General features: G+C 35.0%; 8 protein-coding genes and 2 long non-coding RNA genes across 15 annotated transcripts; 4 read left to right on the plus strand and 6 right to left on the minus strand.

Moving 5' to 3' along the window:
- Positions 1–1,388: 1,388 nt before the first annotated feature.
- LOC130591639 (uncharacterized) lies at positions 1,389–3,278 on the plus strand. Of its 2 annotated transcripts, XR_008969607.1 has the most exons (3): positions 1,389–1,496; positions 1,948–2,004; positions 2,917–3,278. It is a non-coding gene; the product is annotated as an uncharacterized LOC130591639 (long non-coding RNA). The 2 variants fall into 2 exon arrangements; XR_008969606.1 differs by lacking the exon at positions 1,389–1,496 and having other exon boundaries at positions 1,858–2,004.
- Positions 3,279–9,194: 5,916 nt separating this feature from the next.
- On the plus strand, positions 9,195–11,030 carry LOC130591640 (uncharacterized). The gene is made up of 3 exons (XR_008969608.1): positions 9,195–9,298; positions 9,759–9,815; positions 10,708–11,030. It is a non-coding gene; the product is annotated as an uncharacterized LOC130591640 (long non-coding RNA).
- Positions 11,031–12,328: 1,298 nt separating this feature from the next.
- LOC104894144 (eukaryotic peptide chain release factor subunit 1-3) lies at positions 12,329–15,800 on the plus strand. 2 transcript variants are annotated; one of them, XR_007274120.2, is made up of 3 exons: positions 12,329–12,485; positions 14,213–15,645; positions 15,752–15,800. XR_007274120.2 is itself a non-coding variant. In XM_010680322.4 (2 exons), exon 2 carries the CDS (start codon positions 14,241–14,243, stop codon positions 15,552–15,554), a length of 1,314 nt encoding a protein of 437 aa, XP_010678624.1. In that variant the 5' UTR covers positions 12,329–12,485; positions 14,213–14,240; the 3' UTR covers positions 15,555–15,800. The 2 variants fall into 2 exon arrangements, 1 of the variants encoding a protein (XP_010678624.1); XM_010680322.4 differs by having other exon boundaries at positions 14,213–15,800.
- Positions 15,801–21,547: 5,747 nt separating this feature from the next.
- LOC104894145 (arginine--tRNA ligase, chloroplastic/mitochondrial) lies at positions 21,548–29,237 on the minus strand. Of its 3 annotated transcripts, none has more exons than XM_010680325.3 (17): positions 28,992–29,237; positions 28,709–28,855; positions 28,530–28,605; positions 28,004–28,105; positions 27,697–27,912; positions 27,203–27,283; positions 26,618–26,701; positions 26,377–26,481; positions 26,119–26,297; positions 25,789–25,873; positions 25,274–25,460; positions 25,039–25,108; positions 23,864–23,933; positions 23,149–23,238; positions 22,915–22,983; positions 22,686–22,784; positions 21,548–21,879 (listed from the first exon to the last, which is right to left on the minus strand). In XM_010680325.3, exons 2-17 carry the CDS (start codon positions 28,852–28,854, stop codon positions 21,769–21,771), a joined length of 1,770 nt encoding a protein of 589 aa, XP_010678627.1. In that variant the 5' UTR covers position 28,855; positions 28,992–29,237; the 3' UTR covers positions 21,548–21,768. The 3 variants fall into 3 exon arrangements, with proteins under 3 accessions (XP_010678627.1, XP_010678625.1, XP_048500155.1); XM_010680323.3 differs by having other exon boundaries at positions 28,709–28,864; XM_048644198.2 differs by lacking the exon at positions 28,992–29,237 and having other exon boundaries at positions 28,535–28,605; positions 28,709–28,761.
- LOC104894148 (histone H1) lies at positions 26,157–75,322 on the plus strand. The gene is made up of 3 exons (XM_010680328.4): positions 26,157–26,168; positions 74,160–74,288; positions 74,587–75,322. Exons 2-3 carry the CDS (start codon positions 74,193–74,195, stop codon positions 75,082–75,084), a joined length of 594 nt encoding a protein of 197 aa, XP_010678630.2. The 5' UTR covers positions 26,157–26,168; positions 74,160–74,192; the 3' UTR covers positions 75,085–75,322.
- Positions 41,196–46,691, minus strand: LOC104894146 (uncharacterized). Its single transcript, XM_010680326.4, has 3 exons — positions 46,472–46,691; positions 45,196–45,567; positions 41,196–41,439 (listed from the first exon to the last, which is right to left on the minus strand). The coding sequence occupies exons 2-3, from the start codon at positions 45,488–45,490 to the stop codon at positions 41,360–41,362; spliced, it is 375 nt and encodes a 124-aa protein (XP_010678628.1). The 5' UTR covers positions 45,491–45,567; positions 46,472–46,691; the 3' UTR covers positions 41,196–41,359.
- LOC104894147 (AAA-ATPase At3g28580) lies at positions 49,670–52,620 on the minus strand. Its single transcript, XM_010680327.4, has 2 exons — positions 51,567–52,620; positions 49,670–50,778 (listed from the first exon to the last, which is right to left on the minus strand). The coding sequence occupies exons 1-2, from the start codon at positions 52,214–52,216 to the stop codon at positions 49,809–49,811; spliced, it is 1,620 nt and encodes a 539-aa protein (XP_010678629.2). The 5' UTR covers positions 52,217–52,620; the 3' UTR covers positions 49,670–49,808.
- On the minus strand, positions 64,516–64,965 carry LOC130591472 (uncharacterized). Its single transcript, XM_057394801.1, has one exon. It carries the CDS (start codon positions 64,963–64,965, stop codon positions 64,516–64,518), a length of 450 nt encoding a protein of 149 aa, XP_057250784.1.
- A 4,826-nt stretch (positions 75,323–80,148) lies between the features above and the next one.
- On the minus strand, positions 80,149–85,611 carry LOC104894149 (monosaccharide-sensing protein 2). Of its 2 annotated transcripts, XM_010680330.3 has the most exons (7): positions 85,454–85,611; positions 85,141–85,257; positions 83,857–84,423; positions 82,585–83,525; positions 81,363–81,550; positions 80,813–81,275; positions 80,149–80,571 (listed from the first exon to the last, which is right to left on the minus strand). In XM_010680330.3, the coding sequence occupies exons 2-6, from the start codon at positions 85,217–85,219 to the stop codon at positions 80,843–80,845; spliced, it is 2,208 nt and encodes a 735-aa protein (XP_010678632.1). In that variant the 5' UTR covers positions 85,220–85,257; positions 85,454–85,611; the 3' UTR covers positions 80,149–80,571; positions 80,813–80,842. The 2 variants fall into 2 exon arrangements, with proteins under 2 accessions (XP_010678632.1, XP_010678631.1); XM_010680329.3 differs by having other exon boundaries at positions 80,149–81,275.
- Positions 85,612–109,496: 23,885 nt separating this feature from the next.
- On the minus strand, positions 109,497–119,755 carry LOC104894151 (hypothetical protein). Its single transcript, XM_010680331.4, is given in 9 exon segments — positions 109,497–109,993; positions 110,453–110,597; positions 111,438–111,760; positions 112,493–112,605; positions 112,608–112,621; positions 112,906–113,136; positions 115,714–115,778; positions 115,888–116,111; positions 119,205–119,755. Coding segments are annotated over 9 exon segments (1,443 nt in total). The 5' UTR covers positions 119,287–119,755; the 3' UTR covers positions 109,497–109,747.
- Between the last annotated feature and the right edge of the window lie 2,857 nt (positions 119,756–122,612).

A 122,612-nucleotide genomic window follows, 5' to 3' on the forward strand; every position in this document is an offset into this window, starting at 1 on the left:
CTTTTACATCGTTGTCTGATGCAGCCTTCTGCAAGGGGGTCTGTCGATCTTTTGTAGTTTTGAAGTAGAACTGGATTTAATTCAATTGATTGTAAATGAAGTCTTGACATTTGTTGTAACTCCGCACAAATTTCGATCAACAAATTAACATCTAGAATTACACAAAAATCCAAAAACAACGTCTCCAAACTCTCACATGGAGAGAGATAAAACCCAATATATGGGTAGATATAACCCAATATATGGGTAGAAAAACTCTCCATTAGAGAGAGATTAAAATTTATTAGAAACATAAATATAAAAAACTAGTAACAAAAGGAGAAAAGGGGGCTTACCACCACCCAAAAGGATGGTGATAGCCCCTAGGTTGAAAATTAGTGTTTTGTGGGAGAGAAGAGAGAAGAGAGAAAAAAAGATGAAGGGAGGCCCCGTTCTTTTTTAATTGCAACAATTAGAGTACATATATGTATATATCTATAGTATCTTAGTGTCAAATGTCCACTTCCTGGAGATTAAAACACTAAGAGAAGGTCTTAGTTTTTCTTTTTTTTTTTTCCCATTTACTATTAGAGTACATATATGTATATATCTATAGTATCTTAGTATACATTTTTTTTTTTTTTTGAAAGAAGTATCTTAGTATACATAATTTGCCTCATGTACTAAGATTCTATAGATATATACATATGTGTACTCTAATATTTACATTGCCCAATAGTATAAAAAGGGTTAGGAGAGTGTAATACTCCGTATTTTGAGAATTAATTCGTATTAATTAAGAAAATATAAAGAAGTTAATAAAAAGGTATTTTAATATTACTTACAGAATAATTAGAATATAATAATATTAATACGAGTCGGTTGTGTTAATTTCGGGTTTATAAAGGTTAAACCGAGTTCACCCGATCTAGGGTTACCACTTTTGGAAGGGGTATAAAAAGGGAAAGTAAGAGGAGAAATTTCAGAAAACCCTAAATTCTTCCTTTCCTCCTTCAGCCGTCACCTTCCTTTCCTTCTCTTTTCTCTCTCGCTGCTCTCCTCTCTCTGTCGCTGTTCCCTCTCTTTCTTCGTCTCTCTCTTGCCGTGTGCTGCTGTGCGAGGCTCGCGTGGACGAGGCTTCGCGAGTCCGAGGCTGCAGGCGTGCCGGTGTGTGCGAGACGAGCAAGGGACGAGGTTGTGCAATTGGGCGAAAGGCGCGCGACGAGGGAGCCCGTGAGTGTTCGAGGGGTGCGAGGGCTGCGAGCGACAGATCTGCGCGAGGTTGCTGTTGCTGTTGTGCGACGAAGCTCGAAGTACGAGTCGAGTGGTTCGAGTGTTGAGCGAGGGACGACGAAGGCTTGTGCGAGTGGTGCGAAGCTCGCGTGAGCGACGAGGCCTGCTGCTGCTGTGCGCAGGTGTGTGCGAGGTGCGGTGCGAGCCAGGCAGGGCTGTGCGACGAAGTTGCGTGCCGTTGCCGGAAATCGGTCGCCGGAACTTAATTTCCGGCGAGCTTAACGGTATAAAACATTTTTTATATATTGAATATATTATATTAAGTTTATTATAATTTAGTTTTCATAATTATGTTAAATTATAATTAGTTAATTAATAATTCAAGTTAATGAGTTTATTTATATCTATATATAATTGCGGATCTACTTTGGACATAATACTGGATTGGACCTAAGATTTTGGACATAAGATTTTGGACATAAAACATGGTTGGACTTATAATTAACTGGTTTGGTAAAGATAGTGGACTAATGACACTAACTAATATTAGTATGTTCACTAGCTTTGACTCCTTAAAAGACGTTAAACTCTTTATAATAAGAAAAGTAACGAAAATTCTAAACAAGGGGTTTAGTTATCGTTTACTTCGAATTATTAAACCGTATAGTCTTAGTTACGTAGTAGTTGTTAATATTACCAACGACGTAGCACTAAAGCTTTTATTTAACGGTTTAGGTCCCAATTTCATAAGCGGAACGTTCGATTAAGACAGCGAAAATTCTCCGTTACAAGGTACGTACGCGTACCAGTTTAATCCCAAGTATTAGTATCATGATTAGGTTGCAATCTATGTTATTGGAACCTAGAAGCATGATAGGGAATGTTTGATTGATTGAGATTGTCTGGTTAGACATTTGTAATTGAAATTGATATGTTGCATTGGAATGCGTAATTCTATCGTGTATATCAAGAGCATTTTTAATCTATCCATAGTGTAACAAGGTTGTTACAAGAGATATGATTGAGCATAAGAGGACAGGTAAATGATTCTATGTATCCATAGTGTAACAAGGTTGTTACAAGAGATACGATTTGAGCATTTTAATGAAGAGAACAGGTAATTGATTCTATGTATCCATAGTGTAAAGAGTGTTGAGATACGATTTGGAGTCTGAAGAAGGTAAAGAGATACATATGTGGTTATGAAATGAATGGTTAATATTAAAATGAATTATGGCAATATCTTGTAGCTGGACTCCCTACAAGTGATGAACAATGGGGGGAGTGTGGGACTTGTCCTACGCTCCTACGCAGGCCTACTGTGACGACAGTAGTGTCCTTATATTTTTGACACTCAAGTAGGCGGAAGGTTCCGTTCGATCTTGGGGGTATGCATACTAAGGTGATGGGTGTGAGACGGCACAACCGTATTTGCATTTCATCTAACAGACCTAGTGTCTGTTAAGGATTCAGTAGCCCGTATGATTCTAGTAAGATGACGGTGCCCGTTCGATGCCAATTAAAGATTAAAGTTAAAGGTTAAAGGATGTAACATAGTGTAGCATCATGCTTAAGATTGTTCATGTGTGCATCATTTATGTTTACATGTATTCAATGGTTCATTACGTACTCAGCATAGCTGATTGTGTGTTATTATGTGTTTGATGAACTGCGATGAACCATTGATGCTACAATGGGGAGCAGACTAGGTGTGCTGGTGCTGCTGCATAATCTCGAGCATACGGGGACTAGGCTTGGGTATTTACATTTAAAGCATTTTGAAATAAGTATTATTGGTTTTTCTAAGACTTATATATGGTTTGTGGTTTGAATGAAAGGGGTCATTGATGATTCCCGAGTTGTATTTATATTTTAATTCCGCTGCATTTTAGTTTTCAAGTTAATGTTTTAAGTTATCGTTAACCTTATTATGCCTTGCGTTCCATCGCGGCGGTAACGCCCCGAGGTCGACGCGACGCAGCAGTGGTAGGCGCGCGTGGATTTTGGGGGTGTTACAAAACTGGTATCAGAGCCGAAGGCTCTGAATTTCAAAGACGTTTTAAAAACGATTTCAAAATGGGTAGTATGGGATAGGAGCATATAGAACATATTATGTTATGTGCATTAAGTCATAGGAATGATTGCAAATGTGATTTCGTTTCGTGTCTTGAACTGAATTGTGTTTGATTGTTCAATTGAAGTTGCGAACGATTCTTGCAATATTCAAATATGAATAGGCTAAGAGGATGTACAAGGATGTTTCAAAAATAGTGTTGAACTAAAACCTTACTTTGCGACAAAACTATTTACTTGATTGAAACGATCGTTTTATCTCTTAAATATATATATATATGATATATGTTCGAAAACCTTTAAGGATACTTTATGATATTCCTTGTTATGGTTGTGACGTCTCATGTGAGATGTTTGTGTTGCAAGTCAATAAAGACTTAATATTTGTTCGTGACAACTGCTTGCTATATGTGCAATGTGTATTGGTTAAGAAAGGACAGGATGATGTGTGTCACTGAGATAGCTATTATGTTATTTTCAGCGTAGAATGGTTCGGGGGGAGGCACGCCTGAAACCTCTCTGAATATCGAGCAATCGATACGTGACTTGGTGCAAATCACTGCCAACCTAGCCCAAGGTCACAATCGTGAAGGGGATTTATCTGAAAAGGTTGCCCGTAGGAACCCACCAATACTGAATGGGAAAGGGGGACCTGAAGAATTAGAGAACTGGGTTGGGGAATTCGATAAACTTTTCTTCACCTATCTGCCCTGATGAGAAAACTGTGCCCTTAGCGAGCTACTACCTTCAGGGAGATGCTCATTTCTGGTGGACCCAAGCTAAGAGCAACCTCCTGAGTCAGCCTGGTTTTGGGTGGGAAACTTTCAAAAAGGCCTTAAGGGACAAATTTTACCCTCCATACCTTAAGAAGCAGAAAGCCCAAGAATTTATGATGTTGGAACAAGGGACTCTGTCTGTTGAGGAGTACTACCGGAAATTCATCGAGCTGATGAGATTTGCCCCGGAAATAGCACCTACTGAGGAATCTAAAGCCTCACGTTTCGAACTAGGACTTACCCTTGACCTGCAAGGAAGACTAGGGGGAGATACATTCACCTCTTTAGATCATGTGTTTGGCAAAGCTGCTCATCTTTATGCCATCAGGAAGAGAGAGGAAGGGGTAAGCAGGGTGAGAAACGAAAGATAATCCAAACCCTGAGGTCCAGAAGTTTGAGAAGAAGCATAATGGGAACCAAAACCATCAAGACCCTCAAAGGAATTTCGGTAAGGGACCCAATAACAACAACGCTAATCCCAACAACAATAACCGCAATAACAACACCAATAACCGCAGACTGAGCGTGTGTATAGGTGTAGAAATGCCCTAACAACCATCCTGGTAGAGACTGTGAGGGTAACAAGGTGGAATGTCGAGAATGCGGGAAATTGGGACATAGGGCATATGAGTGCTATCGAAGAACAAACTGAACCCTAATGGCCAAAAGAATGGGAATTATGGGGACAAACCTCGAAATGGAAATGGAAATGGGAATGGAAATGGGGGAAGTGCTTACAATGGGAATTCTAACTACTCCAAGCCTGTAACCAACACCAATAATCAGACATCTAATGGGAACAATGCAACCAATTCCCAAGATAAGGGCAAGGGAAGCTGTATATGATGTCGACTAGAGAACAAGAGGCTCGAAGGGATGTTGTCTCGGGTACATTTTCTATCAACTCCACTCCTGTTAAAGTATTGTTTGATTCTGGAGCATCATTGTCATTTATTGCCCATTCAACTGTTAGGACTTTAACATTGATCGAGTCTGAGTCGATTTCTATGCCTATAGTCATTCCGTCGTGAGACTGTTAATGCTCTAAAAGATTTCTAAAAGTGCCACTGAAAATAGGAGAAGTTTCTTTCCTTCTGACTGATAGAGTTTAACTTATCAAACCTAGACATTATTTTGGGGATGGATTGGCTTGGAAAGTACATGGCTAAGATAGATTGCGATGCGCAGAAAGTGGAACTGAGAGATCCTTTCGGGAAAAAGAGTGTCATATAGGAGAATACCTCGAGAACCGGAATTAAGGTATCAATGCCTTACAACTTAAGAACTAGTAGACAAGGGATGGCCTCTATTTATGTGTTCGGTGAGAAGAATTGAGGATGATCCGTTAAGACCTGAGGATGTGCCAGTAGTCCGAGATTCAGGATGTTTTTCCTGAAGATATACCTGGTATGCCACCAAGGAGAGATGTAGAGTTCACCGTTGACCTAGTACCTGGGACTGGACCAATTTCGAAAGCCCCATATCGAATGGCTCCAGCAGAAATGAACGAGTTGAAAAACCATTGGAGGAACTACTAGACAAAGGGTATATTAGACCTAGCATGTCACCATGGGGAGCACCTGTCTTATTTGTGAAAAAGAAGGATGGTAGTTTGAGGTTGTGTATAGACTATCGAGAGTTGAACAATGTCACTGTGAAAAACAAGTACCCATTGCCTAGGATTGATGACTTGTTCGACCAACTTCAGGGTGCGGGATGTTCTCCAAAATAGACTTAAGGTCAGGTTACCATCAATTGAGGATTGTTGATCATGATATACCTAAGACTGCTTTAGGACTAGATATGGCCATATGAGTTTACGGTAATGCCTTTTGGGTTATCTAATGCACCTGCAGTTTTCATGGATCTTATGAATAGGATCTTTCGACCCTACCTCGACAAATTTGTCGTTGTGTTCATAGACGATATACTGATCTATTCTAGGAGCAAGGAGGACCATGAGGGTCATTTGAGAGTCATTTTGCAGACACTTAGGGACAACCAACTATATGCGAAGTTTTCGAATGTGAATTTTGGTTGGAAAGAGTGTCATTTTTGGGTCACTTTGTCTCCAAGGAGGGTGTGTCAGTCGATCCTGCAAAGATCAAAGCCGTGAGTGAATGGCCTACTCCAAAGAATGTCACAGACATAAGAAGTTTCTTGGGTTTAGCCGGTTACTATAGGAGATTTGTGAAAGACTTCTCCAAAATAGCAAAGCCCATGACCACTTTGATGAAGAAGGATTGTAGGTTTAACTGGAATGAGGACAGTGAGAAAGCCTTTCAAACGCTCAAAGAAAGGTTAACATCAGCCCCTGTCCTAACCTTGCCTAAGGGAATGAGGGATATGATGGGTATAGTGATGCGTCCAAGAATGGGTTGGGTTGTGTTCTTATGCAAAATGGGAAGGTCATAGCTTATGCGTCTCGGCAGTTGAAGCCATATGAAGTCAATTACCCAACACACGACTTAGAATTGGCCGCAATAGTGTTTGCCCTAAAAATCTGGAGACACTACCTTTACGGGGTGACTTGTCGAATCTTCACTGATCACAAAAGTCTCAAATACATCTTCACCCAGAAAGACCTTACATGAGACAGCGCAGATGGTTAGAGCTCATCAAGGACTATGACTTAGACATCCAGTACCATGAGGGTAAAGCCAACGTCGTTGCTGATGCTTAAGTCGCAAGTCTAGCCATAGCCTGATACATTAGTCGTTGCCGACAAACTTTGTGAGGAGTTTTCTAGACTCCAGTAGAAGTTGTTCATGAAGGGGAGGTAGAAAGATTGCTGAGTGCCTTAACCATCGAGCCCAACTTTCTAGACGAAATAAGAGAAAATCAACCTGGGGATGTGAAGCTTGAGCGAGTCAAAGCAAAGCTTAAGGAGGGAAAAGCAGAAGGGTTTGCGATCCATGAGGATGGAAGCATAAGATATAAGGGTAGGTGGTGTGTGCCACAAAAAGTGAAGAATTGAAACAAAAGATAATGGGTGAGGGTCATAACACGACTTATTCCGTCCACCCAGGGGGAGATAAGTTATATAAGGACCTCAAGAAGATGTTCTGGTGGCCTGGGATGAAAAGAGCAGTAGCTGAATTTGTTTCAAAATGTCTAACATGCCAGAAAGTCAAAAGTGAACACAAGAGACCTCAAGGAAAGATTCAACCTTTAGACATTCCGACATGGAAATGGGACTCATATCCATGGATTTCGTTGTAGCCTTACCTAGGAGTCGGGGAGGCAATAATACCATATGGGTGATAGTGGATAGACTAACCAAACAGCAAGGTTCATACCTATGAAAGATACGTGGAGTATGGAAGCCTTAGCCAAGGCCTATGTGAAAAATGTCATTCGATTGCATGGAGTACCCACGAGTATAGTATCAGATAGAGATTCGCGATTCCTTTCGAATTTCTGGAAAAAGGTTCAGGAAGCTTTTGGTAGTGAGCTATTGATGAGTAAAGCTTTTCACCCAGCTACAGAGGTCAAACCGAAAGAACTATTCAGACCTTAGAGGACATGTTCGAGCATGTGCCTTAGAATACCAAGGGATCATGGGAAGACCATTTGGACCTCATAGAATTCTCATACAACAACAGCTACCATGCTAGTATTAAGATGGCACCATTTGAAGCACTATATGGGAGAAAGTGTCGTAGCCCTTTGTGTTGGAACGACATTAGTGAGACTGTGGTGTTAGGACCTGAGATGATTCAGGAGACAGTGGATCAGGTGCGATTCATTCAAGAAAAGATTAAGGCTGCACAGGACAGGCAGAAATCCTATGCGGATCAGAAGCGAAGGGATGAGAATTACGAAGTCGGGGAAAAAGTATTGCTTAAGGTGTCTCCAATGAAAGGAGTGATGCGATTCGGGAAAAAGGGGAAGCTAAGCCCTAAATTCATAGGACCATATGAGATTCTGGCGAGAGTAGGCAAAGTCGCTTATCGCCTAGATTTGCCCAATAACTTAGAAAGGGTCCATAATGTGTTTCACGTATCCCAACTCCGGAGATACGTACCGGATGAGTCACATGTACTTGAACCGGAAAATGTCGAAATAGACGAAACCTTATCCTATGAGGAGAAACCTGTCCAGATCTAGACCGCAAAGTGCGTAGTACGAGGAATAAGGACATCAGAATTGTCAAAGTGTTGTGGAGAAATCAAAATACTGAAGAAGCCACCTGGGAAGCCGAAGATGCAATGCGTCTGAAGTACCCTGAGCTTTTTCAAGAGGTACGTGAGTTACGGGGACGTAACTTTTCTTTTAAGGGGGGAAGAATGCGATAGAATTTCGCGCTTTCACCCTAAAGTATGTTAATTATGATAGTTATTTGTAATTATTGCTGATCTGTTGTGCGAACGTTAGAAAACGCTTATGAAATTTTGGGACTTAGAAGTGCAAAAGATCGTCGTTAAGACTGGCTACCTCCAAGTTTCGGGACGAAACTTCTTTTAAGGGGGAAAGCCTGTAATACTCCGTATTTTTGAGAATTAATTCGTATTAATTAAGAAAATATAAAGAAGTTAATAAAAAGGTATTTTAATATTATTTACAGAATAATAGAATATAATAATATTAATACGAGTCGGTTGTGTTAATTTCGGGTTTATAAAGGTTAAACCGAGTTCACCCGATCTAGGGTTACCACTTTTGGAAGGGGTATAAAAAGGGAAAGTAAGAGGAGAAATTTCAGAAAACCCTAAATTCTTCCTTTCCTCCTTCAGCCGTCACCTTCCTTTCCTTCTCTTTTCTCTCTCGCTGCTCTCCTCTTCTCTGTCGCTGTTCCCTCTCTTTCTTCGTCTCTCTCTCGCCGTGTGCTGCTGTGCGAGGCTCGCGTGGACGAGGCTTCGCGAGTCCGAGGCTGCAGGCGTGCCGGTGTGTGCGAGACGAGCAAGGGACGAGGTTGTGCAATTGGGCGAAAGGCGCGCGACGAGGGAGCCCGTGAGTGTTCGAGGGGTGCGAGGGCTGCGAGCGACAGATCTGCGCGAGGTTGCTGTTGCTGTTGTGCGACGAAGCTCGAAGTACGAGTCGAGTGGTTCGAGTGTTGAGCGAGGGACGACGAAGGCTTGTGCGAGTGGTGCGAAGCTCGCGTGAGCGACGAGGCCTGCTGCTGCTGTGCGCAGGTGTGTGCGAGGTGCGGTGCGAGCCAGGCAGGGCTGTGCGACGAAGTTGCGTGCCGTTGCCGGAAATCGGTCGCCGGAACTTAATTTCCGGCGAGCTTAACGGTATAAAACATTTTTTATATATTGAATATATTATATTAAGTTTGATTATATATTTACGTTTTCATAATTATGTTAAATTATAATTAGTTAATTAATAATTCAAGTTAATGAGTTTACTTTACTGATCTAAGTATAATTGCGGATCTGACTTTCGGACAAAATACTGGATTGGACCTAAGACTTTTGGACATAAGACTTTTGGACATAAAACATGGTTGGGCTTAAGTTAACTGGTTTGGTAAAGATAGTGGACTAATGACACTAACTAATATTAGTATGTTCACTAGCTTTGACTCCTAAAAGACGTTAAACTCTTTATAATAAGAAAAGTAACGAAAATTCTTAAACAAGGGGTTTATTAATCGTTTACTTCGAATTATTAAACCGTATAGTCTTAGTTACGTAGTAGTTGTTAATATTACCAACGACGTAGCACTAAAGCTTTTATTTAACGGTTTAGGTCCCAATTTCATAAGCGGAACGTTCGATTAAGACAGCGAAAATTCTCCGTTACAAGGTACGTACGCGTACCAGTTTAATCCCAAGTATTAGTATCATGATTAGGTTGCAATCTATGTTATTGGAACCTAGAAGCATGATAGGGAATGTTTGATTGATTGAGATTGTCTGGTTAGACATTTGTAATTGAAATTGATATGTTGCATGGGAATGCGTAATTCTATCGTAGTATTTCAAAGAGCATTTTTAATCTATCCATAGTGTAACCATGTTGTTACAAGAGATATGATTTGAGCATAAGAGGACAGGTAAATGATTCTATGTATCCATAGTGTAACAAGGTTGTTACAAGAGATACGATTTGAGCATTTTAATGAAGAGAACAGGTAATTGATTCTATGTATCCATAGTGTAACAAGAGTGTTACAAGAGATACGATATGTGGTTATGAAATGAATGGTTAATATTAAAATGAATTATGGCAATATCTTGTAGCTGGACTCCCTACAAGTGATGAACAATGGGGGGAGTGTGGGACTTGTCCTACGCTCCTACGCAGGCCTACTGTGACGACAGTAGTGTCCTTATATTTTGACACTCAAGTAGGCGGAAGGTTCCGTTCGATCTTGGGGTATGCATACTAAGGTGATGGGTGTGAGACGGCTCGAAACCGTATTTGCATTTCATCTAACAGACCTAGTGTCTGTTAAGGATTCAGTAGCCCGTATGATTCTAGTAAGATGACGGTGCCCGTTCGATGCCAATTAAAGATTAAAGGTTAAAGGATAAAGGATGTAACATAGTGTAGCATCATACTTAAGATTGTTCATGTGTGCATCATTTATGTTTACATGTATTCAATGGTTCATTACGTACTCAGCATAGCTGATTGTGTGTTATTATGTGTTTGATGAACTGCGATGAACCATTGATGCTACAATGGGGAGCAGACTAGGTGTGCTGGTGCTGCTGCATAATCTCGAGCATACGGGGACTAGGCTTGGGTATTTACACTTAAAGCATTTTGAAATAAGTATTATTGGTTTTTCCAAGACTTATATATGTTTTGTGGTTTGAATGAAAGGGGTCATTGATGATTCCCGAGTTGTATTTATATTTTAATTCCGCTGCATTTTAGTTTTCAAGTTAATGTTTTAAGTTATCGTTAACCGTTATTATGCCTTGCGTTCCATCGCGGCGGTAACGCCCCCGAGGTCGACGCGACGCAGCAGTGGTAGGCGCGCGTGGATTTTGGGGGTGTTACAGAGAGTCAATATATTAAATTGGGAACACAGCACAAAATTGGCATAATCTTATCAGTTCGCTAACTTAAAAATTTAGTATGTAAGCCATCAATAGAGTTTAGACCAAACTATACCTTGTCTTTGTTGTAAATAATTTATTAAACTAAGGAAATAATATACAAAAAATCGACTTCAAGTACGTTGACAATAGTAAATTTAGGGCATATTCTTCCTAACTTATTTTTAGTTTGATAGAGTATAAATCAATTCCTGGGGCCTCAACCATTAGCTTAAGCTTTTGGTTGAGTTGGTCCTTTGACATGGTATCAAGAGCCAGCGTGACAAAAAGGTCACGGGTTCGAATCTCATCCACCCCTCCTTTCTCAGTGGAATATTTAGCGCCCGGTATGAGGGAGACCTGTGCTGCATCCACACTTCAAGTCCAAAGGACTCTTGCGTGAGGGGGCGTGGTCCTAAATAAATTCAATTAAAACTATCTACATGCATGGTTCCAACTTCATGATGTTGTTGACCCACTTTCCCATTTATGAAATGGGTTTGTAACCCTTTGGCCTTTGCGAATCTGACCAGTTTACTAAACTCATTTATCAATCATATTCACATATGACAATCCATTTACTTTCTCTGTACAACAATCCAAGAAAATTTTACCAAATGTAACAATCAATAACAAAACCCAGTGTTAAAAAAAAAAAAAAAAACTCAGTGATTGTTTGATATACATGAGAATTTATTTTTCATAGAAAGTTCTATTTTCTAAAATGTTATTTTCCTTAGGTAATTCTTAATAAGTGGACTTAATGTATTTGGTTGACATCAAGAAATTAATTTGTACTTTTATGAATTAATGTGGGAATTTTAAATGACAAGGGGATGAATAAAAATTCCAAGATTTTGTAAGAATTTCAATTTTTCGAAAAATTTCCATTGCCCTATTTTCCTCAACAACTACCCAAATTAAAAAATTATGAAAAGTCCTGTTGCTTATATAATTTATGTATACCAAACAACCACTATTACTACTAGTATTACCACTCACGTATTTAATGATATTAATACCAACATAACCAATAAATGATTGTCATATTGAGTCCACGTTAGAAACTTTTTAACACAATCCACCAAATAAAAAACAAGCATTATCAATCCCTCGAATTAACTTATTTAAATAAGTTGAAAATCTTGACTCAAACCACTTATTTTCAGGTCAGGTTCGGATCGAGTGGCTGAGTTTTGTCACTATTTGCAGCTCTAGTATAGACATATAGTTGAAATTTTTGAGAAACCAAAATATGGTTTTGTCTCTATCTATGTCATAATTCATAAACAATAAATTGCAAAATAGAGAAAACCCTAAGACCCTTTTACCACTAGCCAGCCGTCCCTTCGCTCTCTAAAGTTCACAAGTCCCTCCGACGGTGGCAATACTCTTCCTTTCCAGATCCACACGACTCTTTTTCCAGGTTTTTTTTTTTCTCTCTCTTGTTATTACATATATTTGTATTTGTCTTTAATTTTCTATAAATTCGAAAAATCAAGGTTTTTGGTGCACGATTAGATGATTATCATCAGTTTAATCTTGTTTTAGTGTTGAATGTGTTGATTTCATATTATTTGTTATTCTGAAGTTTCGGTTAATTTGATCGTTTGTTTTTGTTCTGATTGTGCGATTTAGTTGAGAAATTCCACAATTGACTGATATTTGAACGTATTGATGTTGCAGTATTGTGGGTATGCGTTGGATTTGAGGATTATTGGTATTTAATGATTATTTTTTCAATTTTGGTTGGTAATTGAACTTTGTGCTTAGATTTGTACCCTTCTGAAATTTAGTAGTAGAATTTCATAGTTCAAAGTATATTTCAAAAAGGTATTTTAGCAATTGATCTTTACGAGAACGTTATATAGAGATTTTGAGAGTGGGATAGGAAAAGCTGGAGGATGGAAAATGAATAGGTGGTGAGCGAATCGATGCAGTTATCCGGTGGATAGGCGGTGTGGCAAGCTTAAACACTCAATCATACATACAAAATGACTTGTGGATGAGATGATATGTTTGCTTTTGCTCTATTCAGGGAAAATTGTGACAATTAAAAAACATTCCCTGGGTTTATTCTTGCTATTGATGGCAAATTGGGAAGTTATATTCTGCAAAGAATCCTCATGTTAACCAAACAGATGATTGCATCATCAAGTTTAGTGCTGTTAGTTATCAAGTGAGGAGAGATCGACAGTTTCAGGAGGACCAAATTTGACCAAAATTTTCTTTGCGGATGCTGGCTGTTTGTAGCGTATCATCTCATAGTAGTAAAGAACAAACTGTGTTTGATGTCAGATTTGTGTTTCGGTACAATTCTTTGTGGTGTGGATGGATCTTGGATTTGTTCTGATCCTGTTTGCAGTTAACTAGAAATCAACAACTCTTTCTAACTGCTTTGTCACTATATCATCTTCTACCTTACTTTTTAAAGATTGGTTAACTGTTGCTACTTGGATTTTGTTTGTTTTAGTGATGATATTGCATATTAGTATATGATAAGAATAAGTATCCAAGTTATAGGTTCATCTGTCTTGTAATCGTTTGTAAATTCTTAGCTAAGTCAATTATCGTTTCACTTTCGCTACTTAAATCTAAGTTTTTTTTTTTTTTTTTTTTGTGAACCTAGTCTTTATATTGACACGAGGAAATCATCAAAATCAAAATAGTAATGGAAGTATTATCTTATCGATAGCTGAGAGGATTGAGAATTAGGATTCAAATTGGAATACAAATAAATAATGTCAAGGTTGGTGATCCATTTTGAGATTTGTATTACTTTGAATAGTTATGGCATGGCCTAGTTGAAAGGCAGAGGACAGCAGGAAAAAAAATCCCCAGTTTGAATCTGGGTATTATGATAGGTATGAAAATCACTTGTGAGTCTCTCAGTTTCACGACTCCTGATATACACAGAGAATCCTGTCAATTTTGTTTGTGTCCAGCTTAGTTTATTTGAGAAATCGAAATAAATTCTCATAAAGAAGCCAATAATACAATTGTTAGTTGCTCAGCTCTTTTTGTTGTCTATTGTGTTTTAATCATTCTCTGACCTAGAGTGAAAATGTGTCTTTTATTGTTTATTTGGTCTTGTACGAATAGGCTTGGTGCCATTTTTCTCATGTTGAGTTGACAAAGATTTTGTTTGTGCAGGTAACTTTGCTCCAATTTCTGGTCTAAGATGTCTGACAGTCAAGAAACTGACAAGAACATCGAAATATGGAAGATCAAGAAGTTGATCAAAGCATTGGAAGCTGCCAGGGGAAATGGGACGAGCATGATTTCTCTCATCATGCCTCCACGTGATCAGGTTGCTCGTGTTACTAAGATGTTGGGGGATGAGTATGGAACTGCTTCTAACATTAAGAGTAGGGTGAACCGTCAGTCTGTGCTAGCAGCTATTACATCTGCCCAACAGAGGTTAAAGCTGTACAACAAGGTTCCCCCTAATGGGCTGGTTCTTTACACCGGAACAATTGTGACAGATGATGGTAAGGAAAAGAAAGTAACCATTGATTTTGAGCCATTCAGACCAATAAATGCTTCCCTTTATTTGTGTGATAATAAGTTCCATACCGAGGCATTGAATGAACTTTTGGAATCCGATGATAAGTTTGGATTTATAGTCATGGATGGTAACGGCACACTATTTGGTACTCTGAGTGGGAACACCAGGGAGGTGCTTCATAAATTCACTGTTGATCTTCCAAAGAAACACGGAAGAGGAGGGCAATCTGCCTTACGTTTTGCTCGTCTTCGAATGGAGAAGCGGCATAACTATGTGAGGAAGACTGCAGAACTTGCCACTCAGTTTTTCATTAATCCAGCTACAAGTCAGCCTAATGTTTCAGGACTTATCCTTGCTGGATCAGCTGACTTTAAAACTGAGCTCAGTCAGTCTGACATGTTTGATCCTCGTCTTCAAGCAAAGATACTAAACGTGGTGGATGTTTCTTATGGTGGTGAGAATGGTTTTAATCAGGCAATAGAGCTGTCTGCTGAAATTCTTGCCAATGTGAAGTTTATCCAGGAGAAGAAGTTGATAGGAAAGTACTTTGAGGAGATAAGTCAGGATACTGGTAAGTATGTGTTTGGTGTTGAAGATACACTTAAAGCATTGGAAATGGGGGCTGTTGAAATACTCATTGTCTGGGAAAATCTTGATATCAATCGATATACGCTGAAAAACAGCTCAACTGGTGAGATAATCATCAAACATTTGAACAAGGAGCAAGAGGCTGACCAGAGTAATTTCCGGGATTTAGTCACTCCTGCTGAACTGGAGGTGCAGGAAAAAGTATCATTGTTGGAATGGTTTGCTAACGAGTACAAGAACTTTGGCTGCTCCCTTGAGTTTGTCACAAACAAATCACAAGAAGGGTCACAGTTTTGCAGGGGATTTGGTGGTATAGGAGGAATTCTGCGATATCAACTTGATATGAGATCCTTTGATGAGCTTTCTGATGACGGGGAAACTTTTGAAGATTCAGATTGATCAATCATCGGTTTTTCCAAGCCCAGCAACTTGAGCATCATCGAGACTTAAGCAGTGAATAAGATTCATCATAATCAAGTTGCTTGCCCAGGTTACTCCTCTGAGGATTTTACAGAATTCTTATTTAAGGTTTAATTGTTCAACTTCATATTTCATATATCGTTGTGTGTAATACACCTTTGTTGAGTTCCCTTCAGAATTGCTGTGCTCAGAGGATATACCATTATATCTTGAGGTTGACCATAACTGAAGTGATTAGTTTGATTGCTGTTGGATGAATCATATTAGATGCCTAAACTGTAGATTGCAGCTTTCGCAACAGGAGCGAGGGCGTGGCATGAGGGTTACAAAACTGTTTTTTTTTTTTAATTTTAAATATGTCCCCCTTTTGCTTTTGAGCTCAAGGGTACTCTGCCATGACTGAGGCTTAGAGTAGCCAGTTGATCGAGATAATGAAGCAGTTATGGTGAGTCCAAACTTTGAGTTATACGGTGTTTTAAATATGCAGAAGCTTTCTTTTGGCATTGTAAACTTTTGAGTTGTACGCTTGAGTTTGAATCTCTGTTTTGATTACATGTTTTTTCGGAATGGGGAGGGAGTTGGAATTAGATGCTTCACGTAATGATAGAAAGTGTTGCTTTTTTTTCTCAAAATATTCTGTAGACTTCTGGTGTTGATTAAATCCTTCGAATACCTTCTCTCTTTTGATTCTGTGAAAAACATGCATCACTGTTTAGTGCAAGTGTTTTTTCAAGTAGATGCATTTCAGTTATCAAATTCTCTTTGCTTCTGAAAGTGTGTTGCTCTAGGATACCCCTTTTTTCACTCGAAGAAAAGTTTAAGGATAAACGACTTCAGCTTAGCTCAAATAAATTATAACTAACCAGTGTAATATTTTGACTTTTACGTTTGCCAATGCACAAATTTGACCATTAATATATCTAATTATGTATTTGTTTAAGTTATAAAACATTGATATTATGAAAATATTCATTGAAATAATCCAACAACATTTTATATGATCATATTTGTTTTTATATATTAGTAAATTAACACGGTCAAAGTGATGTGTGTCAATAGTGTAAAAGTTAGGTAGCACTTTAAAAGAAACATGAGAAGTATTAAGTTTGGTGAAGTTTCAACTTTCAACAAGTTCTAATAATTTCTAAACATGAGTTCTGATAACTTTAGTGTAGCATGATTTTGGTGAAGACTTAAAATTCATATTTTTCCTCTTGAATTCTTGCGTTTCCTCCTGCCCTGCCTGGAAAATGTCCCAAGTAGTGTCAAATGTATATCTTGTATGACTTTTTGGGAGGAAAGGATAGGGAATGGGAAAGATATTTTGCTTTTGAAAATTCTCAACCCTGGAAAGATTTAGTTCATTTAGTGAGGGATGGAAAATTCCTTTCGAACGCACATCTTTAGTCTTAACTTCCAAACATTATCGTTCGAGAAGGATTTAGTTTTTTTCACATATATCCCGGATAAATTATTCTTTGCATCATATACCCCTGTTAGTTTAAAAGTTCACTATATATCCCCAAAAATCCACATAATGTTCCTAGTGGACTAACTGAGTTAAAGTCCATTAGTCATTAAGTCCTAATTGACCTCATTAAGCTTCTAATTCTAATTAATCCTATCCTAATCTCTCTCATTTCCTCCTCTTTCTCCTAACCCACTTAACTCATTTCCCCTCTCTCCTCTCCACCATCAACAACACGAAAGAAGCCACCAACCCACCACCCTCCCCTCCCACAACCACCATCGGGCACCCCTCTCCTCCCCTACACTTTCTCTCTCCTCTTATAACAATGGCTTCCCGAAATCTCCAAAAACTCTAGTGTGCCTCTCGCCCTCTTACTTTGCCTCAAACCCCATCTTTCTCTCTTCCCTCATACATCTCATCTGGCTTCGTCGTCGATACACCGTTGTTTGACTATATCTGGTTGCTGGAGCAACGTGTGGTAGTCGCTTTCTCTCCTCTGTTCATGGTAGGTGTTGTATGGTGCAATGGTTGGCAATTGTAAGACGACAGAAGGTGGCAGCAAGGTATGATGCTCCCGGAGTCCCTTGAACCAGCAGACCACTTGCGAAGTGCATGGCTGCTGGCGGGGTGGTGGGTTTCTCCTACCGGCGTGTCGTAATGTAGGCTGGTTAGCCGGCGATTTCTGGCGGTTAAGCCGGAGCTCCGGTGGCAAGTGATGGATGCTGGCATTGACTAAGCTTGCTGGGTGGTGTGCGTGAATTCTGGTCATGGGTGAGTGTGTTGGTTGGATATGTGTGTTTAGCATGAGTCGTGTGCTTTGGAATTTACTAGCAATGTTGAGCTACTGGTCAACTTCTTCGTTAAAACAAAAAATTGTTTTTGGGAACATACAGATTTGTGGTTCTCCCTCCTTCACTCCAGTCGTGTTGGGTTGATGTCGCTACGGGTCTCCATCTTGTTCTCTCTCTCGTCTTTTCGGTTAGGTTGTTATCGCTGCGAGACCTCATTAACATTCGCTTTCTCTCCTCCCATGTTGATGGTGGGTAGTTGGGTTGCATGGTGGTGGAGAGGGATAAGAGAAGAGAGAAAACAAGGGAGGAAAGTGGTGCATGCGAGAAGTGGTGGGTTGTTGGGGCCGCAGTCAAAGAGGGAGAAGGGTGGCTGGAGATGGTGGCCAAGGTGTAGTCGTGTAGGGGGTTGGGTGGAGAGAGAGGATAGAGTGTGGAGGTGGTGGAGACTGGAGAGGAGAGAGTGAGAGAGTTAGAGTTGTGCAAAGATCATGGTCGTACCAAAATCTGGACTGGACCGGACCAGATCGAAAATTTCGGTTAATCCAGAAAAAATCCCGATACCGGGTATTCGGTCCGATCCAAACCCATGAAATTTCGGCCCGGACCTCTGGACCGGAATATCTGATTTTTTTGTAAAAAAAGGTTTATATATTAAGAAAGTTTAAACAATTATTTCACCAAATACCCTGATAAAAAAATTTATTCACCAAATACCCCAACTTTTTTCAAAATTCACGAGATACCCCTAACTTTTAAAAATATTCACCAGATACCCCAAAAGTTGACGGACGTTAGTCTCCGTTAGTGTTTATTTACAACTTTGTCCTAAGTCAACCTAATTAGACTTAAGTCAACCTAATTAACCCTAACTAATCATAATCCTAACTAACCCTAACCCTCTATCTCCCCTAACCCATCAGCCCCCACACCCCTAACAATCCCAGCCACACCAGCCCCCAACCTACCACCCCACCACCAACCCTGACACCACCAGCCCCACCACCGCCCTTCCTTTCCCGGCAGCCCCCTCCCCTCGCTTCTCTCGCGCCTCCCCTCCCCCTCCCTCATTCTCGCCGGCCCACCAACAGTAACCGCCTCCCCTCACGCACCTCCTCCCCGCGCCTTCTCCTCCTCTTCGCGTCTGCTAACACACCTAGATCCAAAAAATGAACACCCACATTGATTCGATTCAACACCCAGCTTCGCGTCTGCGGTGGGAGAGGAGTAGCGACTGATTGAAGGGGTGGGGGGCTCGGGATTCGAAGGTGGGGGAGGAGGGGGGTTCCAGCTGGGGGTGGTGGGGATGGGGAGGCGCGACTGCGAGTGAGGAGCTGTGGGATAGGGGGATGGTAGCTGGTGGGGCTGGGGTAGTTGGGGGTGGTGGGTTAGGGGAGAGAGAGGGGGTTAGGGTTAGTTAAGTTTTTAGGATTTTTAGGTTAATTAGAGTTTTTTAGGATTAATTAACACTAATGAGTAACGAAGTTGACCGTTGTTAGTCATTAAGGGTAATATTTGTCATTTTTAAAAAAATTTGGGGTATCTGGTGAATATTTTTAAAAGTTAGGGGTATCTGGTGAATTTTGAAAAAAAGTTGCGGGATTTGCTGAATAATTTTTTTTTGTCAAGGGTATTTGGTGAAAAAGCCGAAGTTTAAAAGGTGGAAAGTTACAAAACAAAAAATCTACTATTTATTACCTTTAGAAATATTATTATTAAACTTATTAAATTTTAATTTATCTAATTTATAAATATGTTCATACCAAATAAAGAAGTTTTCTTTTTCAAAAATACTATAAATTCCGGTTCAATGGGTTCAAAATCGGAGCGGACAGGAAAAATTCAGGTCTAGATCGGACCGGAGCATAATTATCCGATCGGCTCCAGGTCCAAATTTTTTGCAGATTTCAATCCACCGGACCAGTCGGTTCCGGTACTGGACCGATGAACACCCCTATAGAGTGGGGTGTCTTTAACTTAATCTTCGTTTTTATTTTTACTTTTTACAATTTTTTGTTTGAATTACCTGTGGGATTGCGTTTGGAAGCATGATATTTGTTTGCGTATAGTTTGCATGTCTATGATTTTGCTTTAACTTCATTTTGTTCATGTTTACAGTTTTAATTTAAGTTGATTTAGTTTCATTTACTTTGATTTCAGTGGATCTTACTTGATTTATGTTGATTTTTTATGATTTGTGTTGATATTTGTTGATTTTTGATGATTTATGTTGATATTTGATTTTTTATGTTGATATTTGTTGATTAATGTTGATTTATGATAATTTTTTATGATTTATGTTGATATTTGATAATTTATGCTGATATTTGATTATTTATGTTGATATTTGATTATTTATGTTGATTTTTGATGATTTAGGTTGATATTTGATGATTTATGTTGATTTCAGTGGAGTTCACTTGATTTAAATTCATTTCTATTTATTTCTGTTGATTTTCCTTTGTTTATGTTGATTTATGTTCATATTGGTTGAAGTTGGACTGATTTAAGTTGATTTGAAGTGACTTTAGTTGATTTATGTTCATATTGGTTGAGTTGGACTGATTCAACGTGATTTGGAGTGAGTTTAGTTGATTATAGTGCATCTAACTTGATTTATGTGGATCCATGTTCATTTTCTGTTGATTTTAGTGGATCTCACATGCTTGATTTATGTGGATTTTAGTGTACTTATATTTAATTTTGTTCACTATACTTGATTTAGGTGGATTTATGTTCATATTAGTGGATTTATGTTAACTTCACTTTATTTTAGTTGAGTTATTTAACTTGATTGTAGGTTTGTATATGTTTGTGTTTGCTGATTTATGTGGAGTATACTTTATTTAAGTTCCTTAGTTGATTATGTTGTCATTTTACTTGTTTTGCACTTGTTTGTTTGAGTATTATGTACTCATTGATTAAACATAGTCAAATGCTTATAAATGAGTATGGAAATGTCTAAATGAGTATGAAAGTTGTTCAAATAAATATGAACGGTATAAATTAGTATGAATTATATGAAGAAAAAAAAAGAAAATTAAATTAAAAAAGCAATTGTGGTTGAAGTGAGAAGCCGAACCCCCGACCTCTATGTAAAATGAAGACGGACGCGCAGGCACAACACTGTGACCACTGAAGCAAATGTGATTTTGTGATAGATTAGCACGCGAAAAGTATATAACAGATTACCCAGGTATACCTACCGCAAGATACACTTGGGTGTATGTTATAATTTGCGCCTGTTCATTATTCATCTAAACAATTTTGTAATAATTGTAGGAAATAAATCTACAAAATTAAATAATTGAACCTGAAATTATAAGAACAAATTGCGTTGTGGCTGGTGCGGGAGAAAATGTCTTATAAACGAAATTCGTCAACTCGTGTGTGGATTTTTCATGACATTCGTCCTCCAAGATTAACATAACGATCCTCAAATTGCCTAATTCTTAGATAACGATCCTCAATACCTCAATCTAAGGTAAATTACAATCAGATGAAGGGGTAAATATAGCATGTTTCAAATGTATGTCATTAATCGATGTCATTAATTACTACTCCCTCCGTCTTAAAATATAGTTCTTGTTTCATTTTGCACAGTTTGCAAGACGTACCTTTGACCCAATATATCTTCTATTTCTTATTAGTAAAAAAAATATAAAAAGTTGATATTACGAATTTACACATTGAGACGAATCTAACAAGATCCCTCATGAATATATTTTTTTTATACATTAGTAAGAATATTTGGTCAAAGTTTTCAAAGTTTGACTCCCAAAATAGAAACAAGAACTATATTTTGGGACAAAGGGAGTATTTTAGGATCAGTCATTCCATAAGGGGAAGAATATGCGGGAAACACATCCTCGCAACGTCCCAACTATTGAGTCGTGGGACAGCAATAACACTTCGGTCCAAGAGCGAATGAAAGCTATATCCTGTACACAGGGGTGATGCCAAGAAGTTCAAAACACTTCCGCATTACCACTGCTGTAGCTTCACATAACAAGAGTCTGCTGGTTTCTTCTGTTGAGCCATTCACCTGCAAAATATATCAAGTCATGATTAAAATTTGTAAAAACATGACCCAAATCAAAGACTCGACCTACCTCATCTGCATCGTTTGGGTTAGGGTTTGGTTCTTCACCTAGACATGGAATGTCAATGACCCAAATCCAAATAAACCGGAAATTTTAAGGCTGAGTTAGGGTCTTGAGATAACTTGATCCCATTGACCCAAAATTTCATAAAGGTCATACAATAATGCACTTATGTTTAATATCATAGGATAATACAACGAAGTAACAAAATAACCTAAAGGTATTAATTAATCATTAAACAATGAGTAACAAAAAGAAAATAAAAAGGTGTTCATTGATCATAATCCCAAAACAAACCCATATTGGACTTGACCTATATTTACCAAACCCAATCAATTCAACCCATTTGACTGGTCTAGTCATGACTCATAAGTAACTCGGAAGGCTTTCATCCCGACTAGTAAGAGCCACTAGGCACTATATTGGTGGTATTGTAAATACTCAATGAGTCCCTAAGCGGTGTGTCAAAGTAACGTAGAAGGTTCTCTAAAAGGGTAGAGGGTTGCAAATCCAAAACCCACTTCCATTGGTGAGAAGAAGCAAATCTTGACCCACAACATTTATAATTGTGATAAATTTTGGATACCCGGATATGAAGTCCAACAATAACAAATGTAATATGAACTTGTTGGGTTTCACTAATTTGTCTCACCATTGGAGTAGTGAGTCCCTATGTAAGTCCAAATTATAGAAGATATTTATCCAAAAAAAAAAATTATAGAAGATAAATTGAGTATAATAAATTTACCTTGCATTGGTTATAGAAATTTGTGAAATCATCTGATAAATCGTACAAGTACTTGCATAATACATTAGGCAACAGATTGCTACATGCCTCCTCAACAATCTGGAGAGAAAAAAAACAATTAAACATCATCCAGTATGTCACAACATCTCTTAAAACTACTTCAAGATCTATTTAAATGTCAAGATGAGGCAAGCAATAACAGCAAAGTGTTCTAGAAATCAACTATTACCTCAGAAAACTGAAGCAAATGAAGCCCCAATGCACGCTCATATGCGTGATCCAAAACTATCTCTCCACCCTACATAAAACAAGTCTACAAGTCATCACAGAGCAAACGTGCAAAAATAAACATCGTAATTCTGGATACTAAAATTACAAGAAAACAAAATTTAGCCTGTAAAATTTAGAAGTTACACCACATTTTGTGGTGGTGATGTAAAACCAAGCAAAAACAATATGTCACCTTCTTCAATTCTTCAATGTCTTTACCAGATTTCCTGATAATCGAACAAATTCGAGCATGTGCATAGAGTAAAGAAACAGCAGTCTTTCCCTGGAACCAAAATATAAAATGCAAATGAAAAGCCTTATCGTGAAATCAAAGGTCAATAGGAACTGCAAACTCACAAAATTCTGATTGTCGGAAAGAGTTAGAAAAAAAAAACTATTACTCCCTCCATGTCCTTTTTATTTGCGTTAAATTCATATCAATTATTGCCAATATAATAGACCCAATTTAAAGCTAATAGAAATAAATGATTGAAATTCCTACTATATCCTTCAAAAAGAACTTAGTTCCTATAGCACTCTATATGAATTGAAAAAAGCGGGGAAAAAAACTCCTACAATATGAATTCAAAGGTCAATATACGTAGTTCACCAAAATTTCTTCAAAATGACCCTTGATGAAATGAGGCCAAAAAATTTGAGTTGCTTTCATGAAAATATGGCATATTGAGCTTTAAACAAAAATAATACTTTTATTTATTAAGAAACAACAAAAGAATGACGTGGAGGGAGTAAAAATAACGTATCACATTAAAGATATTCCCTCTTTCTTGGTATTCTGTTGACCTAACATTATATTTAGTAAAGAACATGAAAAGACAGGAAATTTAGATAAAGAGAAGGTCAATATCAAGGAGTATGAGAAATAAGAGAAAGTAAGAAAAGAACACCTTATCATTAAGCATCTGATCGAAGTTAAAGGTGTAGTTGGTGAGTCGATGGTCCATCAAATCAAAATATCTGAGACAACATAAAAATAATTATATCAAACATGTAGATAATCAATGAAAAAGAATTAGTGCCTGAACTGATACCATAACATTACCGCATGAGACACATATTATGCAGTGTTGCAGTGGATTTGACTCACAATTAAAAAGATTGGAGTTTGCACCAAAAAGCTTTGGAACAATACAGTCAAAATTTGACCCCAAAAATGTGAAGATTCACGAAAGTGTGCACAAAGATTGCTTATTTCGGGTAACTGCTACTAATTCACTGTCTCCATCCAATCTAAATATATTCATAGTTGTCACAAATTCTACAACATTATATTGTCCCAGTGCCACTGAAGTGTCACAAATACTAGGAATTTTAAATGGTGCAGCACCAGCACAAAGGCTAGCCCTTTGAGCGAGACTGACTACAAAAGACAGTTCAAAGAACTAGTTTGGCTTGCGATGGAAAATATGTAAGTGTGCCCCGAACATGGGGAAAATAAACTAATCGTGTCAATTTCAGCAGACGGTATAGGGTCTAAGGCTCGCCTAAAACAGACGAATAGGAGGGGACTGACAGCAATATCAGCTGATTTATAATACATGATGAGCCATGACGCAAGGAATCTACCCGAGTCATAAGTTGCAATAGTGCACCAACGGTACAAAAGGGAGAATTAAATTTACTGAATGGAAACTTACACTGTGGAGTAAAAAACAACATCTGTGACCTCGTAAGTTCATATTAAGAGTTTGGTTGTCTCGTTAGATAGGTGAAATTGAAGAGTCTAAAAACCTCTTCTAGAAGGCTGTTTATGGCAAGCAACTGCTGCAAGTATGTTAAGAGTTGTTAACTAACAATTCATGATTTTGTAGGCTTTCTTCGTATGACATTATTGGCAAAAACTTAGGTAAAACAGGATTAGTCAACAGTCTTCAAGGATTGGAGTGACCATTTAAGGTTCCAAGTTACAACTCAGCCATAGACCTTGAAGCTCATCCTGTCCTGCCGTAGGACCTTATCCAATATTTGTTGGTCATTATCATACCCATCTCGGAAGTGATGCAAATTTGCAATGAACAAATGTATCATGGATAGGACTTTGAAAGTAAATTTAAAAACTTACTTTACAGCCCCATATCCCACTGCTTCAGCAGTCTGCTCCAATTCCTCCTCAGTCCACTCCGCAGCTTTACCTATTGAAGATTTTATTTATTTTGGCAAACAAGAATGAAAATATTAAGGTAAAGAGATGGCAATTTCTAGAGTTAGCACTTCCAGGAAACAAAAATAAAATCTACGAGACGAAATGCTCAAATAAAAGGAAACAAATATGTAAAATCATATTCATTTGGTAACACCTCGCTCAATAAGTGCTTGTTTGCTCCGAGCTTTCGCTTCATCAAGTAAATCGACCAGACGCACTACTTCAGAGCTTCGAGTACGAAAACGCTTGCCATCTTCTCCCAATACAAGACCGAAACCCACGTGAGTAACTTTAGGGTATGTATTATCATCCAGTGGAAGCCACCCTGCTCGCTTAGCTGCCTGTTCAATATCAAATTACAGATGTCATTAAAGACACAAAAGAAAAAGATGAACTTATGTGCAAAAAGCATCAAAAATCAGATACTGGTCCAGATAAGTAAAGAATTATATTCAATAAAAGCAGTCCAAAAGAAAATAACACTTAAAGGTCAAAATTCCTTGGATTCAAGTAGTAATATAATAAAATAACAATAACAGTACCAGTAACAATAACAATAACAATAACAATAATAATAACATAATGTACTCAAAGAAACCTCCCATAAAGGGCAATATAAGTATAACAACAGAAATCAACAATCACATCTTGCATACAGAGCATACTTACATGGAAGACCATTTCAAAGTGCTCACGCTGACCAACATCAGTTACATATATAATCCATTCTGCTTTTTCTTCATTGATGCGGTACCTAATTAATGCAATCAGTATGACAACAAAGTCATTTCAAAGGTGAAAGTCACACGAATGGCAAAGACTAAAAGGGGAACAAGAGGCTAGCAGAAATTTGGAAAGACATCCGAGAGTGATTTTAAGGAAATAATGCATCTTTAATGCTGCAGACCGTATATTGACCACTTAAACACACAAAACTACGATGCAGGCTGTATACTGACCACTTAACACACAAAACTCAAAAAAAAAAAGAGAACTCACCAAAGAGCAGTTAAATCAGTGGAAGCATAGTTAAAACCTCCATCTCTCTTCACAACAATAAGAGGTATCTTTTTTCCTTCAATGTGTATAACTTGAGCTCCTTCGCTTTCTTCAATCAGACCTTCATTCCTCAAACCCTCCAAAACGCTTGGAATATAAGGATTATAGTAACTTTCACCCTGATACGTACGAAAAATGTGCGGATGATGAGCATGAGAGCTCAAACTATAGAAATAATTCATGGAGCTAACGGAATACCTTTTCCTCTATGTGAACTCCAAGACATTCATAAACTTTCTGAAATTCCCTACGACTAATTTCACATATTTGAGCCCATGCCTTCCGATACTTAGGATCTCCACCCTGTGTACAAGCAACATGTGCATATAAAACCAAGAAAGAAACAACATTCATACTGAGAAAAACAACAAAGACATGCAAGCTCTTAAACCACTATAAAATAAAATAGGAAACAAACACCAAAATTCCAATTATTTACCTGAAGGCTCACCACCGCCTTTTGTGCCCTTTCCTTGAAGATGGAATCATCGTCAAATCTCTTTTTGGACTGTTTGTAGAAGGCCTGAAAACACAGCAAGTAAATTCCGAACTCAGAAACAGTATCCTCTATTTCGCTCATCATAGGCCAAGTAAGTCGACAAGATCACAACTCTTGAACAATGCAGAAGAGGGAAAAGAACAATTGACAAGGGAACATATGGCCAATTTTTTGTAAAATAATAAGAAAATGCATCATCACAGATTTCTAGACGGGCCCCTCGACAGAGGAAAGAGGGTGCAAAAAAATTAAAAGAGAAACTTGTGAGTGTTATATGCAAGTAAATACCATTGATTACATTTTTATGCTACAAAATTGTGCAACAATTGACATCATTGAGATTACACACACTCAACCAAACAACAGTAAGTAACACACAGGTAACCCCAATTCCTCTAAAGAGGCTGCTGGGCAAAGGGAAAGAAGCCAGAAGGTCCATTATACACAGCCCTTACCCCTATCATGTCATTAACAGAGAGACCTCTTCAGATAGAGATACAAAGTAAACACGAAATATCCACTTACCTGAAGATCCTCAATAGGAATCTCATTGTCATCCTCCGCTTGTGGCGCTTGCTCAAACAGGAACTCAATCAGCATGCCGAACTACATGTAGCAACCAAGGTTGTTTAAACACAATAGGAAGCAAAAACATAATGACATATTGAAAGAGGTAATTGATAGTAAACCAAAAAAAAAAACCAAAAAGAAAAAACGAATCTGTTTCTAACTTCCCTTGATTAATAATTCAGAAGTTGCTACCACATCCTAACACATTAGGCAATTACAATAATAATCAGCGTACCACACGAAATGATAGAATTACAAGACTAAAAGAACCAATTTAATTTTTTGCTCTGGTGTGAAGAAAGCTTTGAAGGCCTAATTAACAACTATAAAAGTAGCATAATTTATAGACAAATTACATACGTCAATGTCAAAATAACTAACTCAAGTAATGTCAAAAACCACAACATAAATTTCACAGCATGTATTGACACACTAACATGGTATTATACCTGTGTACCCCAGTCACCAACATGATTTCTTCGAAGCACTTCAACACCAGAAAACTCAAGTATCTTTGCGAGGGTATCCCCAATAATGGTTGATCTCAAGTGGCCAACATGCATCTCCTTTGCAATATTAGGTGAAGAAAAGTCTACTACTGCCCGCTTAATTGACAATTTCGGAGCCCATGTGTGGATGCCTTCCATAAGCATCTTATTTAAGCTCTGCATAAAACATAATATTCTGAAATGGTTAATAGAAAGTCTACACTACAGAGTGCACATAAAATTTAAAGAGGAATACAACTTCAATCACCTTAGCTATCCATGTCCTTGACAAGACAACATTCACAAATCCTGGTCCAGCAACAGAACAGCTCTCTATCATTTCCGATTCCGGCAAATTTTTCATAATAGCCTAAACAAATTCATTAGTGAAGATAAGATTTCTGAAATACATCATAGACAAGAAGGACTAAGGCTCCGTTTTGGTAGGGCGTAAAACATTTCCCGGAAAACTGTTTTCCTCTATTTTCAGTTTTACATTGTTTGGTTGGCAAAAGAGTGTAGAATCATTTTTCCTTGTGGTAAAATTACTCTCACAATTATGGAAAACCATTTTCCTTTGAAAATGAAGGGAAAATTATTTTTCTTATCTCTCTTGTACATTTTTCTCACTATCTCCTTACTTTCTCTTTCATTTTCCTTTCATTTCATCAGTTTCCTTACATAAAACCAAACAACAGAAAACTAATTTTGGAATTTGTTTTCAATTGTCAATTGTTTTCCATGAAAATGTTTTACGCCCTCCCTACCAAACGGAACCTAAAATTGATATTTACCTCACCAACTGATCTTGGGTTCCTGAATTCAGGCATTGTTCCCCTAATCTTGCCGAACAAACTCATAGCATTGTTGCTGGAAACAAAACGAAAGAAAGAAAAAAGGCTCATACTTCATCAAAAATTTGCACAAATAAATAAAATCATAACACTCAACAATCACCAAAAACTGGGTTTACCATTGATAGTCACCAAAGTTTTCGTTACAAATGGCAATTAGCGGATGTAAATCAGCCTCATTCGGAACAGTTGCTTCGAGCGACTTTTTAAACACTTGTGCTAACAATTGCTTTACATTACCCTCACATTCTTCTTGTAGAATCATCCTGCAAAATCTGGATTTTTTTTTAGCATGAAAGTGAATAAAATTTGAAAATTCTTACTCAAAATTTTAATGCTAAATTACAGAATTTATATATTAAAACTTACAATAGTATATAGTACAATAAGTACTAAACAAACCTTCAATTTTTTGGAATCGTCAAAAAAATCTTTCAATTTTCTTTCCTCGAAAAGTAACTTGAATATGCAGAGAGATGGAACCCTGGTAATTGCAAAAGGAGGGTAAGCGCAAATTTTACGGAACGGAATTTGGAGGGTTTTGGGGTTAGAAACTTCTTATACGTTGCTCTTTTTTTTCCTCATTTTCAATTACACTCGTTTTATACGCTGATGAATTGATGATGATTTCCTCTTCCTTGATGCACTAGTTTTAAGTTGCGTTAATAAATTAAGTTTTAGGTTTAATAAATTTAAATAAGCTTTAATCAAGTCTAACCAGGATAATAAGTTTCAATCATGTCTAACTAGCCTTTATATGCACGCGATGCGTGCGTTAATTTCAAAATTTGTTATTCTATTAGATACTCCATTCATACTTTATTTATGATTAAACTTAAATGTGAAAAATTCAACAGTTAGATGAATTTAGATATATTGATTCGCTAATGTAAAAAAATAAAAAGGTTGTGAGTGATTGTTAACATTAATTTTTTTTGTGAATGAATATTGAGCAGACAGAACAAAAATAATGAGTTGGTTTAACTGGATTAAAGAGTATCAAAGCTAGTGAATGTTCAGACTGTTCATGTGCACGTTATGTATGCCATCTTTTTTATAAGGTATAAATATTTTGTCCATTTAATTTTTGATTGAAGTATTTGATGCATATACTATTTTAAACTTGTTTTAAATGGCAAGTTGGAATGAGAATTTTTAAATGATTTGCTTTTGTAATTTTTTCATTCCATTAATTAGATCATTAACAGTATTTTAGTCACTTCAAAAGAGGACACCATACCTCCTCCCTTGGCTTATATAATAGAGATAAGGTTCAGTAAGTTTCAATCAGGTGTAATCAGGGTCGGCCCAATACCGGTACAACCGGTTATGTGGAACAGGGCCTCACAAATTTGGGGCCCAATTTCGGCTGAGAAATGGAAGGAAAGAAAAAAAAAAAACCAGAACCGCATCACATCATTACCCGCAAGATTCAAGAACCTCTCCATCTTCTTCTCCATTATTCTCTCTCCTCTTCAATCTTCATAAATCAAAATCCCCAAAATCTCGTGAAATCATTCAACTTCCCTAAAAAAATCATCTCATTTCCATAATTTTAACCAAAAAAATTATGTATTTCATTACTCTTTCCCTCAAGAACACCACCAAAAATGGAATAATAACGGGAAGAATTCTTTTTTGCTATTTATATGCGAATTGCGATTCATATTCAAATCTACTCAACTCATATCCAAGAATTCAATTTCTTTTATCCTCCAATTATCCAAAAAAAAAAATCGAACTTTGGTTTACAATACGGGAAGTCGAAGATCAAAGTTGGGAACTTGATTGTGGGAGTTCGAAGGTGAAAAATCAAGAATTTGTGGGCTAATTTATTATCAAAGTCTTCACTTTCAAGGTAAAATTCACTTTTTTATGCCATTTTTTGAGTTTTTTAGTAGAGATTTAATTTATAGTAATTCCGAAACTATATAATTTACTTATTATAATTTTAATTTTTTGCAGTTCTGCCTATTTGATGCAATAATAGTACCTATTTGCCTATTTGGTGCTATGGATGAATCAAAGTTGCTACTCGAATCGCCAAAACTGGAGTTATCATCATCTTCAGTATTACTAGGAGTAGGGGCAAAGTCTCCTTCAACTCCATTCAAAACTGTCCTTGGAGACTTCTCTTGTGAATTGTGATGATGATCTTCCCTTAAAGATTGATGAATCTAATGCTGCTTCTTTTTTAGTTGCCCAATTGAGATAACTGAGCATCTTTTTGGTGCATATTTCTTGCAATACTCTCTAGTGTTTCCTGTTGTTCTGTTTATTGATTAATTAGGCAAGACCAAAAACCAAATTAGTAATATGCACATCATATATTGCATGGCTTTGTTTAAATAAAAGATCTTACTAGATTTTTTTTAGTTTTGGTTTATTTATCAAACTGTAAGGAACGATTTATGATAAATAATAATAAAAAAATTACAAATTATTCTTTATAATTTTTTTAAAAGGCCCCATTTTGATGAATAAAGAGGGCCTCCATATTCCATGAGACGGCCCTGGGTGTAATAAGTTCCAATCAGGTCTAATAAGATCCAACAAGTTTCAATCAGATTTAATAAGGTCTAATAAGTTTCAATTAGGTCTAATCAGGTTCGATAAGTTCCAATAAGGTCCAAATAGTGAAATAGTCAATGATCAATAAATATTTGTATTATTGTCCATTATTTTATTATTCATTCACTATTAATTAATTATGTTATTATTAGAATTTTAATTAAAGTACAACAATGATTATATCATATTATACTTGTATTATTGTCTATTATTTTATTAAATATTTGTATTATTGTCTATTATTTTATCATTCATATTACCATTAGATGATTATGTTATTATTAAAAATTTTGAATTAAAGTAGCACAATGTATAGTATTATACTTGTATTATTGTCTATTATTTTATTATTCATATTACTATTAACAAGACTATTAGATATGTTAGTGGTGAAAGTTTAGATAGGCAAGTATATAAATAATATATTTTTTTTTTGTTAAATTGTTTATCGTAAGAGATAATTAATAATAAATATTTTTTTAAAGGATAAATTTTAATAATTATTATTTCATAATAAATTTTGAGGGGTAGTATGTTAGAGGTAATATTTATGTTACAACTCATCAATAATTTTTTCCAATAAGGTCAAATAAGTTCCAATTAGGTCAAATAAGGTCTAATAAGTTTCAATAAGGTGTAACAAGTTTCAATCAGGTCTAATAAGTTTCAATCAGGTCAATAACTTTCAATCAGGTCCAATAAGGTTCAATCAGATCCAATAAGTTGAATCAAGTCCAATCAGGTCTAATAAGTTCAGTTTAGGTCCAATAAGTTTAATTCAGGTCCTATAAGTTAAGTTCAGATAAGTTTAGGTCCAATAAGGTGAAAGGAACGCACCCTTATGCTTGAAATTTGGAGGGTTCTAGGCCTAGTATTTTTGTGATAAATTGAAGTAGAGTTAATTAAAGTAAACTCAAGTGAATCGAACTAAGTTAAACTAAATTAATAATAATAATAATAATTTATGTGGATTGAACTAAATTAAAGTTTGTTTTCTTTCGAACAAAAACTAAAGTATGCTTAATGAATCAAACTAAATTAAACTGAAATAATGCTCAAATGAACAAGATTTTAGGGTTTCAGATTTTTTTTTTTCTTTTTGCAACCTATGTGGAGGTTGAACATAAAACATAACCAATACAAAAACTAGTTTTAAGAAAACATTTATCTATGACTAAACAATTATCTTTTTTTTTTAATAATTTACATTTTAGTTACATAAGGGTAATTTATGCATTTTAGTGGGACAACAAAAATTTTAGGTGTTCCCTTATAAAATAAAGATATGTTGGTTAAACTTGACGGGTAATGCGTAGACAAATAGCATCACTTCAAAAAAAACTATTTTTTTCATCAGATACCCCTGCGATTTGGCGAAATTCACCAGTTACCCCAATATTTTCAATTATTCATCAAATACCCCTGAGATTTGGTAAAAATTCCTAAAATGCCCTTGCCGTTAAGTTTTCGTCAACTTCTTCGTTAGGTTTCCGTCCAAATCATTCATATTAACCCAAATTAACTCTAATTAACCCTAATTAAACTCTAACTAATCCTAATTAAACTCTAATTAACCCTAATTAACTATAATTAAACTTTAATTATCTCTAATTACTTTAAACATGCACCCACCATCACCCAGCCACCATACTCCCCGAAACCCACCTCCCCAGCCCCCCTAAACCACCCCCCCCCACCCAAACCACCACCCACCTCCCCACCCCCACCCCCCTTAAAACCCAATTGTCTTTTCCTATGCTCAAAAGGAAAACATACCTATAAATACCTTGAACCCCAAATATTTTACCCACACAAAAAAAATCTTTCTCCTCCCACACAAGAAAACCGGACCACCTATCATTTCTCCCTCTTCCACGTTTTTCCTCTCCTTCTTCCTTTCTTCTCTTGCAAGAAACACTTTCTTCTTCAACAAGAAACTCCACAACTTCACAACACCACCACCACCGCTGACCACTGTTGTTGCCACCGCTGCCTTGGTTCTGTTGGTGCCTTCTTCCTTGTTCTTCTTCTTGTGTTGGTTTGATTACTTTTCTTCTTCCTTAAGTTTTGATTAAAGATTATGTTTATATGATTTGTTTTAGTACTAATTATGATTAGAAGTTTTGGTTTACTGTTTTAATGATGAATCTATGATTAAGTAAATTATGTACTGAAAGAATGAAAATTCATATTTGATTATTATGTTTAAATTGAATTTTTAATTATCAAAGCATGGATTTTTAGGGTGTTAAAGATCGAAAAATCATAGTGACATGTTATAAACTATGAAATTGATTAAACTTATGAATTTAAGCATATTTAAGTATGTTTAAAGGGCGTTTTATGAATTTTAATGACTAGTATAATAGTACTATGCTAGGTAATATAAGTAATTGAAGTTTTAATGATGAAAACAAATTTTAAATATTTTCAAAGGGAATTTAAAGTATTTTAAAGTTGTTGGAATTTATTTGGAGTATTGATTATAAGTTTATTGGTTGTTTTAAGCGAAGATTTCTCTGTAAAGACTTCTAAAGTTGTTAAAAGTGGCCTATCAATTTGTCTACACAAGGTACGTACATACTTATATGTTGTGTGATGTAGTATCATGATTTTAGGAAGGAACGTTGTATAGTATCATGTATAGGAACTTTGTGAGTACATATATGATTGTTATTATGATTGGATTTTACATGTTTTATGCTTGTGTGTGAACATGTTAAGTTTGAAGATTTTAATTATGAGATTGATATCATGTTTGTATGGAATATTGATGCAAGCATGTTGGTTGGGAACTTTATTTATTAATTCACATGGGGAATTAATATATTTATTAGTTGGATCATCATTGAATCATGCGCTCCCTTATATTATTACTTTCACTACTCTATGAGGATTGTGAGCCTTATTTGATAATTCATACCTTTGAAAGGTAAGTTGATTGTTGGTCAGGTTCAACAAATAAGAAGGATTAGATTAAAGAAGAAATTAAGCTTGGGTTGTAAGTTGTATGATAACTTATTTAATCCTAAGATAAAAGAAATAAAGTTGTGGATGTTTGATTATGTATTACCTGTGTTGCTTGTGTGTCATAACAAGTAATAACTGGTAAACCATGTAAAGTGAAACTTGGATAATAATAAACTTTAGATTGGTGCACGTCTGAAGTTGGACAATTAGGAGTTGGGGTACATGGTGAGAGTGCCATGACTTTTTCTAGGAATCGGATTAATCACCATTCCTATTTTTATTTAAAAGGTTCCAGGATATCGTAGGTTATTATGGAATACGGAGTCGCGCCTGTATTTCGTCTTCCTAGGTAAAGGCTTGTTTTAGTTAGACGTCTCGGTCAAATGACTATTCCATTAAAATAATAAAAAAGTTGTTAAAGTTTAGCCCAGTAAAAGTTATCTGCAGATCGTTATGTTGTTATTTATCCCTGCTTCATATTTATTAGTATTATAGTTAAGAATGTTTATTTATTACTATGTAGTACTCAGCTTTGCTGACTATGTGTTTTGTTTGTATGTATTGATCATGACTTTGCCTTATTGATCATGTGATTCCCATTCTTGGTGAGCAGATTTTTTAGTGCATTGACATCTACAGGTGTGTAGATAATACATCTTGGGGTTTCGGGAATGGAGAGCTTGTTTAACATATAGGTATATTTATTGTTTCAGTAGATACATTTACATTTAAGTTTGGTTTGAAATTAAAGTTAATAACGTTGTTTGGTTTTGAAGTTACTTCGTTATTTATTATAAATCAATTCAAAAGTTTAATTATATGTTTTCCGCTGCAAAATTCTGAATAAGTCGATACGTTATCACACGGGCGATAATGCTTTGATGATTCTCCGGTCTTATATTTGAAAAGTATTATTGGAAAAGAGAATTATCGGGGGTTACAGGATCGATGTTCGATGACAACTCTACAAAGTACAGAAGAGGGCGGGCGTCGAGGAGTCGAAGAAGAAGGGTTGCAAAGGCAAACTCTAGAAAGATGGCCGATTGGCATAGCCTTCAAGATTCGAAGAGGGATGGTGATTGGCCAACGACGGCCGTACGGTGAGTGCTAGGATTTGGGGAAGGTGAGGAAAAGATGTCGCGCTAGGGTATAGGATAGGAATTTGGATAATTGGCTAAGATTTTAACCTAAGTTTATTTCAAAATGTTTTTACTTTTTGGAAAAATTAATTTGTAAAAAAATCGAGTATTGAGGATATCCAAAATTAAAAATTTGAGATTCGTATCTGATTTTTTTGGATATCTGATCCAAAAAATACGAAATTTAAAATCGAATTGGATATTCAAAATCTTGATTTGGGTCAATAGGATATGTTTGAGCTGTCCTATACATGGGTAACTATGCAAATGGTGGGGCGAGACAATATTGACTCGTTGGGCAGGTTGTATTTGAAAATTCCCCGCAATAGGTGTTGGGGAAAGGATGGAAATGAGACTTTTGGATGGGTTCGGGTGTAAAAGGACTATTCTCCATACCTGCTTGCCCCATTGATCTCGAACTCCAACAAAGGCATTTTAGCAAGTTTGAAGTCAAACTGGTACCAAGCTAGAATCAACATATATAGAATCATGGGATATTACCTCTGCTGCTCTAGGAATATTTCTGGTGAATTAATCAAATTATTGTAGGCAGTAGGATAGTGGTTGGCAGTTCTGTTAACTTGCCAGTTGTTTTTTTATCGTTATTTTTGTCTCTTTGTGATCATGTATTTTTGTTGTTATTCTCTTGGTGTGTTGTCACCTTATGATTGTATCCCACCTAGTATATATATATATATGACAAAGTGATAATACTAGGTTTTTGAGAGCCTAGAATTCAGTGCCTCCTTCTTGTATGAAACAAGAGTTTCTAAATCTTCTTCATGGTATCAGAGCACACTAGGTGCTGATCCAGAAATCACAAAAATTTCTTTTTTTCTTTTCATCCTCTGTTGAATATCCTTGGTCTTCTATTTTTTCTTTAAATCTGGAAATAGAAGGAATCCTTCTAGACGTTAGCCTTGAGCTAAGAAACCTCTTCAACATGAGTGAGAAACAACAAATCATTCCATATTCTGACCCATACTACCTTGGAAACTCGGATAACTCAGTTACTCCTCTCTCAAACACCATTTTTAATGGAAACAATTACCTTCCATGGAGTAGGAGTGTTAGAATGGCACTAGGTGCTAAAAACAAACTAGGTTTTATTGATGGAAGCATCAAAAAACCTGATGTTAACTCTGAAGATTACAGTAAATGGACAAGGAATGACTATATGCTCAGATGTTGGTTATTTGCCTCTGTGACACCTGAAATAGCTGATGTCTTAATCCTAAGTGAATCTGCAAAAGGATTCTGGGATGACTTGGTTGAGAGATATGACCAACCAAGTGCTCCTCAGTTATATTCTATAAAAAAAGGAGGTTACAGGGTTGATGCAGAATGAAATGAGTGTTGCTGAGTACTATGGAAAGCTGAAGAGATCTTGGGATGAACTAAACTGTTTAGATGGTTTTCCAGAGTGTAGTTGTGGTGCCTTGCAAAAATGTGAGTGTAGATACCTCAAAAGAGTTCTTGAAAGGGAGTCACAAAGTAGGTTGATTGATTTTTTAATGGGTCTAAACAACAGTAAGTATGATAGTTTAAGAGGGAGCATTCTGGAGCCTGTTCCTACCATAAACAAGGCCTTTCAACTTGTGCAGCAAGCAGAGAAGCAGAGGGAAGTAACAGAAAACATTGAGTCTGGGTTTGATGCAAGTGCTCTCTTTGCCAACAAAGGAATGTTTATTGGAAACCAGTAGGGTAAAGGGAATTTCCAGAATACCAAAGGGGTTTTTTCTAAAAAAGAAAGCAAGGAATAGAAAATGAGAAAGTATTTTTGTGACCATTGCAAGATGAAAGGTCATACCAGAGAAGGATGTTTTAATTTAAATGGATATCCTTACTGTGATCATTGCAACATGAAGGGACACACCAAAGATGGGTGCTTCAAGATACATGGATATCCAAATCGTTCTAAAGGCATGGTTCAGAAGGGAAAGAGAAACGTGACCTATGCTGCTAATGTTGAAAGTAATGATCACAACAAGGATCAAGAGAAACCTTTGGATTTTGGGAATCAGAGAGACAACAGCATGATGAACAACCTGGTTGAACAAGTTCTCAAGGCCTTATCCATCAAGCAAGGTGAGGGCAGCAGCAGTTCTGTGAATAACTCTCATCTAAGCAATTTTGCAGGTATGTTCTCTTCCAATAGTGCTCAATGTTACTATAAACTGCTTGGTAAAGACACCTGGATCATTGATTCAGGTGCTTCTGAGCACATGGTTAATAGTAACAGATTCTTCTTTGAAAAAAAGAAAATGGATAAAGGTGTTCATGTAGGAATGCCAGATGGAACTCTTAGACAGGTGAAAGAAACTGGATCCATTTACTTGGGCCCTAAACTTATACTCAGAAATGTATTATACATACCTGAGTTTAAACACAACTTGCAGTCTGTAGCTAGGTTGATACATCTGAACAATTTGAAAGTAATATTCTCTGATGAAAATTGTACTTTTCAGGACCCTTCTAATGATGAAGTGGTTGGAAAAGGAAGAAGATATGGAGGAATATATCATATGAAGTTGTCTGAAGAAAATTGCACCAAGGATGAAGGTGTTAGTCATTCCAAGGAATGTAATAATGTAGTTTTAAGTAAGAAAAGAAGAGAGAACATTCTGTTGCTTCATCAGAGACTAGGACATACATCTTTGTCTAAACTGAAACACATATCTCAGTGTGATTGTAGTGGTTTAAATGATTTGTTTTGTGATACTTGTTGTTTGGCTAAACATCACAGACTTCCTTTTCCTATAAGTAAGTCCATTGCTGATAACAATTTTGACTTGGTCCACATTGATTTGTGGGGACCTTATAGAGTCAAAGCTGTCACAGGAGGAAGATACTTCCTGACTATCCTTGATGATCACTCTAGGGTAACATGGACTTATTTGATAAACAACAAGGAACAAGTGAGGGTTGTTCTGAGTAATTTCATTGCTTATGTAGAAAATCATTTCAAGGTAAGTATTAAAACCATTAGAACTGATAATGGAACAAAAATTGTTCAAGGTGAGTGTGGGAAATTGCTAGCTGAAAAAGGTATTTTCCACCAAAAAAAGTGCTCCTAGAACTCCCCAGCAAAATGGGAGAGTTGAAAGGAAGCATAGGCATTTGGCTGAGACTGCTAGGGCCATGAAAATTCATGCTCATCTCCCTAACAAATTTTAGGGGGAATGCATTTTAGCTGCTACATATGTCATAAACTTACTTCCGAGTTCTGTTATTAACTGGGAAACTCCTTTTGAAAGACTAATGAAGAGACCTCCTGATTACACTCTCCTAAGAATTGTAGGTTGCTTATGCTATGCCACCAATTCTCACACAAGGGGGGATAAATTTGCTCCCAAAGGGAGAAGGTGCATCATGCTAGGATATCCCAGTGGTCAAAAGGCATATAGGGTGTATGACTTAGAAACTCACAAAGTTCTAATATGTAGAGATGTGGTGTTCAAGGAGGACCATTTTCCTTTTAAAGTTTCTTCACAGCAAGCACCAGCAAGTTCTCTTGTTGCTTCTCCTTCATTTCAGGTTGCAGATGCAGACGTTTTTGACTCAATTGATGAAGGAAATCAAGTTTCTAATGATCTTCCTGTTAATGATCAAGCAGCATCAGGTAATGCAGCTTCAGATCAATCTTTTACATCTACTGATGAGCTAAATCTTACTGAACAGGTACAACCTACTTTCACTGAACCTGAAACTCTTCTGAGAAGATCAGCAAGAGAAAAGAAGATTCCAGCCAAATTTAATGACTATGTGACCACTTTCCAGCAACCAAGTAAAAACACTGAAGCAGATCAAGGAATGCAGCACTCAGCAGCAAATTTTGTCATGACAACTTTACAAAACAAGGACTATTACTCTCATGAATACATAGCTTCTCTTAATAATGTCCTTAAAACAAGAGAGCCTACTTCCTTCAAAGAAGCTTCTCAAGATACAAGATGGAAGAAGGCTATGCAAGAAGAGCTGGAGGCTTTGGAAAAAAATGGCACCTGGGAATTAACTAATCTTCCAGAAGGTCATAAAGCTCTAGATAGTAAGTGGGTTTACAAAGTAAAATTCAATCCCAATGGTGAAGTAGAGAGATATAAAGCAAGATTAGTGGCCCGGGGTGATAAACAAGTGAAAGGTAAGGATTACAAAGCTACTTTTTCACCAGTTGCAAAATTTGCAACAGTCAGGACCATGATTGCCCTTGCTACTAAAAGAAATTGGAAGCTGCATCAATTAGATATAAATAATGCATTCCTTCATGGGCATTTGGAAGAAGAAGTTTATTTGAAGATTCCAAATGGATACACTGGATCTTATACTCAAGGGCAGGTTTGTAGATTGAAGAAAAGCCTTTATGGCCTAAAACAGGCATCTAGGCAATGGAATATAGAATTGAGGAGGTTTCTCACACATCTTGGTTATACTCAATGTGCCAGAGATGGTTCAGTTTTTTTTAAGAAAACTGGACATCAAATATGCATAGCCTTGGTTTATGTAGATGACCTGTTACTAACTGGTGATGATGAAGCAGGAATCACTCATCTCAAGCACAACCTTGATAGTACCTTCACTATCAAGGACCTGGGAGAGCTGAGATATTTCCTTGGCATAGAAGTAGCTAGAAATGCCCAAGGGACTGTCATTAACCAAAGAAAGTACACTCAAGACCTGCTTCATGATACTGGATTTCATGATTGTACTCCCACAAATTTTCCCTTTCCTAAGGGAATTAAGCTAAGCACTGATCAGGGAGAGCCCCTGGAAGATCCTGAATCTTATAGAAGTCTCATTGGTAGACTTCTTTATCTCAACCTATCTAGACCTGACATCACTTTCTCTGTTCAACAATTAAGTCAATTTATGGTTTTTCCTAGGAAACCTCATCTTCAAGCAGCTCTTCATGTTCTGAGGTACTTAAAAGGAACAATTAACTATGAGTTATATTACCCCAAGGAGGGGGGAGAGAGCTTCATGGCTTACTCAGATGTTGACTGGTGGTCTTGTCCATTCAGTGGCAGATCCTTAACTAGATACTGCATTTTCTTAGGAGGCTGTTTAGTCTCCTGGAAAACCAAGAAGCAAAAAGTCATCTCTAAATTATCATGTGAAGCTGAACTAAGAAGCATGTCAATGATTACAGCTGAACTTGCTTGGCTTACTGGCCTCTTTGAAGATTTGCATCAACATCTCTCACTCCCAGTTACTCTCTTCTGTGATAACATCTCAGCTGAACACATTGCTCACAATGATGTGTTTCATGAACGCACTAAACACCTTAAACTTGATTGTTACTACATTCGAGAAAATATTGAAGCAGGGCTCCTCACAACCGCTCATGTGAAATCCTCACTCCAATTGGCTGACATTCTTACTAAGTATTTATCAGCTATTCAACACTCTTTCTTGGCTTCCAAGTTAGGACTTGTATGCTTAGACCAAGTCCAACTTGCGGAGGGGATATAGAATCATGGGATATTATCTCTGCTGCTCTAGGAATATTTCTGGTGAATTAATCAAATTATTGTAGGCAGTAGGATAGTGGTTGGCAGTTCTGTTAACTTGCCAGTTGTTTTTTTATCGTTATTTTTGTCTCTTTGTGATCATGTATTTTGTTGTTATTCTCTTGGTGTGTTGTCACCTTATAATTGTATCCCACCTAGTATATATATATGACAAAGTGATGATACTAGGTTTTTGAGAGCCTAGAATTCAGTGCCTCCTTCTTGTATGAAACAAGAGTTTCTAAATCTTCTTCAACTTAGTACCAAGATTTTCAAGTACCGAGCTAACCTTGTATCAGCTTGACTCTGATTTGGTACAACTTAGTTTTTGAGTCCAAAGGACTCCAACAATGAGGCCCCAAACAGAACTCTAATATTATGCCTCCACTCCAAGTTGCATTTATTTAGGACGGACCAAGTATAGAAAAGCACACAACAACTATAGACAATGAAATAAATGTTGTAACAAGCAGCAGTAATACAGAAGATGGATGCTGCATGTGGAAGTACAAAACAGCTAAAACGGATACAATTGACCAAAATGAAGCTCAAAACTTGAAGAGTAAATCATAAGTTCAGTAATTCAGTAGTCAGGGATGGCTGCAAAACGATAGCCTGCAGCACCTCTCCATGAATAATATGCAATACGAGTCTCGTAGAAGCCTGCACCAACAGTTTCAAAACACGTCATTATTATACAAAACAGAGCCATGGGAGAAACGAATTCGACTCAGCAAATTTAACCATAATCAAGTACAAGCACTGCATAGAACAGAATCAAAATCACATTATTCTAGCAAATCACCCAAAATGTTCTTTCTTCTCCCTTCCTCTCGTCTTTCTCCCCACTTCCATCTCTTTCAATTGATGGAATTTCGTAATGCCCAAAAGTATTGTTTCTTGACAGCATAAGCATTAGAATATCATTACAACTATGCAATACGAAGAATTAGATACTAGCCCTCTCTTAGTGATGTTTCTATTCTACGTTAATCAAATAGATGCTGATAAATTATTGTCTACAACGTGGAGCCAACATCCATCAGCTGACAGCCAATAATTTCTTGCTAAATAAGCAATTCTTGGACCATTCCCTAGAAGTTTAAAGTACCTGCAATACAATTCAAAAGGTTCTCGTTGCCTATTCTTTCTCTGTATGCTCCAAAGGAAGACAGGGGCCGGGAAGGGGTTCAAGTCTATACAGAAAGCAAAACCAGGCTTCAGCAAATTAGGTTGGCAAGGCTACTTTGCTCCCAAAAATATTTCAAGAAGTTGGCCAGATACATCCAACTCTTATTCATATTTAGCTCCGGCTAATAAATCCCTTCGCTCAACATCAAGAAAAGAAAAAATATGACACCACATACAATACTAGCAAAGAAAAACAAAAATAAAAATTTTGCTTCTTTTTTTTTTTTTTTTTGAGGGGGGAGGGGGGTGTTTTGCTGTTATTTCCCTCCTACTTCTATGAGTAGATAACATGATTTGAACCTGATCATCAGCGACATCACATATCAAATACATATCTTCAAACATCTAGATCTGCAAAGGTACACTAATAGTATAATGCATAATACGTGGAATATGTGCAAGGTATCATCCACAAGTTCAAGGGCCACTCCAAAAACTTCATTTATACCATGGTAAGGGTATCATATGAAGCAAGAGAGCTTTCGGAACACTGCTAGTCCATCACAAGCAATTGTCACTTGCCAAGATTTCAACAACCAGAGATCATACAAGGCAGAAACTCTAACACATGATAGCTGAAGAACGAAGGAGCTGAAAGAATTTTTGGATAATACGAGTGGCTAAAGACATCAGAAAGCAATTTAGAAGGGAAATGGTCTCCTCACAAGACTTAAGTTGATTTTACTTGTCAGCAATGTCGAACGAAATTGTTAAGAGATCTCAATATAGCCAAAATTAGCATGCTCGATGTAAATCTTTCTTTAAACTAAGGGAGAATGTACTCTCTAGCTTCTAGAAGCTGGAGAAGGAAGCATATACTTATTTTTCTCATTCCATCTTCATCCCTCCTTCACTGTATGACGTTGTCTGCAGTGAGCAGAAAACAAGCAAGTGATAGACTAATATGTTTCACCAATAACATGCACTCTCACTAGAAGAGATGGGCCAAAGACCTCTCCTGGGTGCCAAAGGCCCCAAAGCAGCAGCGTTAACAGAAAGGAACTGCTGCTGCTGGCTTTTCATCATGATCAGTAGTATCAAAGTATCAAATCATAGATGCATACTTCCTCTGTTTTTTTTCTATTGCATCATATGGGAATTCATGCTTGCCAATGCGAAACTTTGACACATAACATTTTAGTTATGTATAAGTATACTAAGTAAAACTATAAAATGAGTTGAATATTGAGACGAATCTAACAAGTAAGAAGACCCCACATGGCTATATTTTTCCTACATGTAGATCACAAAAGATGGTCAAAGGAGAGTGTGTGAGTAGTGTAAATATCCAAATGACGCATAGAATAGAATAAAAATGGAAGAAATAATTCAGCAACTGAAAACCGCACCCAGGGGGGGGGGGGGTAGCTAAAGTCTAAAAGCACTTAATTATACTCTTACAAGATCCATTCAGATGAATTAAGGCTGGTTCAAATGAGCTTGATTAGTTTTGAGACTACAAAACAGGACGACACCAAACATTTGGGGGGGGGGGGGTTCAACAAGACACAACTTAATTGCTCAGAGAGAAGTCAACTCACAGGCAATCAGGATTCGAAGTCAAATTAAGCAGAAAGTAAAAATAAGACATTATCCAGGGACTAATACTAAGAAAAACATGCAGGATCAAAACATCTAGCAACAAGCACAAAGAGCAGCTAATCACTAAGTTCTCTAAGATCATTGCTCCAAGTGATAAAGAAGCAGGGTTCTTGAGAATTAAAGAAACATTATGAAGGGCATAATTCATAATTCCAAGGACTTAATCAAGATTTATCCCAATTTAGTGTGGATATTGTCGCACCATATTGAGCTAACCTATTTTGCAGCTAAGTTACATCAACCACAAACAACTCAGTACCCCAATGCTTCGAGCAAAGCTTGCACTCTGAATAAATTAAGGTTTGGTTCAGATGTACGCAGCCTTACCCCTGCAAAAACAGAGGTTTGTATTGAAGCTAAAAAGGAACTGTCTAAGATTACTGATGCAGCTGACTATGGCCATTACAAACAAGGAAGATGAAGCTATCAAAACTTAGACTAAAAGGTGTAAGCAACAGCAAACCAGAAAATAATACCAGGGTCTATTGTTTTGCTAGTGCAGCAAATTGGGAAATCTGAAACATTTACCTTTTTCTTAAGTTTTTGATTCCTTATGACATGTTAGAATCTCGTATAAAGTCCATAAATAGACTAAATGCAGCAAAGCAAACAGATTCTCAACAATAAATAAAAGAGAAAGTAATTCTCTTTATTTAAAGAGTCATGTGAAAGTTACCCAGGCCTTGGGAACTTAGTAGGTAACTCCAGCAAGCGTCCTTGGGGTGATCTCGTAGTTCCTACCGGTGACTTACATGAGGTACATACTTGCGCATGAATATCAAGACATCAGATGGAATAAGATAGCGATTTATCTTAGCCTTGATGTGTCAAATAATTCAACTCTTGTTAGTTGAATGCCCGGTTACACGTAGTAATCTTTCATTCTTTTATCATTTTCTTAGCCAGTTCTCTTCGATTAGACACACTAGATTTATTGGCCGCGAAACAAAAGGAACCAATCACTAAGCTCTTCACTCAGGCTATCAAACTTCTCCTATATTAAGTTCTTCAATTCATAGTTTTTCTTGTTTAATGAAACACGTCGAACACTTATCAAAGAGAGAGAGTCTGATCTATCTCAGAAACAAAAAACCTGATTTTCTTGCCTACAATTGATGCCCTGAGCGTCCTTGAACTTCATCAGTTGCCAACTATAACACTCTGTTGAACAATACTTCACTATTATAGCTACATTGTTTTATCATCTCAAATTGAGGATTGCCATGAAACAAAGTTCTGTAGCCTATATATTGTCTCTTTCAGCTTCATGCTTCCCGTCTTAATTTAAGTAAAATAAAGGAATTTGTTGTCTCAAGGATGTAAAATATACTTGCAAAACGTAGACTATACATGCAAGTCACAAAACTATCAGTAAATAAAATGACATAGCAAGTATACTTAATCTCTTTCTGGACACAAGATTCTCCACTTAAAAAATTACTTAAAAACACTCTCGGTTTCCTTCTACTCTTCCTCACTAAACTCTGCAATCACTGAACTACATTGATGCAAACTGTCTAACAGATGGATTACCTCCCTCCACAGTCCACACACACACACGAACCAAAACAAAAAAGAGAGAGAAAGATAATGAGAGAGAGAAACTAAAAGGCAAATTGTTGATACCTGGAAGAAAGGTGAGAAGCCCAAGTGCAAAGAGACCATATCCTTGAGAACGTTCCCCTCCCATATGACCAGTGAGAATAAAAAAAGAAAGAAAAAGAAGAAGTGATCCAAGGAAGAGAAGAAACAGCGCAAGAAGGATGGATTTCCATGGAACTTTGTCTAGACACTTGGGTGTGTAATCAAACCGAGGATCATATTGTCTTCCCTTTATATGGGCATCATTACTGTAAATTTGACCTCCATCATCCTCATCAGTGGCAAGGCGAGAGTATTTCACATTGCGCCTTGATGCCATCACAGCACCAGCAGAGCTGTGAAAGGAAAATTGCAGCTACACTTCCAAGCCCCCAAACTCCACAGAAGAGCAATTTCCTGATGAATTGTGTAAAATGAAAAACCTAATTAGTAGATATACAACCCAAATCAAATTGCAAGTTACCTGATTTCCTCTCCCCAAAAAGATTCACCTTTTCCCTCCTTTTACATGGAGATAATATCCCCGAGGTCAGAGGGGTAGATGAGGGTGTGCAAGGAGACCAACAGTACAGGGCCCCCAAAATTATAAAGGCCCCATAATATATTATTTTGAAAATTTTACTTTATATTTGAAGAAATCATCTTTGTTTTCTAGCTTTAATAAATTTGTCAATGATTTATCTTTAGAACTCTAACCTTTCATATTTATTTTCTTTATTTTCTATAGATTTAGGGCCCAATTTTCATGTTAGAACCGGAGCCTCATAATCTTCAAGACGGTCCTGCCTAGGTGTCCTTTCAATATACTTCCTTCATCTAGATATAGGTGTCACATTGTCCGAAAATAGTATATACAAGTACAACTAGTAGTATTATTTTCAAGCAGAGGGTGTAATTCAAACTATTTTCAACCAAGATCCTTTTAGCTGTAAAAAATGACATTTCCACACAGCATCGAATCTACGCAAAGACGATCACTACAGCAAAGAGGATTCCTCCCTCTAAATATTCAAAGACTTCAGATACCTCATACCTCATATTCATTTCATCTTATTCACCGAACATAATACATAAGACAATGAAAATCATATCATTTCCAATAACAAATCTGTTTCCTTTTCCTTTTGACAGACAAATTTATAGTTTACTCATATAGAAGTATTACTAGGAGAACGATACGAAAGCGAAAACGCAAAGAATGAAATTGCTAAGCATTTGAAAACCATGTGAGTCACATTCTTCTCATAACAATATTCTTTATAAAATCAACGAAACTGAAAATTGAATATTAGAATTATACCGTAAGCGAGTTGATTTCCTCAGGAAGTTTGCAATTTGAGTGGTTTCAGTTGACGTTAGGGTTTTGCAGTTTTTTGATTCTTCATAAATTGTAAAATTTGTTGATTTAATTTTGGATGAGAGAGAGAATCAGAGAAGGAAAGGAAGGAACTGAGAAATGAGGGAGGAAATGGTCAAACTAAAATTAACTAGCCAGTCAGGCGCCAACACTGAATTTTCTTCTTCTTTTCATCTTGATTCTTGGACACCAAACTTATATGAACATTGGTCTAAGCAACACCCTTGGGAGAAGAATGGAACCTAACCACCCCGAACTTGGCCTCGATCCGGATGTAACCTGAAGGGTGAACCGAATCCTATTAGACTCTACCCTTATTTAAGATCTAGGTCCAATTTTTTCTGATTTCTAAAGGTTCGGGTTTAAGTGAACTTTTCAGAAATAGAGTTATAATATTTTAGATCCAAAATCTATTCAAACCATACCTTTGAATCTAAGTTATTTAATATTCTTTTTGCCTTTTGTGTTTTAGAGAAAAATCTTTGTATCTATTCTCAAGTTTTGTCATTTGGACTATTATAGACTCTACAGATCATAAGCACTAACGAAAGTCAATAAATATAAATGGTATTAAAAATTTAGCAAAAATGAAGGAATGAGCTAGACTCTTAGGGTTCTAGGTCTAGGTTTGGTCGGACCCGATCCTAACCCTGCTCATGTCTATCCCTACTTGCATATAGGAACTACTACTTTCGAGGTAGTAGTATTTTTTATGAAGCTCTGTTTTATAGGAATTGGTAAAAAAAAAAATTATTTGGTTGCTCATATGGGAAGTTATATCTAAATAGGTTCTCCTATGTAAGCAACTTCTTCTACTTTGTGGGAAGTATAAATTACTAACTTCCTACAATTTTTTAAGAAAACAACTTCACTTCATCTTACTTCCTAGTAAGTTCTATTTCATTATTTCCCATGAGTTTCTAGGTGTAGGGTTGTCCAAAATACGGTCTGACTGCACCAAACCGCAATCATTTGTGATTTCAAATTTTTCTATTAGTTTGTCATTTCAAGAAAATTGTGGTTTGCAGTTTAGGTTGGGTTTGAATATATGTAAAACCAAAATTACATCGTAAACAACAAAATTATTTAGATGAACTATTTATTGGGTTCTCAACATCTTTGTACAATTGTACCACATAATCTAGTCATTTATGAGTTCTTTTTTCAATAATTTATAGAAAATCAACTATTTTCCAACAACAAGTTTACAGTAATATTTAGAAAAAAAATAAAATCTTAATTATTAGATTACAAAACTCATATGGCAGATGAAAAAATGGTTAAACTGCATTGCATCAAACAGTTTCATGTTGTGCGGTTTGGGTTGGTTTGGGCAAAAGTGTGGTGCGATTTGGTTCAAAAAATGTCAAACCATATTTTTGATGTTTGGTTTCGGTTACATCCTAAACTGCATCAATCTATTCCTTTTTATCTTCATTCCTAAATATTGATTACACTTTGACTTTTGACACTATTCACGAATTTCAATTTGACTATCATTTGTGATTTATGGCTAAGAAAAAATATAGTCATGTGGGTCTTTTTTGATTCGTCTCTATATATACTTTTAGAATATCAACTTTTTGAATTTTTAACAAATACTCCCTCCGTCCTCTATTAGTTTACCCCTTTCTTTTGCACAGAGTTTTAGGAGGAATAGTATTGTGGGGCATACAAAGAGAGAGAAAAGATTATTTATACTTAAAGTTGAATATATGTGTGATGAATAGTTTGTGGTCCCATTCCAAAAATAACAAAAAAAAAGAAAAGGGGTAAACTAATAAGGGACACCCTTAAAAGGAATAGGGGTAAACTAATAGAGGACGGAGGGAGTATAAAGTTAGAGATATAAGTGCTCAAAATTTTGCATCAACATGCATGAAAAATATAGTGTAACTATTATTTAAGAATAGAGGCAGTATTATGTGTTACCTTTTTGGGCATATATAACAACTCCACTTATAAAAGATAATTGTGTTTGGTGGGTTAAACTAACCCACCATGTCCAATCAGAGCTCGACCTAGACTAGATGACTTATATGGGTCCGACGTCCGACGGTCCGAGGTTACATTCTTAATCTACCAATTTAAAATAAAATATAGGTGTACAATTGAGTTTGGAATAACCTTACTCCAACTTATTAGTTGTTTACCCTCTAATGGCCTAATATCTACCTTATCTATCTTGTTATCTTGCATGGCCCAACCCGATGACCACTCTCTCATGGATTTTAGTAGGCTACTCATTTCAACAAGATGCATCTTTTTTTTAGAGAGCTAAATCTTAATTATTCCATAGTTAAGCGTGCTTGGCTGGGAGTAGTTCAGGGATGGGTAACCTCCTGAAAAGTTTTCTAGGGTGCGCATGAGTAAGGACAAAATGCGCCAGAAGAACTTGTGTTGGTTATTGAACCCTAAGTACAACTCTATAATTCTCCATTATATTTCCATGATGAGATATTACAATTTGTTAATCATTGAATGGCTACTATAATATGAACTTTGTTTTTCAACAAAAAAATTTTGAACTTTGTGTTACAAATTAACATCCTCTAATATGGGCTAGTCTACCGGTAAGTATCTCAATATTGCACAACCAAGAGTTCAATAATTTGGTTGTCTCACTTGTGTTGTATGTAGCTTGATAACTTATCCCACACATAGATTGAATAGTTGTAGTCATAGAATTGGGTGGTAATGAGCTATGAAGTAACTAAAATGGGAAATATAACTTAAATTCATCTATGTTATTGAGGCTTTATATTCAAGTAATGGTACCAAACTATATAAAGCGTTAGGGGTGATACATAATAGAGGTCTAAAAGGACCATGACCCCTGCTGAAAGCCTAGTTAAACTAATTATAATAGATTGTGAGAAGATTAAGAAAGTGAAAATAAAAATTTTATCGGTAAATTGGCCCCCTCTATAATCATGTTTATAATTCTTTATTAAATTGGCCCTCTCTACAACCAAGCTTAACTTTACGCCTATAAAGCATTCTCCCGTCATAGTTTAAACACATATTCAGTAACTAGTGTAACGAAATACACAAGCATCACTCAATATAATAAGGAGAAGGAAAAGTTGTGTAGCATTAACCAAATTCAAAAGTACACAAACATCAAATCGAAGTTTCTAAAACCAACTGCAGCTACAATATCTTTCTTTCACTTATCAAATAACCACATAACAACTACTTTGGCAACAAAATGAAAGACATAATAGAACATAACATAACAACTACTACTTTAATTACTACTACTAATTAGTTCCATTAATTACTCCTCTACCTCTTCGTCCTCATGAGCTATCTTCTTCTCCTCTACTATCTTTTCATTAGCAGCCTCTTCCTTGACTTCCACCAACACCTTAATCAACTTCTTAAGACACAAATCGGCACTTTCTTCAGAAGATTTAGGCATCAAATTCTCAGCAACATCAGCTGGAGTAATCTTAACCTCACTTAACAACTTCTTAATCTCATCAAACATCTCATAATATTGATCATCAGCATCATTATCTTCCACTTCATCAAGTAACAAGTAATTCTTTGCTAAAACCTTAAACCCTTCAAAACTACAATAAGACATCTCAATATGTTTGTCCATTCTTCCCCTTCTTATCAATGCAGGATCAAGTTTCTCTACATAATTTGTAGTAAAAACTATGATCCTTTCTCCTCCACAACTAGACCATATACCATCAATGAAATTTAGTAACCCTGAAAGAGTAACAGCACTACTTCCATTGCCTACATTACCATTATTTTCAGCAGCCACCTTCGCGTTATCCACCTTCTTCTGATCTTCGTCATTCTCCAAGTACTCCTTATTGTCCATCTCTGCATCCCCCTTGATCTTCTTGTTCTTCTTCCTTTGGCCTGTTAATTCGAGTGAGCAATCGATATCTTCGATTACTATAATCGATTTGCTCGTGGTATCGATCAAAAGCTTCCTCAACTCGGTGTTGTCTTTCACTGCAGTGAGTTCTAGATCAAATACATCATACTTGAGCAAATTTGCCATTGCAGCAATCATGGTAGATTTCCCTGTTCCTGGAGGACCATATAATAAATACCCTCTTTTCCAAGCTTTGCCAATTCTTGCATAGAAATCTTTACTCTTGCTGAAATTTTCAAGATCATCTATTATCTCTTTTTTCTTGTCAGAGTCCATTGCTAGTGTGTCAAATGTTGCTGGGTGCTCAAATGGTATGTGACTCCACATTATGTTGCCAAAAAGAGAGTACCTTTAATTCAGAAAATGGGAATTATATTAAACAAATTACCTCAAACAATAAACAGAAGACCAAGCTCCCGGGAATCAAGCTTAAACATTGTGGTCGAAGTCTCAACAAGGTGGCGGATGTATTAGCCAAGACTAGTAGACATTCGGATATTAGTAGCATTGTAACTAGGACTTTTCCCTATCCCCTAATTATTGTATGGAACTATATTTTGAGGATTGTAAGACCTTATTTAACTCTATAACTTAATCTAGTTGCATTGTTCACAAAAAAAAAAAAAACAATAAACAGATAACTCATACTTCCTGGATTGGCTTAGTTGTCACAATTTTTTTGTTAGTTAAAATTTTTTCACAGTTTTGCTGTTACTTATTGACTTGCAATGTCTATTTACTAGTCACCAAACTGATCAAGTCGTGTCGGGTTCAAAGATGAAGAATTTTCACTCAATTCTAACCTGACCCATAAACTCGAACAAATCCAACTAGTAATTTTTTAACCCACCTTTTATTTATGTATAAATATCATGTCAAAATGAAGCAAAAATAACAAACAAATTACAAATCTTAAATAGATAAGAACAAATTTTAACTACCACAAGTCACATGTATGGTTACAACATTAGACCAACCTATTTGATAAATGGATGATATTGGGTTAACCTTTACAAGACTACAACAAACACAAATGAAATATACTTCCATTTCAACATGCCAACATAGTAAATTTGCTAATAAAATTCAGTCATTATTCTTACTTACGAAGGTTAAAGGACAGTATAAAAAATTTACCTTGACTTTCCCACATTAGTGTAAAGCTTCCTCTGCCTATTTCTGAGTCTGATCTCCTTCCCTTGCTTAACCACATATTTTAAGTATTCTTGAGTTACCAAATCCCTATATTTTTTGTGAAATGTAACTCTATAGAACTTCATTTCTGGCTCAGAAGAGTTAGATTGAGGGAAAAAACCCTTAGAACTAGTAGAAGAAGCGAGTTTACCAGAATCCCACCAAATTTTAACACCTCTAAATTCATCCCCAACTTTTTCATACTTGTCTATTATTAAAGTTACACTCTTTCCATCACGTCCTATCTCCCCCATGAACCGCTTAGCGGTCTTAGAGGAGATAGACGAGAGGTAAGATTGAACCGCGGTATATGCCTCATTTCTTTTAAGACGATCCCCAGATTGTTCGGGGATCGTCACCTCAATGTAGGGGTGGAATTGAGAATAGAGACGAGTGATACGTTTTTCGATGAAGCTACGGAGCTCGTAAGGGATGAATTGGCTAAACATTGCCCATATGAACATGATACTTGCTAGTGTTGAACCTAGCTTTGTCCATTTTTCGAGCATGGTAGTGTTGTATTTTGGTGGCATTTGTTTTGTTAAGTGGTGTAGTAGTGGGGGTGTTGTAGGAGAAGTCTTATATGATTTCATACTTTCATGCTACTAATATTTATAGTGTCTAAATTGTTGATGAGAAATGGCAAATAGTATGGTTTAATACAAGTGAAATGTACTGAGAAAACAGCTAGTATTAATATAAGAGATTTGAACATATGGTTGGTGTGAGTCTGTCAAGTAAGAGAGAGTACTTGAGCGAAGTAGACTAACTAAAACTTGTTTTTGACCAATTATTTGGTTCGTAGAAGAGGAGTCTGTGAAAAGGGCTTAGGGAGAATCTTGTCAGTGTGTGAGTTGTTTTCATGAATGAAATGGGTTTCAATTTCAACAGAATCTCAATTTTCAGGAAAGAAGATCAAAAGATGTGTACAACAAGTAAGAAGTTATCGATCTATTGTAGTATTATGACTAGTTATTCAGTTATTCTTTGCTTGGATTTTTATGAAAAAACACTAAATGCCAAAGTGTGTGTGTGTGAGGGAGTTATTCTTGAGAGAGAGAGATAGAGAGAGAGAGAGAGAGTTATTCATCCGTACTGTATTGAATTTAGTTGTTGCTCAAAATGGTCTATTCATCAGTTAGATATATATCAAAAATGTGTTTCTTCATGATGACTAAAAGAAATTGCTTACATTAATCAACCACCTGGTTTATTGATCGTCGGGATCCTTATCATGTCTACTTATTACAAAAATCTCTTTATGGGCTCAAGCAATATCAACGATTTGCTAATTACTTATAGTTGATTGGTTTTGCCAAGAGTGGTTCTTACTTTTTATTCATCGTTGCTTGTATATACATTGATACACAATGTTTTATGTGGATGATATTGTTGTTCTAACATCCTTCGACTTGCTTCATCAACAGCTCATATCTCAACTTGCTTTTGAGTTTTCTATCTCTTGGTTGGGACCATTGAATTATTGGGCATTGTCACCCGTCCTTCTTCTGATGTGGTTCCCTTCCAACTGAAATAAGCTCAAGAAATTTTGGAGTGCGTTGCTACTCCTGTAGACATATCAAGTTCAAAGTTGGTGATGATGTTAGTCTCGTTGTGGCCGCTCCTAGTCTCTATCACAGCCTCGCAAGTGTTGTCCATTACCTCACTTTTCAGCAGGGCATGTCTTTTCATGCATGACCCTAGTGAACCTCACTAAAATGTATTGGACGTATCCAACGATACATTCAAAGCACCATTATTGATCATGGTTTATATTAACACCCATCACTCTACTTTTAGCTACTGTTGTTTATTGGATGACATGGTTTTCGGAGCAACAACTAATTCTTTCTCGCTCTAGTGTCAAAGCAACTACGCATGGCATTGCCAATGCTGTTGGTAAAACCTGTTGGCTTCATAATCTTCAGTTTGAGTCGCATTGCTCTCTTCGTCAGGCCACTTTGGTATATTGCGATGATAACAATGTTATTTATTCATTAGAAACCTTGTTTAGCAGCAACGTATTACCTAATCATGTTAACATGGACATCGATTTTGTTAGGAGAAGGTTGCTTTAGGCGAAATTTGGGTTCTTCGTGTACCTACTCATTATATGTTTCTCGGCATTTTCACGAAAGATTTGCCCCAACAACTCTTCTTGGAGTTTCGATCTAGTATAAGTATGTATCCTCCTCCCACTACAATCGCGGGGGTGTGATAGAGGATATAATAATGATTCCTTGATTTTCCCATATCAGGTTAGGGTACCTATTTATTATTTACTATCCTAGTGATTTTAGGTATTCTATTTATGGTAGGACTTTATTATTTTAAAACTATATAGTTTAATCAAAGAAACAACTCAATATTGAGGAGTTTTACCAAATCTAGCAACGATAATGGGTCAGTAAATATAACGCCTCGAAAATTTTGAACCCTAATCGATCGTAAGCGAAAGCATAGCTTAAGCATGTTGGTTATTAGCCCACTAATAAATTAATAGCCTAAAATTTGAAAATCAACTATACAAATGCTTATCATAACTTAATAATTACAAAATATCCTAGACCTCTAAGATCAAACATAATCTCCTCAACATCTCCCATTATAATAGCCATACTGCAATTGTTCTTCCGTACCTAAAACATAAAACAAAACGCCATGAGCCGAAACTCAGTAACATACTACTCTAACATCGTAAAACATTTCACATCATTTTGTTAGCAAACAAGGAGGAGAGAAATAGTAAAACCACTTCACAAACATATCAAATCATTTCTAAACATATCATAAGCTTCATCATTATCCTTTCATCTTACTTAATCATATTGGTAACTTGACAAGTATAATAGATGGGACGTCTCCCCATAACTTACAGAAAGACGACCACAACATAGGTGACACTTTCGGTGCCCACTAGAAAGGCGGCCACAACAAAGTTGACACTTTCAGTGCCCAGATTATGAACCAGAAACGTCTCCCCATAACATACAGAAAGGAGGCCACAAGATAGATGACACTTTCGATGCCCACATTTTTAACATAAAGGCGGTCACAATAAAGGTGACACTTTTGGTGCCCAAATACTCCCAATAACCATCTTTCATTTAACTTTATCATGTTTCGTTTCTTTTACATATCATAATTACATTACATCATCGTAATCGTAATCGTAATCATAATTACGTTACATAACCGGAATCATAATCATGAAACGTAATTGTAATCATTAAGTTAATCATAATAATAATATCAAAATCGTCATACTTCATAGCATTAAATCATTTAATAAACATCATTTACATAACAAACCTTTCATATCCCGCACACCATGCATAAATGATATCACATAAACATCGCATGAAGCATTACAAAACATAGTTGCAAAGGAGTATGGGTGCTAGCAATAGACATTACCTGAAATCCTGCTTACCAACTTTCATAGTCGGGGGAGGCCTGTAATATCCTTTATCCTTTAATCTAATTAAAAATATAGTAACAAAGTTCATTACTATTTAATTAGACTTTGACTTTTCTATAGTATTCTTTCATTAGGTCGTAAATTAGTTAAGTGATTACTCCTAAAGTCTTTTTTGTTATACGAGTCATACATAGACATAATTAAGATGCTAAGCATAATTTTGAATCGTAATTTATATTGCTATTGTGAACATCTTTTAAACTTAAGAGTCATATTTAAACGAATAGTACACGAGCATGATAAGGGAACTCAACTACTCTCTTGGAACATAATGATATTATGACAAAAACATGTCAACGAACAATTTGGAAGAATGATGAGTATGAGTCAAGTTGGAATGGAAGTTTCCATCAGATGTGAAGACATCAAAATGATGGAACTACCAGTTCGAGAATTCAAAAGTAAGTCATCAAAAATCAGTCCAGTATTTGAGGTAATTTTATATTCATGGTGAAATATGACTTAAGTTATTATGTTCCTACTATTCACATTAATATATTACATTGTTAAAAAAATTTAATTTGAATGCATATTTTTTACAAGTCTTGCTTTAAAATTATGTGAATATATGTTCTTTATAATTTCACCTTTCATGGACTGTTTATAGGAACAAGACTTAATGAAGTATGACTTGAGCATAAACATGTTCTTTTTCAAATTATTATCAATTTGGGTTCTTACACATACTAAAATTGAAGTGATTATATGCACACTAGCATAAATATGTTACACTTAATTTTTATGTTGTAAATGCATATTCTCTTGCCTAAAAGTGTTAGATTTCTATAGAACTGTGGATGCTGTCAAACATGAAAGTCCTAAGTTGCCAAAGATACAATGAAAGAAACCTTGTTGGAACAAGACAGTAAATTCTCTTAATATATTTCATTTCATTTAACTTTTAGAGGGAACATTCTTAGCCAACTATCAAGAGTTCACACCACATGTCTTCAAATACCCTTTGATTAATTAATTTTTCATTCCATTCATATCCCGTCACTTCAAATATCCTAATTCCCATGTGCTCTAAATTAAAATTCATGATTTTTTATGGTTCAATGATATATAAAGAGTGATAAATGGTATATACATTTTGAGGGGGAAGTTAAGGAGAAGTGAGAAGCAAGTATTTTACGTTTTATCAATTGATGCTTAGAAAGATATATCATTAGATGGAACTACTCATATAAGTTCCTAAAAATGAAGGAATAATAAGGAACTCAGGGGGGGAATAAGGAAGTAATCAATATCTATTTTCCGTTATTGGAGGTGGATTTCAAGTATGTGTTAATTCTTTGTGGTAGGTAAATGTGACATTCTAGGAAATGTACAACAACTTGTAATGACACCCGTGTTAAAAAAAAAAAAAGAAAAAAGAAAGAAAAAAAGGGTAAACAAGGGTGATCCAATCTTTATTATTTCCTATAAGTCAATATGTCATATATATGGTTGTGAAAATGCTTACTCATGGATTTGACGATTTGAGAAGAGGAATATAAGCGAATGATTGAAAAAACTTGACTATAAAGATGAATTCGTTCAAGTTTCTTCACTCAATGAGTTCCTCATGGCTGATTAGTTAAGTAAAGTGAACTTGATAGGTATATATATCAAGGTGAATGTATGTGGGGTTTGACAATGTGAGGTGAAGTGATTAACTCCAATGATTGTTGAGAACCTCCTATTTAGGGCTGGCAAAAGTCGACCCAACCTGACAACCCGACTCGAAATTAGCGGGTTTGGGTTGAGATTTTCAACCCGATTAGTTAAATGGGTCGACCTGAACCCGACCTGAAAGTTAAATGGATCAGGTTCAGGTCGAATTTTCTGACTGAAAATGACCCACTTGACCTGATTTGTAAATGGGTCAAAATCAGGTCGGGTCAACCTGTATAACCTAACCCGAATAATTGAACTAAAATAAATTTGTGCAGCCCAAAGATTTTGGGCCCAAAAAAAAAAGAAGTGATATTAGCCCAATAGGAAAAGAAAAGAACGCTAAGTCGCTAACCCTAAAATATTTCTAGTTTTCCACCTCCTCATCCAGTCACACTCTCTCTCTCACACAGGGTCTCGGTCCTAACCCTAAATTTCTCTCACTCTCTCTCTCACTCTCTTTCTCTCTCTCACTCTCTCTCTCACACAGGGTCTCAGTCCTAACCCTAAATTTCTTCAACATTCAGGTAATTTTTTTGTCAATTTTTTTCTGCTGTTTTTTCTGCTATTTTTCTGCTATTTTTTATGCTATTTTTTTCGATTTTTTTTCGGTTTTTTTTCGGCTATTTCATTTCGTTTTTTATGCTATTTTATATTTTTTCTACCATTTTATTTTATTTCGTTTTGTTTTTTCTGGTATCATTTCATTTCGTTTTTTATGCTATTTTATTTCTTTTTTTTTCTTCTATTTCATTTCTTTTTTATGCTATTTTATTTCATTTTTTATGCTATTTTATTTCATTTTTCTTTCTGCCTTTTTATTTCGTTTTTTCTGCTATTTTTTTTCTTTTTTTTTCCTGCTATTTGATTTCGTTTTTTTTGCTATTTTATTTTATTTTTTTTCTGCCATTTTATTTTATTTCGTTTTGTTTTTTCTGGTATTTCATTTCGTTTTTTTATGCAATTTTTTTCGTTTTTTTTCTTCTATTTCATTTCGTTTTTTATGCTATTTTACTGCCATTTTATTTCGTTTTTTCTTCTATGTTAAATGTTCTGTTTTTTTTATGCTTCTGTTTTCTTATTTGTTAAATGTTCTGTTTTTTTTATTCTTCTGTTTTCCTATCTTTTCTTACCCTTTATTTATTTGTTTACTTTGGTTTACAGCTTCAAGGAGCAAATTGAGCTCTCATCAGAGGCATAGGAGAAGATTTACTTGTGAACTTGTGGTTGTCTTAGTCTAAAACATTAAGGATTTGATTTGTAATATTTTTAAGTATGAATTTGGTACTTAGTAGTTAGTATTATATATGTGTTATTGCCAAGTATGAACTTGGTTAGCTAAGTTTGTTGAAATTTCATTGAACTATGCAATTGTTTTGAAGGTAAAAAAAATAAAATCTGGTTATATGGGTTGGGTCAACCTGAAAAAATCGGGTCAAACAGGTTCAGGTTGACCCACTTACAACCCGTTTTAAAACAATTCAGGTCAAACTGTAACACCCCCAAATTTCTCTCTTTATAAAGAATATATTTTAATATAAACACTTGAGAAACTTGAGAGTATTACCGCCACGTGATAACGTTAAAGGCTAAAACTACTAACTACTAAATTAACAATGCAGCGGAATTAATAAAATAACTTCTCTTTATTGATAAATAAAAATTTATTATTGTTTCAACTAAGACAAAGGGAAATATAAAACATAATGACTACTAAACTAAGCTATGTAGTAATCCTCACTAGCTCCCCATATGTAGTATGCATCAGTCAACCTGAAAAATCTGCTCACCAAAAGGATCATCACAGGGACAAAGCCATAAAACAAACAAAACAAAATGCGTGTCAGTAAAAATACTGAGTACATGTATATGCGGAAACTTAAACACTTTATTAAACATTCAAAAGAATATTCATATAAACCTTTCTTGAATACTTATAAATTCCTTGGATACTTGTATAACATAAAGTATATAACTTTAATAAAACTCCTTTTCCTTACCTAGGTACCTTTCCTAAAGTGTGCACACCCCCCAAGTTTAGTATTCCTTACTGAGTCTATTACGAGGGGAACTACCTTGTCCACATGACTTATACAAAAAGTACATGGGTAAAATATAATAGCTACCGTTCTTGTTAGTAAATAACAAGCCGTGGCCTCTTTATAATTGTGATCATAAAAGATCATATAACTAAGAAAAATCTTTCGGAAATAATCCTCCTTTAAAAGAATAGTAATTCTTTTATAAAACTTTAGCCATATAAAAGACATAATATTAATAACTTGCTCATATCAAATAATCTTTCTTTGTAAATAATAATAATAGTACTTATAATTTTAGCCCAATAGTGGCGTAATATAGCGACTTGCTCACAAAATCCTTGAAACTAATTTTACCATACTCTAAGATTTGTAAATTGATGAGATCATAAGTCAAACTAACAATGTAATCTGAGCACTATAATGTTGTACTACTATGCTATATCGACGCATGGAATTTCACAAAGTTTCATGAGCTGGTAACTAAGACAAGTGTGCCTTAATAAGTTTTAAAGATCAATTACATGATCTAACTTTTAGAATAATAACAGGTTTCAAAGTCCAAAAAGATGTACTACTAGATCCTTAAAAAAAAACGGTTACGTAATATAACATTAGACTAATAGCAAGAACTACTAACATGCTTATGGTAAGTTTATAAATTTAACGCATTCATCAAAACTCATAAATTAAAGTTAATAATAAAACTCATAAAAACATGTCTTTTAATCCACAATAATAACCCTATAAACATGATACTAGGTATGCAGAATAATATATAGAAATCTACATATACACGCACCTTTAAAAATAATAATTACTAGGGAGGAAAATAGAGAAGGTAGGCTAAGAGGGAGAGAGAGTTTAAACTTGAGAAAAGAGATTTATTCCTCAAATTTGGTGTGAAGAATATGGTGGGTGGAGACCCCTATTTATACTAGTTGGGGTAAATAGGATAAGAATAGGAATAGGAACTAAAAGATAGATTTTTGAGAAAGATAATTAATTTTAGCTAGGATAAAATATCTTTTATGATAATATAGGTAGAATAGAGGAATATTCCGCAAGATAAATAGTCTAGATGCTAATTTAACCAAAAGATAAAATAAACCAATTAACAAATTAACCCAAAAGATAAGATAATAAAAAGAAACAACCTTGGAACAAGGTAACTCACTGGCGTGAGTTCCTTCACGTCATTTAAAGACTTCCTTTTTTCTTTTTCTTTTTTTTTTTTAATCCTTTTCGAAATTTCTTTTAAAAATATCTTCTAACTACTTGGATTACAAGTTATAAACTTAGGCCCAGTATATAATTTGGGCTAGAATTTATTTGAAAACCCATAATTTAATACAAAGGCCTATTTGAAACCTTTATAATTAATAAAAGCCTTTTTAGTATATAAAACCTTTTAAAAAGATATAACTAATAACTTACTAAAAATACGGAGTATTACAGACTACCCCTCTTAAAAGAAGTTTCGTCCTCGAAACTTAAAGCAAGCAATGCAAGGGACAAAGCAAGTAAGACACATATACCACCAACTTCCTATAAAAGTAAGTTGAATCACATAATAACTCATAAAATATGTCAAACAATAAGGTTCTAAATCAAACGCGCGAAACTCTATCGTATTCTACCCCCCTTAAAAGGAGTTACGTCCCCGTAACTCTACTACTAACCTTCTGCAAACAACTCTGGATATTTCTTTCGCATGTCAGCCTCTGCTTCCCATGTTGCTTCTTCAGACTTCTGATTAGACCAGAGCACCTTAACAATTTTAACATCTTTGTTTCGGGTACTTCTAACCTTACTGTCTAAAATCTTAATAGGCCTTTCTTCATAGGACAAGTTCTCATCAATTTGAACTGTTTCAGGCTGCAACACATGCGATTTATCTGGAATATACCGTCTCAACTGAGATATATGGAACACATTATGAACACGGCTTAATTCAGTAGGTAGGGCTAGTCTATAGGCCACTTTTCCAACTCTATCCAATATTTCATATGGGCCTATAAACTTAGGGCTGAGCTTCCCTTTCTTTCCAAACCTCATCACACCCTTCATTGGTGATACTTTCAAAAGCACTTTTTCGCCCACTTCATATTCTTCTTCCCTACGCTTCAGATCAGCGTAACTTTTCTGACGATCTTGGGCTGCCTTAATCTTTCCTTGGATCATCTTAACCTGTTGCACGGTCTCTTCAATCAATTCAGGTCCAAGTACAACTGTTTCACTTATATCGTTCCAACATAATGGGCTTCTACATTTTCTACCATATAAAGCCTCGAATGGTGCCATGCCTATACTTGAATGATAACTGTTATTGTAGGAGAACTCTATCAAATCGAGATGATCTTCCCATGAACCCTGATATTCCATGACACAAGCTCTTAACATATCTTCTAAGGTTTGTATGGTCCTTTCAGTCTGGCCATCAGTGGCTGGGTGAAAAGCAGTACTCATCAATAGCTTCGAACCAAAGGCTTGCTGTAGCTTCTGCCAGAAGTTAGACAAAAATCTAGAATCTCGATCAGACACAATATCTTTCGGTACTCCATGTATTCTCAATACATGCTTGATGTAGGCCTTAGCTAGTTGGTCCATCGACCATGTTGCCTTCATAGGTATGAACACTGCAGACTTGGTCAACCTATCGACAATTACCCATATCGTATCATTCCCAGATTTACCCTTAGGTAAAGCAACACGAAATCCATCGAAATGAATCCCACTTCCATCCTGGCACATCTAAAGGTTGGACTTTCCTTGGGGTCTTTTATGTTCACTCTTCACCTTTTGACATGTTAAGCATTTGGAAACAAATTCAGCTATGTCCAACTTCATACGAGCCCACCAGAAATTCTTCTTTAAATCCTTATACAACTTATCACCCCCTGGGTGCATCGAATATGGAGAATTATGGCCTTCTTCCATGATTTTCAATTTCAAATCTTCACAAGCTTCGGGTATACACCACCTTCCTTCCATTCTTAAACTTCCATCTTCATGAATTTCGAAGTCTCCAGCATGACCCTCCCTCACCTTTTCTTTATCTTTTCCATCTTTTCATCTTTTAATTGAGCTTCCCTAATTTGATCAAACATCGAGGGTTGATGGTCAATGCACTAAACATTTTCTCTACTTCTCCATATTGCATAACTTCAAGATTCATCTTCTGAAAGTCTAAACACATTGATCTGCCACCACCATAGTGCTTAAGGTATGACTTACTCAAGGCATCTGCCACTACATTGGCTTTCCCTTCATGGTATTGGATATCCAAATCGTAGTCTTTTATGAATTCTAACCATCTCCTTTGCCTCATATTCAAATCCTTTTGGGTGAAAATGTATTTCAAACTCTTGTGATCTGTGTATATCTTACATGTCACCCCATACAAATAATGACGCCAAATCTTTAAAGCAAAGACTATTGCGGCTAACTCTAAGTCATGAGTAGGGTAGTTGACTTCATATGGCTTCAGTTGCCTTGATGCATAAGCAATGACTCTTCTATTTTGCATTAAAACACACCCTAGACCATGTTTAGATGCATCACTATATACTTCATAAGTATCACTCCCATCAGGCAAGGATAACACAGGGGCTGTGGTTAGTCTTTCTTTAGGATGGTGAAGGCTTTCTCACATTCTGGGCTCCAAATAAACTTGGACTCCTTCTTCATAAGGTTGGTCATTGGTCGGGCTATTTTGAGAAATCCTTAACAAAACGTCTGTAATAACCGCCAGACCTAGAAAACTTCTTATATCAGTCACATTCTTTGGAGTAGGCCATTCACTAACGGCTTCAATCTTTGCTGGATCAACGGCAACACCCTCTTAGATATGACGTGGCCAAAATGCCACTTTTTCCAACCAAAACTCACACTTCGAAAACTTTGCATACAATTGCTTCTGTTGGAGGGTTGACAAAATTATTCGGAGGTGTTTCTCATGCTCTTCTTTATTCTTAGAGTAAACCAATATATCATCTATAAATACTACCACAAATTGGTCTAAGTATGGCTTAAAAATTCTATGCATGAGATCCATAAATACTGCTGGCGCTTAGTCAATCCAAAAGGCATTACTGTAAACTCATAATGGCCATAACGTGTCCTAAAAGCGGTCTTAGCAATGTCCTTATCAGCAATTCTTAACTGATGATACCCTGACCTTAAGTCAATCTTAGAGAAAATTCCAGCTCCTTTCAGTTGGTCAAACAAATCATCGATCCTTGGGAGAGGATACTTATTCTTAATGGTCACTTGGTTCAACTCACGGTAGTCGATGCACAACCTTAGACTACCATCCTTCTTCTTTACAAACAAGACAGGCGCACCCCATGGGGATACACTAGGCCTTACGTAGCCCTTCTCTAATAACTCTTCTAATTGGGTCTTAAGCTCATTCATTTCAGCTGGAGCCATACGATATGGTGCTTTAGATATTGGGCCAGTTCCAGGCATTAGTCTATGGTGAACTCCACCTCCCTTATTGGAGGCATTCCAGGGATTTCTTCTGGAAAGACATCCAGAAATTCATTAACTACAGGAATATTCTCCATCTTTTCTCCTTCTACTCCCAACTTTTGTATACTACACAAGTACAATGGATACCCCTTTCTTATACAGTTCTTGAGTTGCATAGCAGAAATCATTCTTGGACTGGGCTTCTGACTGATTTTTCTATAGGTTACTTTGACTCCTTTTGGGCCTTTCAACGTCACTTTTTGGGCTCTGCAGTCTATTTGGGCTTTGAATTTTCCCAACCAATCCATTCCCATAACAACATCTAGGTCATCTAACTCAAATTCAATTAAGTCTGAAGGAAATTCTACCCCTGCTATAGTCACTAAAACATCTCTATATAGCTTAGAAACGTTAATGACATCTCCAGAAGGTATGACTATATCCATGCTTATAAATTCGGGTTTTCCAACTTAAGTTTTTCCACTAAGGTTTTGAAATAAAAGAGTGAGAAGCTCCTGAATCAAATAAAATCTTAACTGGAATAGAAGAGATGAAGAAAGTACCAGTCACTACGCCTGCAGTCGTTTCAGCCTCACGATTGCTCATGACAAACACTCGACCTTGATTATTTGTCTTAGCCTGATTGTCTCCTCCGTTCCCATTCTTAGGAGGAACACGATTATGGGTCACACTTGCTGTTGGAGTCCTTTGTTCCCATTACCTCCCTGATTCTGGGTCGGCTTAGGATTTGCTGATGTTGAGTCTTTCTGGAAGCACTCATATTCTCTATGGCCTAACTTGCTACAGATCCTACAAGTTACCAGATTTCCTTCACAGTCCCTTCCTGGGTGGTTTCTTGGACATCTTTTGCAGTAGTAGACTCTCTTGGACTTTCCATTTTCAGATTGACTACGATTGTTGTTATTCCCATTACTTTATCATCCTTTCCTTGCTTGAATCCTCCATTAATCTTTTGACGCTTATCTCCACCTTGAAACCCATTACTAGACCCTTTCCTTTTATCTCCAGGATTCACTTCCAGCTCTCTTCCTTGATCCCGAATAGATGGGCAGCTCTCCCATACACTTCTCAAGGCTATTAAAGTTAGCCCCTCCCAATTTCCCTTGAATGGACAAGGTCAACCCTTGCTCAAATCTTTGAGCCTTCAAAACTTCAGTTGGAACCATTTCAGGTGCAAACCTCATTAACTCTATAAACTTAGAGTAGTACTCATTGACAGTCATGGTCCCCATCTTAGGTTGGTAAACTCTAGGCACTTCTTTTTCCTTAAGTGAGGTGGGTAAAACTTGGTTCTCAAGGCTTCCTTAAATTGCTCCCACCCAAAATCCTCTTGAGTCGCCAAAGACTCCTTCCTTTGGGACCACCATAAATCAGCTTCCTCTCTTAGGTAGTATGTAGCATTGTTGATTTTCAACTCATCATCACACCTAACAGCAGTAAACAGTTTATCAAACTCTCTAATCCAGTTCTCAAGACTGGCTGGGTCCTCTTTTCCATCATAGACAGGTGGATTCCTAGAGGCTACTTTCTTAAACACCTCGCCAGCTAGGTCAGGTTCTTGTTGACGGTTCAGTTGAGAAGTCATAGCCTTAGCCAAATTCTTGGTCAGAGAGGTCAACTCCTTAAGAGTTGCTCGAGTTTTGGATCTACTTCCAGGTCTACTGGCCATTTCTTCCTGATTAAGAAACGAACTACTTATTAAGTTATCCTACTAAATTTGTAATTCATACCACAATCATGATTCATAATATGATTGACAAATTGCACATAACATAAAAAGACAAACGAGAATTTTATTTATTAATCCTTGAAAAGGAATGCTAACATTTATAAGAGTAGTCTAATTACATAACTACTAATTATTAAAGCTACTAAAAACTGCTAATCTAACATTTTCCTAAAAATTTTCTTATTAGTAAATAAAATCAGATGGATCTTGATCTCTTGCTTCATCATTGGCTTGGTGTCTAAACCATTCATCATCAGACATAGGGTGATATTCCGGAGGTGATGAACGGCTACCCTCTGTGCTTGGTAGGTTGCTTTGAATATTAGAGGGTTCAGGACTAGTAGTAGGTTCATGGTCAGGATGGCTTGGAGTTTGATATGCATTCATATAACTCGTGCTTCTTGTTGCTCTTTCCATAATTCCGCATATCGGAGGTCAAATGTGAAATAAGGTACGGTAGCTAGCCAGATTCCTTCTTGGTAATGATCCCTCATGTTGGGCATCCCATCTAATAAAGTCATCACATTGTAATACTTATTATATAGCCAATGGTAGGGTTCAATGTAGGGCAAGTGTTCTAGAAGCAAAGCAACCATTGGTCCATGATAACGAAACTGTTGGTATCCTTGGTCTATTAAAAAGTTTGCATACTTCAGAACAGCACGCACATAATCAGTCACAGTTTGAGCATCTCTTTTTACTAGAATACGTACGAAAAATGGACTATGACTTGCCATAATAGTTCTGCGGTAAAAAACAAATACAAATTAGTAAGTACTATACGTATATTGTCATAAAGACAACTAAGTCTCCTTCCTTATGAAAATTAATAATATTTTCATATTTGCTAGACATAATGTCATATAATTATTCAAGAATAATAATCTGATTGTAAATAAGGAAACAAAGAAAATTTCAAACTATTTGTATTTTCGAAAAAATTTAAGTATAAGTTTTTATTTCGAATACTAGGTTTTTCGTGTATGGAAAAATTAATCGAGGGAGTTCCCAGGAAAGAGAGGTGCGGCACAAGCGGCCAACTTAAGTACCAAGTCTTTCCTTAGCCAGAACTTTCCTCAGAAAAATAAAGCCACACACTTATTCCTTTCTTCAAAATAAATAAATTGGAAAATATTTATATTTGGAAATATAACTTTATTTTTGCAAATAAAATGCAACTAACTTTATTTATGCAAATAAAATGCAAAAAAATTTATGCACTAAAATGCGAAACTCTAACTTATATGCCCTTCCTAAATCTACCCAGACTCTCATTAATAAACCTAAAGGCTCTGATACCACTTTGTAACACCCCCAAATTTCTCTCTTTTAAGAATATATTTTAATATAAACACTTGAGAAACTTGAGAGTATTACCGCCACGTGATAACGTTAAAGGCTAAAACTACTAACTACTAATTAACAATGCAGCGGAATTAATAAAATAACTTCTCTTTATTGATAAATAAAAATTTATTTTGTTTCAACTAAGACAAAGGGAAATATAAAACATAATGACTACTAAACTAAGCTATGTAGTATCCTCACTAGCTCCCCATATGTAGTATGCATCAGTCAACCTGAAAAATCTGCTCACCAAAAGGATCATCACAGGGACAAAGCCATAAAAAAACAAAACAAAATGCGTGTCAGTAAAAATACTGAGTACATGTATATGCGGAAATTTAAACACTTTATTAAACATTCAAAAGATATTCATATAAACCTTTCTTGAATACTTGATAATTCCTTGGATACTTGTATAAATAAAGTATATAACTTTAATAAAACTCCTTTTCCTTGCCTAGGTACCTTTCCTAAAGTGTGCACACCCCCCAAGTTTAGTATTCCTTACTGAGTCTATTACGAGGGGAACTACCTTGTCCACATGACTTATACAAAAAGTACATGGGTAAATATATATAGCTACCGTTCTTGTTAGTAAATAACAAGCCGTGGCCTCTTTATAATTGTGATCATAAAAGATCATATAACTAAAAAAATCTTTCGGAAATAATCCTCCTTTAAAAGAATAGTAATTCTTTATAAAACTTTAGCCATATAAAAGACATAATATTAATAACTTGCTCATATCAAATAATCTTTCTTTGTAAATAATAATAATAGTACTTATAATTTTAGCCCAATAGTGGCGTAATATAGCGACTTGCTCACAAAATCCTTGAAACTAATTTTACCATACTCTAAGATTTGTAAATTGATGAGATCATAAGTCAAACTAACAATGTAATCTGAGCACTATAATGTTGTACTACTATGCTATATCGACGCATGGAATTTCACAAAGTTTCATGAGCAGGTAACTAAGACAAGTGTGCCTTAATAAGTTTTAAAGATCAATTACATGATCTAACTTTTAGAATAATAACAGGTTTCAAAGTCCAAAAAGATGTACTACTAGATCCTTAAAAAAAAAAACGGTTACGTAATATAACATTAGACTAATAGCAAGAACTACTAACATGCTTATGGTAAGTTTATAAATTTAACGCATTCATCAAAACTCATAAATTAAAGTTAATAATAAAACTCATAAAAACATGTCTTTTAATCCACAATAATAACCCTATAAACATGATACTAGGTATGCAGAATAATATATAGAAATCTACATATACACGCACCTTTAAAAATAATAATTACTAGGGAGAAAAATAGAGAAGGTAGGCTAAGAGGGAGAGAGAGTTTAAACTTGAGAAAAGAGATTTATTCCTCAAATTTGGTGTGAAGAATATGGTGGGTGGAGACCCCTATTTATACTAGTTGGGGTAAATAGGATAAGAATAGGAATAGGAACTAAAAGATAGATTTTTGAGAAAGATAATTAATTTTAGCTAGGATAAAATATCTTTTATGATAATATAGGTAGAATAGAGGAATATTCCGCAAGATAAATAGTCTAGATGCTAATTTAACCAAAAGATAAAATAAACCAATTAACAAATTAACCCAAAAGATAAGATAATAAAAAGAAACAACCTTGGAACAAGGTAACTCACTGGCGTGAGTTCCTTCACGTCATTTAAAGACTTCCTTTTTTCTTTTTCTTTTTTTTTTTAATCCTTTTCGAAATTCCTTCTAAAAATATCTTCTAACTACTTGGATTACAAGTTATAAACTTAGGCCCAGTATATAATTTGGGCTAGAATTTATTTGAAAACCCCATAAATTAATACAAAGGCCTATTTGAAACCTTTATAATTAATAAAAGCCTTTTTAGTATATAAAACCTTTTAAAAAGATATAACTAATAACTTACTAAAAATACGGAGTATTACACAAACGGATCAGGTCAGGTTGACCCGATAATTTTCAGATCAGGTTAGGGTTGGTAAAGTTGACCTGAAAATATAAAACAGATCAGGTTCAGGTTAGGGGTTCTTAACCCGATTTTACTTAACCCGAACACGAACACGACCCAACCCGACCTGATTGACAGGCCTACTCTTATTATAAGTCTAAATCATAGAGCACACAATATATCTCAAGTTCCTTCAACTCAAAATTTTCCACAAACTTTTTTCATATTTCTTTGAGTCGGATATTACTATGTCCTATCTCTCAATCCATTCTTGACTTTCAAAATTGATTTTTGCTTGACTTTTATTTTCCTACTTGTCAAGTTCCTTCGATGGTTTTTTAAGTTGGGTCTTTGGATTGTGAGTTGGAAATTTGTGTAGCACATGCATCTTAAGTTAGAAAACTGAGATTCTTGAGGCTTTTGGGACTAACAAGTGTTTAATCATGATGGTGGTAAGTGTAGCATATAAAATTATGTGTATATGATTTACCTAAAATAAATGTGTGTAAGATGGTCCTTTTCGATAATGACAAAAGGGGGAAGAATATGTATGATGCTTATGGTCAAATATATATAATTAAGTCTATATCTTTCTATGATAAATGTTCTTTGTATGATGTGTTTATTTATGTTGATATTTCCTTCATATACATGCATGACTTGTTCATTATGGGGGTTTAAAGTACATCGTTTACTGCTTAATCCGTGATAAGCATCATTTGTTTGTCATCATCAAAAAGGGAAAAATTGTTGAGTCATGTAGTGTTTTGATGATTGTAAACAAATGATGATTATCTAACTAACATGTGTGTTTGAGATGTGCATATTACATTAACATGAAATAAATCATCAAAGGTTGAATATATCACATCATGAAGGTTTTCCAGCAAGTGAAGTTCCTATAAGGAACACAAATAGAGCGGTTCCTAATAGATATGTCCTATGAGGAACATTGAATATGAAGTTCTGGAGCAGTCCCTGAGTGGGAGCAGCAATATATAACGTTTCAGAGTTGAAACAAGAAGTTCCTGAGCAGGAACTATGAGTGCGAAGTTTCTTAAAGGAACTAGCACACTGAAATTCCAAAGGTGGAGCTATCAACATGCAGTTCTTGAGTTGGAGCAACATGGAGCACGAAGGCAAAAAAATATGAGTTTATTTTCTAGGATTCATGTAAGTATGTGGAAACGTGAAAGGTAATGGAACAAGGTCTAAAGGAACTCGTAAGGGCAAAGGAACTTGTGGAACTTAGAGTCAAAAGTATTTAAGAGTCAATAAATCTGATGCATATTATCTATAAGAATTTATTTAGAGTTTGTTTCTTTATAAATCTCTACTTGGTTAATTATTTATATATAATATGCATTGGTTGTTTTAGGATTAGTTTTAGTTTTGAAATAAAAGATAAGTTATAGTTTTAAAATAAAAGATAAGTTTTAATTTTAAAATAAAAGATAAGTTTTAGTTTTAAAATAAAAGATAAGTTTTAAATAAAAAAAGGTTTCTTTAGGAATATGATTTTAATTAATTTAATTTTATCTTTTCAGTTTTTGGAAATAAAAAGCCTAGATCTATAATACATATAATGAGTGTTGTTAAAGAAATTGTCCGTCTGTTCCTAAGAGGAACAGACGTGCTAGTCTATTCACCTAAGTTAAATGAACTAACTATTAAAAGGAACTAGACTTAAGATGAAGCATTACAACGGTACATTTATGTCAGTTGAGTAAATTATGTCTAAAATATAGGTAACCGTTTTATTTAAGGAAAAATATGATTTTAAGGAAAATCTTTTTAAGGAAAAGATTTTATTTTTCCAAAGATAATAATTTTTTTTTTCCGGTTATTATGGAAATATTTTAAAGATGATATTTTTAGTAAAAGAATTTTATTTTGGTTTTATTAATTGAAATGTTTTTAATTAAATCGGATTTCAAATTAATGCTTAAAGTGGTTGCTAAAATTAAGGACCTGTAACTTAATTCTCTCCCACGTTTAACAGTGACTTGGAGATCATGGGATGATTGATCATGGAGATCATGGAATGATTGAGGAACGTGTTCCTACGGGTAAGGAACATCATGGGATAATGGTTTAACCACTAACACATGCATGATTAATCTCACGTTCATTCTAAAAGACTGTTATAAATATACGAGTTCCATTGAGTTTCAAATTGTCTGACTAGTGTCTTTCCATAGTGTCTGACTTATGTCATTCCATAAGGTTTGACTTAAGGAATAACGTTACAAAAGAATTATATTTTCTATTCCTTGGTTGAGTCCGTTCCTGTGAGTTCCAAGTTCATACGAGTGCCATGTTCCTTTACAGTTATTCAGCTGCTATATACTAGAGTTAAACCAAATTATCAAGCGTCTGTATTTGAGTTTGGGGTTAAAGGGTTTGAGTGAACTCTTGTAATGGGAACTTGGTAAAGGGTTTGAGTGAATTCTTGTATCAAGTTCGAGTTAGGAACTTGAGTAAGTTCTTGTTGTGTATGTGGAGACTTAGGGTGAACTCTATCTATGGGTGAAGGGTTTGAGTAAAGTTGTGGGAACTCTTGAAAGACTTAGAGTTAAGTCTAGAGTATAGAGTGGAGATTGTGAGAGAGTTGGAGTTCCAAGTGGAACTTGCGTATGTAATAGGTTGAATCATAGGAGATTCATATTATAGTGAAGAGTTTAAATCCTATGTTAAACCACTTGTTTTTCTTCTTGTATTGAGACAAGACGTTTCCACGTAAAAATCTCTCTTGCACTTTCAGTTCCTTGTTGCTTATGTTTTAAATTCCGCATTATTTGGGCAATAAGTTCCACACTACAATTCACCCCCCCCCTCTTGTAGTGATCCTAGTGAAATAACATCGAAAAAAACAAAGGTTTGGGGGGTGATTTTGGTGGAGCTTTTCGATGAGGGTGGTAGATTTCCGGCGAGATGTTTAAGTGGAGTTGTGAATGTTGAGTGGATGATAATGGTGGAGCAACCATGACTACTTATAGCCATTGTTGGGGTTTAATTTTTGTGAATTGGGTGGGTTGATTTGATGAAAATTGAATTTTGGGAGAGTTTGGTTTGGATTGAAGTTTTTAATTGAAGAAGAGTTTTTATTGTGCATAAAAATGGTGTTAAACTCCATTGTTGGTTTTTTTTTTTGTGAAGAAAAATGAAGATGGAGTGAAACAATATTTCTATTTTGATTTTTCCTTTCTTTTTCTTTTTCTTCAATACTATCAATTTGTGCCAACATTGGATTAGAAGTACTTTAGTAATTAATTTATTTATTATTTTTTTTTTTACTTCAACTAATGTAATTATTTAATCTAACATAATTTATAACTCTTGCCACACATACAACATATATTTACTTAACGAACTAATTATCCTTTACTTGGATATAGAGTAAGAAAATTTCAGTCATAACTTATGATTAAAGAAAAATATTAACCACTAATTATTATTATTTAATTTAAGCAAGTTTAAATTTTCGCGATATTACACCAATTTGTAGCATTCATAATTTCCTTTGTCACATTGTTATGGAACGCATTTTTGTAGAACTGGAGATCGATGAGAAAGGTGTGGCAATTCGATTTCGAAAATCCGACGGTCACGTTAGATCTGACAGCATTCTATTTTCTTGATGACACGTGAGGTGTGTTAGTGAAACAAAAGTTAGGGTTTCGATTCCAAACTTTCGAATGTGGTGACTAGTGTGTTGCTACGACGATGGTGGTGGGGAGAGGTTGAAGATGCCAGTGATGGTGGTGGTGGTTGATGCGTTGCTGATGTGTACATTGTGGTTGACAGTGGTTGTTGGTAATTATTGGTGGTGGTTGGGCTGTGCAGGGGAGGGGAAAGGGGGTGCTTTTCTGTAGGGATATTCATAAAATTCGAAACCGAAAAATCAGTTTGAAGGGATGGTTACCGTACCGATAAAAAATGTTTTGACGATATGGTTATTGAAACGATAAAATTGACAGTTAAATGATACGGTTGCAGGCATGGTTTTTGAATGAACGTTTAACCAAAATATCGATTTTTTTTTTCTCTATTTAATTGTTGGGAAAGATTTTGAAACAATTACATTAATTCTAATATTTGTTGCGAATAAGTTACAACAATTAGAGGAAGTATGTAATTATTTGGAGTTCTAGTACTAATATAAACACTATGATTAGGAACAGAGTGAATTCTTAGTATTAAGTATGTTTTTCAATGGATTTATTATTCACTTTATAATACATTTTATATTAGAGTATATATATAATATTATAATATATGCACAAAAAAATTGAAAATACATATGTACATTAAGTAAAATATAATATTATAACTTAGATAACAGTTAATGATTAATAGACAAACCAAATTGAAAAACGGTTATCCCCTAAAATGGTAACCGGTCTAAACGGTTACTGTTCACAAATAGAGCCAATCAAAACTTTCGGTTACCGAACTAAAATGTTGTTTCGGGACGTTTAATCACCCATGAACATCCCTAGTTTCCGGTGGCTATGGGTAGGGGAAGGAGATTTTGTGGTGTGCAGGGGTGGGAAAGGAGATTTTGCGGTGAGAAGGGGTGGGGGAAGGGGAAAGTGGCCACAGTGGCGATGATGACAAGTGGTGGCAGTGTTATGGTGGCTAGTGGAGGGTGTTGGGGATAAAATCGTTGGGTATGAGTGTAGATTATTTTAATTAAGTTTTGTGATCCCTTTTTAAGTGTGGTCCCGAAATTTCTCAATGTCTTGATTTGCGTGCCACTTTTCTATGTTGCACTCATAGCAGGCAAAATAGATTTGTACCCGTGACATGACTAGAAACCCGTTTTTTCCTGAAAATAACGACCCGAAATAACCCGACGACCACAACCCGAATTTAAATAGATCCAAACTCGAATCCAATAGAACACGAACCCACCCGGAACGAAATTGGCCCGTCAATGACGATCACAACCCGACCCGAAAAGTGGTCATATTAGTTACTTTTTAAACAAATTTAAGAAAAATATTGTCATGAAATACTTTATATGATTTAGCCACTGTCCATTAATTACTTAATTTACTTTCATTAGTCTTATAGGTGTTTTATTTATTTGTGAGATTGAAAACCCGATTAATCTGACTCGATCTATCCTGAGGGCCAACCCGGCATGACCCAAATCTCACGGACCCGATATTAACACGTGTTCGTAACCCGATCACAAAATTAACCCGATTCGATTATCACCCAACCCATATAACCCGTTTGCCACCTTCTTGCACCATATTGTGTAATGCTCATATTTTTATTTCTACTACTCCTAATGATCAAAATTCCAATTGGCACGTGGCAGCTGCAGAGTGGGCCACCCTCGTTTAATAAAAAAAAGAAATCCGTTACGCAAGGCTTCCTTTCGCCTTTCGGTACTCGCAAAACTGACGTTAAATAAAATTAAATTCATCCCCTCAAAAAAAAAAAAAAAAAAAAATTAAATTCAGACAATTCAAAATGACCAAAAACCACCCCATCTCAACTAAAACAAAAAAGAAAAACAAGAACAACAAAAAAAAACAGTAGTACAACTAAAACCAACTTCCCACGATCCGTGTCACTTCCTCAAACACAATATCAACCGTCGAATCCTCTTTAATCTAACGGTAACCATCCACAATCCTTTTAACACCAGCGATCCGTGTGCTTTCGTCTCCACCAATCACATCACTTCTAGTCAGTCAATATAAGGCATTTTAATCCCCACACTTTTTTTTACCCATTATCCTATCTATTCTCTCTCCTCTCGCACTCTTTCCAAAAATAACTCCATCTTTCTTTCTCTCTCTCCTTTGCATTTTCAATCTCTGACGCCATGGCTGTCGCTCAAGCTACCAAATCAGTGAAGAAAGCTTCTGCTAATACGAAGAAACCATCCAAGTCTACTTCCTCTCATCCTCCTTACATCGATGTACTTTCTCTCTCCTTCAGTTTATCTTATTTTGTTGCTATTCATCATTTTATCTTAGTTTTAAAAAGTTTACTACAAATTTGTTAGTTTCAGTTAGATTTCTGAATATGGAGATTTTGCGTGAACTACTGCTATGAAATTAATGAATGTTTTTGGAAATTTGTTGCAGAGTTTTTGATATGATTTTGAAAGTTTACTGAAAATTTGTTAGATTCTGTTGTTTTTCTGAAGTTTTCCTCAGATTTTTTGCTTGAAATATTGCTATGAAATTAACGAATGTTCTGGAAATATGTTACAGATGATAACCGAAGCACTGATTTCACTCAAGGAGAGAACAGGATCAAGTCACTACGCAATCGCGAAACACATCGAAGAACAGCAGAAAGTTCGCGATCTTCCTTCAAACTTCAAGAAGCTTCTCTTCAATCAATTGAAGAAAGGTGTTGCTTCTGGAAAACTTGTTATGGTGAAGAAATCCTTCAAACTTCCTTCTGGAACATCGAAGAAGTCTCCAGTAACTGCTCCTGTTGCTGAAAAGCCAAAGCCAAAAGTCGCAGCGAAAAAGCCAGCGAAAACTGTGGTTTCAGCGAAACCTAAAACTGCGAAGAAGCAGAAAATCGCCGTAAAAGTTGCTGTGAAGGTCGCGAAATCTCCGGCGAAGAAGATTGCGCCGGCGAAGGCGAAGAAGCCAAAGAGCATCAAATCTCCGGCGAAGAAGATGAAGAGTATCAAATCGCCGGCGAAAAAGGCGACTGCGGTGAAGAAAACTACAGCGATGAAGAAGACTAAGAAGTGAAATTGATGAAATTAGGGTTTATTTATGGTTAAAATTAGGATTTGTGGTTTGTAAATTTGTCGATAGGATTAAGGTTTGAGTTTTAGAGATGAAGGATGATAACTGGTAGTTAAATTACTTAGAGTTTTGATTTAGTAAATGGTAATGAAGAAAATCCTGACTTTGGATTTCTGTGATATTAGGTTTATGAATTTGATGTTTGAATCTCTTACATTTTATCTTAGTTTGATTTCTATCAGTATTGTCTGGAAAAATGTTTCTTTGTTTGTGAAATTAGTTTATGATTACCCATTTATACTTGATTTTTAACGCAGAAAGTTACATATAATTTATTGGTAGTTTGTTGTAGTGCAAGTGAAAATAGCTTACATGTACTTTTAGGGGGCGTTTGGTTCACATAGTGGTATGAGTTTGGAATGAGGAATGAAATCAAGGTGGTATAGGTTTGGAACTTGATACCTAATACCATGTGTTTGGTTTTTATTTGGGAATAAAATTTTTTCTTCTATTTAATACCTAGAGGTATTGGTATGAGCCAAACCCACCTTCCCCCTTGGGTTTTTAAACCCCATACCTTATGGGTTTGAAGTATGGGTTTTAAATCTATCAAATAATAAAACAAACACTAGGTATGGGTTTTGCTCATTCTAAACCCATACCTGATACCAGAATTATGTGAACCAAACGCTCCCTTAGCGAATTATACTGATTGCCGTTTTCTGACTACGCGCACTTTACTGGTAAATTTTGATTTGAATGTTGAATTTTAAATGCTTCGCTCTAATTTTTTTTTGAAACTCAACAAATTAATTTCTGATTTTGGATTTTCGTTACCCTTTTTCCCCCTTTTAAAAATTCCTTTTGTGGGCTTTTATGATGTTGCAACTTGCAATGATATAAATACGAAGTCAATTTACTATTGAGGAAGTAAATATTAATCTTAACAAAGAAACTTGAATGATCTGTAACGTTGTAGTCAATAATATCTCGCATTTGCTAATTACTGAATTCAATATCTTTTCTTCAACATTAGAGAATAACAATCATTTTTTTGTTGGATGATATCAAGAATAACCCAAGCAACAAAGACTATGTTTCTTTGAACTTAGAAATGCATAGTAGGAGCAAGGTTCAGATAGGAAGTCTTTTTTTGACACAAAGAAAGTTCTCAAGATGGCATGTCTTAGGATTTTATGTCGGTAATTATAAATTAAAGAGCTCTTGCACATCTCTATGTAGACAGTTAGCACCTTGAAATAGAGCAATAAATCCTTCATATTTCAGTAACTTTTATCCACAAGATAATATATTTGCAGTAGATAATCTTCATTACATTAAGGTAAGGAGTATATATAGTTAGCAAGTCTATGATGAATTGGCCTAGTGGAGAGATACACATTGGTAGTGCACAATTATTCAGTTTGGAGTTAGTGTGAGGAAAAGTTAGAGAGTTGGTGAGGAAAGAAATACAAGAGATTAAGGAGAAAGAAGCATGTTGAATATTGTGGAAAGTTTAGCAAGGCTGTAAATTGTATTGCTGATTAGTCACCTTGATTGCAAAGCTTCAATAGTGTTCCTGGGAGCACCTTATAAAGTTAAGTGTTTCCCTTCATTTTTTGCGTAGTTTATATGTGCACATTTTACATTTTGCTCATTTGAGTATAATATGTGAGAAATAGTGGTGTCAAAACATGTTCTCAAACAGGTTCTGGGTATACCCACGGCGAACCAGGTTAGATCCGGACATGTCAGGATTTTGATTAATTCCCCGGTCATGATTGGTTAGGTTTTGTTCAACTGGGTCGAACACATTTGAAACATTGGATTCTCGGGTGACGGACAAGTCTGAGCGTTCCATTTACAAGTCGATCCATTCTCGGGTATGATCGCTCGTTGACATTTTTTTTCCGGGTTTGCGCAGGTCGTGTTTAGGTTTCATGTACGGTTGAATTAAGTCAAATGTACTTAAGTTGAATTAGTATTGACCTTAGTTCGATCATTGTGAAACATCGAGTCCATTCGCTATTGAACGTCAATTCAACTTCGGGTAACTCCTGATCGAGTCATCTCGATTTTGTTATGTATTTTGTAAACGAATCGTATTAATAAAAGTATTAAGATCAACATATATATACATATGTGTGTGTGTGATAAATATATGGATAATTACGAAAAACCAATAAAAACACTATATTGATTATCGTGATGTTAGTGTATTATCTTAGTCAACTCTTATTTCGACTAATCAATTGCGTAAAACCACTCTAATGAGTAAAGGAGTAGAGTGACTCTTCATATGTTTTAATATTATATATTATAACCAACGAAAATAATAACGAGTAAAAGATCAATTCCAAACTTCATATAAAAAATTTATTATTATAGTAATGCAAATACGAAGGGGAATACTAACAATAACAATAACAATAAAAATAAAATACTAATTTACAAGCGAAAAAAAGACTATTTTACATTGAGCACTCCATAAACGATACGTCCATGCACACAACACACCCCTCACAAAAGTTCAATTATCTATATAACTACTCTTTAATCTTCATTTAAAAACTAATTCTAATACGGAAATTAAAGATTAGTACTTAAAAAACCCTCAAAAGAAAAGACTAGTAGTCCCGAACTAACTAAAGAAGAACTAAGACTTTGGTTCGCTTTCTTGATTATGTAGTAATGCTAATTATTTGAGAAGGATGCACATCCCTGCGACAAGTAGGACAAGTGCGTTTACGCTGAATGTTGTACCAAGAAAGCATGCATTCCCCATGAAACTTATGTCCACATACTTGCAAAACCCAATTATCTTGCACATGATCACCATCTAACTCAAATCCTTCTAAGCAAATCAAGCATTCAGTGCAATTCTTGGTGACTTCTTTAGCCAAGCAACGAGGGCATTTGTCACATACTCTAATCTTTACTTCGTCGATCCACCCTACGTGCATCAGCCCGTGCTTAACCTTTCGGTTGCGAAAGCAGACGGACTTATTAGTAGGGACATCGTTCATCTCCAAGCGGTTGGTCCCAATGAGCTGATCTTTTTTCATTAACCCCACAGCAACAGCATATATTTCTATGTTTATTACTACCTTGGAGTTTTTGTTAGAAAACAAGCCGCTTTTTTCCGAGATGAACAACTTGTGGTTCCAATTTGTGTCCGACTCACCATGCTCGTCGATTCGAGTAAAGACTCTCGTGGCGGTTGGTTCGACCCGCACCTTAGAGTAGGTAAGGATTGGTTTACCAAGGCTAAGCATCCGGGTCCAAAGTGGAGGTTTAAAGGTTTTGCCTGGATTTAAGGTTAACTCTAAAACCTTACATTCACTGCTCTTTGTTTCTGTTGATGATCCTATTGCTGCGCATGATGCCATGCTAAATTGCTAATGTAGGACTAGGTGAACTAACGTATTTGGTTAGAGAATAGAGAAATCTGTATAGAATATATGATCTTGGATTATAATACAGTATGTCAGTAATATATATACCATTAGTTTATAAGCTAATGAGTATTCTAAATTCTACTCTACTTCGGATATATAGCCAATTAATATAGATAATTAGGTACAAAGCTGAAGGATAATTTTGGGTCAATCTCATTAATCTCACAAGTTATGTACAGCCCACAAATATATTCCGAAAACAAATAGGATTTCCTAACATAAGCAACCTCCTAGGCTACTATTAGACATCCACACGCCTAAGGGTCTAAGCCTTTGGTGAGTTTCCTTATCACGTTAAATCAGTAGTAACTGTATGTTCGACTCATGTTTCCTTATCACGTAGTCACTATGTATGTTCCACTCATGTTTATATTAATTAGTAGCGAGTGCTAGTCGCAATCCTTAATTGGTCAGTAAGGGGGCATTTGGTTCAAATAAAGGAATGAAAAGGGGATGAAATCCAATAAAGGGACGGAATGGTAATAATAATTGTTACTTTTATCAAGTGCTTGGTTCAACAATGGAAATTAATCACTTGTAAGGGAATATAAAGAATTTTGTTACTACTCTAATTTGGAGGGTAACATTTTGAGGGGTTTGGGTTATCCTCAAGTAAGGGTAATGGTTAACCCATCATCCAAGCCGAACTAAGAGTAATGAATTTAGATTACTAATCCGTTTTCAGACCCCAAAAAAGCTCAACCAAACAAGACCCTAGTGAGTCAATACAAGTAGGGGTAAAAGTTCGGTGTGCGGTTCCGAATAGAGCCTAATACAATCCGATCTGTACAAAATTTGGATTTCAATTTTTAATCCGAATCCAAACCAATTAGGGTTTGAATCCGACCCGGTCCGAATTTTCATACTCTAGATTTGATCCGATCCGAAAATTCGTTTTTTTTAAACTCTAGTTTTTCAATGAAATAAATTAAGCACAACAGCAGCGTAGTTGATTTAGGAAATGAGGAATTACGTGCAGTTAGTGTTTTAGAGGAAGGGCTGAAGTGCTATGTGTATTGGGCTATGGAGTAGGTTTTTTTCAAAAAAAAAAATCAATTAAGCACTTTAGCCCAATCTAATACAAGGCATAATACTATTCGAATATATTGGATTTTTGGATCCAATTACCCTCAATCTAATCCGATCCGAAATCTCTTTTTTTTTTTTAAAAAACGCAACCCGAACACAGTTCGAATCTGAACCGAATTATTAATTCGGATTCAATTGGTTTGAATTTTGAATTTTATCCGAATAACTTTTACCCCTAAATACAAGTATTGCATCTCAAACCCTTTTTGTTATACACACACATCGTACAAGGAGCCAAAGAGAACGACAAAGCGTGAGTTAGTTATGTTAAACAAGTTTTAAACACATAGGTTGCCGTACTTATACCATATATAACATAGGCTTTGTGCATCGAAGCAAATAGGGCGATGAAGGTCACCCTATTGCATAACTAAGAAGGCGATGTAGTAACTTGCCTATTGTTAAATATTTTTACGTTAAAATTAAGATTTTAGGGAGGAAGTAGAAGAAATTAGGAGAGAAAGGTGGAAAATAAGTCGTCGTTGATGGCTTGAAAGCTTTGTGCAAGGAGAGAAAAATGTGTAATGTACTAATGTCTACATCTTTTTATCAATGACGTTGTAGTGAAAATAATACAATGGTAAACTATATATTTATATTACAAGACAATCAATTAACTTAACTAATGAAGCTACTAACTAACTTGTGAACAAACTAACTCAACTTATGAACTCCAATACATCTAAACCATAAACTTCAATACCCCCTCAAGACCTCAAACTGGAAATGGTGGAACAATCATTTGCAATTTGAACTTATTTCAGATGAAAGAAAAGTCTTGGAGTAGTAACTCAACTTATGAACTCGAAAACTTGCTGTCGATATCTCAAACCAATGGTAGAAGTGGCTTGATGCTCGAACACCACGCACAATAATGTACTTGAGCAAGCAAGCAAGCAAAATATCACCAAAACAGTTTGCAACTTCTGGTCGTCCAAAGACACTAGTACACCAAACTAAATGACCATGATCAAACTCTTATACCACAAACTAGCTGCAGAAATTTGAACAAGGATCACGAAGAAATAACACGATCAAACTCTCATAGCGCGAACTGGCTGCAGAAATTTGATCTCGAAATAATGAGGCCTCAACGGGTCTCATCAAGAAAATTCATCACGATGGATCATATAATTTGATTCTTACGGATCAGGAACTATATAAAATGATCGATCAATAATTACCTATTAAAAACTTAAACTCAGTTCTTGTCATCAGTGGCTTGCTTGTCTTGCACCGAGAGCAAAGAACTCAGTGATTACCTCAAGGGGCATGCCCTTGGTTTCAGGAACCTTCAAAAATATAAATATCCATGCAATTAAAATCACAACAGCATAGAAGCCAAAGAGACCAGCAAGTCCAACAGCTTTAAGCATCATAGGGAGTGTGTAGGTGACTATGATATCACAGATCCAGAAAGTAAGTGCACAAATAGCAATACAGACTCCACGAATCTTGGTTGGGAAAATTTCTGCACATAGGATATTTGGGATAGGCCCAAACCCCATCACAAAGAAGCAGAAGTAGAGAACTACCGCGACTGTGGAGACCACTGCATACACAGTGGTGTTCATCTTTATGACATTTGCGAGTATTAAGACAACGAGCGATAAGAACAACACCGGAATTGTGGTTAGTAGCAAAGTCCTGCCAAGAAACAATAACATTAACATGATGCACACCAAGGAAAAATAAATAAATTAGTAAACAGAATACAGATTGGAAAGTAATTACCTTCTCCCAGAAAGATCCATAAGCCTCATTGCAACAGCTATAGCAGGAAGCATCAAAAGAGTTGTGAGTGCACTGATGAGTAACAATGCAGAGGAAGCGCCTATACCCATATGCGAAAGAAGATCACCCACCCCAGCTTGCTCTAGTATTTGAGGAGTATAATACAGAACGCCATTTATCCCAGCAAACTGCACCAAGAAAAATGACAGGTTTCATGAGACAACCAAAAGCTCAACTGCTCAAGTACAATTCACAATAAACCATAAAGTTCACAGCACATCACATGGGGCATTGACCAAGTCATAAGATTGAGGGCTTGTGTTCCCGTACACATCTTCAAATCCCCCTTTTCCCATTTATATATCAGCATATAAAATACAAAAAGTGCACAGCACAGAAAAACAAACCAGTTTTGAAACAAACATTGTATGGGGAATGGGAGACAGATGAATATGGTACATTGATAGCTGATTGTCCATGCAAAGCTTTAAATTTTGAAACTAGGAAATGATGGCAGATTTATACAGTATAGCAGCTGAGGATGTGCGCGTCAATTGTGAATATGTCCGAACAAAAGCTATATAAGAATTACAAAAAAAAAGAAAAAAAATATGTTTGTGGTAGCTTTAGAACAGAACGAAGGCACATCCACTGAGGATGTGCACGTCAATTGTGAATATGTTCGCACAAAAGCTGTACAAAAATTACAAATAAAAAAAAGAAAAAAAATAATATGTTTATGGTAGCTTTAGAACAGAGCCAAGGCACATCCTCTTATTCCAAGGAAACTGCTTAGATTATGTGATGGTGTCAATTTGAAACACCACAAAACTTAAAACAACATTCTGTGATAGCTAATTTGCAAGTAGATTCTTAGTTAGCTAACCCATCACAATAACTTAATTAGACAGCTCTAATTCAAGATAGCAATATAGTTTATGATTCCCCAACTACATTATAGATCAAGTCATACAATGACACATATCAGTAGTTAGCAGGGAAAAGAGGGTATGAGACTAAGATGGTGAAAGCAGACATGAAGCAGAAAGCGAAGGGAAAAGTTTCAAAAACAAGTTGTCATCCTTCACATGCTATATAGTGTAGATAACTTAGATTAATGAATTAGTCATGAGTCTCATGACAAAACGTCACTTAGTACATTCAGACGGTAAGGTAGTGTTTAGTAATCAACATACTTTCGAAAAGGTTTTGACCCTTTTACCTGTTGAAGAAGTTGAAGTCCGACACCAACAACTAATGCACGCCTGACACCAGGCTCTAAAAAATCCCTCCAACTAGGCCTTTTTGCAGAAGCCTCGGAAGGGTGAACCATAGCTGGACCAATACTATCCCGATCCATGAAATCCCTCGAATAAAGGGCAGGTTGACTTACTAGTGCAGCAGCCTTCACATACTCATTGTCGCCAATAACCTCACCACCAGCAAGAGAAATAACAGAGCCTCGTTTAGATCCAGCATCACCTTCCTGATGTAGATAAAGTCTTTTGAATCCTCCTTCCTTCGTACCATCCAAGCCTTCTCTCTCGCTCCATTTCCAAGCTAACTGCCAACCACCACCAATACCACTAGCTTCGCTTCCTTGTAACCAACTACTATGCTTCATGCTGAACATGCTACCTGAAGTAGGAGCAACCATGGCTTTGTCTGGACCTGTATCCTGACGAGATATAAGTGAACTACGTAAATTGTCATCTTCATCAGCATCACCTGCATAATCTTCATCGTCATGACCATAATCATCATCATCCCCAATAGTATTTTCATCATCCCACTCTTCATTTTTGGGCTCTTTCCCTCCCATACTAAACATACTACCAAAAGTTGGGAATATGACACTAAGCATACTTCCTTGTTCTGGAAGCTTTTCATGTACACTACCAAAAAGAGTTACAAGGGGATCCATTAAAGGAACACTAGGACTCTGCATGCTTCCCTGCCGAGATGCAATACCCAGCATACTCTGACCAGTGACTGGTCTGGCAACCCAGGAGCAGCCTGCTTCGGACCCATACAGCCTAACCTGATCTTTGACAGTCATCGGATCTTGATCCTCAGCGAGTCCAGCATCTGGCTCAATCAAGTATTCCTCTATTGATGTATCACCTCCAACTCTAAGACCCTCAACAAGGAGAGCCATCTCAGCTGTTCATTCAAAAAAATTGGTAATTGCATTATTGCTTTAGTTTCAAATAAACAAAATTAAACAACCTGTATTCCGAAATGATCCTCCTACTATCAATTTTGATCTCTATAAGATTTAACATTATCAATATGCAACTAATTCATCTTACTGAACTCTCCTTTGTTACGCCGATTATTCTTCCCAAACATGCTTAATTTCTTCTGCAAGGATAGTCGGCATGAAATTGAAAAGGAGCATACGTTTTTTTCGATACAAATGCATGAATCTAACAAAACGACTTGGACAAGAAAATTTACCACATAGAATGATGGAAAGTAGCAGAAGACTAACCAAAGACATCTTCCCTGCCTCGCAACCATTGAAGAACCTTTTTAGCCTCATTCATCCGTCCTTTGCTAACAAGCCAGCGAGGAGACTCAGGTAAGAAGAATACAGTTAATAGAAAATAAACAGTAGATGGAACAAAAAGAATCCCAAGCATTAATCTCCAGCTAGGTGTTTCCATCAATGACATCCCGAAAACCATGCAGTATGCGAGGAACATTCCACCAGAACCAGTAAACTGAGGAAGTGTGTTCAGTGAGCCTCTTATATCAGTTGGAGCGGTCTCTGATATATAAAGAGGACCAAGAGTGACTGCCAAACCACTTCCAAATCCATCTAATAGCCGACCGAAGAGTAAAACATAAACATTGGGAGACCACAACATTATTAAGGCACTAACAAAGAAACAAACTGAGGAAATTATCATCATAGGGCGACGACCAAGACGATCTGCAATCGGTCCAGAACATGTTGTAATAAGAGTGGCTCCAATTATTGATGTGGCCACAATTAACCCTTCCAAGGTTGGAGAACTCTCCAAGTTGAACTCTTTCTTAATATATAATACAGCCCCTAGAGCAAAACACAGGAAAGAAACCCAACCAAAAAAATGGTTCTCAGTAAACCATGTTTCTGAAACCAACATAGGATTCTAAGTAGGATTTATAAGTCTCTGAAGATGAATTTCTCATATAAATCAACGTCACATAAGCAGATAATTATGTAACTTTATAATCAATGAATAGAATTTCTCATAAAACAAGAGGCCTGAAGATAATCATTTAATTTGTGCCTTTGTCTTTCTTTACTTTTGGCATCTCATCTCTATGCAGGGGTTTTCATGAGAATATTTAAAATACACCTGGGTGTACCATGCTCATGGTACACCTAAGACCATTTTATCTAAATGCTCAAAATGAGCGAATGAGCAAATGAACAAAATGAACAAATGAACAAAGAGCAAACATTTCTACTCATTTAAGAAAATGAGCAAACATTTTTATTACAAAATGAGCAAATGAGTAAATGAGCAAAATGCCCATATGAGCAAATTTGGTGTCAAATGAGCACTTGAAATTCTAATTTATTACAAAAATACCCCTGGGTGTACCATGCTCATGGTACACCCGGGTGTACCATGAGTGAACTCGGGTTTTCATATGTGATATCTAAGAGTGTAAGAAACTTCAGAAATATAATCAAGCAAATCGGGTTCGAAATTGAGCAGATTTACTAGAAAAACATAGCATGAGTAATGAGCAATATAGTAGAAATTAATGAGCAAATTACCAGCAATAGTAGCATTATCCCATCCATACAGCAAATCTCCAACTGTTGCAGCAATTGCAACTAATACTGCTGCACTCATATTTCACCTCAAGTAGTTAATCAAACTTCTTCAATCAACTGTCATAAACATTATAATCAAAATCCAAATTCACTTCAGCTATGAAACACATGCAATCAAAGCAAACCAAAATCAAATTCACCAAAAAAACAAACAAAAAGAAAAATCAGAGAACCCAAGAGAGTATTGCTCTTTTCTGAACTCATAAAACTGAAGCAAAAAAACCCATGCAAGAAAAAGGGAAAATAAACAAACCCAGATGAGAAATAAGCCAACTTTTCATGAATTATGTGTTATCAGTTACTTCATCACCTCTGAGAAAATAGGTGCTTTGAAGGTATAAAAAAGAGAGTATATAATGACATTCTAATGTCTAATCATTGCTAAACAGCAATTTTGCCACCAAAGTAGAAAAGGAAGAAACTTTAACTTATTCAAGCACAATCTCGAAAATTTATTGGAAAGACAAATCAATTCAACAATAATAATACTCCCTCCGTCTTTTTTTATTTGCTGCATTTTGCCATTTAAGGGTGTTTCAATTTATTTGCTACATTTGCAAACATTTTCATATATAGTACATAGGTCCCACACTTTATTTACAAATTTGCCATCACTCTCTTCTTGATTTTGTAAATGTTTCCATATATAATACATAGGTCCCACAATTTACCTATTTGCTTTTTTGTTAATTCCATTTATGTCAATGGTCCCCACTCTTTCCTTGGTCTTTGTGAAAAAGTGCTTGTAGCAAATAAAAAAAGACAGAGGGAGTAATTATTTTTAAAAAAGTGATAGTAAACATGAGGTCAGCATCATGCACTTTTAGGCTTTAGCAACCAACTGTATATACAAACGCTTGACACTTCCCTCTTCTTCTTCCTGCAATCCATCTAAGCTTCTCGTACACTACTCCAGTAGTCTAGTCTGTGACACTCTTGAATTATTGAGGCAGTGATTATAACCCAGTACCAGTAAATGATTAAAAACAGTGATTAAACCCAACTAATCAGTGTTTTTGACAAGTAAAGTGTCATGTTATTCGTTAAGGATATGATATCAAATACTGAAAATTTGAAATGACATGATTTGCGGTACTGCTTAGCCTTGGCGCCATTAGTATTCATGAGTTTTTTTTGGTTTGAGAGATAATGTCTCCATTCCAATTTATAATGCTTGTATTTCATTTCGGATGTTTTAAAATGTTTTTATCTCTCGTATTATAATTTTTGAAACTAGTGAGTGTCCAGGTGATGCGTGGGTTATTACTTTTCGTAACTTTTTATCAATTGCGGAAAAATTAACGTAATAACATGATAAGTAATTGCATGATTTTTTGAAAAAATAAACCCTTAAAAGTTTGGGGATGAAAGTAATAAATTAATTCTTTCTATAAGGAATTGGAGTAAGAGTTTATGTCTATAATAATAGTCTCTTGTTATTATCATAAAAAAATTAGGTATCTAACTACTGGTACATATCTTTTAATGAGATATAATTATAAGACTTTATGATATTTTATTTTGAAATCATAAACAATAGTGTTATGGTGGATTAATAGTTAAGCTTTTATACAACATCACAAATTCTCATATACAGTCGACCACACCTATAATTTCGCATGTGGCCAGCCCATATATGAGGCCCAGACGAATATAATACCTCAAAACTTCCTCCTTCCTTTTTTCCCCACTTCTTCCTGCATCGTTGTACAACAATTTGTACGTTTTAAATCTGTAAACAACAATGGCATCCTCACGCCACACTTTCTATCTCATCCAGTTTTACCATCACCTTGAGACCAGAATTTTAGTGGAAGTCCTTCGAAGTCCTTCAAATCTATCAACAACAACTTGATCAGTGTAAAAGGCCTTTGAATTCATCGTAGTCCATAAGTTTGTTGTTTGTGAAAGTATTGGGTCAGACCGTCTGACCAAATACATATTGTCAGACGGGCTGAGCCCATACTGTACAAATCCTTAAAAACCAAACATCACCGCTATCAATACTAATTTGTAAAACGTGAGCTCGCCCTTTCAGATAGATTATGCACTTCTGCAGCTCGGCTTCTCTTGAGCCATTCCAGCTTAACATGAGAAATGGAAATTTGAATGAAAACCTTAGATTAGTCTCTAAATTAAAGAAGAATTAATTATCTTACTTCACTAGGACCTTCTGATTTTGTAGTGTCATGAGATTTTCTTTTCAAATTGCGTGCAGGCTCATCTGAAGTTCTTTCCGCACTATTAGCTGAACATACAGAAGACGTTGCGACTACTGGCTCCATATTCCTATCACCACTAGTACCCACTTTGCTCATTGGTATTGTATAATGTATTATGCAACCGTACCTATATCCAAGAAAGTTGTGGGTGGTAGGTTTCGATATCTCATCACTGTCTTGGTGCAACTTGCAGAAGATGAAAGAAGTGATGAGGTTTTATTATGGAAATCAGAGGATAAACAATGGGCCAGAATTCGGGTCGGGCCTACATTCGAACAACAAGAAGAAAACCTGCAATACCAATCCAAGATACTTGATATCATAAGTTACTTTCATTTAGAGGTAAGTTACTTTCATTTAGAGGTAAGTTACTTTCATTTAGAGCTAACTTACTTTCATTTGGAGGTAAGTTACTTTCATTTAGACCTAAGTTACTTTCATTTAGACCTAAGTTACTTTCATTTAGACCTAAGTTACTTTCATTTAGACTAACTGAAAAAAATGAAGACTAACTGAAAAAAATTTAGGACTAACTGAAAAAAAATGTAGACTAACTGAAAAAAAATTAAGACTAACTGAAAAAAAATTAAGACTACCTGATGTCGTCCGACCAGTTTATTGTATCAGACGAGTCTGACACAATACCTTCTCTTGTTGTTTTGTTAGCCATTACTACTACTTGATATTGAAACTGCACATCAGGAACAAATACTTTGATCTAACATGGGGCCACACTTCAACTAATCGACCATAAATTAGAATAAATGATTAAGTGAATTAACGGAAAGAGAAAGCAATCAAACTTTTACCCAGAAACATGAACAACATCCATGTTAATCTATTTTGATCGAATTTGAAATTTAAAAAATTTATTTTGTTTAATCTTAGGAGTAACCTCATTAACCATATTTATTTATACGAGTAACCTCATTTAATCATACGAGTAACCTCAATTGTTCCCACAAGTAACCCCCTATTTATTAATACGAGTAACCTCATACGTTTATAAAGAGTAACCCTATTTATTCATACTAGTAACCTCATTTAATAATATGAGTAACCTCATTTTGTTCACATAAATAACTCTATTTTACTCGCATCAGTAACCTCAATTGTTCATACAAGTAACCCTCACTTATTGATATGAGTAACCTCATTCGTTCATATGGAGTAACCCATTTATTCATACTAGTAAACCCATTTAATAATAATAAGTAACCTCATTTTGTTCACATAAGTAACCCCATTTTATTCGTATCAGTAACCCCAATTGTTCATACAAGTAGCCCTCACTTATTAATATGAATAACCTCGTTCATTCATAAGGAGTAACCCCATTTATACATACTAGTAAACTCATTTAATCATATGAGTACCCTTATTTGTTCACATAGATAATCCCATTTTGCTTATAAGAGTAACCACATTTCTTTATAGGAGTGACACCCTTTTATTGTTAAAAGTAATCACATACTCATACAAGTAACCCTATTTGGTCATAAGAGTAACTCCACCCGTTCATAAGAGTAACTCCATCTGTTCATAAGAGTAACTCCATTTGTTCATAAGGGTTTGTGCATAAGGGTCAACTTCAAAATGTCATATCTCACATCACACTTAATATTTGGGAAGATTCAAGTTAGAGATAAAAATTTGGCTCGATAGCTTTCGAAGGCCTGGTCAAAAGCTCGATTCCGATGAGAAATGAGTGAGATATGATTAGTTGAAAATAAGCTAAGGCTAACAAGGTGTCGCACGTACGACCACACCTGTAATTTCGCGTGTGAGCGGCCACACGCAAGATGCGCTGATACAACATTATTTTTTTAATTGAGGGTTTTACTCGAAAATATAACACTTGTATTAGAGTGTTAGAGGAGAGTTCCATGCGGCACACAAACTTTCTTATGAACACATTTTAATGTATTAGTATAGATGGTACTTTATTCTTTAAATTAACTCATCAAACAATTCTTATTCCTCTTTTGTTCTTAATCTATACTAATATATTAAAAGGCGTGCATAAACCAGGAACGGTGCCACGTGGCGCTCTCTCTAAGGAGTTTTAGTTCATGTAATCCATGTACAATAAAAAAAATTAGAAATTGCATAATATAGGTTTTGATCCCGTGACCTCAAGTTCAATGTACTAAAGTTTTAACCACTAGACCAAGTTGTATTTAGTGTTATCATATCAAAGTAAAATATTAATAAATGAAATTTTTTCTTACCCGGGGCATAGCCCGGGCCTAATAACTAGTTTTACATGAAAAGTTATAGCCAGTAGCCACATAATTCATATTTAATATTTGTCATCATTTTTACATGAAAGCTATAGCATATTTAATATTTGTACTTTGCAATGCAAATATTAATCTTTCCAATGCAAGTATAATTACAAATAATTTGAAACAAATAATCATTTCCTTAATTCTTGTGTGCACTAAGAAACAAACCCTTCAAATTAGGACCGAGGGAGTAGTATTCATGAGTTTGTGACAGAGACATTTTGGACTATGCGGAATATAGCGGAAAAAAAAAGTTTGGTTATGGTTGATTGGTTGGAGTATTATACACTTCTTTCTTCTTTAAATGTGCAAAAGCTTTCATGAGCACATAAATGTTGTCTTTCACAAAAATAATGGAACACAAAATGTTATTCCCTCTTTTCCTTGTAGCATAATTGTCAAGGAATGTACATTGAAGGGTGGGGATCCACATGTAATGAGTGGTTAAATGTAAGATGGGGGAGGGGGTATTATGGTGATTAAAAGGTGCAAAATGACAAAAAAAATTAAAGAAAATTTGTAAAAATATAATGGGTTTTATAATTTTAAAATAGAAATATAGCAAGTAAAAAGAGAATTAAATAAGAAATACTACTATATAGTAAGTAAAAAAAGATAGATGGAGTATTGCGGAATACTACTTAGCTCGAGGAGTTGGTGTTAGGGACTTAGGGGTACTCAGTCGATCACGATTTGAGCGTCGTTGAGCTTGTGCTTGCTAAATCTCGAGTCGAATAAGGAGTTGTTTGTTTAAAGTTTAGTTCCTCTAGAATTCTAGGCGTTTGTTTAACAATTTTTTTCTTTTGTATTATACTTCTTCCGTTTCATAATAAGTGAAACACTTCTTTAAAAAGGCTCTCACATAAAAGAGAGAAGTGTTTAACTTATTATGGAATGGAGGAAGTATTAATATTTTTTATTAGGCATCGATGTACTTTTTTCAAAGATAAATTTACAGAAAACAAAACGAACTCATGCTAATTCGAATCGAGCCTTAACTCAAGTTTGTGTTTCTCGCCGGTCGCTCAACTCAACTAACACTCCTATTTGGTGTAGTAATACGATTGTTCTCCTTAATTTGTTCTCTTCACGATTAATCACGAATAATCTCATCCATTTCATTCTTTATATTTATTATTTCACAGTATTCAATGCACAAATTTTATCATTATTGAATTTAATTTGAAATTTTAATTCTAGACAAAGTTGCTCCTTGAAAAATAGACATTAAAAATGAATCAAACAAAGTATACACAAATATATGATGAGGAAAGGGAGATGATGAGGAAAGCTAATGAACGCTCCATGGAAGTTAGATACCATAGCTAAAAGTGAAAACACTAAATTATAATAAACATGAATTGCACGGATCAACACATGATTTGGATTTGAATTTGAAAGTTTATACCATTTTTTTAAATATACTAAATGTTAATTTAACGTCTTGGAGTATTCATTAGCAAGATCCTTTTCCATATGTATCTCAAAAATATGGTTAATGTTATACAATTTGACCAAATATACAGTGAACAAAAGAAGCTAAGCAAAAGTGTTATTCCAAATATTGCACATAAGATTGTTATTCTTTAGATCACATATACATTAGCGAAATTCATATACAATTCACAATTTGGACTTAGGGCCTGTTCTCTTCGGCATAAAACAGCTGAACTGAACTGAACTGAACTGAATTGAACTGAACTGAATTGAACTAAACTGATCTGAACTGAAATGAACTGAAATGAATAGTGATATGTGAGAGTAAAAGTATTGTCAAGAGCTGAACTGAACTGAACAGAATTCTGAATTGAACTGAACTGAAAATAAGCTGGGGAGAACAGGCCCTTAAGGATTAACTTTAGCTATATAGAGTACTTCGTATATTGAAAATCAAACTCTATCTTTTCATATAGAATACTTTACCTAAACTGATAATGAAGTCTTAGCCTACTAACCTTATGGTTAAGATTGATAGCTTGTTAGGAGGTCACAAAACTTTATGTAGTACAAACTTATTCCCTTTTGTTAATAATGGTTATTTTATTATTTTTTCATATTATCATTATTATAACATGATAAGACATAAAATAATAGTCTTGTTGTGCATAACAAATAAAATAGGCAGCATATGATTTTGTTAAAAGATTAAAATATATGATTACTTTGAGAAAAAGAATTAAACAAATCTTTTCAAAAAGAAAGCTGAGTAGGATTATCGATCAAGCTCGCAGCTCGCAAACTATTCGAGCTTGGTTCAAAATTTTGTAGAGTCGAGCATAACAAAGTTCGATTCGAAAAGTTCGTGAGCAGGCTCGAAACATGTTTTATTTAGCTATATTATTTTTCCTATTATAGATATTAAATGAAAAGTAATATGTAAATTTTGCGCAATACTTGTGAAAAAACTCAAAATAGATAGTCTATGCCTATTCATAGAATATATATAATACAATTTTTTAACTCAAGTTCAGTTTTAAGGTAAATTATACTAGAAAATTAAAGCTCGAAAAAGTTCGATATGCGGCTCGAGTTAGAGCAAAATTGTAACGAGTCGAGCAACTCAAGGCTCAGTTTCGATTCGGCTCGTTAACACCCCTCGTTATGATTAACTTTAATTATACAATGTACTTCATAATTAAACTCTATCTTTTCATATAGAATACTTTACCTAAACTGATAATGAAGTCTTAGGGCCTGTTCTCTTCGGCATAAAACAGCTGAACTGAACTGAACTGAATTGAACTGAACTGAATTGAACTGAACTGAATTGAACTGAACTGATCTGAACTGAATTGAACTGAACTGAAATGAATAGTGATATGTGAGAGTAAAAGTATTGTCAAGAGCTGAACTGAACTGAACTGAACTGAATTGAACTGAACTGAACTGAACTGAACTGAACTGAAAATAAGCTGGGGAGAACAGACCCTTAGCCTACTAACCTTATGATTAAGATTGATGGCTTGTGTACGAGGTCACAAAACTTTATATAATACAAACTTATTCCCTTTTGTTAACAATGGTTATTTTATTATTTTTTAATATTATCATTATAACATGATAAGACATAAAACAATAGCCTTGTGCATAAAAAATAAAATAGGCAGCATATGATTGTGTTAAAAGATTAAAATATATCTATAATATATGATAACATTTGAGAAAAAGATTAAACAAAATATCTTTTTAAAAAGAAAGCTGAATAGGACTATAGATCAAGCTCCACTATAAACAAAATATCGTAATGACTAATGAGTAATGAGCAAGTGTTTAGAGACAAAAAGAAGATTGTGGTGGCGATGACTGATGATAATAATTATATAGACAAAGCACAAAGTCGGGGGTCATCAACAATAATTTAGGATATTTTTTGGAGTGATGTGATCATATATTCATGTGAGTGAATCGATCATCTTTTAACTGGAGACATGATTTGAATATAATATAAAGTATTATTATACAAGGGATCAACTCAACCAAAAGTTTAAGTTGATGGCTGGAGTCCCAGAAAGGGTGGATGAGATATAAATTCGTGATCTTTATGTCAAGTTGGCTCTAGTAACATGTCAAAGGACCAACTCAACCAAAAATTTAAGCTGGTAGTTAGAGTTCCAGGAATAATTTTATATTTTATCAATACATATATAAAGCATCGAGATTGATCCAAATTAGGAACAGGAGTAATTAACAGGACTGTTTTTACTTGGAAGTTTTTGAATCTTACTGCATATGCCCAATTTAGAACGTCTTGCGTAAACATCATCTGAATCCTTAATTGTCTAATTTCTATACATACTTCTACACATTTGTTTGAAAAATGATGAAGATTTTTCCTAAAAACAAAAGTAATGCATGGACGCTTGCCCCTACATATGTGAGGATGTCCATTTTATCACCGGTGTACCGTGCAAGGTACCACCAAATGTAATTTTTTTTCTCATTTCAATTTGATAATACTCCCTCCGTTTCCTAAAGATCTTCCCACTTACTGTTCCCACAGATACCAAGAAAAATCAAGTTGTGTGGGGCATGGTGTGAGTAAAGTAGGAGAGAGAAAGGGGTTAAGATAAATAAACAAATAAAAAGGGGTTAGAGTAGGAGAGAGAAAGGGAGTAAAATTGAATTAATAATGTAATGGTGGACCATATGATAGTGACATGAGAGGGTAAATAGGGAAATTTGTTTTGCCAAATAAGAAATAAAGCAAAAGTGGGAAGATCTTTTGGAAACACCCTTAAACGGAAAGTGAAGATTTTTCGGAAACAGAGGGAGTATCAAATAAACAAATTTAATAAATGAACATAGTTTTCTCACTTGGTGGTACCTAGCAAGGTACCACGGATTGTATAGTAGAATTTGCCTACATATGTCCGTGGTAATTAGGATAATAGTAATAAGCGTAACTGGACAGAAAAGATGTGTTGCCTTTCTCATTCATCTGATTTGAATATGTATACAAAGTGAGTATATGTAAATATGTAAAGTACAATAATTAGGGATAGATTTTAGGTAACAGAATATCCTAAAATCTCTCTAATATCCTAACACCCCCCTCAAGTTGGAGCATGAGGATTAGAAATGCCCAGTTTGGCAAGAAGAAACTCAAATTGGCGCTTGCCAAGAGCTTTAGCGAAAATGTCCGCGAGTTGAGAAGCGGTAGGCACATAAGAGGGCGAAATCAAGCCATCTTAAATAGCATCACGCACGAAGTGGCAATCAGCTTCAATATGTTTTGTGCGTTCATGAAAAACTGGAATCTGAGCGATATGAATTGTTGATTGACTATCACAAAAGAGTTTGATAGCCTTGGGATGATGAACGCCCAAACTAAGTAACAAACCTTTAACCACTTGAGTTCACAAGTGACAACAACCATGGAATGATATTGAACTTCGGCAGAGGAGCGAAAAAACAGTGGACTGCTTCTTGGTTTTCCAGGAGATAGGAGAGTGACCAAGAAAAATAAGCCAACTAGTGAGAGATCGGCGAGTAACTGGACAAGCGGCCCAGTCAGAATCACACCATCCTTGAAGCATGAGATTATGATCAGCTCGAAAAAGAATACCCTGCCCTCGAGTACCCTTCAAATAGCGAACCACTCGAATGGTAGCATCCCAATGCTCAATAGGAAAGAATGTGAACAGAATAGGCCAGATCGGGACGAGTAACTGCCAAGTAGATAAGAAGACCCACAAGTCGACGATAAGCAGCACGATCAGAATAGAGAGCACCGACGGCTAACCCAAGCTTGTGATTTTGCTCAATAGGAAAGTCAACAGGTTTGGCACCCAAGAAGCCAACCTTAGAAATAATGTCAAGAGTGTAATTCCGCTGACATAAGAATAAGCCAGAAGAACTACGAGCAACCTCAATCCCAATATGAACCCTTGATTTTAAAATACATAGCTCAGATACAACTCTACCTTGTAGAGTTTCATTAAAACTCTAGAGGATCCTGGCTCATGAGTGAGTGGGACCTTACTTGTATGAAATCAAAATTGAAAACTAAATAATAGTTTAATTGATGGACCCATATCAAATAAGGAAATGGAAAATCTATAAGGAATGTACATAAAAGGAAAAATGGAAACTTTATTTATTAGGGAAGGAGAGAGTATATTGAATTAAAAATACTTAAACAAGTATTAAAATCTCAAACACTCTTATTACGGTATTACCAAGAGAGTAAGAGACTTAATGATATACTCCATCCGTTTCCTAAAGATCTTCACTCTTTCCGTTTGAGGGTGTTTCCAAAAAGATCTTCCCTCTTTTGCTTTATTCCTTATTTGGCAAAACAAATTTCCCTATTTACCCTCTCATGTCACTATCATATGGTCCACCATTACACTATTAATTCAATTTTACTCCCTTTCTCTCTCCTACTTTAACCCCTTTTTATTTGTTATTTATCTTAACCCCTTTCTCTCTCCTACTTTACTCACACCATGCCCCACACAACTTGATTTACCTTGGTATCTGTAGGAACAGTAAGTGGGAAGATCTTTAGGAAACGGAGGGAGTATTCTCTTACCTCAATTTCTTTCAAGCTATTATCTTCAAATTCAAACCTTTAAGGTTTTTTTACTGATCACGTCATGACGTCAATTTTAATTTTTAATTTCTCATTGTACAATATATATTATATATATATATATATATATATATATATATATATATATAAAAAAAGGGAAGGATCCGCCGAAAACCACTCTTAGGCTGAAAACTGAAAACAAAGTAACTTTTAACCCCTTTAGGGTAACTTTTAACACTTTTAGGGTAACTTTTGTCAGTTTTGGGGTAACTTTATTATATTAAGGATAGTTCTATATATTTCAAGGGTAACTTTATTTATTATACTTCCTCCGTTTCAAAATAGATGGGACATTGTGATTAAAACGGACTCCTAGGCAAAAATTCATAAGTATGTTTAAGGGAGGTAGATTAAAGGAAGTGGTCCCATGTGAAAAGGAGGGAGAAAATATATTACTTGGGACCACAAGCTGTTTGCCGCCAGCTCTTTTGGAACAAAGGGGGACCACTTTTTTTTTCCCTCCATTTTTTTGGAACTACATTAACCTTTTACACAATACACTCAACAAACAGAAAATTTAAAGTTCCCTCTAAAATTTCAAACCACTTCAAATTTAAGTTAAGTTTAGTACCAGATTTTTGTTTTCCCTATTTAAGGGTTACAAACATTCCCCAAAAAATTAAGTGTTCCTACCAATAAAAATGTAATTAAGGAGAACATTCTCTCCTACACATTCACTGCACACAGCAGCACTAGATTAAGCAACAGAATTCTAAGGCAAAAAAAGTCAGTTTGTTAATCTCTTCATCATTTGCTGCATCTGGACAAAATGGATGCAGCACAAGAAATGTACAATGCTGTTGTTGATGAAGAGGACTTGGATGAGTACTATCTACAACTACTTGATGAGATTGTGCCCAACTTCAACAGTCAAATCTCCTCTGAACCAGAATCTGCTGCACATACCAAAACAGAAAAATTAAACCTGAGATGAAGCAAGAAAAGAGAAGGAGAGCTGTAGATGAATTGTTAATTATGGAAGAGAACGGAGTATTACCATATGGTGCATTGAAGAAGACAGCAGATAAGTATGGTGTTCAAGACACACAATAGAGAGATTATGGAAAAGAGCATGCAATCAAAGAGTTACGGGTGATGTCATTGATGTCAGGTCAAGGAAAAAGGAACTGTGGGGAGGAAATCAAGTGGAATATAGTGAGGAGTTTCTCCAATCAGTGCCACTGAATTTACGCACTTCAGTTAGATGCTTTGCTGGGGCACTCAAAGTGTCTCCTTCAACAATTTATAGACTGCTCAAGAAGGGGAAGCTCAGAAGCCATACAAGTAGCAACCATCCAAGTTTGACAGAGACTCACAAATTGGAGAGGATGAAGTGGGTTCTATCCCACATTCTACCTGGCACACCCACTGTACAAGCAGAGTTTATACACATGGAGAACATCATACACATTGATGAGAAATGGTTCTATTTGAACCCAGATACAAGGAGATTTTATTTATTGCCAAGAGAAGTATCCATATAGATGTTGCCAATCAAAGAGATTCAAAATTAAAGCTATGTTTATGGGGGTAGTATCAAAACCAATGTATGATGCTCAAGGTAATCTCATTCATGATGGCAAGTTTGGCATCTTTCCTTTTGTAGAGAGGGTGGCAGCAAAATACACTACCAAAAACAGAGATAAGGGCACTATTGAAACAAAGGCTGTTGAGAGGATCACTCAGAAGGTCATCCAGAGACATGATTATACAGAATGTACTGCCATCTATAATGAGTAAGTGGCCTGTGGTATGTCCAAGGATATATGCATCCAACATGACAATGCTAGGCCTCACATACAAGGAATGATGAGGCATCAAGGCAGCAGCAACTCAAAATGGGTTCAACATCAGCTCATTCAACAGCCACCTCAGTCCCCAGATTTAAATGTTCTTGATTTGGGTTTTTTTAGAGCCATACAAGCTTTAATGTATCAAACATTTCCTAAGAACATAGATGAGCTCATAACAAATGTGCAAGATGCATATGACAGATTTGATCCTAGTGTTATGAAATACACATGGTTACAATTACAGTGGATTATGGTTGAGATTCTACAGGTTAGAGGAGGTAATAATTACAAGAACCCTCATCATGGGAAGGCAAGATTAGAAAGGTTGGGTCTTCTCCCAAAAACTGTCAAATGTGATCAAGTTATTGTGGATGAAGCTGTGCACTATTTGAATGAGAAGTTACCAAATGAAAGTGAACAAGTTGAGTACTTTGACAGTGAGGGGGTCATTGATGAAGACTAAAATGAATGGTATGTGAGCATTTTTTTGTGAAGAATACAGTTTTTTGGAAGTACATTAAAAGTGGGTGAATTTTGGGAAGAATATAGTTTTTGCAAAGAACATGTTTTATTTGGTAAATACATAACAATGCCATTGAAGTAGGAACTTTTGTTAAACTGCACACCAAACCTAAATTATGTACATGTAGTGGAGGAATGTAGGTTTGTAAATGCAGTTTATATCAATGATTATGCTTATTCTATTTACAGTTATGTTTCTTATTTACACCATTGTTATTGTTTTTTTTAGTTATAGGGACCGAGGCATAACTATGAATTAGCAAAGAACCACAATCACAATTACTCATGTAAAGACATCATTTGACCTTCTATAATCCATCAGGGAGACTTTTAACTTATGAAGGAGTTCAAATCATTAACACCTCAAGGCACAATGCCAGCAAATCATTGACTCACTTCCAAGTTTTTGGTGAGTCCTTCATCATATGGATTAGGGAGTGATTTAAAAACAGGGGGACTCAATATACAACAACAAACCAATCCCACAACAAAGGCGCTTTCTATATTCATAACTCATCATTCATCAATTTGACATCACCCTTAAACTCTAGGTCAAGCTCAACATAACCAATAATCAGCCAACACAACCAACAGCTCCCAAGAACACAAGTATCAACACAATCCAAGCTTATCCAACAGCAAGCCAAACATTGAACATCACCAATAGAAACATTCAACATCACCAATCAGATTCAAGATCACCAACACAAGGCAAATATACATAACCATTAAAACAGAATAACACAACCAACAACAGAAAATATTAACATGCAAAAAAAACGCAAGTAAATAAGGATAACAATGGGACAGTAGTCAAACCTCCCTTACTGTAATTTTTGTTCAAATCTGTACCACAATCACTATCCCTTCCTCTTTAAACCAGATTTCATGACCGATTTACTCCACACACCACTTTCTTTAAAAGAACCCACCTTAGCCTTTCCTTTTCGGTTGTATGAATAGTAATTCATCTCAGAACCATACAAGGAAGAGCACAAACAGTAACGCGTTCAGAATTAGGTTTTTTGGAGACAGAAAGTGGGGGTAAAGTGGGAGTTTTGAAAAACCATTTTTCTTTCACATCTTCCTCGGAACTCACCAGATCTATAATTACTTCTTCTTCAGAGGACTCACTAAATAAATCATCAGGAAACCATGGTTCCTTCATTCGCTTAATTTCCTCAAGAACAACACCCAGAGTTTGCAAGCAGTTGGACCCATACACTTTGAAGCAGCCCCTGAATCGTATAGTCTACGGGGCCAAGGAGAACCATTTTCAATTGATCGAATGACGTCAATTATGAACGTCGCCTCTCCCTCATCCGTAGTTTCAAAAATGCGCATCAATCAAAGGTTCCAAATTGAATCACAAAACCATTTTTTAGAAAGAGAAATGATTTTCAAGCAAAATTGCAAAGAACAGAAAGAAAAACGAAGATGAGAGAGAGAGAAAAGATATGTGAAGACGAAGTTATGAGGGAGAGAGAGAGTAGATCTGAAAAAGTTATAGAGAGATGAGCAGTAATGAGGAGAGAGAGAGTAGATCTTGAAAAAGTTATAGAGAGATGAGCAGTAATGAGGGTGAGGGATGATGAGCATTATGAGGGAGATGAGAAGTTACGAGGGAGATGATGATGATGAAAACCTAGTTAGATGAAGAGGTGGGGTGGGAATTCAATTGGGGTAGTTGGTGGGTCACTTAAAAATGGTGGGAATCATTAGTTTTAGGTTAGGATTAATCAGATTATTAAGTGTAGATTAAAGAACATAAACAAGTTAGTAAGGGTAAAATGGTAAAATTAGAAGGCAAAAGTTACTAAATAAGGAAAAAAATAACAATGTCCCATCTATTTTGAAACACCCCAAAATAGACAATGTCCCATCTATTTTGAAACGGAGGAAGTAAGAGTAACTATTACCACTTTTAAGGTAACTTTTTACCTTGAAATATATGTTAGTGAGAGGGGGGTAACAAATAGCTTTAAAACAGCAACTAATCACAATACTTTGGCAACTAATAACAATACTTTGTATGAATTTCGCCAAATATATGTTAGTGAGAGTGGGTAACAAATAGCTTTAAAACAGCAACTAATAACAATACTTTGGAAACTAATAAAAAACTTTTAAGTTTTCAACAAATTTACACCAAAATCCACCAAAAATTCACAAGTCAAAAATCAAATCACCGACAACAATCACGTAATTTGACAAATAACACTGCATAACATCTCCCTCAATTGCCCAGCAATTAGAGTCCAAAAGTTCGTTTGCAATTACACTAGATTGCTCTTTTAAGTTTTAATGATTGCTCTTTTTTTTTAAGCATCTGATCGGGTCCTGGTTCATCTCTTTCAGGCCATACAAACTCTCCAGCAGTCATCACACCATGACCGAAATCTTGTTCAACATCTCTAACATCAAAAAGACTACAAAAAAGAACTGCTCAAGTGTTATGACATAGCAACTATACAGAGATGAAGTTGATACGAGTAAGCAACAATATAAACAATAAACATACAAAATAGACTAAGATGGAGAAAAAGATAAGGAAACATATTCAAACTCTTCTAGATCTAACAAAAAGTTGAAGAAAAATTTTCAAACCACCGAATCTAGAGATTATAAGAATTAAAACTCAAAGAAAAAATATTGTAAGCGAAAATAAACTAAACCTAAAAGCAAAAAACAATTCATAATCTAAACCCTAATATTTTAAAAATCGCAAAAAAAAACTAAAAAAGGAAGAACGAAAATACAGACATAATCAATATTGTAACCTAAGTTAAACATAACATAATCCAAATATCAAACAAATTCGGGAAGAATATGAAACATAAAGAAGAATCGCACAAAAAATTGCAGATGAACATGAAAGAAAATCACAATTGAGCATAAAACCCTAGAAAAATTGGGGAAAAAACTCAAGTAGAGCAAAATTGAGTTTCGAATCAATGAACTTCTTACCGGAATTTCGAATCAATGAAGGATTAACAATGATTGAAAGAGAGAATTGAGAGCGTGAGAATTGAGAGCGTGAAAATCGCCATTTTAGGAGAGAGAAATAGCGTGAGAATTGAAAGCGTGATTGAGAGCTGAGGAACAAGAGAGAGAAAATCAGGTAGGAGGAAAAAAAATGGGCACGCAACGTGGCTAAATCATGGCCATCTAATTTTTTCTTCTAAATCCGATGGCTTATATTGCTTGTTTTCAGTTTTCAGCCTAAGAGTGGTTTTCACAAGATCCTATTCCTATATATATATATATATAATAATATATAATATATATATATATATATATATATATATATATAGAGGCAAGATCACATGAGAATGCTCCTTACATGAGAAATGAAAATGAATCTCAACCATACGATTGGTTTAGAATTACAACACTTATTCATTAGAGTTATAACGCTCTAAAAAATTTTGAATTCAAAAAAAAATTGTTCTTTTTGAATTTTGAAAATTCAAATATTTCGTTTTTGGAGTTACATCACTTTTTCATTAGAGTTACATCACTGTTTTATAAGAGTTATAGCGTGTAAAATTCATTCTCATTTCTCATATAAGTATGCATTCTCATATGAACTCACTTCTATAATATATATATATATATATAATATATATATATATATATATATATATATATATATATATGCAGCCCTTAGGGTTGCATATAAGACATAAATACACTACTTTAAAAAATTGTGACTTTATGAATTTTTTTTGCATCAATCGATGTAGTAAATAATCAATTAATACAACTTATTTTCATTTTTACCCTCTTATATATAGCCCTTAGGGCTGCATACAACTTTTCCCTTATATATATATATAATATAATATAATATATATATATATATATAGGAATGAGATCTTGTGAAAACATCCCTAAAGCTCAAAAATGAAAACAGAAGATTTGGGCCATTGAAATTAGATCCGATGGTTATGATCAAATTCATAAGATTTGGGCCAATTACATTATCTCCTCCAGGAGCTCCATTATCTCTCTTCAAAACACGACAAAAACCCCAATTTCAACAATTTTCATTCTTTCTCTTCTGACTACGAATTCATCAGACAACAATTCAACAATGGAGAATATCCATTTTCTCTTTCCTCTCATCATTTATCTCTGAGTTACAATGAAGTTCTAACAGATGCAAAAATGGAGAAACAAGAAGAGAGAGAATAAAATTAGTAAAATTGGAGGAAAGAAGTCGATAACAACATCAAACGTCTCTAATCTCGTTTTCAGCATCAATGCTGTTGTTGATGAAGAGGACTTGGATGAGTACTATCTACAACTACTTGATGAGATTGTGCCCAACTTCAACAGTCAAATCTCCTCTGAACCAGAATCTGCTGCACAATACCAAAACAGAAAAATTAAACCTGAGATGAAGCAAGAAAAGAGAAGGAGAGCTGTAGATGAATTGTTAATTATGGAAGAGAACGGAGTATTACCATATGGTGCATTGAAGAAGACAGCAGATAATATGGTGTTACAAGACACACAATAGAGAGATTATGGAAAAGAGCATGCAATCAAAGAGTTACGGGTGATGTCATTGATGTCAGGTCAAGGAAAAAGAAACTGTGGGGAGGAAATCAGTGGAATATAGTGAGGAGTTTCTCCAATCAGTGCCACTGAATTTACGCACTTCAGTTAGATGCTTTGCTGGGGCACTCAAAGTGTCTCCTTCAACAATTTATAGACTGCTCAAGAAGGGGAAGCTCAGAAGCCATACAAGTAGCAACCATCCAAGTTTGACAGAGACTCACAAATTGGAGAGGATGAAGTGGGTTCTATCCCACATTCTACCTGGCACACCCACTGTACAAGCAGAGTTTATACACATGGAGAACATCATACACATTGATGAGAAATGGTTCTATTTGAACCCAGATACAAGGAGATTTTATTTATTGCCAAGAGAAGATGATCCATATAGATGTTGCCAATCAAAGAGATTCAAAATTAAAGCTATGTTTATGGGGTAGTATCAAAACCAATGTATGATGCTCAAGGTAATCTCATTCATGATGGCAAGTTTGGCATCTTTCCTTTTGTAGAGAGGGTGGCAGCAAAATACACTACCAAAAACAGAGATAAGGGCACTATTGAAACAAAGGCTGTTGAGAGGATCACTCAGAAGGTCATCAGAGACATGATTATACAGAATGTACTGCCATCTATAATGAGTAAGTGGCCTGCTGGTATGTCCAAGGATATATGCATCCAACAGACAATGCTAGGCCTCACATACAAGGAAATGATGAGGCATTCAAGCAGCAGCAACTCAAAATGGGTTCAACATCAGGCTCATTCAACAGCCACCTCAGTCCCCAGATTTAAATGTTCTTGATTTGGGTTTTTTTAGAGCCATACAAGCTTTAATGTATCAAACATTTCCTAAGAACATAGATGAGCTCATAACAAATGTGCAAGATGCATATGACAGATTTGATCCTAGTGTTATGAAATACACATGGTTACAATTACAGTGGATTATGGTTGAGATTCTACAGGTTAGAGAGGTAATAATTACAAGAACCCTCATCATGGGAAGGCAAGATTAGAAAGGTTGGGTCTTCTCCCAAAAACTGTCAAATGTGTCAATTATTGTGGATGAAGCTGTGCACTATTTGAATGAGAAGTTACCAAATGAAAGTGAACAATTGAGTACTTTGACAGTGAGGGGGTCATTGATGAAGACTAAAATGAATGGTATGTGAGCATTTTTTTGTGAAGAATACAGTTTTTAGGAAGTCCATTAAAAGTGGGTGAATTTTGGGAAGAATATAGTTTTTGCAAAGAACATGTTTTATTTGGTAAATACATAACAATGCCATTGAAGTAGGAACTTTTGTTAAACTGCACACCAAACCTAAATTATGTACATGTAGTGGAGGAATGTAGGTTTGTAAATGCAGTTTATATCAATGATTATGCTAATTCTATTTACAGTTATGTTTCTTATTTAACCATTGTTATTGTTTTTTTTAGTTATAGGGACCGAGCATAACTATGAATAGCAAAGAACCACAATCACAATACTCATGTAAAGACATCATTTGACCTTCTATAATCCATCAGGGAGACTTTTAACTTATGAAGGAGTTCAAATCATTAACACCTCAAGGCACAATGCCGAGCAAATCATTGACTCACTTCAAGTTTTTGGTGAGTCCTTCATCATATGGATTAGGGAGTGATTTTAAAAACAGGGGGACTCAATATACAACAACAAACCAATCCACAACAAAGGCTTTCTATATTCATAACTCATCATTCATCAATTTGACATCACCCTTAAACTCTAGGTCAAGCTCAACAAACCAATAATCAGCCAACACAACCAACAGCTCCCAAGAACACAAGTATCAAACACAATCCAAGCTTATCCAACAGCAAGCCAAACATTGAACATCACCAGAAACATTCAACATCACCAATCAGATTCAAGATCACCAACACAAGCAAAATACATAACCATTAAAAAGAATAAACAAACCAACAACAGAAATATTAACATGCAAAAAAAACGCAAGTAAATAAGGATAACAATGGGACAGTAGTCAAACCTCCCTTACTGTAATTTTTGTTCAAATCTGTACCACCAATCACTATCCCCTTCCTCTTTAAACCAGATTTCATGACCGATTTACTCCCACTACCACCACTTTCTTTAAAAGAACCCACCTTAGCCTTTCCTTTTCGGTTGTATGAATATATAATTCATCTCAGAACCCATACAAGGAAGAGCACAAACAGTAACGCGTTCAGAATTAGGTTTTTTGAGACAGAAAGTGGGGGTAAAGTGGGAGTTTTGAAAACCACTTTTTCTTTCACATCTTCCTCGGAACTCACCAGATCTATAATTACTTCTTCTCAGAGGACTCACTAAATAAATCATCAGGAAACCATGGTTCCTTCATGTCCTTAATTTCCTCAAGAACAACACCCAGAGCTTTGCAAGCAGTTGGACCCATACACTTTGAAGCAGCCCCTGAATCGTATAGTCTACGGGGCCAAGGAGAACCATTTTCAATTGATCGAATGACGTCAATTATGAACGTCGCCTCTCCCTCATCCGTAGTTTCAAAATGCGCATCAATCAAAGGTTCCAAATTGATATCACAAACCATTTTTTAGGAGAGAGAAATTGATTTTCAAGCAAAATTGCAAAGAACAGAAAGAAAAACGAAGATGAGGAGAGAGAGAAAGAATATGTGAAGACGAAGTTATGAGGGGAGAGAGAGTAGATCTGAAAAAGTTATAGAGAGATGAGCAGTAATGAGGGAGAGAGAGTAGATCTGAAAAAGTTATAGAGAGATGAGCAGTAATGAGGGTGAGGGAGATGAGCAGTTATGAGGGAGATGAGAAGTTACGAGGGAGATGAATGATGATGAAGAACCCTAGGTTAGATGAAGAGGTGGGGTGGGAATTCAATTAGGGTAGTTGGTGGGTCACTAAAAATGGTGGGAATCATTAGTTTTAGGTTAGGATTAATCAGATTATTAGATGTAGATTAAAGAACATAACACAAGTTAGTAAGGGTAAAATGGTAAAATTAGAAGGCAAAAGTTACTAAATAAGGAAAAAAATAACAATGTCCCATCTATTTTGAAACACCCCAAAATAGACAATGTCCCATCTATTTTGAAACGGAGGAAGTAAGAGTAACTATTACCACTTTTAAGGTAACTTTTTACCTTGAAATATATGTTAGTGAGAGGGGGGTAACAAATAGCTTTAAAACAGCAACTAATCACAATACTTTGGCAACTAATAACAATACTTTGTATGAATTTCGCCAAATATATGTTAGTGAGAGTGGGTAACAAATAGCTTTAAAACAGCAACTAATAACAATACTTTGGAAACTAATAAAAAACTTTTAAGTTTTCAACAAATTTACACCAAAATCCACCAAAAATTCACAAGTCAAAAATCAAATCACCGACAACAATCACGTAATTTGACAAATAACACTGCATAACATCTCCCTCAATTGCCCAGCAATTAGAGTCCAAAAGTTCGTTTGCAATTACACTAGATTGCTCTTTTAAGTTTTAATGATTGCTCTTTTTTTTTAAGCATCTGATCGGGTCCTGGTTCATCTCTTTCAGGCCATACAAACTCTCCAGCAGTCATCACACCATGACCGAAATCTTGTTCAACATCTCTAACATCAAAAAGACTACAAAAAAGAACTGCTCAAGTGTTATGACATAGCAACTATACAGAGATGAAGTTGATACGAGTAAGCAACAATATAAACAATAAACATACAAAATAGACTAAGATGGAGAAAAGATAAGGAAACATATTCAAACTCTTCTAGATCTAACAAAAAGTTGAAGAAAAATTTTCAAACCACCGAATCTAGAGATTATAAGAATTAAAACTCAAAGAAAAAATATTGTAAGCGAAAATAAACTAAACCTAAAAGCAAAAAACAATTCATAATCTAAACCCTAATATTTTAAAAATCGCAAAAAAAAACTAAAAAAGGAAGAACGAAAATACAGACATAATTCAATATTGTAACCTAAGTTAAACATAACATAATCCAAATATCAACAAATTCGGGAAGAATATGAAACATAAAGAAGAATCGCACAAAAAATTGCAGATGAACATGAAAGAAAATCACAATTGAGCATAAAACCCTAGAAAAATTGGGGAAAAAATCAAGTAGAGCAAAATTGAGTTTCGAATCAATGAACTTCTTACCGGAATTTCGAATCAATGAAGGATTAACAATGATTGAAAGAGAGAATTGAGAGCGTGAGAATTGAGAGCGTGAAAATCGCCATTTTAGGAGAGAGAAATAGCGTGAGAATTGAAAGCGTGATTGAGAGCTGAGGAACAAGAGAGAGAAAATCAGGTAGGAGGAAAAAAAATGGGCACGCAACGTGGCTAAATCATGGCCATCTAATTTTTTCTTCTAAATCCGATGGCTTATATTGCTTGTTTTCAGTTTTCAGCCTAAGAGTGGTTTTCACAAGATCCTATTCCTATATATATATATATATATATATATATATATTATATATATATATATATATATATATATATATATATATATATATATATATATATATATATAGAGGCAAGATCACATGAGAATGCTCCTTACATGAGAAATGAAAATGAATCTCAACCATACGATTGGTTTAGAATTACAACACTTATTCATTAGAGTTATAACGCTCTAAAAAATTTTGAATTCAAAAAAAAATTGTTCTTTTTGAATTTTGAAAATTCAAATATTTTCGTTTTTGGAGTTACATCACTTTTTCATTAGAGTTACATCACTGTTTTATAAGAGTTATAGCGTGTAAAATTCATTCTCATTTCTCATATAAGTATGCATTCTCATATGAACTCACTTCTATATATATATATATATAATATATATATATATATATATATATATATATATGCAGCCCTTAGGGTTGCATATAAGACATAAATACACTACTTTAAAAAATTGTGACTTTATGAATTTTTTTTGCATCAATCGATGTAGTAAATAATCAATTAATACAACTTATTTTCATTTTTACCCTCTTATATATAGCCCTTAGGGCTGCATACAACTTTTCCCTTATATATATATATATATATATATATATATATATATATATATATATAATATATATATATATATATATATATATATATATATATATATATATATATATATATAGGAATGAGATCTTGTGAAAACATCCCTAAAGCTCAAAAATGAAAACAGAAGATTTGGGCCATTGAAATTAGATCCGATGGTTATGATCAAATTCATAAGATTTGGGCCAATTACATTATCTCCTCCAGGAGCTCCATTATCTCTCTTCAAAACACGACAAAAACCCCAATTTCAACAATTTTCATTCTTTCTCTTCTGACTACGAATTCATCAGACAACAATTCAACAATGGAGAATATCCATTTTCTCTTTCCTCTCATCATTTATCTCTGAGTTACAATGAAGTTCTAACAGATGCAAAAATGGAGAAACAAGAAGAGAGAGAATAAAATTAGTAAAATTGGAGGAAAGAAGTCGATAACAACATCAAACGTCTCTAATCTCGTTTTCAGCATCAATTTTGCTTAGATAATCGCGATTTCACTTCCACCCAACTCCTCAGCCTTTCTTCATCCCATTCGCTGCGACGCCGTGTCCAAGTTACTGCAGCTCGCCGCTGTTAACTAACTCTCAATTATGACCTGTTATTCTCTCTCTTTATTGATCACTTTTCTGTTATTTGTACTTTCTTTTGAATGATGAAACTTGAAACAATATGTTGTTGTCTGATAATTTCAAGGAAACTTCATATTATAGCACTGATGTTGATTAGAGGAACTTTCTGGTTTTAATTCTAGCTCAGTTTTGTTGATGATGATGATTGATTTCTATTTAAGAGATTGGCTAAGTTATGGAGCTGCAATTTGAACTAATTATTTCTCGCATTTTTCTGAAAGTTGAGAGAGAGAGAGAGAAAGGAAGGAGATGAAGGTTGAAGAAGAAGGTGAGGAAAATATCTAAGGTGTATAGTTACTCTAATATTAGTCGAAGTTACTATTACAATACTAAAAATTACCCTAAAAGTGGTAAAAGTTACGCTTTATAACCTTGACATATATAAAGTCATCCTTAATATAATATAGTTACCCCACAACTGGTAAAAATTGTCCTTAAAATATATAAAGTTATCCTTGAAATATATAAAGTTATCCTTAACATAATCTAGTTACCCTAAAACTGGTAAAAGTTACCCTTAAAACATATAAAGTTGCCCTAAAAGTGGTAAAAAGTTACCCTGTTTTCAGTTTTCAGATTAAAAGTTGTTTTCAGCGGATCCCACCCCTATATATATATATATATATATATATATATATATATATATATATATATATATATTATAATGAGAAACAAGCTTAGACTGACACCCCAGTCCAGGGGCCAGCCTAAAAAACTGTACAAAAAATATGAAAAGTAACAAGATGAATTTTAAATTCATCAATAAATATATTTGTTTATTGTAATTGACCTGACGTGCCAAAATAATAGTTTTTGATGAAAAGATGTACATGTCTTGTTAATTATAACAATTTTCACCAAAGTTTCAAAGTCAAAAATATTAATGTATATAAGTTTGTTAATCAAAATTGAAAATTTGAGCTTTAGAGTAGTTAGCATGGTTACAGATTTATCTTAGCCACTGTAAAGTCTTCCAATATATACCTGATAAAAGAAAAACGTTTTCTTTCTTGCGTAACATTTTACTTCTCCAATACATCTCTCATATTTTTCATTTTCTTTTCACTCTAATTTTTCAACTAACGAACTAGCAAAGAAGAACCAATGAAATATAATAGTTAGTATTATCTCTTTTAATTTTTTTTGTTTCACTAAAAGTCATCTTTACATTGAAAATCTTTATCCGTCCAACCAAACGGATCCTAAATGAAGGATAAGAATGCAAATTTTGGATTTCTTGTGTATAACAAATTCACAATGTGTGAAAGAAGAAAGAAAGAGGCATCATGTAAAAATAAAGGTTTGAGTATAAGTGGGCTGGGCCTAGAAAAAGATTGGGCTCGACAGAATCAAGTAACTGCAATTACAAGTTCAGATTTTGTAATGGCAGTTTGAAGAGCCTTTTGAATGTTGGGCCTTGTAGGTGACATAACCATCTCTTTCCAGGCCGAGCCTGGATGAGAAAGTGGGCTTTGATCCGTGTGAAGTTCGTAAATGGACTCAGCTTCTTCGTTGAGGCTACCCAATATATTTAGGCATGGAATTTCTTCCACATCTACTAATAATCTGCTGTCTCCATCCTTCCATCCTATCAACTGCATAAAGATCCAATGCACAAAAGGTGAATATTCAATAATGTACTAAGCTTAAGATATTATTAACAAATTTGATGTGACAATTGAAGAATAATATTATTTTTTGTATAATGTGGGGAATTATGTATTTATGTGTACTAGGTTGCCAGCAAATGACATGTCATTGTCAAACACGGAACAATTTTAATAGTACTCCCTCCGTTTAGTTTACGTGTTACACTTTCACATTTTACAATATTCACAAATTTAACTCGAAGTTTAGTCTACATGTACCAAATATGCTCAGACCTAATTTTATTGTAAATACCATGAGATTGCAAAGAGTTACTCCATATTAATGAAAAAAATTCACCTTATTAAATTCTATGTAGATTTTTTTTTTCTCTAAAATAAATGAAATAAAATTATGCCTTGGAGTAAAATTAAAGGGGGTAAAAAAGAGATGGAAGAAATATTTACCCTGGGTGGACCGCAGACAGCGTTGGTGCAATAAAGCCTAGCATTATCAACAAGTTGACAATAATATGAGAAAGCACTTGCAAATCTCTTGTGAGATTTTAATTGTGACTTCACCCTCACTGCCCTCCTAACCATTATTGCTCTCCTGTTTCATCCCAATTTTATCAAACATAAAATTAGCTATCAGTCTATCACCATATATCATATATGTGGGGAAAAAAAAAACAAGGTAACATAACATGATAATTGATATTAAACTTTAGTTCCAGCCCAATAATGTAGATCATAATACTCACATTTTCTTTTCTATACATCATATCTCTGCTTGGATTGTTGTATAAATATATATGAAAATGTTAGGCCAATTACAACTTTAACTTTAATTATTAACGTAACTTTAAATAATAGTTTAGCTAAAAAAGAATATGATTTTCAATGCTAACAATAAATTTATGTTCAAAAACTCTCTAATTAAAATTTCATTAAAATTATTAATTACATTTTGATATATTTAATTAGTAGGGTATTTATTACGAAAAACCTATTTTCGTGGCTTTTACTATAGTATGTTGTATAAATGGTTACATGTTCAAGTTTGTTTGCCACTTTAGATTATTAATAAAGCATACTAGATAACAATGACTCAACTATTCATTCCACTTTCTTTGAGTTATTCTTAGAAGGAATATTATTACAATAATCTTTGGGCATTAAAAAACTATTAAGAATAGATATTGCAAAAAAAATGTGTTTTCCTTGTTTTTTTCCCTATGTCATATAAAAAGAGCTTTGAAAAGCCAAGAGAGTATAATAAAGAATATTTTCGAACAATAAATTCCATATAAAATTGGAGTAAATAGAGATGTGAGTATTATAATCAAATTTCTAACAATGTGATAATTAACTAATTTCAGATAATATGTGCATGAGTCGTGACAATTGATTATGCACAAAGAGGGATTCAAGAGAGCGAGTATATAAATACCTTATGCCTCTACCAACAGCAAGATAAGCGTCACAAACAACACCAACAAGCTCAATCCTATAAGGTTTTCGGTCTTTGACTTGCTTGGATTCTTCATGATCACTATCAACTTTCTCCCAATATATTTCAATGCCAGTGCCATCTTCAGATACTTTATAACCAATTCCCATTCGATACCTGTACTTGTGAATATTACGAGCCATGGCTATTGTTTGTTCCACAAATGGTATCCATGACATTGTTCCGTCCATTATCACATCTCTTCCTTCATTTAAAGCTGTTACTAATAAGGATGATGCTGCATCTGTTGATGATTGGTGCACCTGTTATTAATCCAGTATCATAAGTGTTAATATCTTGATTTCTTATTATCTGATCTCTTAATAATATTGAATTTATGTGTAATTAATGTATACATATATGGTGTCTTATCATAGTGTATCGACGATCTTTTGATATAATATAACTCATGGTGCAAAAAATGTTAAAATGAACAAGATTTCACTAGCTACAATGGTAAATTTGAATTATCGATCGACATATATTAATAATCTAATTTTTTTTAGACATTTTATAAAATAATTTATACCCTTTTTCTATCCTTCTTAAAATTTATTTTGGGATAAGATAAAAAAACACTACTGCAATAATGTCACTTATCATAAGTTGACTTTGACTTAGCTGGTCAAACCCTCTTATCATATTAATACTTATACAAAAAAAATTTCATAATTTTCAAGATAAAACAAACTAATTGAAATAGTAATACTTAGCAAAGAACAAATGACTAACATAGAATAGGTCTAAATCATCAACTATATAGATGTAAAATGTAGCAAGTGGTTAAATAATAAGTCATTCACTATTAACTGATTGATAGAGAATCAAGTATCAAAGAACTAACATCAGTGGAATTACAGTTATCAATTATATATGTATATATGTAGCTCCCAAAACAAATTAAAGTGGGTTATGAACATGTGAGATTTATCTTGTCAAACAAAACAAAACAAAGTTGTCAATTTTTGAGGTTTAAAGAAGCATATATATGGTACCAATTCAGCAGTTTGAAGCATGTCCCCATGATGACCACTTGAGCTAAGGGCTCTATAAATCACATCCGTCTCTTTGAAAGCATCTGCTTCTACTACCACTGCGTTTGCCGCTTACCTGCCCAAAATGGCCTGATATACACAACAACAAATTTATGATCATTTTTTAAATTCATATCATATATACTTATACTCGGACAAGAAAATTATACTACTTCCTCCGTTCTGTTTAAAAGCATACTACTTACTCGGACAAAACCCACTTTTACATATTAACGTTTTCTTTGAGTTATCACAATTATTTTATTAGAAATAAATTAAAAGAATCTAGTTCATCAAAACTATTCAAAATGAGAGGATTGGAGAAAATTAATTATTGAATAAAAGTGAAAAAGGAACATAAGTAAGAATTTTACTCTTTGAGAATGTCTTTGAGGACAGTGCTCTTGCCAGCACCCATTCCACCACCCATAAGGAGGAGCACTGGACTTCTCTTGTTGTGAGCCACAGGTACCATCACGTCCGTACACCTGGATACGGCATCGCCGTTAGATGTTACACCTCCGATGGCCTTCATCTCCTCCACTAACGTTGCGAAAACCCTTGCCACCTTCAAGTCCTTTATCACCCTATCAAATCTTTGTTTCCTGTAAATGTATCATACATGTTAACATGTATCATAAGTTCATCATAACTATATTATTTGATGTCTTATACTCGGACAAGAAAACTATACTACTTCCTCCGTTATGTTTTAAATGAAACGTAGGGATTTGACACGAGGATTTATGAGAGGAGAGAGATAAAGAGCAAAAAAAAAAAAAAAAAAAAGACTCATGTGATAAGGAGAGAGATAGAGATCGAAATGGATAACAAACAAGGTGTCAAAGGACCAACTCAACCAAAAGCTTAAGCTTATGGTTGAGGCCCCAAGAATAGATTTATACTCTATCACACCCTCTCACGCAAGAGCCCTTTGGGCTTGAAGTGTGGACGCAACACAGGTCTCCCTCATACCTGGCGCTAAATATTCCACTGAGAAAGGAGGGGTGGATGAGATTCGAACCCGTGACCTTTTTGTCACGCTGGCTCTTGATACCATGTCAAAGGACCAACTCAACCAAAAGCTTAAGCTTATGGTTGAGGCCCCAAGAATAGATTTATACTCTATCACAAGGTAACATTTCATTTATTTTGAAACGGCCTAATATGATAAATGTTTCATTTATTTATTTTAGAAAGGAGGAATTATAACTTCAAGTAATACTTTTGTAAATTATAAAAAGATGTTCTTTTTTTCATTATACTCCCTCCGTTTCCTAAAGATCTTCCCTCTTTTCGTTTAAGGGTGTTTCCAAAAGATCTTCCCTCTTTTGCTTTATTCCTTATTTGGCAAAACAAATTTCCCTATTTACCCTCTCATGTCACTATCATATGGTCCACCATTACATTATTAATTCAATTTTACTCCCTTCTCTCTCCTACTTTAAGCCCTTTTTATTTGTTTATTTATCTTAACCCCTTTCTCTCTCCTACTTTACTCACACCATGCCCCACACAACTTGATTTTCCTTGGTATCTGTAGGAACAGTAAGTGGGAAGATCTTTAAGAAACGGAGGGAGTACTTCGAAAAAAATTATTTCTAATTTGAATAATACGCTAAAGTTACTTTTTAATAATGAATCAAATAAATAATTTGTACTTCACGGAAATAGTAGTATTATATAACAAAGAAAATTCTGTAATTTTGACTTTCAATATTGAACTAGACAACAATTTACCATGCATTTCAAAAGGAAATGCAAGTATGAAAGGGTTGATTTGCATTTTGCACAAGACTACCTTAGATCCTTAATTAGTGCTGAGTGCTTAGTGCTTAGTAGTGGAAACAAAACTTATTGACAAATGCTCTCCATGTCTGAAGTGGAAGAAATGAGTGGTCAACCACTAAAACATTGATATTGAAGATCTTGCCTTGGAGTTGGAACGAGACCAACAATCACTACTCTTTTTTTTTTTGCGTAATGCGAAGAGCAAGGATCAAATCATCAAATTAGTGGCTTTTGACATACTATAAAATTTTGATACTTCTATAATTGTTATATTCAATAATTCAATGAAAGATATTGATTCAATTTCAAACACATTGCAAAGATTAGGCAGCAATAAATTAAAGGCAATAATTTATAATAATAAGTGGGGTGAGGGAAAGTAGTTTTTCTCATGTGCAAAAAATGGTATACGACTCCTGACGTAAAGAACCTTCCAACTTTAAGGCTTGGGGTTTAATCTCCAACAGGAGCAATTTAGAAGAGGGATTGGAATCCCTTATCTTTCCTTCCCTCACTCTCAACCTGTCTAACACGCTAACCTGGATTAGGTTGACCTGTTAGAGGTTTCGACCCGCTATGACCCTTCATCTCACGGTTCTTACCTATCTGAAAGTTGACTATGTTCTATATTATGTGTTGTTAATTATCTTATCTGAACTTATCTTATTTTATTTGATCTGATATGATTTTATTTTATCTTATCTCGTCTTAATTTTTTCTGAAATGAGTGAAGATAAGTTAACAGAACATCTTACCTTATCTTATAAAATCTTTAAATAAGTTGAACAGAATGGGGCCTAATAATTTGTAGTACTGATTAGCTACTAAAACAATTCACCCCCTCGTCAAAAGATTTTTTTTGAACTATTGTGTATTTTATAGTAGTATACATTATCATAATTATTATTGTATATACAACCTCCGTTTTTTATTATGTGCAACGATTTGACATAAAATAAAGAGGAAAAATGTCTAATCATTACAAATAATAGAAAAAGGAGGTAATACTTCAAATTCTTTTCTTTTATTATTTGTACTTATGCTATGGTTTCATGATCTTTATATTGAGAAGAAATAATTGATCCTGACTACAAATCATCTACATGTTCCAAATAACAAGATTCCAACTCATGAATCACAAGTGATGTGTGACCTAATATTATAATTTAAAGTGTATAGGGAAAACAAAGACCTAAATGTTAAAATGAAGCACTCCGATGTATCCCTAGCATTATTGACCATTATTCAATCCAAATTCCAACTGTACATGAAGATCAACATTTAGAATGTAACCATATCACAGACTATACCCTCGTTTCAATATCATTGTGATTTAATAATATTGATAATTTATCATAACAAGGTAATTAAAAGTTTAAAAGTAAACTAACCTTGTAACTGCCATCACAGCATCTTTGAGTTTGTTTTTTCTTTCATCATCATCGTTACCTAACACCTTTAATTTAGCAAATTAAAGCAAATAATTATCCGTCAGTCCATTTTCTCATTATTGGTGCACTTTTATCAGGAGAAATTAAGAAGAAAATTTGAGAAACTAAATTAACCTGATTTATCATTGTAGGAGTTTGGCTCCAGTGAAAAGAAAAATAACTAAGAATACATCTATCAAATTCTTCAATTAATTTGACATAAAGAAAATCACTCTCTGGGTCATTGGCAAAGTATTCATAGATAGAACTTTCACATCGCTCTGTTTTCTTCAAGTAATCATTTGCCAACTTGCATAATCGAGGACACTCGTTTGGATCTTCAAACCCAATTTGTCTTGCTGCAATTTCATCACCACCACAATTAGAATTTAATATACAACGAAATCTTTTAGAATCACTTAAACCTATTAGAATAGAAGTATGTTCACTTATTTCGTTGCAACTTGCTGGTTTAGCGCTCTATAAACTTTATATTAAAATTTGATTTGAGTTTTTGACTAATTATTTTTAAACCGCTACTTTGATGGCTACTTGAACCGAACATTAATATATAATATCGTTATTTTGACAGCTAATAGTTAAATGCTAAACACCAATCACTAACAGCTATCAGCACAACTAATCGCTACTCTTACGGCTAAAAGCTACCATGTTGCCGAACACGTCCAAAAAGTACTCGACAAATCTTATTGCAACGGTGCACGATATATTATTGTAAGATTTATGTTAAAAAAGGATTATTTTTTAGAAAAGAGGTATCATTTTACAGAAGTCTAGTGATCATCTAAGGCAAAAAAATAGAGAGTGAGGGATAGTCTAATGGTTAAAGCTTCCCTCCCGATACTAGGAGATCCTGGGATCGATTCTCACCCTTAACAAGTTAGGATCCCTTTCGTTTTCCCTAACATGTCAAGGTTTCTCCTTACCTTATTAGATTAAAAAAAAATTAGGGCAAAAAAATATAACTAAATGTCTAAATCTTATAAAGTTATACGAGTAATGAATAATTGTGCGCATGTCTCATTTTAGAACTTGTAAAAATTACTTCTTGTCCTTAAAAATATTTTCAATTATGGGAACAAATCTTTTTCTTATACATTGCGCTCAAAGTACAAGTTAGACCAAATGCTAAATTATTTGCAAAAACAATTAAATAAAGTATGCACTTAAGGTGTACATAGACATATAAATTAAACTAATAAAAAGTCCTCGTTGTTTTAATTATCATCTTTATTATAGTTTATTTATCATTATTAATTTTTATATAGATAATATCTATCATTATTATTGTGGGTAGGTATGGTCAGTTCCATAATTCTTTCTACCACATTTGTTCTAATTTTTTTTAATATCGAAATTGGAATTAGGGTATATACTTTTCAATAGTGTTTTTAAATATATGGCGAAGTACTAACAAAGATGATGGTATGGCAGTATGGCACGTTAGTTTTGTTGGAATGTTTGTCATTGAAACCAATCAAAGATGCCAATAGACCATAAATAAAGTATGTCATTTGGTAAGAAACAAATATAACAGTTATATTATATATATATAGAGAATTTCCAAATCTCCAACCCCTCGGAATATCTGAGAATCCTATAAATAGAGAATTTTGCTTGTTAGATGGCCTTGTATACGACCAAGTCCCCGTGAAGTGAAGATAGGTTAAGACAAAGAATTTCGGATATCTTGATGATCTATGTGTCCCAAGAGCTAGATAGCTTTTGAGTGATACCCTTACATAATAATCGATTGTGAGACATAAGAATAAAAATGTTATGATATGTACTTGTAGGGAATAGAGTAAAAGATATTAAATATGTTTATAAAGTTGTACTCCCTCCGTCTCATAATATAGTGCTTGTTTCTTTTTTACATTGTTTCGAAGATGTAACATTGACCTTTAATATCTTCAATTCCGTATTAATAAAAAATATAAAAAAGATGATATTATGAAACTACACATTGAGACGAATCTAACAAGATCCGATCCCACATGAATATGTTTTTTTATATATACAAATGAGAATATTCGGTCAAAGATTTTAAAGTTTTGACCCACCAAAAATGAAATATGCATTATATTATGGGACGGAGAGAGTATAAGTTTAATGATAATTTTTGCAACTTTTGTTTGACGGATTTTTGCGTAATTATCGCTTAATATTTCACTTTTACTTTATTATACGTAGCTCTATATATGTAAAAAAACCATCACCGTACCCAAGAAACCTTGACCTCATAATAAATCATTGTAAGTCAGTTTCATAGAAAGTTTTGCCTAAAAGAATGCAATTGTGTTTGGAATTAGGTTACAAATTAATTTTATAGCGTAGCTAATTTGTTGATAATGGTGGCTTTAAATCAAATGATAATAAATGAATAAAAACATTCAGAATAATACAAGTAACAAGCACAGTAGAAATATTGAACCACTTCAAATAGTCTAAAATATTCCAAATTTAATTCCTCTTTGTAGTACTAGATATACCTATATTTGCTATATACTTCTATTACTTCCAATTTCATACGTAAATGAGGGTTTTATTACCTACAAGTTACCAACTTCGTACAATAGGACCAGATAGCAACTAACAAGACCAACTTAAAGCAATGTTTTTATCTACATCTTAATGTAGGTCCTCTTTTTTGCCGCAAATGCCGACACAATTAATAGATTTCAGTCACTTTTTATTTTTGTAAGTTAAGTTATATTAACTAATTTCGTTTATTTTTTACTCCTAAAATTACAGAAGGGGTCAAAAAAATGAAAGCTACTTTTACAATTTTGCCAGTGGAACTAGTTTTCAAGTTTTCAGTGCTAGGGTACGGTGTTTTGGACACTAATATACATTCCCGTCAAATTGGAGATTTTCCATCACATTGTCTATTTCAGCCATTATTTTTCAACTTTTGATACATTTGGCATGAATAAGTTTTGCACCATATATATTCTCAATCATCCATAAATGACAATCGTCATAAATGTTGCGGTCGATAGAGTAGCGACAAAAGAAAAGAGAAACGATAAAGGGAAGAATAACAATTTACAGTGACTCAATTATTACTGATTAAACTCCATATATGGTAAAATGGTAGTATATTGGCGTAAAAGGTAGAGTTTTAACCAAAATCTACCAATAAACAACTTTTCATATATATTCAATTATTACTATTATTATTTGAAGTTTGGAGAGACGATGAATTTTATAATGGTATTACTAAATTTTTCTTCCATGAAAAATAACCTTCATGGTTCCAAATATCTTCCCATAATGGTATTAAAATGATAACTATATAAAAAAGAAAATGTGATGATATCATATAAGCTTTTCATCACCATAATCTTCAGCAAAAACTCATAATCTTATAAAAAAATATAGCAAGATATATAACCAAGAAAGAAACCAGAAAAAGTAAGAAGAATTACCAACATAATGGGAGAATCTCTCAAGCTTTCCAACTCTTCCTGACTCAGTTTTCAACTGTGGAACTAGCTTTTGATCCATCATAACTTTAAACTCAATATAAAAAAATCTTCTTTTTTTTCTCTTCCTTTTCCAAATCTAGAGAGAGAAACAGATAGGACAAGTTTTTGCTTCCATAACCAACAAGAACTATAGCAGAATAGAGGAGAGAGAAAGGAATAATATTTGAAAGATTGATGATGATGATGATGATTTGAGGAAATAAGGGAGGAGATTATAAAGTTAAAGATGCTTAATGTTGTAATTATATCTAAGTGACAAGTATAAAGTCAATGGTTATAGATTATAATCATATACTTAATGGAGTATATAAAGAGTTGTTTGGTTTGTTATGAAAAAAAAATTATTAAGAGTTGTTTGTTTCAATAGTTAATTATTATAATTGAGAAAGAAGAGGATTTGATATAGTGTGTGGTGGACATCCACTAACTCATAATGTTCTATGATACATAGAAAAGTATTTATATAGGATCATGTGCATGATAAGTATGTTCCTCAATGAAATTCCTTTTTTTTCAAAAAAAGAGAACTTAGATGTTGGACCATTAGAATTGAAAAGTTAGTGATGGCCATTAGAAAGGTCAAGTATTATAAGAAAGACTACTTGATGAAAAGTCTAGTCAATTAGGAGGATTAGACGCGCAAAATATGGTTCTTTGGATGGACTCTTTCATAAATGGTTTCAAAGATAATGGTTGTGTACTTGTGTTAGTTGCTTAGGTGTTTGTTTGGCCCAAATAGACTTTGCTTAGAGGATGGATTGTAAGAGACTTTAATATTAAGTGAGATTATTTGGAGAATCGTTCTCTATTGAAGTCAACATGTAAGAATGGTGAATGCTTTTGTTGTGTAAAGGTGTAATAAAAGTTAGGCTTGTCCAAATTCTTGTAAAAATAATAATTTTCGAGGTCGAGTTAGGTTGGTATATATAGGACTTGTAACTGATACTCTTTAACGACTTGTTGAATAGCTCTAACTACCACTGATACTATTGAAAGTTGTATTTCGTACTAGGGGTGAGCAGAAATTTCGGGTACTCAGACCCAGACCCGGCATGGACCCGTCGGGTCCGGACGCGGTATGGACCCAATCCAACTGGGGTCCGGGTTCAAAAAATTGGACCCAGTTGCATCCGGTTCTAATTCTGGGTAGAATTTTGTCAGACCCGGTACCTGGTGGGTACCTAGTTTGACCGGTTCCAGCTCTGGGTACCCGGTTGGAGCGCTTTAGGTCCGGGTACCCGGTACTTAGAATTGGTTTTTTCATATACTCATATGAAATTGGTAATAGGATAATAGTTGTTAAATAAAAAGTTAGTACTTAGTAGGCCTTTAGGCCCATTTAATTTTTTTAAAAAATTATATAGCTCAATTGGCCCATCTTAGTATGTTGTTAAACTTACAACTGGGTACCCAGTTATGGACCTGGTACCCTCCGGGTCTGGGTCCAAAAATTTAGGACCCGGTTTGACCAATTCCAATTCCAGATTTTTAATACTCACTGGATTCGGGTTTGGGTCTATGAAATTCTACCGGGTACCCGGTTGTGCTCACCCCTATTTCGTACTACATGAAATTAATTTTACTCATGCATATATGCAAGCACAATCATTTTCTTGTGTTACATACACTAGCATAAAGAGCTCGAATGTAAGTGTTGACACTTAAGAGCGTTATTCTATCTCTAAAATATTGCTCCATTTTATTTTATTAAGGTAATATGGTCCCACAGCCTATTTGAACTTTTTTTCCCTATCTTACATACACTAAATGACGAACTAACTTGCCAACTCAATAAAACTCTTGAAAATATGAGAAAAGGAATTGATCAAACAAAAACAGATTTTGGGATCAGTACACAACACGGTTTGTCCTATCTTCACCGAATACTTGTCAAATAGGTTGGTCGGGCTAAATCAGAATTAGGCATTTTTGGTTTCGGATGGCCGATTTCAGGTTCGAGTCATACAATGCTTATTCCTTTTTTTAAAACATTTTTATTCAAATTTGTTTGGTAAACTACGAATATCAAGGGTCACAAGATGAATACAATATTCTAGGTATGATGCACTTTCCCAAAAGTAACATTCCAACTCTATTCGTATAACACAGGTTACACGGAATTCACCTTCGATATACAAAGGTCTGTTTGACAAAACTAGCGGTTGCAATAGCTATTAGTTGTTCGTTGCAGTAATCATAGCTACTGGGGGTAGCTGCTAGCTGTTCTCTAGTAGCTGCTAGCTGTTCTCTAGTAGCTGCTAGCAAACAGCGTTAAATTAGTTGTTTAATTATTAGAAGTGTTTGGCAAAAATATTAGTTGAAATAAAAGTCTATAAATGACATTTATTCAGATATGAACTAAAACAATTTCATTAGTTAGTTCAGTAGTTAAATTCAATATTTATTTTTCAAATAACTTACAAAGGATAAGGAGTATACGACTTTTTAACTACCAAAAAAATTTGAAATTTAAGATAATTTTCAAATCCCAAAAAATATGCATTACCTATTTTAACTAAAATGCTTATGAGATTTGGAGTTTAAAATATCGTGAAATATCAGTTATATCTTCTCTTTCAAATAAATAGTTCAATCACATCCTTGCTATTGTAAAGGAAAAACAATGAATCGCCATTTAAAAAAAGCAATTAATAAACAGCAGAAAAAAAAATTGAAATTCTAAAACACTGATTAAAAATTCTACCTTATAATATTATATACTTCCCCCGTTTCTTTTTACTCGCTACACTTTCCATTATGGGAAGTTTCACATTACTTGCTACACTTCTTTTTTGGGCAATAAACTCTCTCTATCTCTCTCCTCCCACATGGGTCCCTTTTCTTTTTACTCTCTACCTCTCTCTTCTCCAAAAATAACCTAGGAGTCCGTGAAATGAGAAGTGTAGCGAGTAAAAAGAAACGGAGGAAGTAGTATTTATTCGCTAGACTGCTACTTATAAAACTCAAACGTTATTTATAGTAACGTTTTACAACCGCTCCCATAATCTAATTCAAACGCTACCCGCTACTACAATCACTACTTTACCAAACACTCATATTTTTCTAAAGTAGCATTCTGATCTTGTCCAACCGCTACCTGCTACCTAAAACGCTAGTGCCAAACAAGGCCAAGGGAGAAACTATAGTGGTCACGCTAACTATGAACACTATGAAGAGGAGATGAGTTTGTGAGATTTGCAAATGATGAAGAATTTCATATTTTGATCTTGTCTATAGTTGTGCAAAATATGTGAGAGAGTATATTTCAACATTACTTCATCATATAAGAAATCTCATGTATATACTCGTGCTGCGGTTGTTGTCTAATCCTCCTAATTGAATGGAATC

Source organism: Beta vulgaris, chromosome 5 (assembly GCF_026745355.1).
Source record: "Beta vulgaris subsp. vulgaris cultivar EL10 chromosome 5, EL10.2, whole genome shotgun sequence".
NCBI classification, from domain to species: domain Eukaryota; kingdom Viridiplantae; phylum Streptophyta; class Magnoliopsida; order Caryophyllales; family Amaranthaceae; genus Beta; species Beta vulgaris.

Excerpts from the sequence above, each read along its gene's own strand:
- LOC104894146 (XM_010680326.4), bottom strand. The coding sequence starts at position 45,490 with ATGGCATCAAGGCGCAATGTGAAATACTCTCGCCTTGCCACTGATGAG. Across the intron at positions 41,440-45,195 it reads GCTTCTCACCTTTCTTCCAG|GCTTCTACGAGACTCGTATT; the intron begins GTATCAACAATT and ends CTGTTGGTGCAG.
- LOC104894149 (XM_010680330.3), bottom strand. The coding sequence starts at position 85,219 with ATGAGTGCAGCAGTATTAGTTGCAATTGCTGCAACAGTTGGAGATTTG. Across the intron at positions 84,424-85,140 it reads GGATAATGCTACTATTGCTG|GGGCTGTATTATATATTAAG; the intron begins GTAATTTGCTCA and ends GTTTTGCTCTAG. Across the intron at positions 81,551-82,584 it reads GACTTCAACTTCTTCAACAG|TTTGCTGGGATAAATGGCGT; the intron begins GTAAAAGGGTCA and ends TTCTTGGTGCAG.
- LOC104894144 (XM_010680322.4), top strand. The coding sequence starts at position 14,241 with ATGTCTGACAGTCAAGAAACTGACAAGAACATCGAAATATGGAAGATC.
- LOC130591472 (XM_057394801.1), bottom strand. The coding sequence starts at position 64,965 with ATGGCCAGTAGACCTGGAAGTAGATCCAAAACTCGAGCAACTCTTAAG.
- LOC104894145 (XM_010680325.3), bottom strand. The coding sequence starts at position 28,854 with ATGATTCTACAAGAAGAATGTGAGGGTAATGTAAAGCAATTGTTAGCA. Across the intron at positions 26,702-27,202 it reads TTCCTATTGAGGATCTTCAG|GCCTTCTACAAACAGTCCAA; the intron begins GTAAGTGGATAT and ends CTGTGTTTTCAG. Across the intron at positions 25,874-26,118 it reads ACTGATTTAACTGCTCTTTG|GTACCGCATCAATGAAGAAA; the intron begins GTGAGTTCTCTT and ends TGCATTAATTAG.
- LOC104894147 (XM_010680327.4), bottom strand. The coding sequence starts at position 52,216 with ATGAAATCATATAAGACTTCTCCTACAACACCCCCACTACTACACCAC. Across the intron at positions 50,779-51,566 it reads ACTAATGTGGGAAAGTCAAG|GTACTCTCTTTTTGGCAACA; the intron begins GTAAATTTTTTA and ends TCTGAATTAAAG.
- LOC104894148 (XM_010680328.4), top strand. The coding sequence starts at position 74,193 with ATGGCTGTCGCTCAAGCTACCAAATCAGTGAAGAAAGCTTCTGCTAAT. Across the intron at positions 74,289-74,586 it reads CTCATCCTCCTTACATCGAT|ATGATAACCGAAGCACTGAT; the intron begins GTACTTTCTCTC and ends AATATGTTACAG.